General features: G+C 42.4%; 1 protein-coding gene across 1 annotated transcript; it reads left to right on the forward strand.

The window, feature by feature from the left end:
- Positions 1–27,592: 27,592 nt before the first annotated feature.
- OPRM1 (opioid receptor mu 1) lies at positions 27,593–90,913 on the forward strand. Its single transcript, XM_033937757.1, has 3 exons — positions 27,593–27,893; positions 70,476–70,828; positions 87,613–90,913. Exons 1-3 carry the CDS (start codon positions 27,877–27,879, stop codon positions 88,137–88,139), a joined length of 897 nt encoding a protein of 298 aa, XP_033793648.1. The 5' UTR covers positions 27,593–27,876; the 3' UTR covers positions 88,140–90,913.
- Positions 90,914–144,179: the final 53,266 nt, after the last annotated feature.

Raw genomic sequence — 144,179 nt, forward strand, 5'->3', positions numbered from 1 at the left:
GCCTTTTTTAATTTACAGTTTTGTTTTATTCAATTGACCATATGCTCCAAGTGATTTAGAAGGCATGACTGTGGTGGGGGAGAGTCCAAATCGTCAAAATGATGATTCTGCCTGTAGTTTGCTACCAAGTAAGTATGTTGCCAGTTTATTTTCAAGGATCCTTTTATAAAAAATTGAACGGGAATCTAACAAAATTTATTTGGCTGGGTAAAACTGCTAGAATAGCCTTAGTATCTTTGCAAAAACCGATTTCAGTGGGTGGGGCTTGATCATTTATTGAGATAAGGGAGGTAATTTGCATTTTAATTGGTTTCTGGCGGTTATAACCTGTTGTTTGCGGGGGAGTAAGGTATCTTCCAAATAGATAGGTTTTTAGGCTTTTATGAAAGTTCTTCTAGGAGGGGGGTGTTCCTTAATTGTGCTGGTAAAAGATTCTATCATGTTGCTGCCAGGCATAGCAAGGTTATAGAGTGAATGGTTTTTTATTTAATTTCTCTAGGATTTGGGAATCTTATTCTCATATGGTTGTTGATCAGGTTGTATGTGTTTTGGGGTGGTATTTCTATTAACTTTAACATGTAGTTTGGAGTTTCACCATGGAAGATTACACAGTTCAATGTACAGTGGTGCCTCGCATAACGAACGCCTCGCACAACGAACGCTGCACACAACGAACTTCATGTCTTGATTCACACAACGAACTTCGTTTCACACAACGAACTTCACACAACGAACTTCGTTTCACACAACGAACTTCGTTTCACACAACGAACTTCGTTTCACACAACGAAGTCGCCCGAGCTGCCGATGTATTGCATCCTTCCGCGCAGGCACTGCAGGCAGTCGTTAGTCACTGCGCTTAACTGCCCTCTCTCACTGTATACAGTCGTCCTTTTAAGATAAACTCAATATTTTTTATATATCATGGCTTCTAAAAAAAGCAGGAAGGTGATTTCTATTGAAATGAAACGGGAAATAATTAGAAGGAGTGAATGTGGGGTAAAACAGTGTGACCTCGTCAAAGAGTATGGCCTCAGCAAGACCACCATTTTCACCATTTTGACAAATTTATCTTTTTTTATGTCATCTTAGCATATTTTATGCTGCAGAACGAATTATTTTTTTTAACATGTATTGTTATGGGAAAACGCGTTTCACATAACGAACTTTTCGCATAACAAACTTGCTCCTGGAACGAATTAAGTTCGTTGTGTGAGGCACCACTGTACGTAGTTTAAAAATACACCTTGCTTTGAAGGGGAGCCAGTGTAGTTCGAGATACAGGGGTATCACTTTGACATATATTTTTGAGTCTGCTTATAGAAAGCATCTGGAAAGAAAGGTTAACTAATCTAATCTAAAATTTCTTGGTTGCTCTATGCCTATCTAGGTTCAAGGCGAGATAACCAGAACAGAGCTAGGGAATGAAACATATGTACTTTTACATTGCTTGTTGGATACCTTGTCCATGCACAGTACAGCACTCAGCATTTAGTCGTTTGACAGCCCTGAGGTTAGAAACATGGACACTCCATTGCAAGATTGCACCATCGAAGAACAACGGTTCATAGACAAAAGCGCGTGATGACAACCCAGCTCAGACAACTGAGCGCAAGGTGGAAGCGCGCCGAAGAAAAACAGTATTTTAAGGGGCGCCGACGTTGTGGGAGGTTTGGGGGGTTGTAATCCCCCTCATTTACTGGAAACTTAACTTTTTCCCTCTTTTTTAGGGAAAAAGTGAAGTTTTCAGTATACTGTGGGGGGTTACAACCTCCCAAACCCCCCACAATGCCGGCAACAAGCAATGTCCTTCTTCATGTACGGCGACCAGTGCTGGACGCAGTATTTAGCTTAAGTTTGTTGTGTGTAGCCCAGGAATGTATTAGGATAATGCCATTAGATATTCTCTGTGAGGCATCAATGGAGCTTGTTCGCTATCTATATCTTAGTAGGAAGTGGATGGAAAAGGTATGAACACTTCCTCACTAAGGGCGCAGTTTAACTGCCTTAACAGCAGGTGGCGTTAAACTGCTCAGCAAGTCCTGAATCGCAGGGGTGGGGGTCACAGGGAAAGAAGCTTAAATGCCCTGAGAGAGTGTAGAACCTGTGATGTTCCAAAGTAAGAGGTTTCCCAGGATGAGACCTCGAGGCAAAGTGTCTTTGTTAGTGATCCTCCCAGTATGTCTTATTGATTGCAGTATCTGGGGAAGGCCTGGAGAAGTGCAGTGACCTTCAGTGGTCATTGCTGTCCTCAGTCTGTGTGAAAAATAGGTTCCAGTAAGGTAAGATGAGGTCCTCTGAACCTAAGTTAAAAGTCTCTGAGAAGTGACTGTTTAAATTTGGGAGAGATGTGTCTTGCCAAGCTACAAGGGCTCTAAATCATGAGGGAGAACAATATATAGTAAAGTGTGAAACCTGTTGAAAGAATATAAGGACTGTGTTTGAGAGACTTTGTTGAGAAAGTAGAACCTGTGAAGAAACAAGCCTGTTTACTTTTCCCTTTTTGTGCAGCAATAAAGTTTTCTTTTTGACATTTTTACTACCTACAGTTTATATTTTATGAGGGGGTCCAGGCCTTTTGGTCGCTCAGAAGAAACATAGAAACATTATGGCAGATAAATGCCAAATAGCCCATCCAGGCTGCCCATCTACAACATCCAGACATAGAAAGGAACAACAATTAAAAGATAGGACAATATGACGGAGAGGAGGGAAAAAAAACATTAAAATGTGCTGAAACAATCCCATTCCACCATATGACTCATGACTCCTCAGAGAAGGTCTCTACAAGGTGTGCCTTTAAAAGAGCCCGGAACTTCAAATATGATGATTCGGTGCAGATTTCCACAAAGAGGAGATGACAGAAAAGGAAGCTGAGTGACAGGTGGAATTGATTGGTAAAATGAAGTACAGGAATGGTCATATGTTGCAAATTCATACATCTAAGAGATTAGGCAGGCCGATAAGAAACTATGAGACTAGCCAGATACTGTTGAAGACCAGATTGTAAAGTTTTGAATTCTAGGGTCCTTGTATGGATCTGCTATAGTGTTTAAGTGGCTTCCGTGGTTGCTCAAATTGATGAATTTAGAGATACTTCAGAGTGGAAATGTGGATGAAATGCATAATTCATGAACAGCATGACTCAGCATTATTTTAGATTTCCTAACCTGTGTTAGTGCATTAACAAGTATTTTTATCCTTTAAATCTTGTTATTGCTAGTTAACATACATTACTGCTATTTAAAGCAAATTATTAGTAAAGAGGCCCCATTGACTCTAATGGGACATTCATTAAAAAACATGCAGTAAATATAATGCATACTAAAGTGCAATAATGTGTGAGGTTAGTAAACCTCACTCTTTTCTACCAAGTGCCAATGCATAATTATGTCTCAGTTGGTGAGAGTGTTCACTTGGTCTAATGAGCTTCTTCCTCTCAACAGAATAAGTCTAATATCTGGAGGCTCAAGTGGCAGATCTAAAGTTGCTGAAGCATATGAAGAGGTTTACAGAGGAGATTTTCAGGGACATAGCTAGCAGCTTCTGTACTGCCTTTGAAGAAAAAGGTTAATGGGAAAAGAAAGCATTAGAGAGAGGTGATAAGAGTGTGGATAAGGGTTTTGGTAGTGTGCTCAGAGAGGAAGGGTCATATTCTGGAGATATTATATAGAGAAAGAAGCAACAGGTTTTGGTGGTCTGTTGGATTTGTGCAGAGAAAGAGAGAGAGGAGTCACAGATGACCCCGAGGTTGTGAGCTGATGAGACAGGGAGGATTAGAGTGTTATCCACTGAGCTGGGGGGGGGGAAAGGGGGAGAAGAAAGGTAGGTTTAGGTGGAAGGATAAGTAGCTCAGTCTTATATAAGAACATAACAATTGCCATAGTGGGACAGACCGTAAGTCCATCAAGCCCAGTATCCTGTTTCCAACAGTGGTCAATCCAAGTCCCAAATACCTGTCTAGATCCCAAGTAGTAAAACACATTTTATGCTGCTTATCCTAGAAATAAGCAGTGGATTTCCCCAAGCCATCTCATTAATGGCCTATGGACTTCTCTTTTAGGAAATTATCCAAGACTTTTTTAAACCCTACTAAGCTAACTGATTTTACCACATTCTCCAGAAATGAATTCCAGAGTTTGATTACATGTTGTGTAAAGAAATAATTTATATGATTTGTTTTAAATCTACTATTTAGTAGCTTCATTTCATGCCCCCTAGTCCTAGTATTTTTGGAAAGAGTAAACAAGCATTTCACATCTACCCTTTCCACTCCACTCAGTATTTTATAGACTTCTATCATATCACCCCTGAGCCATATCTTCTCCAAGCTGAAGAGCCTGAGCTCTAGCCGCTTTAATCTTTCCTCATAAAGAAGTCATCCCAAACCTTTTATCACCTTTTTTGTACCTTTTCTATATATCTTTTTTTGTGATACAGAGACCAGAATTGCACACAGTATTCAAGTTGAAGCCATCATGTTCAGTTTTAATGTGGACAAATGCAAAGTGATGCACATTGGGAAGAATAACTTGAATCACAGTTTCTGGATGCTAGGGGATTAGCACCCAAGAAAAGGATCTGGGTATCATCGTAGACAATACAATGAAACCTTCCGCTCAATGTGTGGCGGCAACCAAAAAGCAAACAGGATGCTAGGAATTATTTAAAAAGGGATGGTTAGCAAGATAGGAGTCAAAGTCAGTGAGGAAGGATGAAAGGGACTTATTGGGGGGGGGGGGTTGGTAAATGACTGCTACTCAGAGATGTAGTGGACTGAATGGCTGGATGTAGTGGACTTTGATAGAAGAAAAGCAGGTCTAAACTTATGAAAAACTGCTGTGCTATACTAGGATTAAATTATTTGTCAGTGCTGAGCCCACTTTACCTATACTCATAGGGCCCAGAAGGGCATGAAGGACTAAGTAATATCAATTCATGACTCAAATAATGATAACTTAAAATGATTAGAGGTCCACAAAATACAAAGAGGAACACTAAAAGCAGCGCACCTCAGTCCTATAGTGCCTTTAAGAGGGAGGAGCATCCAGCACTTATTTCACTGAGGGCAGGGATTAATACCTCGCTGCTGGTTTCCTGGGACTAGCTTATCCAGGTGGTATTCAGAAGTGAGGAAGAGAGGAGAATGAGACTCAGCAGCAGGTCATGTGTTGAGAAGAAGAAACAGTTACCTCTTTCAGTCCTGTCATGCCTTTAAGAGGGAGGAGCATCTGGTATTTGTGATGTCAATGTGAGTGGGGCTTAATGCTGCACCATCAGCTTCTTGAGACTAGCTCACCCAGTAGTGAGGAGGGTAAGACTCCGCATCAGATCAGGTGTTCAAAGGAAGAAACAGTTACCTCTCTGTCCTGTTGTGCCTTTAAGAGGGAGGAGTGTCTAGTACTTGCGATGTTACTGTGGGTGGGGCTGAATGCCGCATTGCTAGCTTCCAGAAACTAGCTCACACAGGTGATGTTTTGGTAACGATGTTGGATGATTCAGGTAGCGAGGGGGATAAAACTCTGCAGTGGGTCAGATGTTGAAAGAAAGGAACAGTTACCTCTTTCGGTCCAGTTGGCACTGAAGAATTAGAAACATGAAACATGATGACAGATAAAGGCCAAATGGCCCATCTAGTCTGCCCATCCACAGTAACCATTATCTCTTTCTCTCTCTGAGAGATCCCATGTGCCTATTCCATGCCCTCTTGAATTCAGACACAGTCTCTGTTTCCACCACCTCTTCCGGGAAACTGTTCTACGCATCTACCACCCTTTCCGTAAAAAAGTATTTCCTCAGTTTACTCCGGAACCTATCACTGCTTTAAGTCAACAAATTTGAGAAACAGACCTTTGCAGTAATAAATTCAGACCAGGCCTGGGAGATCAAAGCCTTCCAAACAATTGAGAAATAAATGACTGTACTTTGCACTTATTTGTGAATTTATTTTGAGACTTGATGCAGAAGGGGGGTTAGTTTCATAGAATAGAATCTTAAAATAGTTATGTAGTACAAATAAATCTCAACTCACAGAAAGCAGTTATGCATTTTGTAATTTCTGGTTCTGATATCCTTTGAAGGTCCAGTTGAGGCAGGTTGCTGTAGACTTTTTCTATTGTTGTCCAAGAGGAGGGTTAGATGTAAATATAGATCCAGCTCAGATCCCAGGACATGAGAACAATTGTTTGTAATATGAAGAGAAAATACGTTTGTTTGTTTTTTCCTTTTTCCAGACAAAATAAATGGAAGAACTTTGAAATAAAACTTCAGATAAAAGTTCCAAGGTACACACCTCACTATAACTCCCTTATATTATATGGTGAGCCCTCCAAAACCCACCAAATGTCATCAAACCTAAGCAAACCTACAGAAATGTCTCCTTGCTATCAGACTAAAAAAGCATACTTTAAAAAAGACTACTAGGGGCCTGATAAAAAAAAACTAAAACATCACCCCCAAAATTGCCTAAGTTGGCACTTGGACATCCTAATCGCCAGGACATCCAAGTGCCGATAATCAAGCATTTTTCTTGATGTCTAGTGAGATGTTTCACCTGCTGTACATCCAGAGTTCAGGACAGCATGTTAAGAGGTTGTTATGAGTGGGCTTTGGGCAGACTAGACTTGGATGTCTTGCAGGGATAATCAAACCTTTTGCAAAATGTCCTTGACGAAACTTAGACATTTTGGGTAGATCTCTTTTGGAAGCATCTAAGTGCCAAAAAAGTACCCAAACTGACCAGAAGACCACTGGATACATTAAGGTATGACTCCTTCACACTCTCCCACTGCTAACTCCCTCCCACCCCCAAAAAATCTGAATGAAAGAGTACATACCTGTCTCTAGAATAGCAGCACTTATTAAGGGAAAGTAGTATAGGAAAGCCTAGTAGAGCATCACACAGGTGTATTAAGTAACCTGGTGAATGGAGAAGTGAACCATAGAGAGAAGGACCCAGGGCCATAAGCCAGTCTAACCATTCCTTTTAAGTGTAAAGTATGAGCCTACCAAAACCCTGCTATACTGCTATATAGGTGACACCTGCAGCCATAAACACCAGACGGCAGTTTATATTTTCAGTAACAGCACCACAGACCTGGAATGCTCTCCCAATTTTTTTACGTAATGAGCAAGACTTGGTAAAATTTAAAAGTAATTTAAAAACATTTCTTTTTAATGATGCTTTTAATACTTAAGTTAATAATTTTTTTAAATTAGTAATTTAATAGTTTATACCTTAATAATTAAATGTTTTCCCTATTGTGCTTTTCCTTTGCTCTGCTTTTATTTAACAAATGTATTTCAAATACCCCTCTTACCTTATGTAATGTAATATGTATTACCCAATGTAAGTATTTATAGTTTGTACTGTTTGTTTTTTATTAATTATCTTTTAATATGTACATCGCTTTGAATTTGATTAAGTGATTAATCAAGAAAAATAATAAACTTGAAACTTGAAACTTGATAAGGGCTATTGGGGTGGTAGACAGATGGGTATAGTAGATTTGGGGGTTTTGGAGGGCTCAGCATAGATTATATCTGGTTCCCTTTATGTGAACTTCACAGGAGTGCCCTCTAAGAAGCCCCACTGCTCTGTTGTCATGTCTATATTAATATTTATGTTTATTAAAATATTTGATATCCCACCATTACAAAAATGTCAAAGTGGCTTACAATAAAATACAAAATACTAAAATTAATTAAATAAGGAACACCACATATTAATAGGAAAGAGAAAAAAAATCATTCATTTGCAAGGCCAGATATTTCAAACTATTTCCAAATAAAACAATTCAACCTATGCATTTAGTCTCAGATACAGCCAAACATAAGAACATAAGAATTGCCGCTGCTGGGTCAGACCAGTGGTCCATCGTGTCCAGCAGTCCGCTCAAGCGGCGGCCCTTAGGTCAAAGACCAGTGCCATTTTGAGTCTAGCCTTACATTGCGTATGTTCTGGTTCAGCAGGAACTTGTTTAATTATTTTCTTGAATCCCTGGAGGGTGTTTTCCCCTATAATAGCCTCCGGAAGTGCATTCCAGTTTTCCCCCACTTTCTGGGTGAAGAAGAATTTCCTTACGTTTGTATGGAATCTATGCCCTTTTAGCTTTAGAGAGTGCCCTCTCGTTCTCTATCTTGGAGAGGGTGAACAACCTGTCTCTATCTACTAAGTCTATTCCCTCCATTATCTTGAATGTTTCGATCATGTCCCCTCTCAGTCTCCTCTTTTCAAGGGAGAAGAGGCCCAGTTTCTCTAATCTCTCACTGTACTGCAACTCCTCCAGCCCCTTAACCATTTTATTCGCTCTTCTCTGGACCCTTGTGAGTAGTACTGTGTCCTTCTTCATGTACGGTGACCAGTGCTGGACGCAGTATTTAGCTTAAGTTTGTTGTGTGTGAAATGTGATCATGCATTTTAGCTTTTCAAAGAAACCTAGCTGCAGAATTCTGGCAAGTTTGTAACCATCGTAATGAAGACCATGAGGCCAGTCCATTAGAATGGTCACTTCTCCTACATCTAAATAATACTAATTTGGACATTTCTAACTTGGACATTTTTGTGATCAAAAATGACAAATAAAGTTAGACGTCCTGGCAGTCTAGACATTTTGGCGACCAAGACGTCCAAGTAGGTGATTTTTGGGAAAAATATTATTTGGATGACCCATTCAAACATGGACATTTCTGTGTTTCCAATTTTGGATGTTTTCCAGAAAAACTCTAAGTCAGACTTAGACATACTTTTCGAAAATGGCCCTCTATAAATATTTTTAGCCAGATTGAGGACGGGCAATTTTAAAATAATTTACCTGGGTAAACCACTATTTTCCTAAGCAAATGGCTTTGCAACTTGCTTTTCTAATTAACAAAAATTTTCTACAGCCATTTTTGATGAAGTGGTGACTAAAATATGGATTTTGAGCTCAAAACCTTAAAGCTTAATGGATTTAGACATGATCCCTCCAAAAATTCTCATTTCACTATAAAAACTGAAGCATCTTCTGGTGAATTTCTCCAGTACAATGAATCAGAGGATACATAATTAGGATGTCATTGAGGACACATATAATGGTTACCATTTGAGCTCACTTTCTGAATTATGCATCAGCTCATAAAAAAGTAAAGCTTATGGAGGTGAGAAACCAGTTGAGGTGGACAATTAACTTTAAGAACTGAAAACATATATATTACCTCAAGCTATAATAAGCTTTTCCTGAAATTGCCTTTAAAATACAAAGCTATTAGTACAATGAATGAGACAGTTAGATTAAAGTGAGATATAACATTGAGATTGGTTAAGCTGGTTAACTTGTAGAAAATTATTTCAATGATAAAATTGAAGCTTCTTAAAGCCCAGGTCAATTCTTTGTGATCAAAATGATAAAATCATAGCCTTAAGTTAAATGGGACAATATCAAATCATTATTCTTCAAAGTTAACAGCTAAAAGAGTTACAAGGAGATTTCAACCTTCCTAATGCATACTGGAATGGCCCAATTGCAGAATCAGAAAGAAGTAAGAGATTGTGGATGCCCTTCAAAGAGTTCTGCTCAGACAAATGGTCCCACAAGGGAAGGGATGATATTGGTTCGAGTCCTCACAAATGGAGAAAGTGTGCTTAATATCCTGGTGAGTACCCACCTTGGCATCCGTGATCATCATACAGTATGGTTTGATATAAGAGCTAAAACAGAACGTGGACACACAAAACTCAAAGTCCTAGATTTCAAGCATGCCAATTTCAGTAAAATGAGAGAATTCCTGAAGAAAGAACTGATGGGATGGGAGGATGTAAGATAAATGAGAACGACAGTGGTCCAAGATGAAAGTAGCTATAAACATGGCAACTGAACTCATTGTTAAGAAAGTTAATAAAAGCAAGAGGAAAAGGAAACCAATATGATCTTCAAAACAAGTAGCTGAAAAAATAAAGGCAAATGCGGCAGCATTCAAGGTATATAGAAATACAAGATAAAACTCATTGAAGTGGAGAGGGAAATTGATTGGCAAAAGCACAGATGGAATAAAAATGGCTACAGATGTAGAAAGAGAAGACTTAAGCAGCTAAGGAGCTCATAATCGAAACAGAAAAACATCTAAAAACCAGCCTAAATTGGCACTTGGATGATCTAAAAGACAAGTCGTCCAAGTGCCGATAAACGAACCAGGTTTTAGATGTATTTAAAAATGACCTAGGCCTTCACAGTGCTGCTGAATGACCAGAGCAAAAAGGGGCATTTCAGGAGGAGTGTCGAGGGCGGGATTTGGGTGGGCCATCTTAGACTTAGTCATACTGCATGTATAACTGAAAGTTTTACAACACTGCCAAGGCGGAACTTGGACGTTGTAACATAGGCCATCTAAAAGCAGGTCAAAGTCCACAAAAGGTATCCAAAGTGACCAGATAAGCACTGCAGGCAGGAGGGCTTGGGCTCCCTCCTGCCCAGATCAAGTGATCAAGTCGCTGGGAAGGGTTTATCACTGCAGGAGAGATGGCTCATCTCTCCTGCCATGATGGTGATTGCCCCCACCCCCCCGAACCGCGGCATTTCGGGATGAGGATCGCCGGCAGGGGAGATGTTCACCCCGAAGTACCGTGGTTTGGAGGGGGGTGGGCGATCACCATCATGGCAGCGATAGTTGCAGTAGGCGGTAGGCAGGTTGCTGGGGCCGCTGAGCTGCAGAGATCAGCTCAGCAGCCCCTTTTTCGGCACTTATACCTGTTTTGACTTGGTCTAAGTCAAAACGTATAAATGCCGATTAGGCAACCTGCCTAAACTTTTGGTTATACCTGCCTAAACTTTTGGTTATACATAGGCTGTATGCCTATGTCCAGGTCGACCCACCTCCCGCCCTTTCCCCTCCTCTAAAAATGCCTCTTTTTGCTCTATGCATTTAGAGGCAGGGGAAAGGCTTAAGCTTGTTTTAGATACTCTAAAACCAGCTTTGGTTATGGGTACTTGGACGATTAAGCTTTTTGATTGTCCAAGTACCTATTTAGGCCACTTTTCAGACGTTTTTTATTTTTTATTATGAGCCCCATAGTTTACAACTTTATACTGTATTTAAATCTCACAATTAATGAAATAGGAACAGCCAGTTCACCCCAGCACCCTTCCACCATGTCACTTCCCACCCTACAATATCCACCCATACTTCCACCCTCTCATTCACCTTCACCTTCACACCTTTGTCTTATTTCATCAGCAATATCAATAATATCTGATATTGAAAGTATTGAAAAGCATTAATCTGACTGACTACATATAAGTTGACTTTTTTCAGGAAACAGCTGGACATTTCAATGCATCCTGAGCAGAATAAAAAAAGGTGTTGCTTAATAAATTTCAAGTCAATTTCAAAGGAATGTACAGCAGCCACCCATGTCATATTATTAGTTTCTTCATATTATTATTATCAGACTCTTCTTCAGATACAGTAGATAATGTACACTTGGCATTAATTTTATGGACCCTCGATACAAGCACTTAGCTAAAACAGACTGCCTGCATCTATTTTAATTTGATATTTTTTGTGTGTCTTTTAATTTTGTGAATAAAATTAGGATACATGGAGCCCTATTTTAGATGGAACATAGAGATCGGAACTGAGATATCCAGGTTAGGATGTGCTTGAATCTGGAGGTATTTAGAAATACGACTGTGCATCTAATTTTCAATCTAAAAAAAAATCAGAACATGTAACACCATACTATTGAAGGTTGCATTGGCTTCCAGTGTCAAACTCAATCGCATAAGGGGTAGAAATCTAAAACGGGCCAAATTTTTTATTGATACATAGGGGTCCTTTTGTTAAGGTACGCTAACCGATTTAGAACGTGCTAAATGTTCACCTTAATAAAAGAACCTTAATCTTAGTAGAAGTATACAGTTATTTTTTTTTTTTTAAGTTCAACCATCTTTGTTGACATTTTAAAGTATACAATAAACGGGCAACAATGACCAACCTCTCCAATCCCACACCAGCTCTGTGATGTAAAAAAGACTTTTCCTCTGTCTTGTAGGTCTTAGTTCACGCTTGCTGTCTAACACCAGCTCTGGCAGGATACATATTGTAATCACAAAATAGAAAATAAAATTATTTTTTCTACCTTTTTGTTGTTCAAGTCATGTTGGTCCCAGGCTCTGGTTGTCTTCTGATAACTCGCTTGCCAGGGTCTCCTGCCCATTTGGCATTTTCTTCTTTCTCCGTGCTAACCATCCATCTTCCATCTCTGCCCGTCGTTCCTACTTACACCCCCGTACCTTCTCTATGCTCTTCAAACTCCAAGCCCCATGCAACTTTCCTATGACACAGGGGCTGATCCAAGGCTTGACTGTGTTAGCAGCAATAGATTTTGAGAGTACCTTGACCTGGGTCTGAGCCAATGAGAGCTCTGCTTCTAAGTTCTACAATTACCTTCCACCCTTAATACTGCCTGGCAATGGAGCATGAGTTTGTTCAGGCCCAATCTGTACAAGTTCACATAAGACTGCTCCACTTGTTACATTAAAAAAGTCCACAAGAAAGAAGAAATCAACAGCATTGACAACTGAAAAGAGAATAGAAAAATTATGGGATCAGAGAGGAAGAAGGACAGGACAATTTGCTGGTGGTTGATAGAATACCAATGATCCCATTATTGGTTTAAAGGCCTTATTAGCTTTTGGACCGCTGTTTCTACCCTCCCTCCATCCCAGTTTCATCTTAAAAGCAGCCTGCATAGGATCGCCAGTCGACTGTAGCGAACCTAGCAGGCTGCATTGGCCTTCGCAGCACATTCCCTCTCCCGCGGTCCTGCTCCTCCTCTGATATACGGGATGGCAGCAGAGGGAACGTACTATGGATGCCAACGCAGCCTGCTAGATTTGCTGCAGCCAACCGTCAATCCTATGCAGGCTGCTTTGAAGAGGAGGCCGGGATGGAGAGAGGACCAGGCAAAGGCAGAGGAAGGTGCTCGTGAAGAGCAGCAGCAGCGGTTCGTGCTGGTGCGCCAGCTTAAGTATAAATTGTGAAATGTCCGGTGGGCCAGCTTTTATCACACCGCGGTACAGATTTGGCCCGCAGGCCAGAGTTTGACATATCTGCATTTGTTTTAAAACATTATATAGTCTTATACCAAGTTACCTTTTAGATTATTTTGAACTAGTGGAAAACCGATGTTCTTCATAAAACACAACCTTATTTTTTCCCCCTCAATAAAAGGTTGTGTATACAAAAGATTTCTTAATAGAACCCTATTCTTTCAGGCAGGACTTTCGAAGAAAAGTTTTAGTAGTTTGATCTTAAATTCTTCTTCTTACCAGGCCTTTAGAAGATCATTAAAAACTTATCAAGTTTCAAGTTTATTAAAAATTTATCTCACCTTTTCAAAATTACAAAGCAGCATTACAATAAAAAGCAAAAACAGGGTAATATACACATATTAAAATTAAAAGCTAATTAAAATCCAATAAAGACGAGTTAAAATTTAATAAATCATACTGACTGTGTGATAAATATGTATAATCTAGATAAGTTAATAATTCCTTAATGTTATATTTAAAATATATGGGCTCCTTTTATGAAGCCACGGCTAGCGGTTTTAGCGTGCACTGGATTAGCATGCGCTAGCCAAAAATCTACCACTTGCTCAAAAGGAGGCGGTAGCGGCTAGTGCCCACAGCAATTTAGCACGCGCTATTCTGCGCATTAAAGCCCTAGCGCAGCTTTGTAAAAGGAGCCCTATGTTTTGTGGTGTAAATTCGCTGTGTTTTTACAGTTCTTACCTCTTATTGTAAACTGCACTGATCCATGAGGTATTACAGTAGATAAATAAATTAATTTTTTTTATTATTATTACCTAAATTACCCTGGATATACAGTATTTTTTATTATTATTACCTAAAATACCCTGGATATACAGCAGGCACTGGCACCTAATTTTGCTTGTTCTGACTGCCAAACTTACGCAGGTCCCAGACAATATTCAGCCAGGGCCATAGACGCATTGTATAAGAGGCTTGGGGAGGCTAAGCCTCTCCAGCCCCAACCACTACCTTCCCTTCTCTTCCCTATTGGGCCATTCTAAATCTGTGGCAGAAAAAACCTCGCTCTCTTCTCTCTCCCTGCTACCCATTTGCTGATTCACTTGCTTGCTGTATACCTGGACCGTGCCTGCTCGACTTACAGAAACCAGGTAAGAGGAAATAGCACTGCTCAACAAGCATTTTACTATTGGAGTTCTGTCACCTGTACTTTAACAAGTGCCACATGCTGACTCTAAATCTGAAAACAGTTGACATTTATCACATCCTGTTTTTAAGATATGTGTCAGTTTGTGTTTATATCATTTTTGTCATAATGCTGCCATAAAGCGTCGGTATTTTACTGTTTCTGTAACACAATATTGCATTTTAGGACAGCAATATACGGTCAAACCTCAGTTTGCGAGTGTTTTGCAAGACGAGCAAAACATTTTTGCAAATCGTGACTCGCAAACCGAGCATTGACTCGATTTGCGAGTCCTCCAGCCCACGAACTGGTATCGCCCCCCCTCGCAAACGCCCGCCTGCCCAAACTGAAGCCTTACCCCAATCTGGCACCAGTACGCAGGAGCCAGAAGGCCTTGAGCATGCGTAGATGCTCAAGGCCCAGTCTGGCAAGCAGCACGATCTTCGGGCACTGGCACTGGCACCTCCTGTGGGTTGGTGCTACGTGCCGGTGCCAGATGGGGGGGTAAGGTTTCAGTTTAGGTAAGCGGGCGTTCGTGAGGGGGGGCAATGCCAGTTCATGGGGGGGGGCGGCATTTATGAGCTTGGGGGGCGATGCAGGTTTGCGGGGGGGGGGGATGTGGAAGCACACCAGTGGCCTCAGAGGTGGGGGTCTTTTGGGGATGTGGTGGGGTGGGGTGAAGCAGCGCCAGTGGCTGTGGGAGGGTGGGGGGGTGGAGAGGAGGTGGAACCAATCAAGCGAGTTTCCCTTACTTCCTATGGGGAAACTCGCTTTGATATACGAGTAATTTGTTTTATGAGCATGCTTCTGGAACGAATTATGCTCGTAAACCAAGGTTCCACTGTACCAGTAATTAAAAAGTGATTGTGCTGCTTTTTCTACCTGTGAATTTTTATATTTTGTTTGTTTTTGCCTAAGATATTATAACTCTCTGTGCATTGCAGCCGGTTCTACTCGGCCCACTCCTTATGATGTAACTCCTTCTTTCAGAGGCAGGCCAGCAGTGGTGTGCAGTGAGGGTTTTAGGGGATATAGTGAATCCCCACTTCTACAACCCTGCTTTTTAATTTTTTTTGTTTACTTTTTGTTTGATGCAATTTGATTTTTTTGAGTAGGCAACCTGCTCAGCCAGTCAAACTGCATCAAACAAAAAGTAATCCCCACCCCCCCCAAAAAAATACCCCTTAAAGGCCCTGACAGTACTGACCTGAATTTGATTGGCTGAACAGCATCTGCCTGTTAGCTGCTTGATCAATCAAATTCAGAGCAGTGTCCTCAGGGCCTTTAGGGGGTGGGGTAAATCCTATGAAAGCCCTGACTGCATGCCACTGCAGGCCAGGTAGATAGCTATGATGTGCAGAGGGTTATGGCCCTGTACCTGGTTTCATACGTTGAGCAAGAACTATTCAATATTCAGTACTGGCATCCGCATAGCTGAACAGCTGAATTTAGGACAACTTTTGAGTTGTTTTAATTTGCTACCTAGTTATGTGAATCAAAAGGACTGAATAAGGCTGGTACACACATATCTGCTGGCTCTTCCCCTACAGTGCCCCCTGCAATGCCCCAGTTCTGCCCACTATTTTTTTGGGGGGTGGGGCATTGCAGGTCAGAGCCAATATTCAGCGGCACTGCTTAATTAAGTACCATGGAAAATCTGTGGTTGGGCGACCCCAGACAATTTAAGTGGACAGCAGCCACTCCTGTTCGGACTCATACATTGGTGCTAGCATTCTATATGTTTATGGGCAGAAAGAGTATAAAAACGTGGGCACCTAGATCATAGGACTGCCCCCAAATTACATGGGATTAACAAGAATGACTTCCTTAAACACTTGTGTAAAACCCTGGCCCCTGACTGAAAGCACTTTTGTGAAACCTATGCATACCTTGGAAGTGGTGTAAAACTTTGGTTCTTACCTGTCAGGAGATACAGAGCTTTTCCTACACAGAAGATTTTTTTTTTTTTTTAATATCAACCACTTACTGGATAATGTGAAAAAAAAAAAAGTATTCACCTTGTTGATAAAAGGGCTCAGGGACATTTTCCAAGGCTTAAAACCAAAACTAAATTGCTTTGATTCAGTAACATCCTTACTTCTATCCCTTCTGTGATTACATTAACCTCAGGAGAATTGTTACAGCTAGATCCTATTTCCAGAGTACTTGGAGTTATCCTTTATTGAACACTCTCAGTAGAACTGCAAGTGGATGGTTTAATTAAAAAAAAATATATTTTAGATTGAGACAGTTGCATTCCATTAGATCATTGTTTTTAGGATTTTAGTTTAAGCTATTTTTGCCTCAGCTTTACTACTGTAATTTGTTATACACAGAACTTTCAATACAGGGTGACTATGCTACAAAATATGGCTGCACGTTTGAATTTTAGAAACATGTTGGCAAACAAACGCCAATTGCCCATCCAGTCTGCCCATCCACAGCATCCACTGTCTCCTCCTCTCCCTATGAGATCTCATGTGCCTATCCCATGCTTCCTTGAATTCAGACTAGAGAGTTGCACGGGAACAGAAATCCCACCCATCCCCGCCCGTCCCCGCCAGGATCCTCTCCATTCCCACCCGCCCCCACCAGGATCCTCTCCATCCCCACCTGTCCCCGTCAGGATCCTCTCTGTCCCCACCCATCCTCGCAAGGAATTACCTCCATCCCTGCCCGTCCCCATAAAAAGCAGAAATTACTTCTGACAGGATCTTCAATTCCACAGTTTCTTTTGTGTTTGCACTGCTGTTTTCCTTGTGGAATCTCTTTGGTGGAGCCTTCTTTTTGTTTTCTGTTCAGGTAATTAACTTATAAACCCCCTCTTTTACTAAGGCTGACGTGTCCATTATATTATATGGACGAACTCTGCTTCCATCCCCGTGGGAGTCCCGTGGGCCAGAGGGGGGTTCCCGTGGGAGTCCCGTGGGTTAGGGGGGGATTCCCGCGGGATTCCCATGATCCCCGTTCCCGTGCAGACCTCTAATTCAGACACAGTCTCTACCACCTCTACCGGGAGACTATTTCACACATCTACCACCTTTTCTGTAAAAATGAATTTCCTTAGATTACTCCTGAGCATATCACCTCTAAACTTCACCCTATATTCTCTCATTCCAGAGTTTTCCTTCATTTGAGAAAGGCTCACCTCCTGTACATTAATGCTACAGAGATATTTAAACATTTCTATCAAATCCCCTCTCTCCCGACTTTCTTCCAGAGAATGTACAGCGCTGCGTATGACTGATAGCGCTATAGAAATAGTAGTAGTAGTAGCATACATTTTGAGTTCTGTCCCCATAAGCTTTATGACAAACACGGGAGAAGGAAGATATCATAGAGACGTTTAAATCTCAATAATTCTAAAATATGTATTACTCACCAGAGATGGGCTGTGGTCCCACGATAAACATTTAATGCAAAAAAGGCGGAGAAAAAGCCTCAAATTTTCATAAATATTCAGTAGTCACACATCAATAATGATTTAATGTTTTAAATCTGCTTAATTTCATATCATTGGCAAAAAACTCCACCACCACAAAAATGTAATTATCCGTAAGGTACTACACCCATCAATGTGCACAGGTAAAACAAAAAGTTTACTTAGCTGGGAACCATGGTCTGAAATCGCCGTTGCTGGAAACATCTGGCCAGACAGAGGAAACAACACGGTGGCTATACACTTCTCCCTCAGTATTTGAGGGGGTTGGGTGCAGAGCCGGACCGCGAAGTGTGAAAAATCGCGAATAACTTCTCGGCCGGCTCTGACCCACCCCCCACCTCCCTCCTGCGTCCCCGGAACCTTACCTGGTGGTCTAGCGGTAAAGCGGGGCAGGAGTAATCTTCCTATGCTCCTGCCACGTGCAGAGCCGTCATCAGAATGGGTGCCGGAAATTCCTATTGTAGGAAGATTGCTCCTGCCCCGCTTCACTGCTAGACCACCAGGTACGGTTCCGGGGAGGCTTGGACAGCTTAAAAATAGGCAAAAAATGAAGATAGGTTGTTTGTAAAAAAAAAAAATTAAGAATAACTGAATCCACGGATACTGAAACTGCTGCTTAAAAAGAACCACTAAACTAAACTAAACTAAACCTTGGGTTTATATGCCGCACCATCTCCACGGATGCAGAGCTCAGCACGGTTTACAGGAAGTAGGATGAGAGAGGAACTACAGTGGAGAGATTAAGAGTTAGGTGTAAAAGGGTGGGGGAAGGGGGAGAGGCCTAAGAGGGGGGAAGTGTTACAGTTTTGAGAATAGCCAGGTTTTTAGGTGTTTACGGAAAAGTTGGAGGGAGCTTGAGGTTCAGAGCGGGGAGGTGAGGTTATTCCAGATCTCAGTGATTCTAAAGGGGAGGGATGAACCAAGTTTGCCTGCATGGGAGATACCTTTTGTGGAAGGGAAGGATAGTTTAAAAATTTGGGACGATCTGGAGGAGGTAGGGGTTGGGGAGTTCCAGGATAGAGGGATTACGGCAGGAAGGATGCCATGTAGGATCTTGCAGGCTAGGCACACACATTTGAAGGGGATCCTGGGGATTACTGGGAGCAAATGGAGCTCAGACAGGAGTGGCGAGACGTGATCGAATTTGCCTTTCGCGAAAATAAGCTTAGCTGCGGCGTTCTGAATTCGCTGAAGTCTGTGGAGGCTTTTCTTGGTAAGGCTGAGGTAGATAGAATTGCAATAGTCCAATCTGGAGAGGATGATGGATTGTACTAGGACTGCGAAGTGTTTTTGGTGAAAATAGGGTCTGACTTTCATTAGCATGTGAAGGCTAAAGAAGCATTTTTTTACCAAGGATTGGAGATGGTCGTTGAAGGATAGAGAAGAGTCTAAGATGACACCCAGGACTTTGCTTGAGAACTCGAGCTGTAATGAGGAGCCGGAGGACAATGGGATGGAGGAGGGTAAATGGACTAATTTTGGGCCGAGCCAAAGGAGTTTTGTTTTGGACTCGTTCAGTTTCATTTGCACATGATCCAATTTCCGGGAGCAGCTGTTGTGACGTCATGACCCGGAAGTGCTCCCAGAAATTAGATCCTGTGGTTCTTTTTGAGCAGCGGGCTGCTCTTGTGCCAGTGGGAGAGTGGCGGAGTTTCCAGCAGAATTGCATTCCCTGAGGAAGCCTTTGAGAGGCGAAACAAGGCACTTGGATGGATTTGAGCATGGATTCTGGACGTTTCATCTTATAGCCGCCATGTTGTTTCCTCTATCTGGCCAGACGTTTCCAGTGACGGAGATTTCAGACCATGGTTCCCAGCTAAGTAAACTTTTTGTTTTCCCTGTGCACAGTGATGGGTATAGTACCCTACGGATAATTACATTTTTGTGGTGGAGTTTTTTGCCAATGATATGAAATTAAGCATTTAAAACATTCACATCATTATTGATGTGTGACTGCTGAATATTTATGAAAATTTGAGGCTTTTTCTCTGCCTTTTTTGCATTAAATGTTTATCGTGGGACCACAGCCCATCTCTGGTGAGTAATATATATTTTTGAATTATTGAACATAAGAACATAAGCATTTCCTCCGCTGGGTCAGACCTGAGGTTCATCGTGCCCAGCAGTCTGCTCATGCGGCGGCCCAACAGGTCCAGGACCTGTGCAGTAATCCTCTATCTATACCCCTCTATCTCCTTTTCCAGCAGGAAATTGTCCAATCCTTTCTTGAACCCCCAGTACCGTACTCTTCCCTATTATTCCCTCTGGAAGCACATTCCAAGTGTCCACCACACGTTGACATTTTTCTTGAGAGACATTTAAATACCTACGTGATGTAAATGAGCATGAGTCGATTTTCTTTCATTTAAAGGAAGCTCTGGAATGAGAGAGCATAGGATGAAATTAAGAGGTGATAGGCTCAGGAATAATCTAAGGAAATACTTCTTTTTATAGAAAGGGTGGTAGATGCGTGGAACAGTCTCCCGGTAGAGGTGGTGGAGGCAGAGACTATGTTTGAATTCAAGACATCCTGAGATAGGCATGAGGGATCTCTTAGAGAGAGGAAGAGATAATGGTTACTGCGAATTGGCAGACTGGATGGACCATTTGGCCTTTATCTGCTATCATGTTTCTATTTTTCAGTTTTGTTGAAGCCCTCTGGACCTACTCCATCCTATTTATATCTTTTTGAAGGTACGGTCTCCAGAATTGCACACAGTATTCCAAATGGGGCCTTATGTATGCAGTGCTGGACAGAGTCAGAAAGAAGACAGTCCCTGCTCGAAAGAGCTTACAATCTAAACAGGCAAGACAGACAAACAGGATGTCATGGATACAGTTAAGGGGAACAATTAATCAGCTAGCTGGGTTTGAGGGCAGAGGATATACTTGCTTGCAAGTGTGAAATAAAGAGTTGTACTGATATGGGATGCAATTCTGCCTGTGAGTGGGATATGCATATTTTGTGGCAGCAGTAGAGAGAAGAAGATTCTTGAGATTGAGTTAGCATTTATAAATGATCAAAGAGAGAACGTTAGGAGTGTTGTATCTCATCAGTTTAGACCAGTTGACCTCCCTGAGTAAAGAATAGAAGAACTACAGAAGGAAAGGCAGGTAGAAAGAAAGGCAGATGAAGAACAAAAAAAAAGAACAGCAGAAGAGAGATGAAAGAGAGATCTGTGCTTGAAATAGAACAGGGAGATTTGGATGACGTGGCAGAAGAACCATTGGAACTAGCTCCTGTTGTTCTAGAGCAGTGTTCTTCAACCTTTTTACACCTATGGACCGGCGGAAATAAAATAATTATTTCGTGGACCGGCAAACTACTAAGACTGAAATTTTTTTTAAAAACCATCGCCGCCCCGTCCCCGCGAGCTCGGTCCCACAAACCATCTGATCCCATCCACACAAGCCTCAAATAGTTATGATTTTATATTGAACATATTTTATTAAAGTATAAAAAGAAACAATATTCTCTACAATTGTCATTTTATAAATATAAATAATACAGGGCAAAGATCAACAAAACCTCTGTCTCCCCTCCCCTTCACATATATCCCCTCTACTATCAAGAAAACTGAAAAAGCCAAATTATTACAGAATGCTAGACAAATATCATGTAATAGAATACCACAGTCACACATTACAGGAATGGTGTTAGGGGAGTGGAACTAGGGCAACTGCCCCCTGGTCAGAGAGAGCCCTAAGCCAGCTGGAAGCTAAAGAAGCACTGCCTGGGCTTTGCACTCCCCAGTTATGTCTAGCAAGATACATATTTCAAATCTGATATATTTGAATCACAAGATAGAAATAAAATTATTTTTTTCTACCTATTGTCTCTGTTTTCTGCTTTCATTGCCTTTTCACTCTCTTCCAGCCAGTGTCTGCCCTAAGAACATAAGAACATTAAGAACATAAGAATTGCCACTGCTGGGTCAGACCAGAGGTCCATCATGACCAGCAGTCCACTCATGCGGCAGCCCTCTGGTCTAAGACCAGCACCCTAACGGAGACTAGCTCTACCAGCGCACATTCTTGTTCAGCAGGAACTTGTCTAACTTTGTCTTGAATCCTTGGAGGGTGTTTTCCCCTATAACAGCCTCTGGAAGAGCGTTCCAGCTTTCTACCACAGAACTTCCTTACGTTTGTATGGAATCTATCCCCTTTCAACTTTAGAGAGTGCCCTCTCGTTCTCCCTGCCTTGCAGAGGGTGAACAACCTGTCCTTAGCTACTAAGTCTATTCCCTTCAGTACCTTGAATGTTTCTATCATGTCCCCTCTCAATCTCCTCTGCTCAAGGGAGAAGAGGCCTAGTTTCTCTAATCTTTCACTGTACGGCAACTCCTCCAGCCCCTTAACTATTTTAGTCGCTCTTCTCTGGACCCTTTCGAGTAGTACCATGTCCTTCTTCATGTACGGTGACCAGTGCTGGACGCAGTACTCCAGGTGAGGGCATACCATGGCCCGGTACAGCGGCATGATAACCTTTTCTGTCTCTTCAGTCCAGCATCTGCCCCTTCCATTCACTGTCTGTCTTTCCCTGCCATCTCTCCTCCTGCCCCCCCCCCCAATTTGGTCTGGCATCCATCATCTTCCTTCTGTTCCCCTCATGGTCTGGCATCTCTGTCCTTCCCTCCTCCCTGTGGTTTTTTAGCATCTCTCTCTTCTCATTTCCTCCACTTAGATCTGATATCATTCTCTGCTCTCTCTTCCCTTTTCTTCTCTGGTCTTCCTTCTCTATTTTCTGCCTCCATCTAAATTAAATTCTTTCTTACTATTTAGTCCCGTTTCCCTCTTTTCACTGTGTCTACCCACAACTTGTCACCCCTTTCCCTCACCCCTTCATTATCTTACTATTTTCTTCCCCCTTTATTTATCTCCTCCTTCCATCCAGTATGTGTTCTTTCCCCACTTCCATTCAGCATCTGCTCTCCCCTCTCAACTGACATCCATCTGCCTTCTGCTCTCTCTTCCTTCTTCTCACTTCCATCATCTGTCCCCTTCTCTCTCTCATCTCCTCCATTCCATCATCTGCCCCTTCTCTCTCTCCCCCCAACTTCCATCATCTGCCCCCTTCCCCTCACCTTTGCGGGTCACTTTCTTTCCCCTGAGGGTGGCTCATGTCAGAGGGGAAGCTTTGGCCGAGCAGAACCGCTTGCAAGGAACAGTGGAACTTACTTGATTGATGTCGATGCTGGGGCCCGTTGCCATTTGAAGGAAAAAAAAAGGGACCTGCAAAGGCGAGAGGAAGGGAAATCTCCAGGACAGCTGCTCTTTGCCCTCCTTCAGCGGCCCAAGAGTCCAGACCAACAGCGGCAGCTCTGTGTACTTTTAACTTCATCACAGAGCTGCCCCTAAGCAGTAGTTTAGCGCGGTTTCATGAGGCAGGCTCGGGGCCTTTGCTAGGCCGGCCCACTTCGATGATGTGATGTGGGCTGGCCTAGCAAAGGCCCCGAGGCTGCCCCATGAAACCGCGCTAAACTACTGCTTAGGGGCAGCTCTGTGCCGAAGTTAAAAGTACACAGAGCTGCCGCTGCTGGTCTGGAGGTGCGGAGACAAGGCAGGAGGCAAACGCGGTGGAAGGCAGGAGTCCTGGCAAAGGCAGGAGTCCCGGCACAGCGACTGCAACAGGAAGTTGCAAGTCAGCTGATGCTGGCCTTTCGTTGTGGCGGGGACCGAATCCTTTGCGGACCGGCAAGATTTTTTTGTGGACCGGCACCGGTCCGCGGACCGGCGGTTGAAGAACTGTGCTCTAGAGCAGGGGTAGACAATTCCGGTCCTTGAGAGGCACAGGCAGGTCAGGTTTTCAGGATATCCACAATAAATATGCATGAGATAGATTTGCATCTCAAGGAGACAGTGCATGCAAATCCACCTCATATATATTTTCATTGTGGATATCCTGAAAACCTGACCTGCCTGTGGCTGTCGAGGACCAGAATTGCCTACTCCCGTTGTAGAGAAAGCTAGGAAGAGGCCAAAATATAATACTGAGAATATAATCAGCATAGCTCTTGCCAGTTTAAGACTGGATTGAGAAAGACAGCAGAGATTTGCTGTAGAGATTCATTTTAAGCAGTTTCTGAAGATAGATTTAAATTTAGCATGCAACACTGCATTTGGATATAGGAAGGGACAACCCTGTAATGGACTAGCTACCCAGACATGTCAAAAGAGAAGTGGGACACCTTAGAGGGCACTGTTATGAACGTCACATAAACAGTACCACATGTACATCCCACCATAACCGCCTTATAAATTTATAGTGAGCCCTCATAGCTCCCCTAATAACTACTCTACCCACCTGTTGGTTCATAGACGAAACCAAGCGAGACAATCGCGCGTGGACAAACCCAGCCATACAATCATGCACAGGATGTCAGCGCACTGGATTTCAACACTATTTTAAAGCGCTGTGAGGGTATGCAGGTGGCACCTATATGGCAGTAGAGTAGGGTTTAGGTGGGCTAATACTTAACACCATAGATGTTGTGTTTAGAATGCCTTATAGGTCTGGCTCCTCCTCTCTATGGTTCACTAGCCCACCCCCCTGGCTACTTAAGATATCTGTGTGATGCTCTACTAGGCTTTCCCATATCAGATGCTGCTGTTCTACAGACAGGTATGTACCGTACTTTTTCATTCAGAATTTTGTGGGGTGGGATGGAGTTTGTTGTGAAAGAGGTGGTGGCCCAGTGGAGTACAAATTGAAGTGGCATGAAAGAACTAGATAGAGAATAAGAAAGTGATGCCACTCAAATTTGTACTCTACTGGGCTACCACCTCTTTTCCACATTCTATATCCTAAAACCTATGAGGGCTCTGTCTCTTCGGTAGTTTCATGTGGTCCTCTGGTTCTCTTATACACAATTGTTTTATATATTTTTTCACATATGTTCTCTCACTACAAATTTGCATTCACATTACGGTCACATTAGCACCTCTTCTCATTCATCTTACTCATGCACACTTATATCATTCCATTAGAACCCCTGAGGAAGACTATTGTTAGCCGAAACACAGACCGTGTTGGATCCATAACTTACTGTCAACTCTGTAAATTGGAGATTTTTTTTTTTTTTTAATCTTTATTGACATTTCAAACTTTATAATGTATACAATTGAAGAATCAGAAAAAAACTGTACGAAAATACATTGTAATCATCACAATTATTACATTAAACAATTTTAATCCCCTTATCCTAATTATAAACAATAAATTATATATTATACTATCAATATAATAAAAAAGAATTAATTTTACTCTTCCAAATAAATATTCCACCCCTCCCCCCCTCACACCCTCCCTGGATGTGTAAAGGAATCTAACGGAAAGAAGGAAAAAAAAAAAGAGAATCACAATTTTAATTATAACATAATAAAATTAGTCAATGGACTCCATACCTCATTAAAGGACTTGCTAGTACCTAAACGTTCTGCCATTATCCTTTCATATTTATACGTTGTACACACAGTTGCCCACCAAAAATTGAAATTAATCCTATCATGATTTTTCCAATTGTATGTAATCATTTGAACCCCTATTCCTGTCAAAATCATTAAAAGGCAACTTTTATTTTTATCTAAAGTGGGTTTAACATGGAGAATCGTTCCACATATGGAGATTTTAATGGATTTGAATAAACCTTGCGTCAAGATCATTGAATTCCACAGTTTTTGCCTTTGTTTTGATAAGACCAAAATTTCTTTCTAAAATGAATATCAATAAATAGGACATAGGACTCAGTTGATACAAAAATTGCATCAGATTCCGCTTTAAACTTTGGCTGCAATTTTACTGTGACTAAAATATTTCAATAAGAATGGGTACTAGGCTTTGCATTCAAAAAAACCATGACTTGAAATTTAAGAAGACATATTTGGGTCAAAATGAACAAATTGAGCTCAGTATATAATTTTGGGTTGGAATGATAAGAACTAAACAATGATGAGAATTGAGCAATGCTCTATAAAGTAAATGTTAGTCTACAACTAGTTTAAAATGCAGCAGTAAGACTCATATATGGACTATTGAAATCAGAACACTCACAGCCCTACTTTATGAAATTACATTAGCTGCCCATAACCGCAGGGATAAAGTTTAAATTAGGCATCACTGCCTTTAAGATCCTGAGAGGGAATGCCCCCGACTACCCAACAGAGTTGGCCATCCTACTCCAGGGTGCCTCCAACAGATATTCTACCAGAAATCTTTTCCACTTAAAAATTCCCAGCATGCAGCAATATAAAGTTTAACAACAAAGAGTGGAACAGTGGTTTCCAGATATAACAGGGGGAAAAAATGCAATGTTTATTCATTGTAAATCATATTAAAAACATTTAAAATCATTTGTTAAAAAACACACATACACTTTGGGCTCCTTTTACAAAGGCGCGCTAATGGTTTTAGCGCGCGCTAAAATGCCACGCGCGCTAGCCGCTACCGCCTCCTCTTGAACAGGTGGTAGTTTTTTGGGTAGCGCACGCTATAGTGCGCGCTAATCCAATGCGTGCGCTAAAAACACTAGCGCACCTTTGTAAAAGGAGCCCTGTATATCTAACCAAGCGCAAGAATGCTGTTCTGTGCATACTTTTTTTTTAAAATTCCAGTGTTTATGTGCACAATACAATACAAATTTCTTCTGCTCAACCATATGCAGCCCTTAGGGCACAACTCTCCTAGCAGCACCCCCCCCCCCCCCTCAGTTCTGCCTTTGTATTTACCCCTGCTCTTTATGGAGGTCAGAAAATAGTTTCAGGTCCTGTTATGCTCATAGCAAAAGAAGGAAATGGGCATCGAATCCTCAAAAATGCTAACCCCAGAAGAAGCTGTGCTAAACCTTTGCAAATCCTCACATTCTTTATTGCATTTGGGTTTTTGTACTGCACTGACTAGTTTGCCTAGATCAAGGGCATGTTTTATGTATTTATTATAACTCCATTTAGGAAAAATATACATTGGGGCTTGCACAACACAAACGTGACAGAGCATCAGTTTCTGACATTGCCAGCATTCAGTACAGATAATGCATCCATCTATCTGTCCTAGTACATGCATCCTGTATTATTTCCTCTTAGATCTGGTGTATCACTGCACAGTGAAATTCAATTAGCAGGTCCTGTTGCTTTCATATGTCATGCCTATTCGTTTTCATCAACATTTCTCCTTGCTGTATGCTATAAGAAGGCGTTTTTAGAGTTACATTTCATTGCTGGTGGAGGGGGGGTGGGTTGTTTTCAGTGAGATCCTGGAGAATGCTGCCTGGCCAATCATGGCGTTCCATCCCCTCTTCCCCTCCTCTCTCCCTCCCTGACCCCTCCTCAGAAGCTCTGGGCTGAGGAGATGAGGATCGCTTCTCCCTACTGATGCCTCCTTTTACTTTTGTTTGCCAGGTAGGATATGTGATTTCTATGACCAGAAGTCTTTCTGTGTGCTGATTATTCAAAGCAAATGTCCTAGTAATAATAATAATAAAAAATACTTATTCAGAACAAGTTCTACAACTCAAAGAAAAGATGCTTATGAAATAGATTGTCAAACGGTAGGTGCACAAGTAGATTTTGTACAGATTACAAGTCTAACTGTGAAGCAAAGAGCCTCTGGTTGAAGTGTGGCTCCGGAGCTGAGCTCTTTTGTCAATCCTTTCTATTTTTTCACCTTTGCTTCACAATTTCTTGCAATAAAGGATTTTCATTAATCCCTATAACAGAGCAGCAGCAAAGGTGTACGCTGTAGATTGCACCCCTCAGGAGACATTAGATGAAAAGAGTAAAGCTGTTTGGTTGTATCAGACTGGATTTGTAATGTCTTTTTTTTCTCTCTTTCTTTCTTTCCTCTTCACTCTCTGGTTATTTGCAGCTAGCTGGAAGGTTTCATTCTCTGACAGGGAGAAGGAAAGAGGGACTGAAGAGGCTCTCTTGACCAACAAAAGATGTCTTACCTCCACAATCGTTCACTTGCCAGTTTGGTTGATCCTTTTTCCTCTTTTTTACCTGCTGTCCTAAACAGCAGTCTGGGCAGCAACAGTCCTTTACCCTTTGTAGGGTGCCCAGTCAGCAGCTTGGGGAACCTATCCAGTCTGGAGGGGAACCTTTCCTACCTGTGCAACCGGACACAGGTTTACAGCAATGACACCACCTCCATAATCATTGCCATAATCATCACTGCTCTTTACTCCATTGTCTGTGTGGTGGGGCTCTTTGGAAATGTCCTGGTCATGTATGTCATCATCAGGTAAGCAGTCCTGAGGTCAGATTAAAAGCCTCAGTCCCTAACCCCCTCATAGCAACCTCACCAGAAAAGAGGGGTTTATGATCAGACGTGAGAGGCAGTTCTACCGAGAATGTTTCATTCGTCCACCAAGCAGGCACTGATCAGATAAATCAGCAGAAGTTTGCAGTCTTTGTAAGAGATTAGAGAGGAGGTTTCTGTTTTGGAATAGTTTGTCAATGACGATCTGCATGCAAACATATTGGAAATCAACAAAAGCTCGGTTTCATTTTGTGCATATCAAATGAAGAAAATGTTCAATATATGTTTTATTTCTAAATCAGAAAGTTCTTTATAACCAGCGTGGCTGATTTGCAGTAGTGAAATATTTAGCATATGCACTTTTTTTTTCTGAATAAGAATATACTGCTAATGCTTTAATAAGTAAAGCATCACTATTCTTGATTTTAATTTTGGGAAACCATCACCTAAAAAAAATATTCAAAATGTGCTAAAAGAAAGTGTCTAACACTGACTGAGCTGGCAAAATGTAATATATATATATATTTGTACTCTTAGACTTAGAGATGATCAGGAATGATTCATTTTGATAACAGAATGTGAAATGCAGACTTTTTTCCTAGCACAATTAGAAGGCTGCTTCAGTCAGGTGAACAGATCTACATAGAGAGAGGAATATATTAGCATATCACAACCCATTCTGTAATAAAGTTTTCTAGTTCTTGTGAAGTACAATGCTGCATGCCAGAGGTGACCTTCCAAACAATAAAGCTAGAAAGAGCCATGAAGTTGTCCCATGGTATTCTGGAGTGAGCTTTCTCATAACTAATATAGGCACCACCCCTTCTAAATGCCATGGGACAGACTTTCTCCACGCATCACTGGCCCTCCAGTGGTTTCTAACAAGTCACTAATGGACTCAGGAGCTGGTGTGAAAAGAAATACAGAGTGCTAAAGAGTGAAAATGTCCCCTAAAAACTCACAGTTTGAATGAGTAGCTAAGGCAAAAGTTCTGTGGTCAAGGTCACAGGGAAGGTCAGGGACAGAAACAGGGCTTGAACTTGAGCTTCCTGGTCTCTAATCCACCCCACAAGCCTCCTGTTGCTGTTTTCTTCAGATAGTTTCATTCTATTCTTTGACTTAGAGATACAATTTCTTGCTTCTTACACTATGCATGTAATAATAATGAAAAGGGTAGCTGCAAGCGATTTAAGTTTGCATGCTTCAGTAGAGCAGCATATAAAATTTAACATGGTAACATAGTAGATGAAGGCAGATAAAGACCCGAATGGTCATCCAGTCTGCCCAACCTGATTCAATTTAAATTTTTTTAATTTTTTCTTCTTAGCTATATCAGGGCAAAGATCCAAACCTCTACCTGGTACTGTGCTTGCGTTCCAACTGCCGAAATCTCAGTTAAAACCTACTCAAGCCCATCTAAACCCTACCAACCATTGAAGCTCTCTCTCTAGCCCATCCTCCCCCAAATGGCCATATACAGACGCAGACTGTGAAAGTCTGTCCTGTACTGGCCTTAATTCAATATTTAATATTATTTTCTGATTCTAGATCCTCTGTGTTCATCCCATGCTTCTTTAAACTCAGTCATCGTTTTCCTCTCCACCACCTCTCTCGGGAGCACATTCCAGGCATTCACCACCCTCTCCGTAAAGTAGAATTTTCTAACATTGCTCTTAAATCTACCACCCCTCAACCTCAAATTATGTCCTCTGGTTTTACCATTTTCCTTTTTCTGGAAAAGATTTTGTTCTACGTTAATTCCCTTGAAGTATTTGAATGTCTGAATCATATCTCCACTGTCCCTCCTTTCCTCTAGGGTATACATATTCAGGGCTTCCAGTCTCTCCTCATACATCTTCTGGCGCAAACCTCTTATCATTTTCGTCACCCTCCTCTGGACCGCTTCTTACGTTCTTTGCCAGATACAGTCTCCAAAACTGAACACAATACTCCAAGTAGGGCCTTACCAATGACCTGTACAGGGGCATCAACACCTTCTTCCTTATACTGGCTATGCTTCTCTTTATACAGCCTAGCATCCTTATGGCAGCAGCCACCGCCTTGTCACACTGTTTTTTCACCTTTAGATCTTCAGACACAATCACCCCAATGTCCCTCTCCCCGTCCGTTCATATCAGCTTCTCACCTCCCAGCATATATGGTTCCTACCGATTATTAATCCCTAAATGCATTACTCTGCATTTTTTTGCATTGAATTTTAGTTGTCAGGCATTAGACCATTCCTCTAACTTTTGCAGATCCTTTTTCATATTTTCCACTCCCTCTTCGGTGTCTACTTTGTTACAAATCTTGGTATCATCTGCAAAAAGGCACACTTTTCCTTCTAACCCTTCAGCAATGTCACTCACAAACATATTGAACAGGATCGGCCCCAGCACCGAACCCTGAGGGTCTCCACTACTCACCTTTCCTTCCTCCGAGCGACTTCCATTAACCACCACCCTCTGGCATCTGTCGACAGCCAGTTTCTAACCCAGTTTACCACTGTGGGTCCTAATTTCAGCCCTTCAAGTTTGTTCAACAGACTTTGCTGAAATCTAAGTAAATTACATCTAGCATATGTCCTTGATCCAGCTCTCTGGTCACCCAATCAAAAAATTCAATCAGGTTCGTTTGGCACGATTTACCTTTTGTAAAGCCATGTTGCCTCGGATCCTGTAACCCATTAGATTCAAGGAAGTACACTATCCTTTTTTTCAGCAACACTTCCATTATTTTTCTAACAACCAAAGTGAGGCTCACCGGCCTGTAGTTTCCTGCTTCATCCCTGTGACCACTTTTATGAATAGGGACCACATCTGCTCTCCTCCAAACCCCAGGAACCACTCCCGTCTCCAGAGATTTGTTGAACAAGTCTTTAATAGGGCTCGCCAGAACCTCTCTGAGCTCCCTTAGTATCCTGGGATGGATCCCGTCTGGTCCCATCGCTTTGTCCACCTTCAGTTTTTCAAGTTGCTCATAAACACTCTCCTCCGTGAATGGCTCAGAATCTACTCTGTTTTCTTGTATAACTTTGCCAGACAATTTCGGTCCTTCTCCAGGATTTTCTTCTGTGAACACAGAACAGAAGTATTTGTTTAGCACAAACTATTTGCTTTTTCCTCATCACTCTCCACATATTGGTTCCCAGTTTAGCAATTCCATTTTTAATCTTCCTCCTTTCACTAATATATCTGAAAAAAATTTTGTCTCCCTTTTTTACATTTTTAGCCATTTGTTCTTCCGCCTGATTTGATTATTAAACTGCCGTGAGAGTCCTTATTTTTTTTTTTTTTTTTTTGCATCTTCCTAAGATGTCACCCCCCTCCCCCACTACCACTTTTACTTTCCTATATCTATTTGGATTTAGCTCACACATTTTTTAGGAGCACTTGTGGTGGCTTACATTCAGGTATTTCCCCTGACTTTAAAAGGGTTACAATCTACAATCGTAAATTAGGGCGGGACAACAGAGGCCAAAGAGGAGTTCCAGAGGGATCTGATCACCGTCTTCCTGGGTTCTCAGTCTGCTGCTCTGAGCATTATTCTACTTTTTGTATTGAGCTTGTAAACCTAGTGAGAAATCTTGTAATAGGTTGTGTTGTATCCAGACATATCCCACCAAATCCTCACTAAAGCGGAGTTCTAGGTGGGTTACAAATAACATTGCTGTTATCTAGGACATGATAACAGATTATAGCCTTAACAGAGAGCTCTGAGATCAGCAAGTGGCAAATAGCATTATCTTAAGCAGCAGGTTACAAATAGTTTGTATATATGACAGATGTTTTCTATCTTAATGAAGAGTTTTTGTTGTGTCTTTTTTTATATAGTAGATTCTTCTGCTCTGTAGAAGGCTAGGCTTTAATTTTTCCGAGCGGAGAGGCAAGCCTTTTTTTTCAGAGAGGGAAAATGCATCATATGTGCTTGTTGCATTTATGTGTTCTTCAAGAGAAAATAAATTGGTCTCAAGAAGTGTGTTCAAAGAGCTCCATCTATTGAAAAAAAAAAAAGACAAAAAAGCTGAAAATGTTTCTTTTCTGTGCCCAAGAGTGAAAAGTGGTGGTTACTACAAGGGGCCGCTGAAAAGTTCTCAGCCCTGAGGCATTCTCCATCGAGTGCTATACACTTAGTTCAGTGATTTTCTACTTTTTTTGTTCCTATATTTTTCCGACAGAATGAAAAAAAGTGGAAAATCACTGGACTAAGTGTATAACCCTCGATGGAGTATGTCCCAACTTTGTTGGTTGGGTTGAGAACTTTTCAGTGGTCCCTCATATACATACTCTAGAGGTCACTGTTCTTTCTGTATGAGTAGAAAGTTCTAAGTAACACAGGAATTGAGCTATTAGTTATATGATTAGGCTTTTGAGCAAAATGTTTATAAGATTCAGCATATGCTTTGACAAATGAATCTCTGCTCTTTAAGGGGTCCTTGTCCTGGCGCTAAAATGCATGTCTAACAGCAAAAAAAAAATAAAAAAAAAGTCTAATGTGGGATGTGATTATGTGCTCTGTGTTAGTTTTGAGATAAGAACATAAGAATAGCCTTACTGGGTCAGACCACTGGTCCATGTAGCCCAGTATTCCATCTTCACGGAGGCCAATCCAAGACACAAATACCTAGCAAAAACCAAATAGTAGCAACATTCCAAGCCATTGATCTAGGGCAAGCAGTGGCTTCCCCTTGTCTATCTCAACAGCAGACTACGGACTTTTCCTCCAGGAACTTGTCCAAACCTTTTTTTTAAAACCAGCTAAATTAACCACTCTTACCACATCCTCTGGCAATGCGTTCCAGAACTTATCTATTCTCTGAGTGAAAAAATATTGCCTCCTATTGGTTTTAACATTATTACTCTGTAACTTCATTGAGTGTCCCCTAGTTTTTGTAAATCAGGATGTAGTAAAAAATCAATCCACTTGTACCTGTTCTGCAACACTCAGAATTTTGTATTCTTCAATCATATCTCCCCTCAGCTATCTCTTTACCAAACTGAAGAGCCCTAACCTCTTTAGTATTTTCTCATACGAGAGGAGTTCCATCCCCTTTATCAACTTGGTCACTCTTCTTTGAACCTTCTCTAGTGCAGCTTTGTCTTTTTTGAGATAGGAAGACCAGAACTGAATGCAATACTCAAGGTAAGGTTGCACCACTGAGTGATGCAGAGGCATTATAAGATTCTTAGTCTTGTTTACCAACCCTTTTCTAATAATTCCTAGCATCTTGTTTGCTTTTTTGGCCGCCACCACACATTGAGCAGAAGGTTTCAGTGTATTATCCACGATTACACCCAGATCTTTTTTGGGGGTGCTAACCCTCAAGGTGGACCCCTAGCATCTGGTAACTGTAACTTGGGTTATTCTTCCTAAAGTGCATCACTTTAGATTTGTCCACATTAAATTTCATCTGCCACTTGGATGCCCAGTCTTCCAATTTCCTAAGGTCTGCCTACAATTTTTCACAATCTGCATGTGTTTTAACAACTTTGAACAGTTTAGTGTCATCTGCAAATTTAATCACCTCGCTTGTAGTTCCAATTTCCAGATCGTTTATAAATAAGTTAAATAGCACCGGTCCCAGTACAGACCCCTGTGGCATTCCACTGTTTACTCTCCTCCATTGAGGAAAATGGCCATTTAACCCTATCCTTTTGTTTTCTGTCCGAAAACCAATTCTTAATCCACAATTGAAAATTGCCTCCTATCCCATGACTCTTTAATTTTCTCAGAAGCCTTTCATGAGGAACTTTGTCAAAAGCTTTGTGGAAATCTAGATACACTACATCAACCAGCTCACCTTTATCCACATGTTTATCCATACCTTCAAGTACTTTTTACATTATTTTTTAAGGGCATGTCTGGAGTAGAGAACAGGCATTTCTGTGCTAACCAGTCAGTGCATTTACACTACTGTGCTAACTGGTTCATGGAACAATATGGGATCCCTTACCAAAAAACCAATTTTAGGGGATTTTGCCAGGTACTTGAGATCTGGATTGGTCACTGTAGAAACAGAATACTAAGATAGATGGACCACTGATCTAACCCAAAATGGCTATTCTTATGTTCTTATGTTAATTACAAAATTGGGAGCGGTGAGTTCTCCTGCAATAATTTTGACAAATGGCTGTGTACTAATGGCAACATTAGTGCAAGACTATTAATGAAATGAATAGAAAATTGGGGCTTTTATAGCTGAGGTAAAAATGGCCTTAGCTTGTGGGAAAGATCCATGTAAGTGTGCACTAAGGCCAATTTTTACCACAGCTTTATAAAAGGACAACTAAATAAATCAGGTCTGATATTTGGCCAAAGTCAGCCAATGTTTAAATTTAAGCAGTTGTATTAGTACTATGGCAGCATTTCTTATTGGTGGGTTCTTCCTTTTATCGTGTGCCAATGCTGTGTGGAAAGATCCTATGCTATAACCTCATTTGGGTGGGGGGGGGGGAGTTATCAATGGGCGCTAAGTGATTTAGTGCATACTAAACGCTAAGATGCCCATAGAAATATGTTGGGTGTCTTAGATATGTTTAGCACACACTATTGCGGTTAGCGTGCACTAAGGTCCAGATTCTGTATAGGACGCCCACGACAGATGTCCTATACAGAATCAGGCCTATGTCCACCTAAAATAAACTGGATTCTGTAACTGACATCCATGTTACAGATGCCGGTTACAGAACCAAGTTAGTGTAGACATGGCTGCTACACTTATCGCGGCATGGGTATAGCGGCATGGGTATAGCGGCAGTGGCTGGCTGCCTTCGCCCCAAATGAATGAGCCAGGATGGTGCTCAACCCTCTTGCTGGAAGGCCCCCTCCACCCCATGATCGCCAGCAGGAGAATGCCCAACCCCTCCTGCCGGAAGATGACCCCCCACACCCCGATCGCTGGCAGGACAGTGCTCAATTCCTCCTGTTAGAAGGCCCCCATCCCCCAAAATTTGCTGGCAAGAGTGTGCTCAACCCCTCCTGCTGGAAGATGACCCCCCATCCCTGATCACTGACAGGAGGGCGCCCAACCCCTCCTGCCAGAATATAATACCCCATCCCTACCCCGATTGCCGGCAGGAGGGTGCCCAACCCCTCCTGCCGGAAGATGACCCCCCATCCCCTGATCGCCAGCAGGAGAGTGCCCACTGACTGACCAGTTCAGGGTCTTGGGACGAAAGCTGAAGCGGAGTACCCGGAGGATAGCATTCTCAGAGATCCTGCCTGTACCGAGAGCAGATGCAAAGAGACAGGCAGACCTCCAGGCTGTGAATGCATGGTTGAGGAGATGGTGCCAGGAGGAGGGCTTCCACTTTGTGAGGAACTGGACGTCCTTCTGGGGAAAGAGTAAGCTCTACCGGCGGGACGGCCTGCACCTGAGCACAGCGGGAACTAGACTACTGGCAGCCAATGTGAGGAAGGAGATCGAGAGGGCTTTAAACTGAGGAGAGGGGGAAAGCCGACAGCCGATCTGATGTTGACGCTTCGGACAACAGTATCCAGAACAGATGCTGAACGGGCTGACTGCAAGGAGGAAGTAGAGAGACCGGTGGATCTTATGATCAGACAGCGAGGGAAACACCAGGTAAGGGGAGCTTGCTGGGAGGAGACTAAGGGGCATGGAGTCACAAGGGGACTGGGTGGCACGAGGGCAAAAGCTGAGGGCAATATAGAGGTGCCACAAGGCGAGGGGGATCAAACAGAGGCTCAAGGGATGATAGCCCAGGAGTGGGCCGGTAGGGCTAGAAAACCCAGAGGAAAAGCGGGGAAGTGGGGTGGTGGGGATGTGGAGAAGCTGAAAGCTAAGAGGGTAAAGGCTGAGGGCAAAGCAGAAGCACAGGGAACGGAAAAAATGCCCGAAATCCAAGAGCAAGTGGCCCAGGTAAATGCAAAGGTGGAAGAAAAACGACGGAACCTGAGGTGCTTATACGCAAACGCAAGAAGCCTCAAGGCCAAGATGGGTGAACTAGAAGTCGTGGCCAAGGGGGAGGACCTGGATATAATTGGAATTGTAGAAACCTGGTGGACAGAGGAAAATCAATGGGACGTAGTGCTGCCGGGGTACAAGCTTTATAGGAGGGACAGGACCCACAAGAAGGGAGGAGGCATAGCACTATATATAAAGGACTCTATCCACTCGGTCGGGATAGATATGGCAACAAAGGCAGAGGGGCTGGAATCACTATGGATCAAATTACCCGGAAACAAGGGTGCGGGCATAAAACTGGGGCTGTACTATCGACCACCTGGTGCGCCAGAGGGAGTCGGACACGACTTGGAAGCAGAATTGAGACAGGAATGCAGGACTGGAAGTGTAACAGTGATGGGGGACTTCAACTACCCGGGAATAGACTGGAGTACGGGTCACTCCAACTGCACTAGGGAGACAGGATTTGTAGAAACTGTGAAGGACTGCTTCATGGAGCAACTAGTCAAAGAACCGACGCGAGGGGGTACTACTCTTGACCTCATCCTAAACGGATTAGGGGGGCCTGCTAGAGGGATAGAAGTGGGAGGACCACTAGGCAATAGTGATCACAACATGATCAGATTCACATTAGAAAGAGAGACACCCATAGTAAGGAGGACCGCAACAACTGCACTGAATTTCAAGAAAGGGAACTATGTTGCTATGAGAGAAATGGTGGGGAGGAAGCTCAGAAACATCTTTAGGATGGAGACTGTGGGAAGCGCCTGGACCCTATTCAGGGACACCCTGCAGGAAGCACAGAGAATGTACGTCCCCAGTTTCAGGAAAGGCTGCAAGAACAAGCGATCAAAGGACCCAGTTTGGATGTCAACAGAAGTAAAGAGGGCGATAAAGGACAAAAAGGTATCCTTCCGGAGATGGAAAAAGGACCCAACGGAGGAAAATCACCAGACGCACAGGAAATGCCAAAAGGAATGCCACCGGGAGGTTAGAAAAGCAAAGGGGGAATACGAAGAGGGGCTGGCCAGAGAGGCGAAAAACTTCAAGGCATTCTTCAGTTACGTTAAGGGAAAGCGACCAGCGAGAGAGGAGGTGGGGCCGTTGGACGATGGGGATAGGAAGGGAGTGATTAAGGAGGATAAAGAGGTAGCTGAGAGGTTGAACACGTTCTTCTCGTCGGTTTTCACGAGTGAAGACACATCTAATATACCGGACTCAGAGGAGCTCATGAGTGGGGAACAGGCTGAAAAATTGGATCACATAGAGGTAAGTAAGGAGGATGTCCTCAAACAGATAGACAGGCTAAAATGCGGCAAATCACCGGGCCCGGACGGGATCCACCCAAGGGTTCTGAAGGAACTAAGACAAGAAATAGCGGGCACAATCCAGCATGTTTGCAACCTATCCTTGAAAACTGGTGAGGTACCAGAGGACTGGAAATTGGCGAATGTCACACCTATCTTCAAGAAGGAATCGAGGGGTGACCCCGGGAACTACAGGCCGGTGAGCCTGACTTCAATTATAGGGAAGATGGTGGAAGCTATGATCAAGGACGGCATTTGCGAGCACATCGAGAAAAATGACCTATTGAGAACAAGCCAGCACGGATTCTGTAAGGGAAGGTCGTGCCTAACGAACCTTCTGTACTTCTTTGAGGGAATAAGCAGTCGGGTGGACAATGGGGAACCCATAGACATCATTTACCTCGATTTTCAAAAGGCTTTCGACAAGGTGCCACATGAAAGGCTGCTTAAGAAGCTGTGGAACCACGGGGTGGGAGGGGATGTGCACAGATGGATCAAGCACTGGTTGTCGGGCAGACTGCAGAGGGTCGGAGTAAAGGGTCAATATTCTGACTGGCGGGGAGTCACGAGTGGTGTACCACAGGGGTCGGTGCTGGGGCCATTACTCTTTAATATATTTATCAATGACCTGGAAAAGGAGGCAAAGTGCGAGGTTATAAAATTTGCAGACGATACCAAACTGTGCGGCAGAGTTAGGACCAGGGAGGAGTGTGAGGACCTACAAAGAGACCTGGACAAGCTAGAAGACTGGGCAAACAAATGGCAAATGCGCTTTAACGTGGACAAATGCAAGGTCATGCATATAGGGAAAAAGAACCCGTTGTTCAACTACAAATTGGGGGGGGTATTGTTGGGAGACAGCAGACTTGAGAGAGACTTGGGTGTGCTGGTGGATGCATCACTGAAGCCATCTGCACAGTGCGCAGCAGCCTCGAAAAAAGCAAACAGGATGCTTGGCATCATAAAGAAGGGCATAACAACCAGAACACGGGAAGTCATCATGCCATTGTATCGAGCGATGGTGCGTCCACATCTGGAATACTGCGTTCAGTATTGGTCGCCGCACCTCAAGAAGGACATGGCGGTACTTGAGAGAGTCCAAAGGAGAGCAACGAAAATGTTAAAAGGGCTGGAACACTGCCCATACGCCGAGAGGTTGGATAGACTGGGGCTCTTCTCTCTGGAAAAGAGGAGGCTCAGGGGAGATATGATAGAGACCTTCAAGATCATGAGGGGCATAGAGAGGGTGGATAGGGACAGATTCTTCAGACTGAAGGGGACAACAGGTACGAGGGGGCATTCGGAGAAACTGAAGGGAGATAGGTTCAGAACAAACGCAAGGAAGTTTTTTTTCACCCAGAGGGTCGTGGACACTTGGAATGCGCTACCGGAGGAAGTGATCAGGCAGAATACGGTACAGGGATTCAAACAGGGATTGGACGGATTCCTGAAGGATAAAGGGATCGTGGGATACTGAGGGAGGAGCTGGGATGTAACACAAGTATAGAAAGCTAACCAGGTAATGAGTATAGAAACCAAATCAGGTCGTGCATGTGCAAGACCGGAGGGTTAGGACCTCGATAGGAAGACAGGACTTAAATGAGAAACCAAGGTGGCAAGGGAGCCCCTTCTGGTGATACAGACAGGTCGTGACCTGTTTGGGCCGCCGCGGGAGCGGACTGCTGGGCGGGATGGACCTGTGGTCTGACCCGGCAGAGGCACTGCTTATGTTCTTATGTTCTTATGAAGATGCCCCCCCTAAAGTAAGACCCTCTTGAAGTAAGACCCTCCCACTAACACCCCCCCTCTGGACCCTCCCCCACTAACCTTAAATTTGGTCTGCTGGACGGGTCTTACTACCAGCTAGCCGGCAGGCCCACCTCTCTTCAAATGAGGCGGGCCAGCCCCTTTCCAGCCCATCCCTGAGAAGCCTAAGGCCTGATTGGCCCAGGCGCCTAAGGCCCCTCCTATGGGGGGGGTCGTCTTTCAGCAGGAGAGGTTGGGCATCCTCCTTCTGGCGATCGTTGAGGGGTGGGGGATCATCTTCTGGCAGGAGGGGTTGGGCACCCTCCTGCCAGCAATTGGGGGCCTTCTGGCAGGAGGGGTTAAGCACCCTCCTGCTGGCGATCATTGGAGGAGTGGGGGGTCTTCTGGGCAGGAGTGAATGGGCATTCCTCATGCCTTGTTCGTTCAGGGGAGAGGCAGGCAGCCATGGCCGCTATACCTATTGCGACAGGGAGATCCCTTGCCAAGATAAGTATAGCGGCCGTGTCTACTTACAATGTGTGCATCTTCTGATGGGCTAGGGAGACACGTAGGGCCACCTAGGTTTGCCTAAGGCTATCGCCTAGCCTTAGGCGAGCTTAGGTGGGCTTTTGGGCCTCCCTAGGCTCCCAGAGGCCCCTTCAATATAGATGACCTGCCTGGGGAACATTTTTTTAAAAACATGCGTCCCAATTGGCTGATTAGACAGCTGTAGGACGCCTACAGCTGCCTACAATCAGGATGCGGTTTGCAGAATCGGGGCCTAAATCTTTTAGTGCCTACTGATGAATTCCCCCCTTGGCTACCCAGATTCCATTATTGAATACTAGCATAACCTGGGATGGGTAAAATCTAGCTTCCTGCATTTCTATCAGTCATAGACTGATGGAGTAACTGCAGATGTCTAATACATCAGGGGCATGTGTAACTTTTACAAAATTGTGTGCATCAGTGTCCTTCCCATGTTCCACCCATAAGAACGCCCCTCTGGCATTTATGTGCTGTGCCATTCATGTAGTCCCTTATATAACATAGGGGAAGGGAAATGTGAATCCTTTTCTCATTGGCAAAGGGTTATTATTCTTTTTGTATGTGTGTTCAATATTGTTATTGTTTTCAAAATAAATACAGACAAACAAGAACAAGTACAGCAGTACAAGTAATTGAACTAACAACCTAACAAATGGCAGTCCAGTATCATACAGTCTCGTATAACATAGTAGTAAAGTGATTCCATATAGATCTAACACTGTTATTCAATAAAGGCAATTCACAATAGACGCACAGTAAATTTCTAAAGGATGGCAAAGGGTCTTAAATTTACACACAGTAAGATGTCACAGGATCTTATGTGCAGTTAGTTTAGGTTTCAAAAGACTGTTGAAAATTCAATTGTTTATGAATGCTTTCTAATGATGAGATAATGTGTAAATGTTATTACTTCCTTATGCTTTAATGCATAGATTTTTTTGATTTGTATGAGATGGTTTTCGAAGAGCAAAGTGTTCTTCCCTTTATTGAACATGTATGTAATATGCAATTTTATGTATGCTTTTATGTAAACTGTATAGGCCTTATATAGTATATAATTTTTTAAAATAAATAAATACATTTGCATACTGTAAGTTTCCAAGGATGCTACGGGATCTTAAATTTACACAGAGGGCCATTTTTTCCACCACTATCGTCTCATATTTTGAAATCAGGTATACTATATTCCACCACAAATTATAATTCAAATTAGAAGGATTTTTCCAATTGGTAAATATAGTTTTAATGGCAATCATTATCAAAAACTTTAATAACCAAGCTATGGAGTCTGTGATTTTTAAAAGGCTATTATTCTAATATAACTGACATGTGGCAGATCATCTTGCTGCAGCTTTATGGAAATAATTAACACAATTACATACGGCATTTATACATAAATGTGTTATGTATGCCATTCCTATTACCTGAAACTTCAACATGTAAAAAATCTTTGGGTCGATATTTAAAACGAATTAAGTAACCAAAAAGAGCTCCTGGCTGATTAAACCATCTGTTTGGGGTAGCCAGTCATTTTCAGCAGCATTTAATTGGTTAGTGATGTTTCAAGTTTCAAGTTTCAAGTTTCAAGTTTATTCAGTTTTTGATGAATCGCCTATTATAGATTCTAGGCGATGTACATATTACAATTTAAATAGAAGAAACTTACAAAATAATTCAAATTACAAAATTAAAACAATACATACATGAGTTTGAGGAATGGGGATAAAAGTTACAAAATGTCCAATTAGCGCCTAATTGAAAACTGGCTATTTGGGGGTGGAGGGTGGAATCAGCACCTGGCCAGCACCTTGTCAGGCAGGATCACATAAAAATCAATCCTATTTTTTATGTAGTGTCTCATAGCCAGTTAAGTGCTGCATATTGCACTTAACCAGCTCCACAAACTTGGAAAATCAAGATATGGCCTGGTATTGATTTTCTGCAAATTATGCTGGCGGTGGTTAGCAAAATGATAAGCATCATTGGTTAAATAGCAACCTCTCTAATAATAGTCTTTTACATGCAACTGTCAGGTCTAGGGTCAAGGGAGAGGGTGGCGCAGTGGTTAAAGCTGCAGCCTTATCACCCTGAGGCTGTGGGTTCAAACCCACACTGCTCCCTGGGATCCTACATAAGTCACTTAATCCCCCCCCCCCCCCCATTGCCCCAGGTACATTAGATAGATTGTGAGCCCACCAGGACAGACAGGGAAAATTGCTTGCATACCTGAATAAATTCCTGTAAACAAGCTCCTTGAACAAACATTCTTCTCCTTGAAACCCTTATCACTCCATCCTGCAAGGAATGACATCTGCAGCATTACCCCATTCTACTTCACTCCATTACCTGTCCCTACTCCCGCTCTCTAATTTATCAGAATTGGTGGTTTGGTCGGGAAATCTCCACACTGCTGCTAACAAATTCTGTCAAGCCCACTAAAAGTCTCAACAAAGAATTTTTCATATGTCTTCCCTTTGATTGGTACTTGACCTACCATGAGCACCAATCGGACTCCAACACTACTCATGGCTGTGACTTTTCATCCGCTTAGATGCTGAATAATGGTACTAAAGATGTAAATGCTAGCTCTGCCTTTCCTAAACCTCAGTATCAATCCCTTATATGGATCAAAAGTGTCTGTTTAATGAGTTAAATGGCTGAATCTTATCTGAATAAGTGTTGAAAGTGGTTCATAGACAACCCCGCGAAAGACAAAGGCGCACACCGACAACTGAGCGCAAGACGGAGGTGCGCGCCGAAGAAAATTACAGTTTTTAGGGGCTCCGATGGGGGGTTTTGTTGGGGAGCCCCCCCAGTTTACTTAATAGAGATCGCACCGGCGTTGTGGGGGGTTTGGGGGGTTGTAACCCTCCACATTTTACTGTAAACTTAACTTTTTCCCTAAAAACAGGGAAAAAGTGAAGTTTTCAGTAAAATGTGGGGGGTTACAACCCCCCAAACCCCCCATGACGCCCCACAACGCGGTGCAATCTCTATTAAGTAAAGTGGGGGGTTCCCCCCATGCCCCCTCCGTCGGAGCCCTAAAAACAGTAATTTTCTGCGGCGCGCACCTCCGTGCTGCGCTCAATTGTCTGCGCGCACCTTTGTCCCGGCGTGCTTTTGACCTGACACCGTTAAAAGTTCACATACTCATATAAGTGAGTTATGTGCCTGCTACTTGCTAGCCAAGTCATAATTCACTTTGAATACCAAGCCATTTTTTTTGTAAGACTTGGAGGCTGATGTATTAATCTGCAGGTGAGTGGCCTCCTTCACATATACATTTCCTACCCATGAAATGCTCTTGCTAGAACTCTTTTGTGGAAATATTGTTCCTAGAACACATGGAAAGAGAGAACTTTTTATGGTGTGGTTATCCCATCTTTAAAAAAAAAAAAATGGCATGCAAGAAGAGTTTTGCCTGCTAGGTTAAAAAAAAAAAAAAAATCCTTAAGTCAAGTTTCAAGTTATTATTAAAATTTGATGTGCATGCATTGTCAAATATTTCAGAGTATTACAAATCTAAAAATGGGGGAAAACAATACAATACGTATGTAAAAAATCCGGACTGGTACAGAATGGATATGGAGATGAACTACAATAGTTATTGCAAAGAAAGAACATATATGGATAACACATCAGGGTGGGGCAAGAGGTAAAAAGAAAAGAAAAAAATAAGAAATGAAACTCAGCAAATAAAAAAATTAAAAAACTCAGGAATATTAAGTCTTAGTCCTTGAGCAATCCTCATGTCTACATCTCAAAGGCATCCTTATACAGAAAACTTTTTAGAGAGCCTTTGTGTGGCTTATCATTTATGAATTTGCTCCAACTTTCACACATTAAGCTCCATTTTCCATAGAACATTGAAGCAGGAACTGGGACTTCTGGGTTGGGATGTTCACAAATACTTTATTTTATAACATTTTATTGAAGAAATCCAATAAATATGCAATAATATATTACAATAAAATAGTCATTACATTTAAATTCACCATATTAACTTTCCATCAAATGTCTTTCATTTCTTCAAAATAAATTTCCAAATTATGTTATAGATCTCTCAATACACTCCCCCTATTACCTTCCACCCTTCCCCCAACCCTTCCTCCCCCCATTTTTTAAATTTTAATTATAACCTTGTAATAAATGAATTAAACAAAATACAATTCAAGTAATTCCACATATATTACTATCATCCCTACTATTCCCACTCCTACCCTAGAATGACAGGTGACATCAAATACCAAATATTAAAATGCATTGAACTATTCCAAATCTTCAGTGTAAAGTATTAAGAATCATACTTCTTGCTCTAGAGCAGTGTTTTTCAACCTTTTTTGGGCAAAAGCACACTTGTTTCATGAAAAAAATCACGAGGCACACCACCATTAGAAAATGTTAAAAAATTTAACTCTGTGCCTATATTGACTATATATAAAGTAATTCTCTTGAATAGGAATCAAATAAACACAAAGAAAGTATTTTATAATGCTGCCACCGCCAACAACACCGTTGGCGGCGGTGGCACTCAAGTGGCTAAAGAGCCGCAGTTTGCCGGCCTAGGGACAACACTGGAGGGTGGCCAGCTGTGCACCCCCTTGGGACGTAAACCCGGGGTGGGGCAGACTGCCCCCCCCCCACCCTGGTATGCCACTATCTGTACCTCACTCCCTCCCTATGACCAAAAATTCTCCTTTCTTCTATTCCCCGTGTACACAACCATCTCTTTCCCTCCCTTCCTCTCTCCAAAGTCCATGCCTTCTGTGTCCAAACACTCATTCCCTCCCCCACCTCAGCATCTCTTTCCCTCCCTTCCTCTCTCCCAAGTCCATTTCTTCTGTGTCCAAAAACGCATTCCCTCCCCCACCTCAGCATCTCTTTCCCTCCCTTCCTCTCTCCCAAGTCCATGCCTTCTGTGTCCAAAAACCCATTCCCTCCCCCACCTCAGCATCTCTTTCCCTCCCTTCCTCTCTCCCAAGTCCATGCCTTCTGTGTCCAAAAACCCATTCCCTCCCCCACCTCAGCATCTCTTTCCCTCCCTTCCTCTCTCCCTCCCTTCCTCTCTCCCAAGTCCATTTCTTCTGTGTCCAAAAACGCATTCCCTCCCCCCCCTCAGCATCTCTTTCCCTCCCTTCCTCTCTCCCAAGTCCATGCCTTCTGTGTCCAAAAACCCATTCCCTCCCCCACCTCAGCATCTCTTTCCCTCCCTTCCTCTCTCCCAAGTTCATGCCTTGTGTCCAAAAACCCATTCCCTCCCCCACCTCAGCATCTCTTTCCCTCCCTTCCTCTCTCCCAAGTCCATGCCTTCTGTGTCCAAAAACCCATTCCCTCCCCCACCTCAGCATCTCTCTCCCTCCCTTCCTCTCTCCCAAGTTCATGCCTTGTGTCCAAAACGCACTCCCTCCCCCCTTTTGTGTTCCGTGTTTGCCTACCAGCCCATCTTTGCAACTTTCTCAGCAAAACGAAGCTCAAGCTGCAGGCTTGTCTTCTGCTTCCTGCCTGCCCTGCCGCGCACAAATAGCCGAATGGAAGTATTCTCCGACGTCAGCGCTGACGTCGGAGGGCAGGCTTTGCTTAAGCCCTCCCTCCGACGTCAGCGCTGACATCGGGGAACGCTTGCGATCGGCTATATGTTAGCTGCAGGGCAGGCAGGAACAGAAGTCGAGCCTCGCGGCTCGAGTTGTATTGAACTCCGTGGGTCCCCCGTCCAGCTCTCTCCTGTCCACGTGGGGCGGACCGCCCCTCTTCCTAGACTGGTGGTACTGCCCTGATGGCGGCCCTGACCGTACGGCACACCAGGCAACATCTCGCGGCACACTAGTGTGCCGCGGAACAGCGGTTGAAAAACACTGCTCTAGAGGATAAATTTTGTATATAAGGATCCAAAATTTTTAAAAATAAACAAGTTCTAGGAAATTTATGAACCTCCCAAATCTCAAATAAAATTAAATGATGAAATTGATTCCTCCAATGCCAATAACTAGGCGAATCTTTCTGTAACCAACCTCTACCAAATATGGAGCCTTCTATAAAATATATATAAAGATGCCAATAAATACACATTTATTTGCCAGCATGTACAGGAACGGTGACTTCATAAAGCTACAAATGCAAAGAGAGGCATCACCCAGTATCTTCTACTTACAGATGATGATTATACGTGAACAGTAATATTTCTACCTCCACAACTTATTTAAATGAAGATATTATAACAAATAAAAAAACAGACCTAACGTCTGAAGCATGCTCTTAAATTACACGTATTTACTTTTCTACATAATCACCACAATTCGCCACACATTTCTGTCAATGATGGACAAGTGTTTGAAAGTCATCATAAAAGAATTGGCTTTAATATAATACCAGTATAGTTATAAGTTTATCACCAACCCTCTCTCTCAAGATAAAACAGAATCTGCACTTGTGAGTCGGATGACAACGGTGGCCTCGGGAGACCCTTGAGACAGCACTGTGTGTGCGAAACATGTCGGGTCAGACTCCCAGGTTCAGCTGTGTATAAAAGCTAAGTATATACTTTTGTAATAATTTCTTGACACTATTGTAGTTGAAAAAAAAGAAAAAAAGGCATCTTTATGAACACGTTTGAATTATCACAGCGTATTTTAAAAAAATCATTTACCTATGATGAGCTACCACGTAAATCTCCCGCGTTTTTGAAATTCAACATAGCGGTGGAGTGGTGGGGCTGAGGTATTTCTGAGAAGATATTTATATGCATAGTACGCCAACCTAGCTGCTTATTTATTTATCATAAAAGAATTGAACATCTTGTCTCTTCAACCAGTTGCTCACATTCCTCTCCATCTCTTCATTTGAGTCAAACAGATGCACCCAAAGGTATTCCTGTGTCAGCAATTTCCCTTTAAGTCATCCTCCAATTGTTAGGGTAACCAGATTTTCTGTCTGGAAAATCTGGACCCCCTAGACCCGCCCCCCAGGGCCACACAGCCCCACCCATCCCTGCCTCATCACGCCCCTGATTCTGCCCTGTCATGCCTCCGATTCCGCCCCAGCCCTGCCTCTAATCCCGTCCCAACCTTCACCCCACCCCCCCCCCCCCGCTGCCTGTACTCATTGGGCAGTACATCCACACATGCGCGAATGCCCTCCTGCACGAAGGAAAGCTTTTCAAAATCCAGACAAAGTGCCAGGTTTTGAAAAGCCGTCCAGACCTCCGGACATGTCCTCAAAAGGAGAGCATGTCCAGTGAAATCAGGATGTCTGGTAACTCTACCAATTGTTCTTTACAAGTTTGTCAACCTCTCATGTGATACTCATCTGTTTCTGTCATGGGTCGCCCACTTCATTTGTGATCACACAAATTAGTCTGTACTGTTTATGGTCCAGTGATACACAATACCCACAATAACACAATCATCATGATACACAGCCTAAAAGTGATGGTGAATTTCAATTGAAGGGACTCGTGTAACATTCAGAATTTCTATTACAGCACATTGATTAAATCACATCACCAAGTGCTCACTGCATGCTTACATTTCTCGAAAGTATTAGCAAAACAGCCTCGTCACATAGGGACTTCTCACCAAGTGAGATGAAGGAAGCGATTTCAAAGACATGAACACATGTAGCACATCAGTGCTGTCTTCTGTTGATGAACTATGAAGGTGAAGACATTACCTTTAATTCACTGATATTTCACACTTTCACATATTCAAAGAAAATTTGCTTCTACCTTTAAGATCTATGCTCCTTAAAAATGTACTCAGGTGGAGTGCATAAATTTGTATTCAAAATCTGACTAACCTGCATTTAGGGGCATAAAAAGTGGGTGTCAGCAGCAGCAGATTTAGCACAGGACAAAGAATTTAGGAGCTTATTACTGATTTTCATAAATTCTCATAAATTAAGCTAATAAATCTAGACAAGCTTCATGGGGCTGACTTCTACATGTATAAATAGCGCCATTCAAAATGGGATATGTTTTGTGTGGTACTAGGGCAGGCCCCCAATGTATGTTTAGATGGTGTATGTCTAATTATTTAAAATGTTTGTCTCCCAGCTATTTTAAATCACGATGTACAACGCTTTGTACCTTTGGATAAGCATTTACAGTGTTCCCCCGGTTGTTTGCGGTCGGCGGTTCACGGTCCCGGTCATTCGTGGTATTTTCGGACCGCAAACCGCCAACAAGGAGAGGGCAGTGGAAGAGGCAGGAGAGAGCAGCCGGAGCACCACGAGTGCAGGAAATCACTCGCGGTTCGCTTCCGACCGTCTCTTCCTGCACAAAGTCGGGCCTTATCCAATCAGGAGCTGCTTTGACACGCCCTCTCCTGTTGCCCTCTTCAGGCTCCCCCATGAAAAACCGTATTCACGGTTTTTCAAGATTCGCGGGGGTTCCTGGAATGGAACCCCCGCGAATCTCGGGAGAGCACTGTAATCAAAATTTAAATAAACTATGAAACTATGGTGTCTTTATTTAATTATTTAATTAATTAATTTCTATTCTGTTCTCCCCAATGAGCTCAGAACGGGTTACAGGTTAATATCCATAGTATACAGTCAAAACAGGTTGATCTGGCGTTAGTTTCCCCACGTAGCGTGGGGGTTAGTGTGCACTAATCTGCAGCGTGCGCTTAAAACGTTACCACAGCTTAGTAAAAGGAGCTTATAGTTTTCTTTCATCCTTGTTATTTTTATTTATTTATATATTCATTTAATTACACACAAAGCATTAAACTTTGACAGGAAAATTATAAATAATACAACCAGTTTTTACCATTGGAGTAAAACAAGGAAAAAATCAACTTTATATATATAGTCCACAATGAGGAGAACAAGGAAAGAAAAAGAAAAAAAAAACATTTCAGGAAAAAGAGCAATTGGAAATAATTGAATATTATTAAAGAATAGAGCAGTTAACATTGACTAGTTTAATTATCAAACATGAGTTACCCTGAACTTTCCTAAGTAACATCAGAAATCCCTTTTCCTTCTAGGAAAAAAGGCAGTTGCTCTGGTTCAAAAAAAGATATATTTGTTTAATTGTTAATTTTTTTTATAGTTGCTACATATAAATACAAATATTTAAATGTTTAACCTCTGTGTTAGTGTGAATTGAAGGGGAAACTTATTGAAACACATGACCATGATTATAACATCTCATATATTCAATTTTAATAACTACCGTATTTTTCGCTCCATAAGACATACTTTTTCCACCCCCCAAAAGGGGGGGGGGAAATGTAAGTTCATCTTATGAAGTGAAGATACAAATTAAGCCTGCTGCCACTGCAACTTTTAAACCCCCCTGCCGCCGCTACATCTTTTAAACCCCCCCTGCCACCGCTGTATTTTTAACTCCCGCTGCCACTGCCACATCTTTTAAATACCCCCCGGCCACCGTATTTTTTTTAAACCACACCACTTCTACATCTTTAAAACCCACCTGCCTATCTGCTCCCTGACATCGTACCTGGTGGCAGGACAGGATTAATTTGTCGAGGGTCCCTAGGCACCCAAGTACACTGGGCCCCCTGCCCCACCCCACCCCACCATGCGTCCAGGCGAAAACAGGAAGCTGCGTCAGAGGGAAGCTTTGGGCAAGCAGCACCGCTTGCACAATTACAGTTCCCGTTGCCTTTCTTACCTGCGTTGCTTGCTTGTCTTACTTTCCGTTGATTGGGGGGCCCCGCATTGCCAATCGGGGTGGGGCCCGCATTGCCGATCAGGGAGGGCCCGCATTGCCGATCGATGCTGGAGGGGCCCATCGCCATGTGGAAAAAACAGTGTTGATGCCCTCCTTCATCGGGCCCTCCCTGATCATTTTGGCCCTAGGCACGTGCCTACTTGGCCTATTGGTTAATCCTGCCCTGCCTGGTGGTCCAGTGTATTTCCCGGCCAGTGGCGCACAGGTCAGAAGCATAGGGATCAAGAGCAAGCTCTCCACACTCCTGCCTGGGCCTGCGCCGATCTCCGAATGGCTGCAGTTAGCTCTCCCGGGATTCGCAAGAACTGACTGCAGCCATTCGGAGATCGGCTTACGCCAGGCAAGAGTGCAGAGGGCTTACCCCTGATCTCTGTGCTTCTGGCCTGTGCACCTGCTGGCTGGGAAAAATGAGAGCCATCTAAGGAGGGAGGAATTAAAAAAGGTACTGAAGGGATATGATTAAAGGTATGGGGGGGGATGATTTAAGGTACTGGGGGACACACGTGGTTGTATGGGGGGATAATTTAAGGTACTGGGGGCACGTGGCTATTCGGTAATGAAACTAGCTCCCTTTAAGTTCTTAACTGTATAATATAATGTCAAAATCACAGTCCAATTTATATCAACAACCATAAACTCCAATGTGGTTTTCACAGCCCCAGGGAACTATTTGGTAACAAAACTAGCTCCCTTTAAGGGCTTGATTCACTAGCCCTCCGATCCGTGCGCGATTGGAGGCAGGCCAACCGATTCCCCAACCATTTGCATGCAAATGGGGGCAATCGGAGGCACACCCCCAACTGACTGCATGGATTGCTAGAGCCCTGACAATAGTGACAGGAGAAGCAGCCTCCTGTCATTGCTGTCAGGACTTCTGCAGGCTTTTAAATTTTTTTTTAAATCGGACAGATATTTTGCATGTTTTACACACACAAAATATTAGCCCAATTTTTTTTTTAAATTACCCCCTCCCTCTCCTGATAAGTGCCTTTTCCCCTCTCCCTCCCTGAACCAAAAAGTCAACCCGACACGAGGGTCCCACTCTCAACCCGCCCACTGCACCCCCCTGACTGGTCCCCGCACCCCCAACCGGCCCACCCATGGTCTGACTGGCCGGACCAACCCCCTTCCCCGTACCTTCAAAAATGTTGAAAGCAAGAGGGGTGCCCAGTCCCTCCTGCTCCTTAGGTCTCCAGTAATCTTCGGGAGCAGGAGGAAGCGCAAAGTCCTCCTGCTCCTGTTGCTCTGCCGGTCCGACGCAATAGCGGCCGTAGGCCACATCCTGGTGCATCATGTGATGTATGGGGAGGGGCCTAAGGACCCCAATTGCCTGAGGCACATTGGGCTCCTCCCTAGGGAGGGGCCTGGGGTGCCTCAGCCAATCAAGGATTTCCTTAGGGAGGAGTCTACGGAAGTCCCTGATTGGCCAATGCATTTTCCTTCTGCCTGAAAGTAATCTATAACATCTATATTGCAATTTCAAATGACAAAGAAGCCTGAACAATGAAATACACATTGGCATTTCTTGCAGCGCCTTTCAAAACCATTTAAAATTAATTTTAAAAGCATCCCAGGATGACTGCATAATTTTGTATATTTAAACACATTTGAAATTATGTCTGACTTTAATGGGCTGGAAAATGAATGGAAGCCTGTTTTGTAATCTGCAGTTATGCACACAGCAGTCATACAAATGCTGTTAAATCATGCTTTGCTGTAAACGCTTTCTTGCTTAAGAATAATTGTGGAATGCTCTTCCTTCTAGTATTTGGAAATTAGACAATTACAAGGTTCTTAGGAAAGCATTGAAAATAATACCTTTTAAACTTTTTTGTTATGTAATTTCACGCTGATATTTTGTATTTGTTTACATTGTAATTTCTGGAGTACTGTCTTGTAACCGCATTGAACTCTGCTGGATATATATTGTGGGATATAATCAAGCGTATTGTATATTGTATTGTAATTAGGACAAACCAATAATAAAATGAGTAAAATGTGAAATAATTACTTCAAGAGAAAATGTACATGTAGCAAACATCAGTAAGTAAAGCAGATTCAGAAAGGAGCTTGCAAGGATGGGGGAGGGACTGGGACAGAACTTGCAAGGATGGGATGGGAAGGAAAGGAGATGGATCTCACAGGGATGGGGGACAAATTTGTCCCTGTGCTATTCTCTATACTGCACCAAAGGATTTTTATTGCACTGGCTAATTTTAGCTTTTTAGTGGGGGTTTGTGTTAATGGCTACCACATGCTAATATCCAATCTAGCTACTTAACATAGATTAGCAAACATCCCCTAAAACAACAAAATATCAGGAGAGCTAAAATATTTGGCCCAGGATCTCTGTATTAGTTAAAAGTTAAAGAGATGCATGAAAACTTGTAAGGTGAACATCTGTTTTGTGTAATTATGCAATAATTTTCATTTGTTGACAACAAATTATAGCTGTTAGATAGCTCATAAAAACGATATCAATAACTAATAACCAACAAATTTGCATGGATTATGGTTAATATTCTCTCAATTAAAATTAGTTCAAGCATCTGGTCATTGCTTTTGAAGCAGAATTCCTCATCAGTCATGTTGTTTATAATATAGTAAAATGTTACTGCATGAATCTACAGCACATACCACCAGAAAAAAATAATATATTAAGTCAATAAGAACATAAGAATTGCCATACTGGGGCAGACCGAAGGTCCATCAAGTCCAGTATCCTGTTTCCAACAGTGGCCAACCCAGGTCCCAAGTACTGATTTTATGCTGTTTATCCTAGGAACAAGCAGTGGATTTCCCCAAGCCATCTCAGTAATGGGCTATAGACTTCTCTTTTAGGAAATTATCCAAACCTTTTTTTAATCCCTGCTAAACTAACTGATTTCACCACATTCTCTGACAATGAATTCCAGAGTTAAATCACACGTTGTGTGAAGAAATATTTACTTAGCGTTGTTTTAAATCCACTACTTAGTAGTTTCATCACATGCCCCCTGTTCCTAGTATTTTGGGAACGAGTGATTCACATCTATCATTTCCACTCCATTCAGTTTTTTATAGACCTCTATCATATCACTCCCAAGCCCTAGCCGCTTTACCCTTCCCTTGTAGGGAAGTCATCCCATTCTTTTTATTACATTCGTCGCCCTTCTCTGTACCTTTTCTAATTCTGCTATATCTTTTTTGAGATACGGCAACCAGAACTGCGCACAGTATTCGAGGTGAAGCCAAACCATAGAGCAATCCAAGGGCATTATAACATTTTCATCTTTGTTTTCCATTCCTTTTCTGATAATTCCTAACATTCTATTTGCTTTTTTAGCCGCCGCCGCACATTGAGTTGAGGTTTTCCATGTATCCTCACCAATGGCACCTAGATCGTTTTCCTGGGCATTGAGTCCTAACACCAGAGCCCTGCCTCACGTAGCTGTAGTTTGGGTTCTGCTTTCCTGCATGCATCACTTTGCACTTGCTCACATTAAATGTCACCTGCCGTTTTGACACCCAGTCTCCCGGTCTCACAGGGTCCTCTTGCAAATTTTCGCCATCCTCTTGCGACTGAACAACTTTGGGCTCCTTTTACGAAGGTGCGCTAGCGGTTTTAGCGCACACACCAGATTAGCGCGCGCTATAGCGCACGCTAACAGAAAATCTACCGCCTGCTCAAAAGGAGGAGGTAGCAGCTAGCGCGCATGGCAATTTAGCACGCACTATTCCGCGCGTTAAGGCCTTAGCGCACCTTTGTAAAAGGATCCCATCACTGGATCATTGATAAGTATGTTAAAAAGCAGTGGTCCCAGCACTGACCTCTGGGGAACCCCACTATTTACTCTTCTCCATTGAGAATATTGACCATTTAAACTCACTCTCTGTTTTATATCTTTCAAACAGTTCTCAGTGCATAAAAGGACATAACCTCCTATCCCATGACTTTCTAATTTCTTCAGAAGTCTTTAATGAGATTTACCTATAGCTCATACAAGAAATGCGTGGATTTTGGAGCATTAAGAAAAATCTACAAATTCTTCACTGATTCAGGATCTGAGATAGAAGTCAAGTGATCTATTAGTTTATCAAAATGAATTACTGAGGACTCTTTTTATGTTTTCTGTTTTAATGGTGATCCTTTCTCTTATTTTTATTATTTGTAAACCATGCTGTCGCTAAACCAAAGTGTGGTCACAATTTTTTAACAAACATAAACATTTCAGAGTTTTTATAGAACATAAGAATAGCCTTACTGGGTCAGACCAATGGTCCATCAAGTCCAGTAGCCCATTCTCATGGTGGCCAATCCAGGTCACTTAAGTACCTAGCCAAAACCCAGATGTATATAAAGCAAGCTTTTGATATATGTACTCATCCAAGTTTATCATTTAATTTTTTGATCATCAGTATTTGTTTTGTAGAATATGTCATGATTTCAGGGGGTAATTCTATAAAGAGCACCAAAATTTAAGCACAGAGAATGTGCAAAATGAGAAGAATACAGGTATTCAATAAACGGTGTTCAATGTGTACATCTAGTAACACTGTAATACAATAAATGATGGCAGAAAAAGACCCTCATGGTCCATCCAGTCTGCCCTAAAAGGTGGCCAGAGCCATGCCTGTTCAAGTGCTGGTTGTGAAGTCAACACCTTGCCAACCATATAGGCAGCCAAACATGATGGGGAAGGTAAATGATTATAACCAAGACTCCAAGTATTGCTGATAGTACTCAATTTACCAGATAAGATGTCTGCCCCTCCCCATTAAGCTGCACAGCACCCCTACTCATAGTATGTGAAACTAAATGATCTAATACTGAGGCTCTCAAAACTTCACCTGTCTCTTGCCATTTGCAAAACACAGATCATAGAAATTTGTCCAGCATCTATATTAAAATAAATAATTACTGGTTTGTTGGCTTGAGAATGAATGTAAGTGTTGGGCAGATTGGATAGACTACATAAGCCTTTATCTGTTGTTATTTACTATGGGATCCTTATACTAAGGCATGCTAACCGATTTAGCGCGCACTAAATGCTAAGGCGCCCGTAGAATATCATGGGTGCCTTAGCATTTAGTGCACGCTAATCTTTAGTGTGCACTAAATCGATTAGCGCATCTTAATTATGTTATATTATTGATATGCTATATTAGTATTATAGAAATGATAAGTAGTAGTAGAAGGTACCATATAAAATAGGCACTTAGAACCAGCCATAAAACACAACGGCAAATGCACCTACACCACCTTAGTATAAATATGTACATGTAGAGGGGACATTCTATAAATGGCACTGACATAGAGAATGATACTGGGACAGAATTTGTTCCCTGTCCATGTCCCTGTGGACAACCACGGGAAACCATCCTGTTTTATTCTTAAATATCTATCTCAACCTCAGCATTTTCAGTGCAAGGCTTGAAGGTCAGTGGCTGTGCCCATTCATACTCTGATTCTTATGTGAGCCAAGTGTAGGACAATGAAGCCATTGTGACATCACTGATGAGGTTGGCTTTTAGGCATTGGTGGAATGAGGCATTATGACATCACATATCTGGAAACCAAAGACTGTCATTCTTTAGTGTCTATCTCAACCTCAGTCTTTCTACACCAGCATTCTTCAATGCAAGACTTGAGGATCAGTGGTTGTGCCCATTCATATTCTGATTCTTCCCTCTCTTCTTAAACAATGACAAGGGGATGGTTTCCCGCAGTTGACCACAGGGACAGGGAGGTCAGACACAAACAGGGATGTCTTGATAGTATTTTGAGGATGGGGTATAATAAAATGGGGAGGGAGGTAAGGTTAGATAGGATAGAATAAAATGGGTGAATTTGGGGGGTTATTGATGGATCAGAACAGGTTTGAACAAAGTTAGGTAGAAGAAAGGGATGAGGGAAGTGGTATACAGATAGGGTTCATGGGAGCTCAGGGGGTGGTGTTTTAGGTGGAGACTTGGAGCTGATAAAGGGGATTGCTACTACCTCTTACAATTACCAGTTTGCTTTCTGCTGTGGTTTGGGTGGGGGGAGAGTGTGGCTCAGTGGTTAAAGCTACAGCCTCAGCATGCTACTCCTTGTGACCCTGGGCAAGTCCCCCCCCATTGCCCCAGGTACATTAGATAGATTACCCGGAAAATAAATTTTACAGTAGTTGCCCCAACGTTGTGGAATGTCCTGCCACAACAACTTAGAGAAGAACAACATTTAGATAAATTTAAGATTAACTTGAAGACTTTCTTATTTCGTGATGCTTTTGCCTGTGCTTAGAGCTACTTTCTTTTTCTTTTTTTTCTTCTCTTAACTTTTTCCTCTCCATTTCCCTCTCTTTCTTTTTTTTTCTCTCTTTAACTCTGCTGGTTCCAATTTATCTAACCAACCGCTTTAATAAAGCGACCCCACCCAATATGTTTTTCCCCATTCCCACTTTCTCCCTTTCGTCTCCAAAACATGTAACTTTTCCCCTCCTTTCCCTCTTATCCTCACTCTCATGTCAGTCAAGTTATGTTTTTGATGTTCACCCATCTTCCTTTTATATTTACGACTCTTTTCTCTTTTTATAATTTTATTGTGAACCGGCCAGATACCTGTTGATGGTCGGTATATTAAAAAGATAATAAACTTGAAACTTGATTATGAGCCTGCCAGGACAGATGGAAAATGCTCGAGTACCTGAATAAACTCATGGGAGAATGGTATAGAAAACTGAATAAATAAATAAAACAAAATAAACTGAATAAACTGCATGCTGGTTTTATCTGCTGATTTTTCTCTCTGTTACTATGATTCTGTTCCATTTGGATTGTAAACATGTGCTCAGATATGTTTCATTCTCATCTGAGGAGAAATTAATTGAGCACTGAACAGTGTCGCTCTGCATTACAACTTATCCAAGTGTGGTGGATTAATTATAATAATAAATTGTTTCTTACCTCATTCGCTCTTTTGGACTTTTGAAGGTTATATTGGAAATATACTACTAGCCCCGAAGTGGCTGCAACTGTGTTACCGAAGCATTAAATTCGACGGTGCATTGGGATCCTCTTCGGATAAATGGTGCTATATAAATTGAAATCATTATTATAATTGCCTTGCATGTGAAACAAAGTTATCAGTACTGCAAAAGTGATTCAGCCTCATGGTGTTAGATGCCTTATGCTGTGTTTTAATTTGGGGAGCCTGTGTAATCCCAAGAGAAATTTTAAATTGACAGTACAATATTCATGGTGATATGCATGAAGGGATAGGAGAACACAAAGCTGTCATTTCTCAGGGTCATGCAGCATATCACAAAATGTTCAAACTGCATTACAGAAGCCCAGATTTAATTATATATTTAACTATATTTAGTGATTATTATCCAGCATATGTAATACTGTGGTCCCCAGCCCTGTCCTGGAGGACAACCAGCCAGTCAGGTTTTCAGGATACACCTAATGAATATGCATGGAGCATATTTACATGCCTGTCACCTCCATTATATGCAAATCTCTCTCATGCATATTCATTAGGGCTATCCTCTAAACCTGACTGGCTGGTGGTCCTCCAGGACAGGGTTGGGGATCACTGATGTAATATGTAACTGATTCAAGGACATAAAGGGTTTTTTGAATATTCTTTAAGTTTTTTTTCCCTTGTGTAAAGCGAGTTTAGCAAGTGGAAAAATCTTTTATAAAGTAGTACACTGTGCCTCTGATTCTATAAATGTCATCTAACGTCCAGGTACCATTAAGCGCGGTTGCCAATCAACTACTAGGCACTGTTTATAGAATCGTGCCTAGTGGCGCTTAAGGGTTCTTAAGCACTGGTAAGTGTTAAATCCTTAGGAACATTGCCATTTAGGCTAGGATTTTCGTAGCCTAAATGAGTGCACCTAAGGTAGGTGCTAGTGCTGCCCGATTCACGATTTAAATTGATTCACCGATTCATTTCAGGTGAATCGATTTGAATCGATTCAAAACAAAAAAAAAAAATCGGCCTCCCGATTCACTGTCTGACCCTTCCCCCTCACCCCCTAAAGCAGGGTCGGTGTTATGCCATGGTTGGCCAGGGCAGCCTTTGGCAGTTATATGTGGCCACTTTGGCTAATAGGTGTGAATCTTCATGCCTGCTTGCTTTTTAGCTGCAGTCCTTGCCTTACATCTGTGCCAGACAATTAGGCAGCCTTACAACTTACTTTTGTGAGAGCAAGTTGTTTATCAACTTGTATCATATCTCTTATACTGTTTCATGTCTTACCAAGAAGGGCTGAGGAAGGTTTCTCATGGTACTGTAATTAGGAAGGGCCTGAGCTCATTCCATCTGTGAGAGTTAGGAGATAAGGGAGACACCTGTTGTTACTGCAGAAACAGCAGTGTCTGTGTGTGTGAGAAATTCAGCACTTTCTGTGCTATATAAGACTGAGAGTCACAGACTGGATTTTGAATCTTGCTGCAGCCTTGGGAGTGCTGTGGATTGGGTCCTTTCCCTTGATCGATCAGATTCCCGATCAATATTGGAAGGAGGCGTGCAAGACATGGTGAAGTATTCTATTTGGTGTATATAGATATTCTCTGCTGATATCTTGTATAATATCTGATGTCTATCTGCATTATTTGTATATTATCTGATGTTTATGCAATAAAGAATCATATTACTCTGAAGCTTTGGTGGAGGTGACTTCTACATACCCTTGCTAGATAAATATGTGGCAGAACATTCGGCAGTGCTGCCTCTTGCTGGCTGGCGCTGCCACTCCTGCTTTAAAGGGCAAGAGGGGGAGGGTCAGTCTGGAAGTGCTGCAGTGTCCGGCTTCCCCAATGGCCTCCAACGCCTCCCTTTACCTGATTGCAGCAGAGAGCAGCCTGCAGAAAGGATCGCGGGTACTTTAGCGATCCTTGCAGGTTGCCATAGGCCTCCAGAGCTGTCGTCCCTCTGCCACGATCCTGCCTCTGACATCTGAAAAGAAGCGGGACTGTGGCGGAAGGACGACAGCTCCTGAAGCCTATGGCAACCTGCAAGGATTGCTAAAGTACCTGCGATTCTTTTTGCAGACTGCTCTCTGCTGCAATCAGGTAAAGGGAGGCCAGAGGGGAACACACAGGACTTCCGGGAGGGGGAGGACAGTCCTTTGGGGGGAGATACAGTCCTTCGGGGGGGCACAGGCCTTCAGGGTAGGGTGTAGGTCTTCAGTGGGGTGCAGGCCTTCAGGGGGACAGACCTTTGGGGGAGGTGCAGTCCTTCTGGGGGGACAGGCCTTCAGGGGTGGGGTGCAGGCCTTCATGGGGGGACAGACCTTCAGGGGAGGGGGCCCTGGTGTAGAATTACACAGAGGGAGGGAGTGAAGGGGGGGTTAAAAGAGTCGTGCATACGCTGGACTTTGGGGGGAAGAAATAATGGGTCTAAAAACAGAAGAGTGGGAGAGAGATGGTGGATAATGGGATTTAGGGAGGGAAGGAACAGAAAGGGAGAGAACTTGGACACAAGGAATGGTGTGGAGGGGGATAGAGATACTGGATAGGAGGGTAGTTTGGAATAGAAAGGGAGAGATGGTGGACCCTGGGGTGGTGGGGAAGGAGGGAGAGATGCTGGATGAAAGGGTAGTTGAGAAAAGGTAGATCTGTGGATGGAGACGAAAAAAAGGAAAGATGCCAGACCTCCAGGAGAGGGAAGGGAAACAGAAGGGGAGGACAGAGCTAGAAGATTGATAGTTAGCATGGAGAAAGAAGAAAAGAAGGAGACCCTGGCAAGCAAGTTATCAGAAGACAACCAGAGCCTGGGACCAACAAGATTTGAATATTGACCAGACAACAAAAGGTAGAAAAAATAATTTTATTTTCTGTTTTGTGATTACAATATGTCAGATTTGAAAAGTGTATCCTGCCAAAGCTTTTGTTAGACTGCAAATAGAACTAGGATTTAACAGAGAGAGGAAAAGTCTTTTTTGTTTGTTTATTTTGTTTACACCACAGCGCTAGTGTGGTTAGGAGAGGGCAAAGGGAGTGAAGAGTCTATAAAATAAGCCCACCAGGATGTTTGAAAAAAACACTCAATTGGGCAGGAAAATCGAATCGAATTGAAAAATCGATTCAAAAGGCTGAATCGAATCGAATCAAAATTTTTTTTCTGAATCGGTCAGCACTAGTAGGCGCCCACCAGTGCCTAACTCAAACCAAGCCCTAACGTTGCCCTGAATCCACTCCAAATCTGCCTCTAAGCAAGCCTGCTTGTCAGTAAGTGCCTCGGTGTAGATGCTTACATCGAAGTGGCAGGTGGCTACTGAATTAGATGCCTTTTGGCACATTAATTTTGAATTCAATTTCTAATTGGTTTTTATTGGCACTTTCAATTATTAGAGCCAATTTATAAAAATAAGTTAGGTGTCTAGATTGGCTAGGTATGTCAATCTAGGTGCCTAACTTTAGGCATCTTTTATAGAATCAGGGCCTGTGTATGCACATGAGAATGTGTGCATATAAGTTCTACATATTATAGGAGAGACTGCTGAACGGTTTTCAACCCAACCAATAAAGTTGGGGCAGTCTCCATCGAGGGCTACATACTTAGGGCAAATTCTATAAATGGCCTCCCGATTGTAGGTGGCGGTAGGTGTCCTACCACTGTCTAACCAGTCAATTAGGATGCACATTTTCTATTTAAAAACCTAACCTAACAACAACGAGGCAGGCGCCTACACTGTGTCTGTTGCAGTTAAGGGAGATACATCAGGATACTTAAACTCACCCAAGACTGGACATGGGCATGCTTTTGTCAAGAAGTGGCCTTGGGCAAGCTTAAGCTGCCCTAGGCGTCTCCCTAGGGTGGCAATCGACACCTGACATGTACGCCAGCAAAATGCTGGCTACATTTCAAATAGACACGATCGCTGAGCTAACTGCGGCATGGAAATCTCCCTGCTCCAATCAGCTGAGTGGCCGAGGCAGGGAACCCCCCGTGAAGTCCCCTGCTAGGAGGGGTGCCCACTCCCTCCTGTTGCTGAACTCCCACTGCCCCTGCAGTATGCCAGGCAGGAAGGATGCCCACTCCCTCATACCCCCATACCCCGCAGTACACTGAGCAGGAGGGATGCCCTATCTCTCCTGCCCCTGAACCCCTGCCTGCCCACTCCCTTCTGCCACCACACCCTGAAACACCCAATATCCCATGAAGCTGAATCCCTCTACACCCCCAAGGATGCAGGCTCCCCACCCTGCACCCCTAACTCTACCTCCACCCCCAACCACCCCTACATTTTAGTTGAAAGTCAGGCCGGAAGGATGCTCACACCTACCTTAGTCTTAGGCCTCATTTCCAGTGCATCTTGGAATGCAGTGGGAGTGGCCTACAACTCTGGTTGGCACAGGTGCCTAAGGCCCTCCTATGGGAAAAGCCTTAGGCATCTGAGTCAATCAGAGCCTTAGGCCCCTCTCCAGTGCATCCCAGAATGGACCGGGAAGGGAAAGCCCACCATTTTGGAGTTGCGGGCCTGCCGGCCTCCCCAGTGTCTGTTCCTTTTCAAATACACTTCCCCCTCCCCATTCGCGGATCCTGCACTCGCGGTTTCATATAATCACGATTTTTTTCTGGGGATAGAGAAAATAAAAAAAACAGTTTTCATGTGAAAAAATCCATCTTTTTTTCCTCCCTGCTGCCTTCCCGGCCTTACCTGGTGGTCTAGAGGGCTTTCGGGGCAGGAGCGATCTTCCTACGCTCCTGCCCCGTGCAGATCGCCATGAGGAAATGGCTGCTGGGAGTTCACGTAGTCTCTCGAGACTACGTCGGGAACTCCCTACAGCCATTTCCTGATGGCGATCTGCATGGGGCAGGAGTGTAGGAAGATCGCTCCTGCCCCGAAAGCCCTCTAGACTACCAGGTAAGGCCGGGTAAGTTTTGAGAATCCAGCCCTCAGAGCCCTCTTTTGTGCACTATTATTGGCAGATGATAAAAACATTAATTTTCATGGGGGGGGTGTTTCTGCTTGTTTTCATTTGATAATGACGTAGAAGGGCAAGGGATATGTCAACATTTACACTATAACACCACTATCTAATCATGACAGAACACATCACCTATTAATGCATTCAATCAAGAAGTGGAGAAAATGCCTCAGCTCTAAAGAGCCAAATTCTGTTGAACCCCAACGAGGAACGTAAAACAGGCAGGTTTACCTTCAATCATAGGCTGAAAAAACTTCACAAAAAACATGTAGCATCCTAACTGACTTCACTGATTTCTAAATAGCATACCCTGGACATTCTTAAACCTCGTATACCCGCATACCCGCAACAATGCATATATAATCAGTACAGTGCCAAATCTATACATACATGGAATGATTATCAAAACAATTAGTCCCATATAGTTGCAAATGAATGCCTATCCCTAATAAGAAGTTAGATTTAGCTGTGGATAGATGATGAATAAGGTATGCAGTCCAAAAAGTGGAGGAACAGAGGAGCCTTGATCCTTTGAATGGGAAAGAAACCATAACAGTGTCCCTGGGTTCAAGGAACCCACAGCTTTTAGTGAGTAGAGTGTTTCTCAGGTTCTTAAGAAACTGAAGAGGTGAGCCAAACCCAGAGGACTGTCAAGGAGCAACTGAAATAAATCTTAATGGGAGGAGCTTACAATTAAAGAAGACCTAGGAGTTAAAATCCCAACCTGCATCTGTTATTTCAAGTTTCAAGTTTATTAATTTTTAATATACCAACCATCAACTGGTATCTAGCCGGTTTACAATAAAATGATAAAATAAGAATAGGAGAAATGCTTATACAAAGTAATGCTTATGAGAAAGAGGGGATGTGTACATAAAGGACTTTTGACAATAACAAACATGATGGTGAGGTTAGAAGAAGAGGAGGGGAGTTAGAGTACATTATTTCAAGTTTATTTATTATTTTAGATTTATTAACTGCCTTTTCATGAAGAGATTTACCCAGAACAGTTTACAATTCATTGAATAGTAATGAAGTACTCTTAAGTATTTTTCCTATCTGTCCTGGCCTGCTCACAATCTAAGCCCCTCCCCCTTTTACTAAGCCTTGGTAGAGGTTTCTACTGCGGCCCAGAGCGCTAAATGCTCCGACACAGCTCTGATACTCGTAGAATTCCTATGAGTGTCGGAGCAGCATCAAAGCATGCACTTCGGGCCGCAGTAGAAACCTCTACCGCGGCTTAGTAAAAAAGGGCCTAATTGTGGTACTTGGGACAATGGAATTTTAAGTGGCTTGCCCAAAGTCACAAGGAACAGGCTGGGATCAAACGCTCAACTTCAGGGTGCTAAGACAGCAGCTCTAACCACTAGGCTACCTCCTCCAGTTTGTCCTAAATGTGCTGTCTGAGAAGTAACAGACGAACTGTTAACTTTTTTGACACTATGTAAATTATGTTTAATGATTCTGGTTTTCAGTTTTAACTCATAAGTAAAAGTACCTCCAAAGTAAAAAACTAGAACAGGTATTTATTTAAACATTAGAAAAAAATTTTCTTCAATTCTCTTTCACCCCTCCCTGATTTTTACACCCTTAAATAACTCTTACATTCCTAATAAACACTTACATTGCTAATTTATAAACATCTAAGAAAAGAATCCCTAATTATATTTTTACCCAGCTTTTTTTAGGGGGGGGGGAAATAAATAGTGAAGTGAGTTTGAAGACATAAGCAGGGGTAAGAAGTTATCTTCACATGAAGTGCCTTGAGAGTAACCTTGACTCTACCATCTATGACCTACAAATCTTTAACAGTTGTAGCCCTCAGGAGCTGGGACAAACATAAGTAATAATAATAATAATAACAGTTTATATACCGCAATACCGTTAAGTTCTATGCGGTTTACAGAAGATTAGTGGAGTACAAGTTGAGTTGACGTACAAGTTGAGTTAACTTAAGGGATGTGGGAACAATGGGGAGAAAGGGCAAGAGAGGTGAAGGAGGGAAGTGGGTCAGCTGTCTAGGTATTTCAGGAACAGGTGAGTTTTGAGGCGTTTCCTGAATACCTCATAAGTGGTGGGCAATAGGAGTATGCACTAGAACAAGGACCCCATCAGCTGGTAAGAGGCTGTAAGGCACAGTGAGAAGGATACAGTTCTGTAAGGAATAATGAACAGGGTCTAGCTATGGAAAGAGACCAGGACTGTTCCAAGCCAGAAATGTGTCCCCCTCTAGAGATCCTATCCCACCCACTGCATCGCAGCCAAGCAGAAAAGGCCATGGACCAGGTGCAATTTTGGAGCTCTTGCCTCCCTTGAGCCCTGTGCAGCAGCACTGCTCGCACATAGCTCGCTGCAGCCCTGAAAGAGACCCCCAGAGTCCTGAGCCATTAGTGTGTAAACCCTAAATGCATATCACAAGAAGTTGTTATTTCAAATGTTGTCATGTGGCAGGTTAATCACAAGAAGCTGCAGTCCTGGTATATCTTGCAAGAGAACAAAAAAAAAGTATAGAGATAGTGTTTGCAGTCATTTTGTTCAATTTACTTCTTTGTTATGGTTAGGGATCAGTAATATTACTAGGCAGCAGCAAAATCCATTTCCTTTGCCTTGCGTACAGCAAAGGTCAAGATGACAGAGATAATACATTTGTGCTAGGATTAGCACGTGGTTCATATGGTCTCTTCCTTTTATAGAAATAGCAGAATTCTTCCCTTGATCTGTGGGTCAGAAATAGCTACTAAAACTTTTCTCTTAGAATTATCATAACTAGGTTATGAACAAGATTTACTTCTTGTCATTTGAAAAAAAAAAAGTTTTCACTATTTCCATCTACATGTCAATCAACCAGTGGCTCTGCGCCCATTAATCTAATTCATCGGAAAATCAGAATAGCAGTCCAGTGGAAGTACGCAGAGAGAAAAAAAACCACGAAGAACTGTGCTTATAGTGCCATTTTAATTCTCGTTCCCCTGCAGAGCAACTGAAAACTAATCAGAATTCTGCGCAAATAACATTTTCCAGCCACAGCCACTCGTTGAATGTTTCCCCTAGGAGAGTATATCAAATAAAAATCTAGATTGACTGAGCTGTTCAGCTGGTGCTTTCCAGCCTAATGGATCTTTTACAAGGTTGAGTCTCAGTAAGGGCATTTGTGACAAATTAGAAATGGAAGTAGTGGAGAAAACGAACAGTGGGAAAGGAAGTAGGGGTTCTTGAAATGCAAAACTCAAAGTGACAGATATTTTGGTGCAGAGAATGAATGGCATTGTGTTTTAACAGACCCGGACTGCGGTAATTATGGAGGTCATTATCTTCTCCTTATTGCTCTCTCTTTTTTTCCAATACACAGCATGGAGACATTTTTCCTATACTTACTCCTATGGAAGGAAGCGAGATACTCTAATTTTGTCTCTGTTTGCTAAGAAGGTTTTTTATTATTAAATTTCTGTACTGAATCTGTATGAAAATATACAGGGGTCAACATTCAGTATGATTTATCCAAGGAGGAGAAGCTCCTAACTGAATAGAACATAAGAATATCCTTATTGGGTCAGACCAATGGTCCATCAAGCCCAGTAGCCCGTTCTCATGGTGGCCAATCCAGGACACTAGTACACAATCCAGGACACAAGGAATAGCAAATATTCAATGCTACCGATCAAGGGCAAGCAGTGACTTCCCCCATGTCTTTCTCAATAACAGACTATGGACTTTTCCTCCAGCAACTTGTCCAAACCTTTCTTAAAACCAGCTCCGCTCTCCGCTCTTACCACAACCTCTGTCAATGCGTTCCAGAGCTTATTCTCTGAGTGAAAAAATATTTCCTCCTATTGGTTTTAAAAGTATTTCCCTGTAACTTCATTGAGTGTCTCCTAGTCTTTGTATTTTTTGACGGAGTGAAAAATCGATCCACTTGTACTCGTTCTACTCCACTCCCCACTGTTAAGTCCATAGCTGGATTTTCAGCAGCATTATTTATTCATTTGGTTAGTTTTACATCCCGTCCTCTCCAACGAGCTCAGAACGGATAACAAGGTTGACATACATAGAGCATACTTCAAAAAAATCAAATCACCCAGTACTAGTTGCAACGCCACTTTCTTATAAGCGTAAAAAGTGCTCAGGACCAATTTATGGTAAAAAGATCTCAAACTAAACTAAACTAAACCTTAGGTTTGTATATCGCGCCATCTCCACAAGTGTAGAGCTCGGCACGGTTTACAGGGTTAGGTTGAAAAGGAGCTACAATGAAGGGTTATAGGAAAGGAGCTAGGAAGATAAAGAGGGACAGGGAACCAAAAAGCGGGAAGTGTTAGATTTTTGAAAAGAGCCAAGTTTTCAGGGGTTTGCGGAAGGATTGGAGGGAACTTGAAACTCTGAGCGGGGATATGAGGTTATTCCAGAGTTATACCCCATAAGCTGTGCCTTTTGTATTCAATCACTGCACTTTAATCACTTGAGTGGTCAATAAACAATCCAAACTTCACAAATATTGTACTGTAAATGAACAATGTGTACTCATCTCCAAAAAGGTGTCCAATTCCTCAAGGTTCTTATGTGTTTTGCCAGACCGGATTCCTCAGAGAACCCATAGACCAGCAGATTATGAATTTACATTTGTACAGTCATGTTAGATATACAGAGTCAAATTTAGCATACAGTTTGGTCTTTAAGTTAACATACGGTTATTTCCATCTTCAGTTAACAACCAGACTGAATCTAGTTCTCTCTTTGACATGTATTTAACTTGTGCTTGGATTCATTATTCAGATTTATTACATTATGAAATCAGGTTGCAAACACATTTCCTGAAATTTTGAGGTTCCCTTCAGCTTGGAGTCCAGACTCAGATATCCTCTCTCTGGTAAAGCCTGTGTGCTGTGACCTGTGATCAAAACGTGTCAGTTTTGAGAATTTATATCTGCTGTCTATATTTTGCACTATATTTGTCTATTTTTCTATAGTTACTGAGGTGACATTGCCAATTTTAAAGTCATTTGCCTTGACATCTTTGAAACCCCCCCCCCCAAATATAAATAATAATTAACATTTTCTTTGCGTATAGTGTGCTTTGTAGTTTTTTTTTTTAATTATTTTAAGGTTACCATTATGAATTAATATGAAGATATGTGTACATGAAAAATGAATGGAAGAAATTGGGGGTGGGATTGGGGGCGGGGCTAGGGCAGGGTTGGGGCAGGGCTAGGGTGGGATTGGGGTGGGGCTGACAATTAATAGATGTCCCCTTTTGATGAAAAAAATAAATGGTCACGTTATGCATGAGTAACCTTGAGAAATGTCACAACATGCACAGACTTGTTTCAACACATACTCAGGTAGATAAATTATTGAACACCTCTCATAGGTTCCATTATAGAATACTAATGTAAACTTGTCTTGATGTACCTAGTGCTTGTGTCTGCAGTTACACCAGCCATAGAGCTGACATACATAAGGACACAAAAGCAACAGGGGCATGCTTATAGTATTCTGTAAGTTATGCATATAAATGGAAGTCACATCCATGTCCAATTGATGCTGCTATGTAAGTTAAGTGGTATTTTCAGAATAGTGCTTAGGCACTCTACTAGAACTTATGGATATGTGCATACATAGAAGGGCGTTTTCAATAAGACGTCAAAGTCTGACCTTGGATGATTTGTGAAGTGTGTCCAAAAATCGGGCAGAGAAAATAGTAATTTTTGGAACAGCAAAACATCTCTTTATTTTTTTTCAAAAAATCACCTTTAGTGCATCTATCTTTTTTACTTATTTATTTACAAAGGCGCTCAGAACTGGTTACAAATCAGGTACTTCAAGCATTTTCTATATCTGTCCCAGTGGGCTTACAATCTATGCAATGTACCTGGGGCCATGAAAGATTAAGTGGCTTGTACAGGGTCACAAGGAGCAGCACGGGGTTTGAACCCACAACCTCAGAGTATTGAGACTGTAGCTCTAACCACTACACCACACCCCACCATTTTTGTTGGAAAAATATGGAATGAAAAAAGTGGAAAGTCATTGGACTAAGGGAAAATGCTTGAGTACCTGATTGTAAAACCGCTTAGAAAACCTTGATAGGCGGTATATAAAATCCTAATAAACTTAAACTTAAACTTAAAACTAAGCTGCACTAGCAGTTTTTAGCACCACGAGCTGTGCTGTATGCTGCATGCTGCTCCCGACGCTCATAGAGTTCCTATGAGCATCAGGAGCAGCGCGGGGCATTCAGTGCAGCTCCCAGCACTAAAAACCGCTAGCGTGGTTTAGTAAAAGGGGACCTAAGTGTATAGCCCTCGATGAAGGCTGCCCCAACTTTATTGGTTGGGCTGAGAACTTTTCAGTGGCCCCTCATAAGTGCTACTATTCTAGACATTTACACTCCCAGTGGGTCCATACATGCGGGCACCTAGATTATAGAATTGCCTCTGGTTTGAGGAAGTAGCCTGAAAATACTCATTAGTTATAAATCCAGAAAATAATCACATCTTTTGTCTCCCTCTGTATCCATAAATGAACAGGTTCAGATGCTGACTATAGAGGTGTGGCTGAGATTTTGGTGATTAATAACAGATATTATCCTATATTGACTGTAAATCCCACTATGAATACTAGATCTTTTAATGGGAAAGGATGAATACTTTTAATGCAGCACCATAATACACTGAAGCCATTCATATTTCTTGTTCTCATTTATGTATTTCATGCATTTTTAATAACAACATGATATATATTTTTTTTTTAGTTCAAAGAGTTTTTTTTAGTTCAATAAGTTTTATTAGGTTTCATTGAAAACAAAACAAATGAGAACATAACACTGCAACAGCAGTACACGTTTCCATACAGCAGGTGTACATTAGATAACAAGAAGTATGCAAACAGAAGGTATATTAATATAGTCATGAGATATAAGCACTAGGTAAATACAGTGATAAATGATACACACTGAAATATAATCAAGAGTTATGAGAATAAGATATAACTTTAGACCACATTGAAATAAAGGAGTGATGTGACTGTGCAAGAGACTTCTCATATTTGGCATATAAACAAAATGTGTTACACCATTCATGTACAGTTAACTCTGAAAAATCTTTCCAGTGTGACAATATAGTTTTTATAGCCACAAGTAACATACATTGTAAAAGTTTGCTTTCATGTCTGTTAAGCTTACTTGACAGAGCGGCACTGCCTGTGATAATGACAGCATAAGAAATGTTTTCAGTAATAGGTAGTATTTCACAAATTACAGACCATATATTAACCCAATATGAGCGTAACATGCTACATGTGAAGAGCATATGGTCTAATGTACCTATTTGAGATGCACATGACCAACACAGATTAGACGGAGCTGTAGATAATTTAGATAGCTTGTAAGGTGTCCAATACGCTTTATGAATCAAAAACAGGACCAATTGTTTAATTGATGCAGAAGTTCAAAGAGTTTTATTGATTTTGTAGAATAATACAATACAATACAATACCAACAATGTAATGTGGATATCCTGAAAACCTGACTGGCAAGGGGGTGCTCCAGGACCCACTTGAGAAACATTGCAGTAAAGTATCAGAGTGTATTGTGGATAGATGTTAGAAGATAAGAAATCATGGCATGGCACTAAACTGGAAACATTCACTAACAAGAAAGGATGTCCAAATACCAAATATCCAGAAACAACATCCAATGTTATTCAGCACTACCTATAGTACACAGAAAAAAAGGAGAAAAGACCTCAGTGTCTAATAGGGGTTCCAAAAATATACCCACATAGACAAGCTAATCTCAAAATCACCACTTTGAGACACATCCTCGGTCAAAAACTCCAAGATAAGTGGAATTATATTATAAAGTAACACAGTCTTTCAATATCATCACTTATCTGAAAATGTGGTATTCCAAATGTTCTTTGACATAGTGCTGAGACATGAAAGCAGGAAAACCCCGCACAGTGGAGCACAGGCATACAGCACAGCAGCTAAACAGGCATCACCGCTGGCATAATACTTCCACAATATCCAACAGGGCTCCCTGTTTCGCAATCAAGCTTCTTCAGGGATTTGCTGAGCCTTTGCTGGGGTGACCACTTGCTGCTTTCCAGCCCTGTGCTGGCATAGCTTCCTTCAGGATCCCTCAGTCTGGAGCTGGGATAAGCTTCCCTTGGAGCGGGGATAAGCTCACCAAGGGTAGCTGATGATGTGCAATTAATACATCCCATCGATCTTAATAGCATAGAGGCTGTTGCATCCATCAACCACAAACTAGAAAAAATTAAATCGTGGTTAGATTCAAATTGGTTGTCCCTTAACATCAATAAATCAAAACTAATGATTTTTCCCTTTAAAGATGCAACAACTCTTCAGGCCCCCTTGAAATTTGAATCTCTCCCAATCAAAATTGTACCCACTTTAAAGCTGTTGGGAGTCACTTTTGACAGTAAATTTTCCTATCACAATCATATTAGTATGGTTGTCCAGAAATGTTGTCATCGCCTTAGAATGATACGTTCCCTCTCTAAAATACTAGACCCAGCTTCCTTGAATACACTGATCCATTCTATGATAATTTCTTGTATAGATTATTGTAACGCCCTTTATAAGGGCATTATAAAAAAGAAAATAAGATGCCTTTAGATAGTGCAGAATACAGCTATCAAGATTATTTATGGCGCTAAGAAACATGATCATGTTTCACATATCCTGTTCAACACACGCAGGCTACCCGTTGAACATAGAAATTAGTTACAAAATATTACTCTTAACTTTGACAACACGTTCAAACAATCGACCAGAGTTCATTGATAGACTCTTAATTCCTTACAGTCCTTCTAAATTGCTTCATTCAATGTCACAGAGTCTTCTTGTCGTACCATCACTAAAATCAATCAACACGTTGAGATCCAACAATTTCGCTGTCACTGCACCTTCTCTTTGGAATTCGCTGCCTAATCTTTTACGCATTGAATCCGTATTAAATCAATTTAAAGCTAAATTAAAAACATTCTTGTTCCAAGATGCTTTTGGACAATATCTGTTCTTGTAAGGACTAAAACATAGCTTTTTAGCCCTACCTATTGTTTTTTTCCCCTTTAACTGTGCTCTTTTCCTCAAAGATTGTAATTCTCGCCCTTCTTTCCTAACTGTATGAAGTTAGTACATATGTTTTGTTATGTGTTTATTAACATATCCTGGTTTTGTTTAGTACTTTTAACTTTAATTTGTTTTTATGAAACTTTTTTTTTTTAATCTGTACACCGCTTAGAAATTTGATTAAGCGGTATCAAATTTTTTTTAATAAACTTGAAACTTGAAACTTGAATTTACCAATAATAGTCTCAGTTTTAGTGAGAAAAAAAAGTGGTATTACAAGAATATGAATGTTTCATCATTTGTATTTTTTCTCCACTGATTTCTTAATTCAATTTTTTTAGATATACGAAAATGAAGACTGCTACCAACATCTACATTTTCAATCTCGCTTTGGCAGATGCTCTCGCAACGAGCACTCTGCCATTCCAGAGTGTGAATTACTTGATGGGGACCTGGCCGTTCGGTAACATCCTTTGCAAAATCGTTCTATCCATAGACTACTACAACATGTTTACAAGTATTTTCACGTTGACTACTATGAGTGTGGACCGATACATAGCTGTTTGCCATCCTGTCAAGGCTCTTGATTTCCGCACACCCCAAAATGCCAAAATTGTCAACGTCTGCAACTGGATTCTTTCTTCTGCCATAGGTTTGCCAGTGATGTTCATGGCGACAACCAAATCTGAAAGAGGTGAGATGGCTAAGTGACTTCTTTTGTTTTTAATTTTGCTATGGCATGCATTACATAGAGTAGATGCAAAGTCAGATTGCAATTTTTTTTTTAAAGAATTATATATAAATTAATAGGGGAAGAGAAATGCTTGGACAATTTTCCTTGTTCCAGTTTACTGGAAAAATCCTTTAGGCTCCATAAGAATGTGAAACTCAATGTTAATCCCTGGATTAATGTAAATGATCTATAATTTAAATAATCAAATAGAATAAATTCTGACTGCGGGACGAACCCTAACAGGGTAGAAGGTTTAATAAAAATGGTTGAGCAGATAGTGAGGGAAAGTATAGGTGTATCTTTGTGGCAACTGATATTAATGTAGTCAAGACCATTGAATAACTATATAAATTGGGGGGGGGGGGGAGGGTGCTGAGCCCAGAGTGATGGGCCCAAACTGATATCAGAGACCATATTCTGAGGGTCTACTTTATCCTTTTTCAGACCATTTTCCTTCTATGCTTTCAGTTGTCTTTGTAAAATGTAGAAGATCCAAATTCCTGCTTTAGCCCACACATTTCAGAATCTACTTCCTTATATCTTAAACCAAAGGACACTCTGGAAGTAAATGCTACACTCCTTACCATCCTTTTTTGTCTTATATTATAACCAAATACTATGTGCTTCATTGAGTAAGCATACTGCAAAGCCCAATGTTTTGTGGAGTTTCATCTTCCCCCCTTTTATGTAATCTTAAAATCGAATCTTCCTTTCTGACTGAATACCATAGTGAACTTCTCTTCTTCAATATCCTTATCACCTTAACAGCTTTTCAACTGTTTCTTGGAAGGTTTTACACTTCCCCCTCCCTATTCGCGTTTTCGATGTTCGCGGTTTCAATTATCCATGGTTTATTCCTCAGGCCCTCCCCTCAGAATCGCTCGTTGGCATCGAAAAGAAACGGCCCCGGGACTTGGAGGGAGGTGATCAGAGGCAGTGGGGGGGCAATTGGAGATGGAGGGAGGCGACTGGAGGCGGGGGTCGATCGGAGGTTGCGTGGAGGCGATTGGAGCATGGACTTTACCTGGTGGTCTAGCAGTGACGCGGGCAGGAGTGATCTTCCTACGCTCCTGCCCTGTGCAGAGCCATGCTGCTGAGTTCCTGTGGTCTCATGAGACTACAACAGGGAGTTGCATTATGCTTTTCTCGTTTCTTATCTTTGTAGAGTCCATAGTCACCCTATTTATTTTATTTCTGTCTTGATAATGTTTTGTCTCCCTCCTCTCAGTAGACTTCTCTACTGACACAGAGGATTGTTTTTTACTGGAATCTTTTGGTCAAGGTAAGTGTCCTGTGTCCTAAACTGAGGCCAAACCCTCAACTTTATTCCCAAACTTTTTTGTATATGCCTAGCCCAGTTCCTGCATGTCTTCATTATCCTTTTTGTTTTTACTTGGCTTAATTGCTCTACTACAGTATTTCTTCTCCTACTCAGTATCCATTTATCACTGATGAATGAAGTATCCCCTGAGATCATCTTGCAGCAGTTCAAGGCAGGTCTTGGACTATAGCAGTGGTTCTCAACTCTGTCCTGGGGAACTCCCAGCCAGTTGGGTTTTTTAAGATATTCCTAATGAATAAGACATATTTGCAAGCCTGTCTCTTCCATTATATGCAAATCTCTCTCATGCATATTCATTATTAAACAACTATTGAATAGGATTTATAATTCCTATTCAATAGTTCTCATATATTAAAACATCATTTCATATACCAAAAAGAGCTATATATCTATTACAAATCAATCAAAATTTATTCCTTACATAAAATTTCCTATAAACTACCAAAATTTCATATAAATCACAATTATATAACTAATTTATATCACATATCACAATTTCTTTTGATCTCACATAGAAACATGATGGCAGATAAAGGTCAAATGGCCCATCCAGTCTGCCCATCCACAGTAACCATTATCTCTTCCTCTCTCTAAGAGATCCCACGTGCCTATCCCAAGCTTTCTTGAATTCAGATACAGTCTCTGTCTCCACCACCTCTACTGGGAGACTGTTCCAAGCATCTATCAACCTTTCTGTAAAAAAATATTTCTTATATTACTCCTGAGCCTATCACCTCTTAACTTCATCCTGTGCCCTGTCATTCCAGAGCTTTATTTCAAATGAAAGAGATGCGACTCATGCGCATTTACATCACGTAGGTATTTAAATGTCTCTCCCCCCCATATACCATAAGACGAACACCACATACCATTTTAGTAGCCTTCCTCTGGACAAACTCCATCCTTTTTACATCTTTTTGAAGGTGCAGCCTCCACAATTGTACACAATATTCTAAATGAGGTCTCACCAAAGTCTTATACAGGGGCATCAATACCTCCTTTTCCTAAGGGCGATACCTCTTCCTATGCAACCTAGCATCCTTTTTGCTTTCGCCGTCACCTTTTCAACCTATTCAACACATAAAATAACACCCAAGTCCCACTCTTCTGTCGTGCATATAAACTCTTCGTTCCCTCAGGTTTTGCAGTTCAAATGCATGACCTTGCATTTCTTAGCATTAAATTTTAGCTGCAAAATTTCAGACCATTCTTCAAGCTTCACTAGGTCTTTCTTCATGTTGTTCATCACATCCGTGGTTTCTACTCTATTGCACATTTTGGAATCATCTGCAAAGAGGCAAATCTTACCCGACAACCCTACAGCAATATCATTTATAAAAATGTCATCTTTTCCCCCATACTGTTCCTGCTGCAGCTGTTCAAAAAGCTAGTTAAATTTTCTTCAGTTCCTAAAATTCCATGTTTCGGTTGTTTTGGGAGTTCTTGAAATCCTAATCCTTAACTTGTGAGTTTAAACAGATCATTGCAAACTGCTTTGCTTCTCGATCTGGGTTAGGTGACAATAGTACGGATATACCTTTTCTTTCTGAAGTCTCCTCACTTACTATATACTGTTTTCATTTTTTTATGGGTGCAACTCTGTGAAGGCCAAGTAGAAAATGATATGGGGGGGGGGGGCATTTTCAAATGACATCCAAAACCAAGTTTGGATATTTTGCAGAAGACAGAATCCAGTATCAAACATACCAATTTTCAAAACCGCAAAACGTCTAATTTGTTTTTTTCAAAAATGGCCATTTTTCAGATATGCATCTATCTTTTTGATCCATTAAAAAAAATGTAAAAACAAAAAATGCACAAGACAAGACATTGGTATATAGGATGTGCAAGCATTTTTTGTAGACTGGTCATACAGACATCCCAACATCCCAGCAGAGCAATGGGACATCCTAGGGGGATGTGAACTTCACATACAAAGGTCCAGGTACACGCCTCACCATAACCCAGTTATTGTGTAAGGTGAGCCTGCCAAAACCCAGCCCAAATCTACTGAACCTAACTGTACAGTATACCACAACAATAGACCTTATGTTTTCTCTTTAAAGATGCTTTTAATCTTTAAATTATGCTTAAATTTTACATTAGTTTCTTTTAGGTTTCTATTTTACCCTCCCTAATGTTCTCTCCTTCTATGGTTCTTTGCTACACTTTAAAATATTGAAATGTAGTTCTGCCCCTCTTTGCCTTATGTATTGTTTAGTCCCAAAGTCTGTCTGGGGACGGGAAGGCAAGAGAAAAGAAGGAAGTGGAAGAGAGGGAAGAGATGGTACACATGGATGGAGGGAAGTAGGAGAAAAGAGAAGAGAGGGAAAAGATGGTGCACATGGATGGAGGAGAGGGGAAGAGTTGGAAAGATAGATTTGAGATGGAGGCAGAAAAATGGAAGAAAACTAAAAATGAAAAGCAGTGTCAAGAAGGATATAGTGCAAAAAAGTAAAGGAGAGGAAATAAACAACAAATGCATAAGGAGGCCTTGGAAACAGTTAAGAGCACAGATGGAACAAGATGGGCAGAAAAATAAAATCGCCAGATAACAAAGGTAGGAAAAATGTTTTTATTTTCAATTTAGTGATTGAAAAATGTCAATTTTGAAAATTTACATCTGTTTTTCTATTTCTCTTATGGTCTACAGAGTCTGACACAGTAAGGTTTTGTTTGTGTACAATAGTACGTTTAGTTTGTATTTGAAAAGGGTTTTTTTCTTTTTTCTGCATGTGTGACTGAGGCCAGGTGTTCTGGTAGGGATAGAAGCCCAGAAACCTTTTTTGGTGTCATGGCCCCAAGTAGGAAGATATTTGTTGGCTCTCCTTCAGCTTTATTGGACTCAAAACAGCCTCAAATGAAAAAATAGTGATTATTTATGGCATCCCTGACAAACACTCACATACCCAAATTTCTTATCTCAGTTTATATTCGAGTCAACCTTTTTTCCACCTATTTTTTGGGGGGAAAAAAGTTACCTTGGTTTATATTTGGACCAGTTTATCTTTGAGTCTATATGGTCGATTAGCACTGGGGTGTGTATATATGGTCACTTATATACAGTTGATTAGCACTGGGCAGTGCAATCTTGGTGAGCATGGACCAAATATGGAAGTGCAAGGACATTTCATTCACCACCAGACAAAGACTGATCACTGCCATTGTGTTCCCAATCACAACATATAGCTGCAAGACATGGACACTCACAAAAGTAGATAAAAGATAACTTGATGCCTTTATGCTGTGCTGCTGGAGAAGAATTCTACGAATCCCACGGGCAGATAAGATCACTAGCAAAGATTTTCTTGATCATATAAACCCATAGTTGTTCCTGGAAGGCAAGATTACCAGACAGAAACTGACCTATTTTGGACATGTGATGAGGGTAAATTCACTAGAAAGGAGGTGCTACTCAGAATGGGCAGTGGTAAAAAGAAACTTTACATTTAGACCCGTAATAGGCTGTCATTATTTATAATGGCATTGCCAAGGGATGTCAGACTGCTCCGGGAACACTCTAGTTCCTCAGGGGTTCAATTCCTCGTGCTTCCCGATATGGCATACCTATTTTACTTTTTATATCTTTAATATTTCATTTGATGTCATCCCTTGGTAATACCATTATAAATACTGACAGCCTACTGTGGGTCTGAATGTAAAGTTTTGTTAGCACTGGATACAATAGAAATATAAGTTAAGCAACAGTGGTAAAAGGAAGCAGGGGAGACCAATGGTCCATTGGCTGGATACTATCAAGAATAACACGGGAATGAACATCAAACAATTGAAAGAAGCCATGGAAAACAGGGAAACATGGCGAGGACTGGCCTACTGAGTATCCAAGTGTCAGATACGACTGAATGGATAATAGTAGTAGTATACAGTGTGTGGTATATGTTATTAAAACAGGTCTGGCTCCAAATGTCCAAATTGTGCCCTGGACATATTCTTAAATGTTTGATTATGGCTGAAAATCATCCAAAGAAAGAGGAGGGAAGGGACACAATTAACCAACTATGAGAATCAACAATTTATTGAAAATATAACACAATAATAATAATAATAACAGCTTATATATCGCAATACCGTGAAGTTCTTATGCGGTTTACAAAGATTAAGCAAAGGTACAAATTGATTGACTTTAAGAGGGGAGGAAGAAAGAGGGTTAATAGGACAGGAAATCCATTTTTGAGGACAGAGTGATCAATAGAACAAGTTAATCGCTATAGAGGGGAGAGAGAAGAGAGGATCAGTTGTCTAGATACTTTAGGAACAGGTGTGTTTTCAGACGTTTCCTAAATTCTTCATAAGTAGTGGGCAAAAGCAATTGTTCTAGGTCTTTACCCCATGATGCTGCTTGGTGCGAGAGAAGATGTTCATGGTGTTATTTCAGTTTACACATGGAGCATATACTATATATATATATATATATATATATATATAGCAAGTCCTAAAAAGTCTTTAAATCCTCTTGTTTCCAGGACCCCAACACGGTCCGTGTTTCGGCTAAAACAACCTTCTTCAGAGGTATTTTAAAAGAGCCTCTGAAATAGTTTGTCAAGGCCTGCTTCTTTTCTTAAAACCAAACAAAAATTCGCTACAGAAATCACATTTCTTTAATGACTGCAGATAATTGGGTTTTCTAAAACTATCTAATGAGATAAATGGGAGAAATCAATTATTTTATTTGAATTTTTCAAGGATATATAAGTAAACACTGAGCCTGAAAAAAAATTGGTGTAAACAAGTAATATAATAATTTACCCTCCCCCCCTTTTACAAAACCGTAGCACGGATTTTAGTGCTGGCTGCGGCGGTAACAGCTCCAATGCTCATTGGCATTCTGTGAGCATCGGAGCCGATACTGCCACTGCTTGGCACTAAAAACCACACTACAGTTTTGTAAAAGGAGGGGGGAGAGTAAATCAATAAATTGAGTAATAGTATACAAATTTGTCTTCTTTACAATATGAAAAGTTTACTTCTAACATACTGCCTTGGGTGAATCTCTTCATAAAGGGGGGTTAATAAATCTCAATAAATAAATAACTCCCCCCTTTTACTAAACCACAATAGTGTTTTTTAGCGCAGGGAGCCGTACTGAATGCTGTACGCTGCTCCTGACGCTCATAGATACTCTATGAGCATTGGGAGATGCACGGAGGATTCAACGCAGCTCCCTGCACTAAAACCCGGTATCGCGGGTAGTAAAAGGGGCGGGGGTTATGAAACAAATATTGGTATACAATATGTCTGTCATGTTAATAGTTAGCATCTGCATTAGAAATTTCACATTCTGATGTTCCTGATGCAAGCTTTATTGATGGTTCAACCCTTTTAGTGTTTCTCTCTCCCTTTGTCCAACCCTCATCCCCCATGAGTGCTTTCTCTCTTTCTCTCCTTCCAACCTCCTTCTCCTATGAGTGCTTCCTTCTTTCTTTCTCACCCTCAAACCCTCCTGCGGGTGCCATTCTCTCTCCTTCCAACCTCCTCTCTTGCTGTACAGCAGGCAAGGGTGTCAGAACATTATGGAAGAGGAAGACAAAACAGTTACAACAAGGACTAAAATGGACAGATATAACAGTAAGCCTTGGCTGTACAAATAAAGTACTGAGCAAATAGTCAAATGTACTAAAAAAATTAATAATAATAATAATTTCACATTGTAGGTTGTCAAATTCTTTTACCAGCACCTGCTGTTCAGATATGGCAAACTAACTTTTCCTGCTTCTGTTAGTGCTGTTTTTTCTGCCAACTGATGTCATTCCACTGTCCCTGGCATCTACCAGAGGGTCAGTAAGAAGGCATTTCATAGATCCCTCCATGCAATAAAACATATGCTAGCTATGGATGCCACCTGGAGGATAAGATGCCAAGTATGAATGCCAGCATTTCCACAGGGGTCTGAAATAGAATGAATATGGAGAACGAGAATGACAGTGTTTTAATGGCTAGCTAGAGATAGATAGTGAAGCTCATAGAGGGAATAGTATTAGTATACAGTGGAGGATGTAGCTCAATAGTTGAATGCTAAAGAAGTGCTGCAAAATTGGGCAGGCAGGCTTAGAATACCATAGAAGCCAACAAATTGTCCAATTAAAAGCAGAGCCACTAGCTAAACTGCAGTCTGTAGAAAAGACTGAGTAAAAGAAGGAGAACAAATGTAAATGGAGGCAGTGGCGTAGCGAGGATGAGAGGTGCCTGGGGTGGTGGTGCCCCTCCCTGCCCTCATTTCTGCCCCCCCCACCTTCATCTGCTCCTTCCCTGCCCCCTCTCCACATGCACACCGCTTCCCTCTCCCCATACCTCTGTAACGTTCCTGGCATAAGCAGCAGCCCCCAACCTGCTGCCATTCCAGTGTCAGTTCTTCCTCTGATGTCACTTCCTAGGTGTGGGTCCAGGAAGTGACATCAGAGGAAGAGCCAATGCTGTTGTGACAGCAGGTTGGGGGTTGCTGCATGCGCCAGGAACATTACAGAGATACATGGGAAGGGAAGCAGCACATTCTTGCAGCATTGGGGGGGGAAGGAGCGGGGGGGGGAGGGAGGTGCCTGCGCCCTCACCAAGACAGCACCCGGGGTGGACTGCCCCCTGCTCCCCCTTACTATGCCACCGAATGGAAGGACAATATGGATTAGAACATGGATCTCAAAGTCCCTCATTGAGGGGCGCAATCCAGTCGGGTTTTCAGGATTTCCCCAATGAATATGCATTGTAAGCAGTGCATGCACATAGATCTCATGCATATTCATTGGGGAAATCCTGAAAACCCGGCTGGATCGCGGCCCTCAAGGAGGGACTTTGAGACCCCTGGATTAGAAGATAAAGCGACGAACTATTTGAAAAGGGACATCTAATATTAGATCTAAGAATAATTTTCCCTACTTAGGAGTCCAACAGAATCATTTTGACCCTAATTTAAAATTGCTTCTTATGTAAAATTAGGAGATGTAATAACAGCTACAGAACAGAATTATAAGCAGACATGGTATTTTGTAATAAAACAAATCAATATTTACTCATTGTTACTCATTCATAATTCATTTTTCAAACAATTGTAGAAACTGGGAATAATAAAATGCAAATTAATCAAATGAAAGTAATAATCAATGCTGCTTCTAAAATGAGAGCTATTCTATAAATATCAGTAATTCCAGAATGCATGCCACACAGACGTTGTGCTTCTCAACTTTTCTGGTGCGCTTCCCACATGGGCTTCCTGCATGCTCTACAAACTTGTATGGTTTAGTCAAACTGATCTTGCTGACCTTAGGCCAAACTGCACATATCATAACACTTCCTGGAATCTGTTGCGAGACACAGAGTCAGTGAAAAATCTGAGTTCCCATACAGTAGACTTCCTTTTTACAGGAAGGCCATTTGCATTGTAGACGCCACAAGCATATAAAATCACAATGAAAGCATTGAGTTCCTCAAAGGGCCAAATTCTGAAAGAAGTCGCCAAAAGTTAGGCGCCGGCAGGCACCTAGATTGTACCTACTGGCGCCTAACAGGTTTTAATTGGTTTAAAGTGGCGCGACAATTGGTTGCTCCATTAAAAACCAATTAAATACGTGTTTTAAAAAAATTAGCGATGAACAGGAGTACAAGATATACAGTACCAGTGTGTGAATTCAACTATTTCAAATTTTGTCACGGTTTATATAATGTTTCTTATTAATAATTGTTAAAAATCTTTATGCATTTCATCATGTGCATTGATAATAATTTGATAAAAATAATCATGCTAAAACCTATGTGCTATTAAATTAATTTCATAAGTGTTCAGTACCCAATCTCCTGCATTGGACCCACAGCGAGATCATCTCGGGACCATCATGACACTTATGGGTCCCTTAAACTTAAATTTCCAATCTCTTATTCTATCACCCTTGCTGGAGTTCTTATAGGCCCATATTCACTAAGCAAACCGATTGTGTACCGATCGGTTTGCGAGCCCTTTGCAACCAAATTTCCCTCCTACCCCATTCACTAAAGCCTGTAGCGATCCTCCCATTCAAATTAGCAAAACCCCATGCAAAATAGCCAAGCGATTGATTCACTAACAATTGCTTGGCTATTTTGAATTGGGTATTACTATTAGCAAACCCGACTGCTGCAGACCTGTCAGTAACTGAGTTACCTTCAGGTCTGCAGGTTTTTTGATAGGCCTGCCTGTCTTTTTTATTCATTTTTTTTCCATGGCACAGATATTTTGCGTGTGTTACATACGCAAAATATCTGCTCCATAAAAAAAAATTAATTAAAGACAGGCAGGCATGTCAAAAAAATGTACCCCCCCCCCACAAATGTGCCCCTTCCCAAAGAAAATGCATCCACAAGCAGGAGGGATACCAACTCCCTCCTGCCATAAGCACTAAAAAAAAAAAAAAAACCACATTGCCGATGCTGCTGCAGCACGGACGCTCCCCACCTCTGACCAGCATGGCCCTCGCCCTCCCTCCCCGCGACTGGCACGGCACAGCCCTCGCCCCCCTCCTGGCATGGCCCACCCACCCCGCATACCTTTATAATAGTTGGGAGCAGAACGGGTGCCCGGTCCCTCCTGCTCCTTGGGAACAGGCTCCCTCCATCTTTGGGAGCAGGAGGGGTGCCCGGACCCTCCTGCTCCTAGGCCAATCTTCGGGATCAGGAGGAAAGTCCTCCCACTCCTGCTCCTACGACAAGCTGCTGCCCAATAGCGGCCTTAGGCCCTGCCCCGGCGCATCATCTGATGCATGGGGAGGGGCCTAAGCACTGATTGGCTGAGGCACCTCTGGTTCCTCCCTGGGCACCCCTTCTGCTCCCAACTTCTTGGTGCCGGGGGTGGGTGGCCCGTGCTAGGAGGGGGGCGAGGGCCATGGGTTAGTGAATCTAGCCCATAGTGCCTTAATGTTCAATGTGTTACTAGTTACACTTATCTTATCCAGCCTGAATGTTGTTGTTCGTGGCTCTGCAGGTCTTTTCCACCAATTGTGCTGTGTGCTAAATGTGCTAAGTGTGGAAAAGACCTGCTCTTCAACATCTTTATAAATGATCTGGACATTGGTACGACGAGTGATTTGATTAAATTTGCAGATAATACGAAGTTATTCAGAGTAGTGAAGACATAGGGGGATTGCGAAGATCTGCAACGTGACATAATCAAGCTCGAGAAATGGGCATCGACATGGCAAATGAGGTTCAACATGGATAAGTATAAAGTGATGCATGTCGGTAACAAAAATCTCATGCACGAATACAAGATATCCGGGGCGGTACTTGGAGAGACCTCCTAGGAAAGAGACTTGGGAGTTCTGATCGACAAGTCGATGAAGCCGTCCGCGCAATGCATGGAGGCGGCGAAAAGGGCAAATAGAATGCTAGGAATGATAAAGAAGGGGATCATGAACCGATCGGAGAAGGCTATCATGCTGCTGTACTGGGCCATGGTGCACTCTCACCTGGAGTACTACATCCAGCACTGGCCACCATACATGAAGAAGGACACGGTACTACTCAAAAGGATCCAGAGAAGAGTGACTAAAATGGTTAAGGGGCTGGAGGGGTTGCCGTACAGTGAGAGATTAGAGAAGCTGGGCCTCTTCTCCCTTGAAAAGAGGAGACTGAGAGGGGACATGATCAAAACATTCAAAATACTGAAGGGAATAGACTTAATAGATAAAGATAGGTTGTTTACCCTCTCCAAGGTAGGGAGAACGAGAGGGCACTCTCTAAAATTAAAAGGTGATAGATTCCGTAAAAACGTAAGGAAGTTCTTCTTCACCCAGAGAGTGGTAGAAAACTGGAATGCTCTTATAGGGGAAAACACCTGTCTGTTATAGGGGAAAACACCTTCCAGGGATTCAAGACAAAGTTGGACAAGTTCCTGCTAAACTGGAACGTACGCAGGTAAGGCTGGACTCATTTAGAGCACTGGTCTTTGACCTGGGGGCCGCCGTGTGAGCAGACTGCTGGGTACGATGGTCTGACCCAGCAGCGGCAATTCTTATGTTCAGAGAAATAGAAACAAATGCATTTCTTCCTGAACAATGCAAAATATAGACAGCCGATGTAATTTCTCAAAACTGACACAATTCAATCACTAAATTGAAAATAAAATCATTTACATAAGAACATAAGAACTGCCATCTCCAGATCAGACCCAAGGTCCATCGAGTCCGGCGATCCGCACACGCGGAGGCCCAGTCAGGTATACACCTGATGTAGTTTTAGTCACCCATATCCCTCTATGCCTCTCGTAAGGAGATGTGCATCTAATTTGCCTTTGAATCCTAGCACAGTGGATTCCTTAATAACCTCCTTTGGGAGAGCATTCCAGGCGTCTACCACTCGCTGTGTAAAGCAGAACTTCCTGACATTTGTCCTGGACTTGTCCCCCCTTAGCTTCAAACCATGTCCTCTTGTCCGTGTCACGTTGGACAATGTAAATAATTTATTTTCCTGCTCTATTTTATCGATGCCTTTCAGCATTTTGAACATCTCGATCATGTCCCCTCGCAGCCTCCTCTTCTCAAGGGAGAACAGTCCCAGTTTCTTGAGTCGTTCCTCATATTCCAAGTTCTCCATACCTCTTATTAGCTTCGTTGCTCGTCTCTGCACCCTCTCCAGCAGTTTTATATCCTTCTTTAGGTTGGGAGACCAATGTTGGACACAGTATTCCAAGTGTGGTCTGACCATTGCTCTATAAAGCGGCAATATAACTTTCTCCGATCTACTCGTGATTCCTTTCTTTATCATGCCTAACATTCTGTTTGCTTTCTTTGCCGCTGCCGCGCATTGTGCCGACGGCTTCAGGGTCCTATCTATCAGTACACCCAGGTCCTTTTCTTGTTCGCTCTTACCCAGAGTTGCGCCTGACATTCTATACTCGTGTTCCTTATTCTTACTACTTAAATGCATTACTTTGCATTTCTCCACGTTGAACTTCATCTGCCATTGCTCTGCCCATTTCTCTAACTGATACAAGTCGCTCTGGAGTTCCTCGCTATCCTCCTGCGATCTGATTGCCCGGCATAGCTTTGTGTCGTCTGCAAACTTAATGATCTCACTGGATACTCCTTCTTCCAGGTCATTGATGTAAATATTAAATAGGATCGGCCCAAGAACCGAGCCCTGGGGCACACCACTAGTCACTTTCTCCCAGTCTGAGAACTTCCCATTTATGCCCACTCTCTGCTTTCTGTTTTCCAGCCATTTGCCTATCCACCTGTGTATATCTCCCTCTATTCCATGGCTTTGTAGTTTCCTGAGAAGTCTTTCATGTGGAACTTTGTCGAACGCTTTCTGGAAGTCCAAATATATTATGTCCACCGGCATTCCACTATCAATTTGCTTGTTCACGGTCTCAAAAAATTGAAGTAAATTCGTTAAACATGATTTCCCTTTCCTGAACCCATGTTGACTGGGTGTATCTAGGTGTGTATCTAGGTGCCGGACTATGCTATCCTTGATCAGTGCTTCAACCATCTTTCCAGGGACAGACGTAAGGCTCACAGGTCTGTAGTTGCCCAGTTCCCCTCTCGATCCTTTTTGAAAATTGGCGTGACGTTCGCTATCTTCCAGTCATCTGGTATCTGTCCAGTTCTGATTGTCAGATTGGCAAGTTTTTGCAATAGCTCTCCGATTTCAACCTTCAATTCCTTTAAAACTCTCGGGTGAATTCCATCCGGTCCAGGGGATTTGTCACTTTTAAGTTTGTCGATCTGGTAGTATATCTGGTCCAACTCCACTTCAACTGTGGTGAGGCTGTCTTCTATTACTCCACTAAACACTTTCACTGCTTCTGGTATTTTTACGGTATCCTCCTCCGTAAAGACGGACGCAAAGAAGGAATTTAGTTTGTCTGCAATTTGTTTATCTTCCTTGATGTTTATCTTCCCCTACCTTTGTTGCCTGGTGATTTGGTTTTCAAACCATCTTTCCCAGTCTCTGGCTGCTCTTCCTTCTGTCTATGCTCTTAACTGTGTATCCAGGGTCACCTTATCCATTTGCTGGTTTTCTCTCCTTCACTTTCTTCCATACATCCGTCTTCAGCATTAAGTTTTGACATTCAGCTTTCTTCCATTTTCCTTTCTTCTCAAAATCTACTTTTCCATGCCTTCCCTTCCCATCTATCCATGTGTACCATCTCCTTCCTCTTTCTTCTCCCCTACTTCCATCTATCCATAAGAAGTATCTCTTCTCTGTCACACCCATCACTGTGCACCATCTCCTCCCTTTGTCTCCCATTCCCCGCCATCTCTATGAACCATCTCATCCCTCTCTCATAGTCAGATATCTCTGTCTTCCCCCATCATATGATCTGGCATCTTTCTCTTCTCCTTCCCATAGCCAGGAATCTCTCTCCTCTGGCATGGTCTGGCATCTCTCTCTCTCCTTCCCTCCCTCTTCCCAAGGTCTAACATCTCTCGCCTCTCCTTTCTGTGGTCTGGCATCTTTCTTTCCCCTCCTTCCCTTCCATTCTGTGGTCTGGCTTCTCTCTCTCTGTCTCCTTCCCATTCCAGTGGTCTGACATCTCTCCCTTCTTTGGGTCATCTCTCCTCCCTCCCAGTGTAACATTTCTCCCTCCCTCCTCTCCACCACTATTATATCTAACAATTCTCCCTCTTTCTTCCTTTCCCCATATACATCATCTCTCTTTTCCTCTCACGCCAACAATTCTCCATTCCTTTTCCCTCTCCCATGGGCAGCATTTATTTATCTCCCTTCTCACTACTCTATCTGTGCTACATCTCTCTTTTCTCTCCTTTCATAACCCCCCCCCCCAGCCTGTGCATTTGTCCTTCCTAACCCTATCCCAGTATGTATAGTATCTGTCTTTCCCAACCCCCTGAGCATTTCTCCTCCCTGCCTTCCCAACGCCTTACGCCCTGCACCCAGCCCCCTCCCTCCCTTGTCAGGCCATGCACCCAGCTCCCTCCCTCCCCATCAGGCACTGCACCCAGTCCTCTTCCCTCCCCTGTCAGGCTCTTTATCCAGCCCCCTTCCTTCCCTCCCACTCCTTTCAGACTCTGCACCCATCCCCCTGTCAGGCTCTTCACCCAGCCCCCTTCCTTCATTCTCTCCCAACCTTTGTCAGGCTCTTCACCTAGCCCCCTTCCTTCGTTCTCTCCCAACTCTTGTCAGGCTCTTCACGTAGCCCCTTTCCTTCCTTCCCTCCCAACCCCTGTCAGACTCTGCACCCAGCTCCCCTCCTTCCCAGGCTCTGAAGTGCATCTTGTCCCATTTTCCTACCTCCTCCTGTTTGATGGCAGCTGATTTCTTCTGCTGCTTGGTGCTCAGCGGCTTCTTTGATTCACTCCCATGAATCCTTGCGATTCACGATAATTTGCAGGAGCCAATCAAAGAAGCAGCTGAGTGCTGAGCAGGCAGTGCCAAAGCACACTCCTGCTGGTTGCTGCACAGCGGCAGAAGAAATCAGCTGCCACTGACCGAGTTAGCAGCGGGCAGGAGCATGGAAAGCTCACTCCTGCCCGCTGCTCCCCTGGCCATCAGGGATCAAATTTTGGGGGATGCCACGGCCCCTGTGCCCCCCTCCCTCCCTATGTCGCAAACACACCGAACAACTCACCAAATAGCAAGAGAAGCAGGAATAAGCCAGACAACTGTGGTTAGGATAATTCATGATGATCTGAAATTAAAGTGTCCTAAAAAGCATCTTGCCCAAGAGTTAACTTTACACAACAAAGACACATGCCTGAAATGATGCAAGCAGCTTTTGACCAAGTACCCTGAGTCAGCTTCACCTGGTTTACAGCTGAAAAGATATTTACAGATACATATTTACACTGAAGTGCAAGATTAATGCCAAACGCCTACAACTGACCCGTCTGACCTTCAGCCAATCAGTCATGGTCTTGGTCTCAATTTTGAAACTCGGATTCACAGATCTGTTTTTCATTGAACCTGGGGTTAAGATCAATGGTACATTGTACTACTGGGACATCCTCTTGACGTCACATGTCAGGAGACTACTTTATCTTCCCACAGGACAATGCCCCAGCACATCGGGCTAAGTACACCACACAACTGCTACATCGGGAGACCCCAGACTTCATTGGTCCAGACCTCTGGCCTGTGAATCCACCAGACCTAAACCCAGTTGACTACCAGAGCTGGGGGATGATATAGGAAAACATCTACCAGACAGCGATATCTGTTGTTGAAGACCTTTAAACAGTGCCTCATCTCTATTTGGGTTGAGCTGAGACAGAGTATCATTGACAAGTGGTGGCCAAGGCTGAAAGCATGCCTTCGTGCAAAGGGAGCACACTTTGAACATCTGCTTAATTGAAACATTACTTTTTGACTTTACATTTTTCTGCAAGATACGCCATAAAACTTTATGATGCGCTTTTATTCAGTTCACAATTCATCTTCACAAGATAGTGTTATGATGCGGTGGGAAATATTTACAACATTTTACATCAACTTCATTCGGGACACGACACACTAAATTTCATAAGAATCGGCCGCGTTCTGTGGATAATATGACAAAAAAACATTTTGGTGTGGTTTTTTTTTCAGTTCACAGTGTAAATCCCAAGTAAATATATAAATATGGGCTAGGTCTACTATAGGGTGCTGTTAAATGGGCTTATCACTTGCTACAAGGTATTTCTCCATGCGCTGAGCCTATTTCTAGTGTGTCCAGGAAAAAGGGCATTTTCAGTACAGTATTTCTTTTCCAGGTCACACGTTAATGTTCATGTTTGGGAGATTGGTAAGGGCTCCCATTTTAAGGACCTGCTAACCAGTTAACATGCACAAATGTCAATACACTATCTGACTAGCACTGCCATGTCCATTCTCTGTCCCTGACATGCCCCTCCCCCCAAAGATAAATATATAAAAAAGGCATACTTAGTATGCACAAAAGGTTACTTACAAAAAAATCATTTTAATGCATTTTGCAATAAATGTTTTCATATGTGCTAAGCACTCATTAGGGCTTAGGGCTTAATGCCCTTTAGTAGACATGCCCCACAGTGTATTGTATATGACATCACTAAGAGAAGTTGCAATAGTTTCAAGTTTCAAGTTTATTAGGTTTTAATATACCGACCATCAAATAAATATCTGGCCGGTGTACATTACAGTAAAATTTTAAAAAAGAAGAGAAGTTAATATATTCTATATTTAGAGGACAGACAGTGTATATTAAAACATAGACTAGACAAACTTGATTGTGAGGGAAGGGGTTGATGGTAGGGTAAAGTTACAATGTTGAGAGAAAAGGGAGAGAGAGGGGATAGGAAAAAAACATTAGGGTGGGGAAAAGTCTTTGAAGTAAATTTTTTTTTTTTTTAAGTTAAATAATTAAAAAATAACTGAGAAAGAGATACTAAACTGAAATAAATGCATCAGTTCCTGATTCTGCTCTGTACATTTGTTCTAGGTTCCACAGATTGCACTCTCGAATTCCCTCACCCTTCTTGGTACTGGGATAACCTTTTGAAAATTTGTGTTTTCATCTTTGCCTTCATAATGCCAGTCCTAATCATCACAGTGTGTTACGGCATGATGATCTTACGTCTCAAAAGTGTCCGAATGCTATCAGGTTCCAAGGAAAAGGACAGAAACCTGAGAAGAATAACAAGAATGGTCCTGGTTGTGGTTGCTGTATTCATAGTGTGCTGGACTCCCATTCATATTTATGTCATTATTAAAGCCTTGATCAATGTACCCTCTTCTCTTTTCCAAACCGTCACCTGGCACTTTTGCATTGCTTTAGGGTACACAAATAGTTGCCTCAATCCAGTTCTGTATGCTTTTCTTGATGAAAACTTCAAAAGATGTTTTAGAGAATTCTGCATCCCCACGACGTCAACTATTGAGCACCAAAACTCCACCCGGATCCGTCACATTACGCGTGATCACCCCTCCACTGCAAACACTGTGGATAGGACTAACCATCAGGTATGACTAGCCGTTGAAATGTCTTCACTTGATTCAAGCGCTTTTACAGGGGATAATGTGAATTCTGAAGTTACTGAGATTTCTACAGGGCTTTGATTCAGTAGTGAAACACGCTTTGCACAAGTCGTTTGCTTTTGTGGATTTTGTAGACATCACACAAATGCATATATGTGAATAACTATATGCTTATATTTATGCATATAGATCTCTATATATACAGTACATATGTACAGATTTTCTCTCCCTTTAGCTATACCTATACACAAACACTAATGCACAACATATGGTTATTTGAATGTATGTATATATACTGTATATAAGGATTTTAGGGAGATCCTATCAATGCCACATCCAAGTGGCAACGTTATTAATGATTCAGTCATGTATATCAACAAATAAGTTTGCAGCTCCTTAAAGCAAAGTTTTTCTCTTATTTGGTAACCATGACATTTGGAGTAATCACACAAGCAAAAGAAGAAGTAGCCTAATGGTTGGCGCAGTGGGTTGAAAAGCTGCGGACCTGGGTTCGATTCCCACTGTTGCTCCTTGCCCTCTGATTCTATAAATGGCACACAAATGGATTGCTTAATTAGCTCAATGACATTAATAATTGGGTTCTAATAGCCCGTTGTTGCTGTTAATTAGTATTCATTAATATGATCTATTCAGTAAGGCAGTTTGCCTAGCTCCCATATCCCTAGTTCTGCCCGGTGAGGGGGGCTGTCTGCCTTGGGCGCCATCTTCCTTGGGACACTGACACCCCTCCTCTTCTCTGCCCCCCTCTTCCCGCTCCTGCTGCACACTTCCCTTCCCTCCCCCACCTTTTAACTTTGGCTTGAGCAGCCACCAACTTGCTGCCACCAACTTCGGCTCTCTCTGACGTCACTTCCGGAACCCGCGCCTAGGAAGTGACATCAGAGAAAGCGCTGAAGCCGACATGGGCAGTAATTTGGTGGCCACTTGAGCCAATATTAAAAAGGTACGGCGAAGGAGCATGCTTGCGCGGCAGAAGGGGGTGGGCGGGGGAAAGGACGAGGGAGGGGTGCCACTGCCCCGGGCGCTGCTCACCTTTGCTGTGCCTTTGGTTCTGTATATGGTATCTTAATTAGCCCACCAACTTAACTGTTTAATGAGACAATTGACACACCAAAACTTACGCTAATTGACACTAATTAGGTGCATTCTATAAAGTGCCACGTCAGTTCTAGTGCGTGAATCTGAAAAGGGGGCACTGTTATACAATATGCCGATGCACACACAAGTTAGGCGCAGGTATTTAGGCCTGGTTTTCCTTGGCCTACATAGGCGCACCTAAAAGTTATGACATGCGCTGGTGCTTAGCGCAATTCTGTAACGTGCACATGCCTTTTATAGGATCACACTAAGCACGGTTCTAGTCGGCGCTGATATTTTAGATGCCATATATAGAATATGGCCCCATAGTGAGTATTTTAAAAGGGTGTGGCCATGGGAGAAGCATGGGTGTATCAGCAGCGTTCTGAAAATTTGCCTGCACAGTTATTTTTGGATAGGGAGGACGATTGCTGTTAACATGGGTTATGGTCGCGGCTAAATGCTCTGTGCTTTCTGTTTGCTTTGGATGTATGATTTCTGTTTGCTTTGGATGTATGATTTTATGATTCTCTTTGTATAAGGCGAATAATAAATAAACACAATACAAATACGAGTGGGCCCAATTCTATAAAGTGCACCTAAAATTTAGATGCCGACTAATGCGGTGCTAAGCGTGATCCTAAAAAGTTAGGCACACTTTAAAGAATTGCGCTTAGGCGTGGCTAGGGGTCCTGAATTTAGGTGCACCCTAATTATGGCAGGGTTTTCTTTGCCTAAATACCTGCACCTAAGTTAGACACCTAACGGCACCTAATTCACAAAGAGGCACCTAACTTGAAAACACGTCCATGATCTGCCATTTTTAGATAGGTGCTTTGGACTAGGCACATAGGCCCAGATTCTCCAACTGGTGCTATTGTCAGTGGCACAATGGCGCTGTTTTGAGAACTGCGCCTCTGGCAAAGGGAGGCGCCAGACATGTAGGCCAGGGTCTTCAAGGCCTACATGTCTGGCGCCCGCCTTTCCCGTGAATCGCAGCTCAGAGGGGACTACCGGCGCTTAACACCACTTCCAGGTTTAGCCATGCCTACAGGGGCATTAGGCGCCAGTAGGTATCTCCGGAGGTGCGATTCCGATGCCGTTTTTATAGGCGCTTGGAGATGACTTGAAATTTTTTTTTTTTAAAGTAGCATTTGAACAGTGTTTCTCTCATGGCCTAGACACCATTAGGGTACCAACCAGCGCCTAAGTTAAGGCACCGTTTATAGAATATGGGTCATACTTTTTAGAGAATCGTGTTTTTCGAATTAGGCACCTAACTTTCAATTAAGTCCAGTTAAAGCCAGTTATGAGGTGTTAAGTGCCAATAAAGCCTATTAATCAATTCAGTTAAGTGCTTACATCAACTGGGCACGCTAATGCAGGCACCTAACTTTAGGCAGACTATATAGAATTTGCCAGACTGTGTCTAATTTTATGCCAGCATTTACACCAGGTTTTAGTAGTCGCTCAAAGTTTTCCACCCAAAGTTTGGCACTGGATCTGCACTTAAGCACTACCCTATAAAGAGCACACACCCTTTACAGAATAGCACTTAGTGCAGATTACTTTCTGACACATAACTTTGAGTAGAACATATAAATAAGAAAATCCAAAAACAGTTTTGTAATAGCTATAGACCCCTATGAAAATATACCTGCATCACCACAAACAGTAGTGTAGTAAGGGAGGGGCCGGGGGGGGGGGGGCGATCCACCCCTGGTGCCGTCTTGGTGGGGGTGCCAGCACCCCTCTTCATCTCTGCCCCCTGTTCCTTCCCGCCCCCCGCGCGTGCATACACCCCCTTCCCTTCTACCTCTTTAATGCTCCAGGCACGAGAAGTATCACAAACTTGCTGCCCGCGTCGGTGTCGGCTCTCTTTGTCATCAATTCCAGTTCCCACGTCTAGGGAGTGACATCAGAGGGAGAGCCGACACAACACAGGCAGGAGGTTTGTGATGCTACTCGAGCTGGGACAATTAAAGAGGTACGGGGGAGGGAAGAGGGGTTTATGCGTGGCGGGGGGGATTTTGAAAACGAGCGGGGGAGGGGCACTACTGCCATGGGTGCCACTCACCCTAGCTGCGCCACCGACTACAAAAAAAGTGGAGAAAAAGAGACCTCAGAATAACTACAGGTATACTTATTCTGAGGTCTCTGATTTTAAGAAAGATTTGGGCAATTTCCTGGAGGAAAAGTCCGTAGTCTGTTATTGAGAAAGACATGGGGGAAACCACTGCTTGCCCTGGATCGGCAGCATGGAATGATGCTACTCTTTGGGTTGTGGCCAGGTACTAGGGGGCCTGGGTTGGCTACTGTGAGAATGGGCTACTGGGCTTGATGGATCATTGGTCTGACCCAGGAAGACTATTCTTATGTTCTTATGTTGGTAGTGCAAGCATCTTATCATTGAGATCTATACTGTTTTTTTAAAAAAAATTGTTTGCTTGATTTTCTTACCTAATTTTGAGTGCCATTTATAGAATCTGGTCCCTAGTGGCTGTTTTACTAGAGCACACTAAAATATGGGCTTAGTGATTTTTAACCCCAGATTTTCCTGCATGCTAAGTCCATATCTAAAGCTCCAGCATTTCAAGGATTTTTTTTATTATTGTTTTTGTTGCAGGACCTGCACTAGTTTTTTCCATTAAAGCACAAGACTTGCAAAAAACTAACACAGGAGCACTTATACTACCTCGTATTTAGGAGGGACTATGACGCTGATTCTATAAACGGCCCTTAGCAGTGGCTAAGTTGTAGGTGCCACACTGTGTGGTCGTCAATCAACTGCTAGGCATCCTTTATAGAATCATTCCTAGCAGCGTCTAAGCAGACTTAGACATCACTAAGCATCATAGAGGTAGAAGCCGGTAATATTAGGCTAGGCTTTACATACCTAATTTCCCAGTACCTACCTCAGATGCCTAGTGATACCTAAGTCAACCACACTTACTCTCCGGCCTGAACCACGCACGCCTACTTATCCTCAGAGGGTGCCTCGACGGTGTCGCTAGGCGCTATGCGGATATCCACGTGTAACCTAAATTGATATTAAAATAATGTTCTGTTACCATGCCCTTTAATCCGATTAAAAACAATTTAGTTCTGCACAGAACTAACCCCTCATTTTACAAAAGCCCGGAAGAGGTTTTTAGTGCCAGCTGGCGTGCTGAAGGTTCATTGGAGCGGCGCAGAGCATTCAGTGCACCAGCTGGCGCTAAAAACCTCTTCCGCGCTTTTGTAAAATGAGGGGTTAGTTCTGTGCAGAACTAAATTGTTTTTAATCGGATTAAAGGGCATGGTAACAGAACATTATTTTAATATCAATTTAGGTTACGCGTGGATATCCACATAGCGCCTAGGGAGGGTAAGTTAGGCTTGCTAGTGGCCTGTGATTAGGGCGCCTAGCTGTGCCTAACCTTGGCACTTATATAGAATCAGGCCTTATTTACCCTGCATTATTCTGTTAATTTGTGCTAATCTGAATGAGCTAGCTTGATAACACTCCCATCCCCATTTCTCATCCATGACCGCTCCTGAAAAAATGTCCCAGTAAATAAATAACACGCACTTAGTTGACATTCACAGGCAAGTTACCACAAGTGCTTTAATGCGTGGTAAGTCTTTTTTTTTTTTGCTATGTTAAGCATACATTAGTGCTTAACACAATTCAGTAAAAAGGCCCCTTAACCATCCATTGACCAGGTACAAAAACTTAGATTGTGAGCCTATTAGGGACTGAGAAAGTGCCTGTATATAATAAATGTAAACTACTTTGGTTGTTCCACAGAAGGGCAATATATCAAATCCATGACCTTTCCCCTTTATGATAGTAAACACTAAACTCTGATGATTATACTGTGGAAAAGATAACATATGTATGTACATAAAATATAGGTGTATTTGTTCTTTTCCTTCCTGGTATAAATTAAAATAAAATGAATTCATAGGACAAACATGTACTCTAAATGTATGGGCTTAATATATATGCACACACAAAAGTATATATTTTTATTCCACAGACTAAAGAGATTGAAGTTGTTTATAGGTTGATTCACATCTGTGCTTGATTAATGATGAAAGCTGGGGGGGTTGGGCTTTTTTAAAATATCTATATTTATTAAAGTCTTCAACCATAGAATAGAGTTTGTAACAGGACCTGCTTGGACAAGAATTCCTTCTGAAATAAGGATGCCAAACATATAACACTGTGCAGTTTGTATGAAAAGCTGTTTTATCCTTTAAATTTTTATAAACATTTACCAAGCCATAATACCTGTCAAAAATCAGTTATTCAACTTGTTCTGAAAGTTATGTTTTAAACAAACAAGGCCGTTTTCAGAGTCAATGCTACAATTATCAGTGTACCCTGTATATACCAGCATCGATGTATTTTTACTCATAACAAATAATATGCAATACTGAACTGTATGAGATGTCACATGAATTATTTTAATTGCTTGCTTCACTTAGCCTTAACTTCAGAATTTCCTTCTCTCTGTGCTTTAGTGTTATCGTATCAGACAATTCAAAACTGAATTTGCTAGTCAAGTCACTTTTAGAATGAGACCTGGGAAACTGTACATATTACGAGAAATCACAATGAATGCCAAAACTCATGTGGGGTTCTGAGTAACTGGAAGGAATCATGGAAAGCCATAATAGTAGGACTGCTAAAATAACCATCACATACTGAAATCTTGAAAGTATTCTGTGAAATTCAATGCACAAAGAAAGAAGCAAACCAAGAAGATCCTACATAATGCAAACACAGAAGAAACACAGTGGGTATGCTGCAACGGGTGTACCAGGCTTTCAAAAAGGAAGTCCTTTATTCAGCAGTTGAATGAAGGACATTCTGATGAAATCCTGGTTCACCCACTGGGTGGATCCCACTGTGTTTCTTCTATGAAATTCAGGGCTACAACCCATCATTGGAAAAAAAATTGAATCTGCCAAAAACTACAGCAGTTGTCTATTTAACATAATATTGGAAATCATACCAACTCCGTGTAGTTTCAGCATTTAATTTGTGGGGAGTGTGTGGCACAGTGGTTAAAGCTACAGCCTCAGCACCCTGAGGTTGTGGGCTCAAACCCACACTGCTCCTTGTGACCCAGGCAAGTCACTTAATTCCCCCCCCCCCCCCCCCCCGTTGCCCCAGATACATTAGATAGATTGTGAGCCCACCAGGGCAGAAAGAGTATTCAGCACTCCGGCCAATGCTAAAAACCTCTTCTGAGTTTTTGTAAAAGGAGGTGTTATTTATGTTTATGCTTATAATAAACTTAATATACCGCCTAGCCCAAAATAAAAACAAAGAGGTTTAAAATCAAAATCACTATACATAAAAACACAAAAAACATAAAACTCTAATATCTTTATAGAAAACACCTATCCATCAGTCAAATATACACAAATTAGAAGACAACATAGATCAATCATCACATTTTCTTGCTGACAAAGTACTGTAAAACTATTAATATACCTCCCTCCTTTTACAAAGAAGCATTAGTGGCTAACTTGATACCCTTTAAATCCCTATGGGCTTTGGGGCAGCTACTACAGTGGCAGCCACTAGAGTGGCTTTGTAAAAGCAGGGGATATTTTGTTATCCACTTCCAAATCCCCATTAAAAACCTATTTAAAAAATGTCTTCAACAAAACTTTAATTTTTGAAAAACTTTTTCCCCCCCTAATCGCCTGAGAGAGGTTGTTCCACAATGCGGGAGCCAACCAGAAAAAAAAAAAAAAGCTTTCTTTCTAGTAATAGCTCAGTTAGCCCTTCTTACTTAATCAGCTCTACTCAGGCTTCACCTTTGGGTTGTCCTCTCACTAATAGGACAATGCAATATTGATCAAAGTTGATATTCAGTGGAATGGCCTATTAAGTTTCCTTAAATATTGGTGGCCAGCCTGCTCTCCATCGTTTAAGCAAGGCAGTACCACACAATTCATACCGTATGGAAAGAAATCAAATTCCAACCAGAATTTCAAAATGATTCACAAACTAAAAAGTTTTGTTTGTTTTTTTAAAGTCAAAGTGAGAACCAAAAGAGAACATGAGCTATACACAAGAAATACAGTTCTAAGGTATGAAACATGAGTAAACTAACAAATATATCAATACTGTAAATAAGCTCACCAAGAAATCGAGGAATCTCACAGATGTAACAATTACCAACCAGTAATAAACTAAACATATCATGGATCTAAATACCAACCGATAAAAAGCAGAACATAATAGAAATCTAAATAAGAAGAAAAGAAGAAGAAGGATCAAACAAAAATACAATTTCAAGAGTTGGAGCCTTGTAAATACAGCTTAAGGGAGTTCCATTTACGTTGAAAATGGTAGAATCTCTCAAGTTTTTTTAACTAAATAAGCTTCAAATCTGTATGTTAAACATACCAAATTCCACCATTGAATGTGAAAAGCCTGAGAGAGGTTTTTCCAGGAGCCAAGGAGAATTTTTATGGCTAAGGAAATAAGGACATCAAATAAGTAAGCATCATCTAAAGCACTGTTCTTCAACTGCCGGTCCGCGGACCGGTGTCGGTCCGCAGGAAATTTCTGCCGGTCCGCATAGGGCAGCAAGATTAAAGGCTGCTATCTTACCGCCCTGCTGCTGCTAAAGCCGACAGGAAGTCTTCTTTCCGATGTCAATTCTGACGTCGGAGAGGACATTCTGGGCCAGCCAATTGCTGCCTGGCTGGCCCAGAACGTCCTCTCCGACGTCAGAATTGACATCAGAAAGAAGGCTTCCTGTTGGCTTTAGCAGTAGCAGCAGCAGGGCGATAAGATAGCAGCCGACCTGGGGAAAGGAAGGAGGGAGTCTTTTTTTTTTTTTTTGCGTGGCAGGGAGGGAAGGAGGTAGGCAGGCAAGCAGGCAGGCTTTGGCCAGGGAGGGAGGGAGAGAGGTAGACAGGCAGGTAGGCTGGCTTCGGGGGTGGGGGGTGGGACAAAATGTGGAAGGCAGTGAGAGGGACATAGGAAGGAGGAACTGGGGGCACTAAAGAAATAGGAAGGAGGCACTGGGGGTACTAAAGACATGGGAAGGAAGCACTGGGGGCACTAAGGACATGGGAAGAAGGCACTGGGGGCACTAAGGACATGGGAAGGAGGCACGGGGGCACTAAGGACATGGGAAGTAAGCACTGGGGGGCACTAAAGACATAGGAAGGGGCACTAAGGTCATGAGAAGGAGGCACTGAGGGGAATAAAGACATGGGAAGGAGGCACTGGGGGCACTAAGGACATGGGAAGGAGGCACTGGGGGCACTAAAGACATGGGAAGGAAGCACTGGGGCACTAAGGACATGGGAAGGAGGCACTGGGGGCACTAAAGACATGGGAAGGAAGCATTGGGGCACTAAAGACAGGAAGGGGCACTAAGGACATGGGAAGGAGGCAATGGGGGCACTAAAAACATGGGAAGGAGGCACCGGGGGCACTAAGAACATAGGAAGGAAAGAGGGAGGGATTAGAAAGGGACAATTCTTGGGCCTGAGTGCAGAAAGAAAGAAATGAAAGAAAGGATACACAGACAGAAGGAAACACAACCAGAGACTCATGAAATCACCAGACAGCAAAGCTAGGAAAAATGATTTTATTTTCAATTTAGTGATCAAAACGTGTCAGTTTTGAGAATTTATATCTGCTGTCTATATTTTGTGCTATATTTATCTATAGTTACTGAGGTGACCGAATTCGCGGAGATAGGGTGGAAACAGGGTTTCTAAATTTTAGTCCTAGTAGTTTGCCGGTCCACAAAATAATTCTTTTATTTCTACCGGTCCATGGGTGTAAAAAGGTTGAAAAACACTGATCTAAAGATAGATTACAGGAGAGTATAGATGATTTCAACAACAGCATCTGATAAGATAGGGCAACATTTATATGAAACAAAGAACATATGTTATCCCAGACAGATTTCCAGTAATATTGTATGGAAGGACAGCAAAACAGTAAGGGGCTCATAATCGAAATGGAAATACGTCTAAAAACTGGCCTAAATCGGCACTTGGACGATCAGTAAGACAAGTCATCCAAGTGACAATAATCAAACTGCATTTTAGAGGTATTTAAAAACGACTTAGGCCTTTTCAGTGCTGCTCTATGCCCAGAACTACAAGTGGCGTTTTAGGAGGAGTGGTGAGGGCGGGATTTGAGCTGGATGTGGGCAGACCTAGACTTAGTTGTACTATAAGTATAACCAAAAGTTTAACAAGGCTGCCCAAACGGAACTTATACGTATCAACTTAGGGCTCCTTTTACTAAGCTGCGATAGCGTTTTTAGCGCATGTAGAATTTTAGCGTGTGCTAAACCCATGCTACATGGCTAGAACTAACTCCAGCTCAATGCTGGCATTAGCATCTAGCACATGGGAATTCTGCGTGCGCTAAAACCGCTAGCACAGCTTAGTAAAAGGAGCCCTTAGACGATTGAAAACCAGGTCTAAGTGGCAAAAAGGTATCCAAACTGACCAGATAACCACTGCAAACCCAAAGTACAGTCCCACACACACTCCCCAAGTGATCACTGACCCCCCCCACCGCCATAACAATTATAATAAAAACTTTACATATCTGCCTCCAGAACATCAGTACCTGGCATAGAAAAGCCTAGTAGAGCAACACAGAGGTGGCTTAAATAGTCTAGGGCTATTGGGGTTGTAGACAGGTTGGTCTAGTAGGTTTTAGGGGGTATTTGGGGGGGCTCACCATGACCTATAAGAGAATTGTGGTGAGATGCGTATATGGCACCCTTTTTGTGAAGTTTGCTGTGCCCTGTAAGGTGCCCCACTACTGTGTTACCACATCTGGGTATCAGTCCATCACTTTGCTGGCCCCTCCCACATCCAAAAGGTCTTGTTCTAGGCATTTTTGACTTGGACAAATTTTTGGACGAGAATGGGGTATAAAGATAGACGACTTAGCGGTGTGGCCGACCAAATGATTGGACATATACCAAGACGATTTTCAAAAAGAAAAATATTTTGGATGTATTTTTCGGGAATGGACTTTAGACATTGCCAACTTTGGGCGACTAGCGACTTAGGCCCAAAAAGTACTTAAACGTTTCTTTTGATTATGCCCCTCCACATGTTTTACATTACATTACATTACATTAGTGACTTCTATTCTGCCTGTACCTTGCAGTTCTAAGCTGATTACATTAGAAGATGGCTGGACATTTACAGGAAATTACAAAATGGGTTGGATGCATACTAGAGGCTTTGAGGAGTAATTGAGGAAAGATAGCAAGAGGGGAGGGAGACACCGGGGAGATTGCGGGGAAGGACAGGAGAGCTCTAAAGATAAAGAGAGTTAAGAGGATTCTAAAGATTTTTTGAATAGCAGAGTTTTAAGATCTTTTCAAAATGATTTAAAGTCTCTTGTTGCTGTCAGCAGGTTGGAGATAGAGGGGTCCAGTTTCGCTGCCTGCGTCGCTAGGAGGGCGTCATACATCTTCTTGCGCTGAGTTCCCTTGAGTGGTGGGTAGGAGAATGGGGTCTGGGTTCTCCATAGTCTGGATGTGAGGTTTTGGTTTAGGCGGTTGTGTAGGTAGATAGGTGCAGTTCCGTTTATTGCTTTGAATAGTAGACAGTAGAATTTAAATTGAACTCAGGCTCTTATTGGTAGCCAGTGGGAGTCTAGGTAGGCATTGGTGATTTGGTCAAATTTTCCGAGTGAGTCATTGTTACAAGTCCAACACTCTAGAAAAGGTAGGATTCATTTAATGAGACTTGACCAGAGTCCATTGTGCCCTATGTAGAAGGAAAAACATGCTTTATTCCCACTAAACACTTTGATATTGGACGAAGAGGCTAATGGATGAGGAGGAGTCGGTCTTCCTCCCTCCTCTTTAGATCTTGCAAACTTGCTTCCTGCTCAGCCCTTACAAGAGAAATCTATTTCATTACAATCTGAATCACTCTCTGAGCACAGTGTAGAGAATTTTTCTCCAGAGTTGGTGCTGCTTCTTCATAACACTTTCCTAATAAAGCAGTCTCAGGTACTAGTGGGAAACTTTAGGCAAGCAAAGCTTCCCTTTCTAAGAGGCCAAGACTTGGAGAATTAAATGGTTCAGACCCTCAGGTCTGTCCTGTCTGAAGATTTGGTGTTGGAGAAATGGAGCATAGCCAGTGTTGTGCCAAAAGGTTATTTGAATGAGTCTTTGGAAGAAGATGGGGGTCTCTGTTACCGAAGGAGCTAACCCTTTGGTGGTTCATCTCTCCTGGAGAAAAGGTTCCTGGTAAGATTACACAGGCACAGGGTGCTATGCATAGCTAGTGGAACCTGGCCTTCCTGTTACATCAAGCTATTCAAACCATTAGTTCACTGGAATGTGGTACCTTGAAATCAACTCAGAGTAGGAACGGCAATAGGCAAGATCTGCCAGTTGCTTTGGGAAGTATTTTTTTGCCCATTTAATGGATTTTCATGATTTAGAGTGGTATTTAAATATAGTCCCAAATTCCTTCCAGGACAAATTTTACTTTTTATAAGTATCTTTGACCTAAGGGCTGCCGCAGAAGAGGACTGCTGGGCACGATGGACCACTGGTCTGACCCAGCAGATGCAATTCTTATGTTCTTATGTTTACATAACCGAAGCTGATCTGGAAATGTGAAATATGGATTGCCACAAGGAGTTCCAGTCAGTGTCAGAAATGGGACAGCCTACGAGGCCTGTTCAAAAGGACATTTATTCATAAAAAAATTCTCATATTCAGATACAACAATCTTATACTAATCCCCTTCAAAGTAGTCCCCTTGGGCTGCCACACACTTCTTCCAATGGCTCTGCCACTGTCGGAAGCAGCGCTGGAATGCCTCTTTTGAGATTGCTCACAACTGGTCCGTCGCATTCTGCATGATGTCTTCTCTTGACTGAAATCTGGTCCCTTTCAGGGGCATTTTCAGCTTGGGGAAAAGCCAAAAGTCAAACGGAGCCATGTCAGGAGAGTAGGGAGCCTGAGGAATCACAGGTGTGTTGTGTTTGGCCAAGAGACTCCATATCAAATGTGAAGAATGGGCAGGTACGTTATTGTGATGGAGCTGTCAATTGCCAGCTGCTCACAGGTCCAACCATTTGCATCTCACAGCATTATGAAGGCAACACAGAACTTCTTGGTAGTACCCCTTGGTGATTCGATGATCCTATATCACCAGTGTCCTCATTTGGTCAATGATGATCTCATTGCTGGATATTGAGGGTCTACCAGAACGTGCTTCACTCTCCATTGATGTGCGGCCATCTCTGAAGCGATTGTACCACTCCTTTATCTGTGTGGTGCCCATTGCTTCATCTCCAAAGGCCTGTTGAATCTTGCGGATTCTTGGGAATCACTAAGCTTTACACAAAATGTAATGTATTAGCGTTGTTCAACTTTTTCTGTCATTTTGTCACTTTTTCTGTCATTTGCTCACTTACACTTCCTCACTCATCGGTGGTCTGCCAACGACTGACAGCTTCTGTAGGCAGGAAAAGATTCAAGCATGCACATTAGGGTTGCCTACATACGTGAACCAAACCACACCTTCCTAGCTTTATTTGTTTACACAAGAAAAATTAAGGTCTGATACTTTTTGAATAGCCCTCGTAAATCTTCTTCCCAAGATCTTTTCAGGGAGATTGGTAAGCTAGACTGAATATCTTTAATCAATTTATAGTATTTGGATGCTGCGTGACCCAGCATGAGAAATTGATTGGAGAGAATAAACAATATGGGGAGATGGTTAGCAGTAACTGGATTAAGTCCAGATTTCTTGATAACCGATCTTAATTGTAGCCATTGGTAGAACTATGAATCTGGCAAGGAGTATTTATCTTTCAATTTACTAAAAGTAAGCCAAGTTCCATTTGGGTGACACAAAGATGCAATATTTGATGTTTGTACCAAGAGGGCCAGGAAAACTGTTTTTTCTCTATCAAGAATTTAGAGTTTCGCCATATAGGACAAAATGAGGATTGAAGCCATGGATGATCCAATTTTTTATCTAGTTCCTGAAGAACCTTATGGGTAACAGAAAACAAAGGGTTATAAGATATATGCTGCAAATGAGAGGAGCCCAGGAGTCTAATGAGAGGGATAGGATCAGTGGCGTACCAAGGGGGGGACGGGGGTGGTGGTCCGCCCCGGGTGCATGCCCCAAGGGGGTTCACAGCTGGCCACCCTCCCTATTCTGCTGCTGCTGCTTTCTTTAACCAGCAGCAGTGGCAGTAAACAAAAATGTCGGAGGGTGCCCACTCCGGCTGTTCTACAGCTTCTGGCCGGCTCCCCTGCTCAAAGCCGCGGGCATCGGCTCCTCGCACGACCCGCGGCTACGTCGGAAGCGTTCCCTCTGATGTCACGACATCAGAGAAAAGGCTTCCGACGCAGCCGCGGGTCGCGTGAGGTGTAGACGTCCGCAGCTTTGAGCAGAGGAACCAGCCAGAAATGCTGAGACAATTCCCTTCTATTCCTAGATCACACCGATTCCTCTCCCTCCCCTCCCCCGACCTCCACACACCTCCAGTTCTGTACTTTGCACGTCCTCTTGTGCCTTTCGCAATCTGGAACGTCACTTTGGCTAGGACAGTCTTGAGTGATTGAGCCACTCTGGGCAAACATTTGCTGTAAATCACAAATGTCCCTATCTTGGAGGATCGTGTGCTGGCAGATTTATTAACTAGATAGGATCAGAGTCAGCAGTGGCAGGGCAATAGTTTCTTCTTACACTAGTTCTGGCACACACCACTCTCTATGGCAGTTGTAAATGGATTCAGATCAGACTGTAGAGGTATCAGCCGTGGTGTTCTGGCCTCTTGTTATATTTAGCTGGAGTCCATGATGATTTGGACCCGCTCATACAATCTAAACATTTCCTGAGCTTTCTTACCTTTCCTCACTGTACCTGGAGTGGAAGGTACCACTGGTCTGGAGAAATTTTAAACAGTCACAGTGGTCAAGATTATAAACCTTATTTCCCCAGTTTTCTGCTAAGGTACAAATCCCTTATTCAAAATTAGCAAGGAGTTTGCCTTGATGTTTAATTGGTCCTACAAACTGAATCTGAATACATTTCACAGGTCCAGGAAGAGAAAGTGCAACCTCCTTAAGGGAAAAAAAAATTACCCTGACTATACCAGATTGTCTGAAATGAGGAAGAAAAAAGTGAGTGGAAGAGAAAAGAGAAAGTAATAGCAGGGAAGACAGAAAGCTAGATTGGAACAGAACCAGTACTTTTGTTATTCCTCGTATGTAGTGGTGTACCAAAGGGAGGCGGTCTGCCCTGGGTGTACGCCTTATGGGGGGTGCACAGCCGGCCAGTTCCGAGTCGTCCTACTGTGCAACAGTAACTGCACCTCCACGCGGCTTCCGGTGGATCCCTTCTGACTTACTTGCTCTGAAGCAGAGTCGGCAGCCGTGCGGAGGTGAAGGAAGGTCCCGCGATGACTCATCTGCTGGCTCTGCTCCAGAAGAAGTAAGTTACGTCGGAGGGGGTGGACCCGGCAGACGCAGTCATCGCGGGACTTTGACGTAACTCCCTGCGTCTGCCGGATCCACCACCTCCGACGTAACTTACTTCTTCCGGAGCAAAGCCGGCGATGAGTCATCGCAGGACCTTCCAGCACGCAGCTGCCGACTCCGCTCCAGAGCAAGTACATCAAAATGGGGTGGACCGGCAGCTGGCAGCTATAGTCATCACGGGAAAGGAGCAGGACTGCTGGAATGGAAGAGTGGTGGAGGGAAAGAAAGGGGGCAGATGCTGATTGAAGAGGGATGGATGGAGAGAGAAAGGGCAGACATTGGATGGTAGTGGGGAGAATAGAGGGTGAGCCTATGCTGGATGGAAGTTCAGATGGGAGAGATAAGGGAGCAAATGCAGGAAGGAAATGGGAGGAGAGAAAGAGGGGAGCACACGCTGGAAGGAAGTGGACAGAGAGAGGAGAAGGTACTAGATGGAAGGGGTAGAGAAAGAGGGCACATGATGGAAGGAGGGGATAAATAAAAGGAGGGCACATGATGGGGGAAAAGGATTGAGTTAGGAAAATACTGGAGGGGGTGAGGGAAAGAGGTGATGAGCTGTAGGTAGACAGTAAAAAAGGAAATTGATGAGAGGGTAGTAAGAATGTAATCTAGACGGATGCAGAAAATAAATTGAAAAGGAAAATGAGGGAAAGGGATTGCAGAGAAGAGGTGTGCGAGAGGGAAGGAGAGGAGAGAGATGCCAGACCAATGGGGGTTAAAGGAGAGATGGAAGGGGGAGGCATACAGTTTCTGGAAGGGGCATAGAAGGAGAGAAGATGCCATATAGGGGCAGAGAGACGGCAGACAGTGGATGGAAGGAAGAGAGTAACAAGAAGATGAGAAAAGCAGAAACTAGAGAAGACAAAGGTAGAATAAAAATTTTATATTTATTTATTGCTTTAGGAGACATGTGTCACTGTTTCTGTGGTGTTGCATTGTATGCAGAGTCCAGCTTCTTGCTGGTTCAATTTAACCTTTGTCTATGTATTTCTATTTTATCCTCCCTTTTACAAAACTGTGGAGCGTTTTTTAGCGCCAGCCATGGTGGTAGCAGCTCTGATGCTCAGAATTCTATGAGTGCCAGAGCTGTTACCACTGTGGCTAAAATCCACACTACAGTTTTGTAAAAGGGGGAGGGGTTAGTTTGTGATGACATATTCCATACTAGGCGAAGGTGTTTTCTGTGTTCTGTGTGTTCGAAAGACATGGTTTTCTGTTAGGATTGACGGTGTAGGATTGATCTGTGCTGGTCTGGCTTGTTTAGTTTTACAATGGGTATATTGATGTACTGCTCACTGCAATATGTAAGATGCTGCCTTTTCCTAGGTACTCATGTGTGACTTGTTAGGATTGACTGCAGGCAGTGGCGTACCTAGCATATGTGACACCTGGGGCCCATCATTTTTTGACACCCCCCCCCCATCTATATGAAAAATATATATTTTTAGTAACAATGCACATATTGCACAACAAGAGTGTACCTAGGAAAAGGCAGCATCTTAAACACTGCATTGAGCACTAGAACACCAACACATACATTATAAAACTAAACAAGCCAGATCCCGCACAGTCAATTGATCCTGCAGTCAATGCCAACTGAAAACTATGTCCTTTTCATACACACAGAACAGAGATACACCCTCGCCCAATATGGAATAATCACAAACTAAAAATAGAAATATGTAGACAAAAGTTAAACTGAACTGCCAAGAAACCAGACTCCGCATACAATGCAACACCACAACACCACAAAAACAGTGACACATGTCCCCTAATACTGTGCAAAATATAAAGACAGTAGATGTAAATTTGAAAAAACTGATACATAACAATCACCACTTTACAAATTAACAAATAAAAATAAAACAAATAATGAGAAATAAGAAAATACCATTTTATTGGACTAATCCATTTTTCAATTAGCTTTCAGAGGCCAAATCTTTCTTCAGAACAGTATAGTATACTGCTGTTATTCTATTCTGTCCTGAGGAAAGGGGTGTAGTCCAATAAATTGCCTTATTTCCATTTCCTATTTATAAACTTTTACCAATACAGTTACAATATTATTTGATTCTAAGTAAAGCAACAAAAAAATATTTCTACCTTTTGTCGTTTCTGCTTTAATCATCTTCTCTCTCTTCTTTCTATACAGCGCTTGTCCTCTCTCCCTTCCATGCAACATCTGCCCTCTCTTTGCCCCTTCCACCCAGCTTCTGCCCTCTCTCTCTACCCCTTCCATCTACTGCCCACACTCCCTCTGCCCCTTCCATCTACCGTCCACCCTCTCTCTCTTCCATATGGCATCTTCCCTCTTTCTATGTCCCTTCAATAAACTGTATATCTGGGGTCCCTTCTCTCCTTTGCACATGATTCATTTCAGCTTCACCCCCTCTCCATTTTTCTGTCTCCACCCCCTCCCCTATTCTTTGGCATCTCTCTCTTTCTCTTCTCCTTTCCTTCCTTCCTTCCCACTCCACACCATGGTGTGGTGTCTCTATCTCCTTCCCTTCCCTCCCTCCATGCCATGGCATCTCTTCCTCTCCCTCCATGGTCTGGTATCTCCTTTCCTTTCCATCCCTCCCTCCCATGGACTTGGCATCTCTGGTTCCTCTCCCTTGTCTTCCGTCTCCCTTCTTCCCTCTCTCTCCCCAATTGGGTGCAGCAGCAGCAGCATTTTTCTCATCCCCTTCCCTGTGCAGCAGTAGCATTACTCCCCCCTTCCCTGTGCAGCATTTCTTTCTCCCCCCCCCCACTTCCTTGTGCAGCAGGAACATCTCTTCCCTGCCCAGCATGTCTGGCCAGTTCCCCTGCTCAAAGCAGCAGGCGTCTACACCTCACACGATCCACGGCTGCGTTGGAAGCCTTCTCTCTGACATCGTGACGTCAGAGGGAACACTTCTGAAGCAGCCGCGGATTGCGTGAGGAGCCGATACCCGCGGCTTTGAGCAGGGGAGCCAGCCAGAAGTGAAACAACCACCGGAGGGAGCACAAGCTGGGACGGACACCACTGTTTACAGAAGGGATGTCCACACTTTTTGGGCTTGCGAGTTACTTTTAAAATGACCAAGTCAAAATGATCTACCAATAATAAAATTTTAAAAAAACACAAAGCACATTGTACGCAGAGAAAATTTTAATTATCATTTATATTCGGGGGGGTTTTCAAAGAGGTCAAGGCAGATGACTCTATGCAATGTCACTTCAGTAACAACTATACAAAAATATACAAATACCCCCACCCTTTTTACTAAACCACAATAGTGGTTTTTAGTGCAGGGAGCTGTGCTGAATGGCCCGCACTGCTCTCGACGCTCATAGGCTCCCTGCGCTAAAAACCACTATTGTGGTTTAATAAAAGGGGGCCAAACTGCAAAATATAGACAGCAGATATAAATTCTCAAAAAGGACACATTTTGATCACTAAATTGAAAATAAAATCATTTTTCCTACCTTTTTGTCTGGTGATTTCATAAGTCTCTGGTCCTTCTTCTGATCCTCCTTCTTTCTCCTCCTAGGCCCCCCTCTTTCTTTCTCTCTCCCCTGGCCCCCTCTTTATTTCTGCCTTTCTTTCTCTCTCCCCCGGGTCCCCCTCTTTATTTTTGCCTTTCTTTCTCTCTCCCCCTGGCCCCCCTCTTTATTTCTGCCTTTCTTTCTCTCTCCCCCTGCTCCCCCTCTTTATTTCTGCCTTTCTTTCTATCTCCCCCCTGGCCCCCCTCTTTATTTCTGCCTTTCTTTCTCTCTCCCCCAGTCCCCCTCTTTATTTTTGCCTTTCTTTCTCTCTCCCCCTGGCCTCCCTCTTTATTTCTGCCTTTCTTTCTCTCTCCCCCTGGCCCCCCTCTTTATTTCTGCCTTTCTTTCTCTCTCCCCCTAGCCCACACAAAGCCATCGTGCCGATTTATTCACTTCCACGATTCTTTCCTTACCTCCAAGCCGACAGCCGATTTTTCCCTGCTCCTTCCCCGAGCTAGGCCCGACACGTACAAGCATCGGTCCCACAAGATTTCACTTCCAGCTTCAGTTCTAACAGGGAGGAAGTTGCTGGCCAGCCAGACAGCAATTGGCTGGCCCAGAACTTACCCTCCGTTAGAATTGACGCCGGGGGTGAAGCCTTGTGGGCCCGACACTTTTTCCCTGCCCACCAGTCTGCCTTATCTTTTGTCTGCACCTACCAGTTGCCGGCCGGCCAGCAGGGTTAAGGAATGACGCTGCGGGGGAGCCGGTGCCGGGATACGGTGGTGAGCATCAAAATAGGGAAGGTGGCCAGCTGTGCACCCCCTTGGGGCGGACCTCCCCCCCCGCCCCCCCTTAGTACGCTACTGACTGCAGGATTGATCTGTACTAGTCTGGCTTGTTTAGTTTTACAATGGGTATATTGATGTTGTACTTCTCACTGCAGTATGTAAGATGCTGCCTTTTCCTAGGTACTCATGTGTGACGTATGGATTGTTACTATAAATCATATTTTTCATACAGATGGGGGGGGGGTCAAAAAATGATGGGCCCCGGGTGTCACATATGCTAGGTACGCCACTGGATAGGATGTAAAAGTTTTAAAGTTTATGATGAAAATTTCAAAAATAATGTTCCTGACAAATGTGTTCTAGATATTTCATAGTGGGGCAATAAGAAATATATTTAAAGCAATTTAAACTGCCAGGAGAGATTCTTGGATGCTTAAATCACCCATCTGGGGCTAATCAGTGCCTCTGAATACCCTCTCTGACTGCCCATGCTGAAACTGGCTAGTTTGTGGGCAGTGCGGAAGTGAAGTTGGGGCGGAGACAAGGCATTACAGTAAGTTAGCCAGTTAGCAGAGATTTTCAATCTGCTGAGCAACTTCATAAAACCCCTCTTTCACGAACCCATAAAATGGGTTTTAGCACCAGCAGCGGCGGTAACTCCTCCAATGCTCATAGGAATTCTATGAGCGTCGGAGCAGTTACCGCCACTGCCGGCACTAAAACCCACACTATGCGTTCGTAAAAGAGGGGGGAAAGTTAGAAAAGAAAAAAGGTTGTAATTTCACATGGTGGAAGCATAGATGAACGTGAATAATGATTTATATTTCATTTTTTTGGAGTTAATATACTTCCATAAAAAATAATGTATATTTGAAGGAGAGGTTTTCATGAGAATGATTGGAGCAGGAGCTGTTGTGGTTTTCACCTGGAAAGGTGATGAGCTCAATTTCTGAGGCTTTTTGATAGAATTTATTTGTGAAATGTATATATGTTTTGTAGACCACTATATATTTTTTTTGAACATTAATGCTTGGACATTAATTTAAAAAAAAAAATGGAAAAGCAGCTATTTAATGACAACACTAATGGCCTTAGGATGTGGGAGAAAAAGCAGTGTAAGGGCCACCTTTTACCACAGCATCTTGAAAGGACTAATTTAAAATATTATTTCCAATTCTAGAGGCTGCATTTTCAAAAAGATATAAACAGTCAGTCCAGAGGAAAGCTACTAAAATGGTTGGTGGGCCTTGTCATAAGACATACGGGGCAAACTTAAAAATCTGAATATGTATTCTTTGGAGGAAAGGTGGGAGAGGGGAGATAAGGAGACCTAAATATGCATGAGGCAAGTCTCATTTGAAAGGAAGCTCTGGAATGAGAAGGCATAGGATGAAGTTAAGAGGTGATAGCCTCAGGAGTAATTTAATGAAATACATTTGGACAGAAAGGGTGGTAGATGTGTGGAATAGACTCCCGGAAGATGTGGTGGAGACAAAGACTGGGTCTGAGTTTAAAGAAAGCACGGGACAGGGATGTGCGATCTTTTAGGAAGAGGAGGAGATAGTGGATGCTGTGGATGGGCAGATTGGATGGACCATTTAGCCTTTATCTGACATTATGAGCTCCTTTTACTAAGTTGCGGTAGCGGTTTTAGCGCACGCTAAAATGTCATGTGTGGTAGACGCTAACGCCTCCATTGAGCTGGCGTTAGTTTCTCCGCATAGCGCGGGGGTTAGCGCGCGCTATTCTGGAACACACACTAAAACCGCTAGTGCAGCTTAGTAAAAGGAGCCTTATGTTTCTATGTTTTATTCATAAACATGCAAAACTTAATCACACTACTTTCTTAAGGAGAAAGAATGGCAGGGAAATAGCCCCTGAGGTTTTCACATTGGTTGTTCATGCATTAACTAATACTTTTTCAATGACAGTTCCTTTCCCCATTAGATAATATTTAATGTGGAATGATGAAAATATAAGAACCTTGAGAAAATGTTTAAGAAATTAACAAGGATAGTAGAAGACCTGGAAAAATTCAAAAGCCTGAAGCTAAGATGTTGTACCTGATTCTCAAATGCCTCCAATTTATCCATGGTCTTAACTATACTAGTGGCTAACATCTAATCTAATCCTTAGGTTTGTATACCGCATCATCTCCACGTTCGTAGAGCTCGGCGCGGTTTACAGTGGAAGAAATAGGAAGGAACTAAAACAGAGGGTTAGAGGTAGAAGTGTGAAGAAAATTTAGAGGACTTGGGATGCCAAGTTATAAGAGTTTCCTTGATTTCTAAATTGGAGGGAGATTTACATTTTTGTGAAAAGCCAGATTTTCAAATGTTTGCGGAAAACTTGGAGGGAGCTCAAGTTCCGAAGAGGGGAGGTAAGATTGTTCCAGAGCTCAGTGATTTTGAAGTGGAGGGAGGTCCCTAGCTTTTCTGTGTGGGATATGCCTTTTAGCGAGGGGAAGGATAGTTTTAATTTGTGGGAGGATCTGGTGGTATTAGGGTTTGAGGAATTCCAAGAAAGAGGGATAAGGGGAGGGAGGATACCATGAAGGATTTTGAAAGCTAAACAGGCGCATTTATAGTGGACCCTGGCGATAATTGGAAGCCAGTGGAGCTTGGCCAGGAGTGGGGAGACATGGTCAAATTTACTTTTAGCGAAGATGAGCTTGGCCGCGGCATTCTGAATCTGTTGGAGTCTGTGGAGGTTTTTCTTAGTTAGGCTTAAGTAGATAGAGTTGCAAAAGTCCAATCTGGAAAGGATGATAGATTGGACAAGGAGGGTAAAATGTTTTTGATGGAAGCAGGATCTAACTTTCCTCAGCATGTGAAGGCTGAAAAAGCATTTTTTTTTTTACCAAGGATTGGAGGTGTGGAATCGATGATGACGTCCAAGACCTTGCTCGAGAACTCAAACTGCAGAGAGGAGCCAGAGGGTAGTGGGATGGAGGTGGGTAGGTGGTCTAGTTTTGGGCTGAGCCAGAGAAGTCTTGTTTTGGACTCATTCAATTTCATTTGCACAGTGTGGGCCCAGGATTGTAGGTTCATTATACAAGAGGATATGTTCTTAGACAGGTCGGTGAGGTTCGAATCGGTCTCAAGGAGGACGAGGATGTCATCTGCATAAGTGTAAATTGTTTCAAGGGGGGATAGGTGGAGGAGTTTTAGGGAGGATATATAGATGTTGAAAAGGATAGGAGATAGTGGAGAGCCTTGCAGGGCTCCACAATTCGGTATCCAGGGGGAGGATGAGGTGCCATTGATGTTAACAATGTAAGAACGAGAGCGGAGGAATTTAGAGAACCAATCTAGGACTGTGGAGTTGATGCCTATCTCAGAGAGTTGGTAAACAAGAATATCATGGTGGACAACGTCGAAAGCAGCGGAAAGGTCGAATTGTAGGAGGACGGCGAACTTGTTTCGAGAGTGAAGTTGTTGAACCCTTGAAATCAGGGAACACAGTAGGGATTTGGTGCTGAAGTTAGGACGAAAGCCATATTGATAGGATAGAAGAATAGAGAATCTCTCTAAGTATGATGAGAGTTGGGTAGAAATGATGGACTCTAGCATCTTGGTTAGGAGAGGGATATTTGCAATTGGGCGATAGCTGGATGGTACGGAAGGGTCAAGGTCAGATTTTTTCAGTAGTGGGGTCAAGGCGTTATGACCCATTTCTGGGGAGAAATGGCGACTGAAGGGCGGAGTTTATGAGATTGGTGATAGAAGAGATAGCCTGAGCAGGATTGTTCTCGTATAGGTAGGAGGGGAATGGGCCCAAGGAGCAGTTACAGGATTTCAGTTTGAGGCAGAGATTGAGGACCAGGGTTTCAGATACGCGCTCAAAGGTGGTCCAGGATCTGTCAGCTGGGATAGGGTTGGAGACCATTAGGGTGGGAGTGGAATCGGTGGGCACTAGGGAGTTGTAGGAGACTGAAGGAGGGAAGGAGCATCTCAAGGAAGAAACCTTATTGTTGAAGAATTTTGCTAGAACATCGGTTGAGGGAGAGGAGGGGAGCGCGGCGGGGTCTCTTTTGGAGGTTAGGGAGCACCAGATGTTGAATAGTGTACTGCTCTGATTGTTATTTTGAAATTCATAATATTAACCTTTGAAAGGGGGTAAGTTTGTGACCACTCACGAAATGCTGGAAGAAATATGTTTTTGAATTCACTTTTTAGAGGATTTAAAGGACCTTCAAGAGATACTTCTCCAATCATCAGGACCTTAGTCCAACAGTCCATTTTTTAAAATGAATATTCAAAGTGTTTTTAGAAGTTTAGCATTGTAGTAAGGAGAGAAGGAGAGGAGAAAAAAGGCAAATATTTCTCTCACACACAAACTGAATAAAGAGCGTTATTTTGCCACTGCAGCATTAAAGAATATTATTTTATTTTGTTAAGTGCCAATCTGCAGAAACAAATTCTATGTTTTTGACATTGTTACAGATCATTGATTGAACCATATCCACATCATTCTCTTCTTGGTTTGGCTGGGAACTTTTCAGCACCCCCTAGTAAAGATGGGGGTCACTATGGAGTACTGTAAATACTTTCTTCTTGGTCACTCTCCCTTCCTCTCTCCAGGCTGAGACAATACTTGCCTACTCTGTTGCTGACCTCAAGCTCAAAAAGTCAGAAGAGAGTGTATTAATCTTCATGTTACACACAAGACTAACAAATCTCAATCTGTATACTTTGGAGGAAAGGTGGGAGAGGGGAGATATGATAGAGATGTTTAAATACCTACGTGATGTAAATGTGCATGAATCGAGTCCCTTTCAATTGAAAGGAAGTTCTGGAATGAGAGGGCATAGGATGAAGTTAAGAGGTGATAGGCTCCGGAGTAATCGGAGGAAATACTTTTTTACAGAAAGGGTGGTAGACGTGTAGAACAGTCTCCCGGTAGACGTGGTGGATACACGGACTGTGTCTGATTTAAAGAAAGCCTGGGATAGGCACATGGGATCTCTTAGAGAGGAAGAGATAATGGTTACTGCAGATGTGCAGACTGGATGTGCCAATTGGCCTTTATTTGCTATCATGTTTCTATAACCATTAAGCTCTATGACATCACAATGCAAGTATTAAGAGCTTTAGCCAACAGGGAGAGGAGAAGATAGTGGATGCTGCAGATGGGCAGACTGGATGGGCCATTTGGCCTTTATTTGCTATCATGTTTCTATAACCATTAAGCTCTATGACATCGCAATGCAAGTATTAAGAGCTTTAGCCAACAGGGAGAGGAGAAGATAGTGGATGCTGCAGATGGGCAGACTGGATGGGCCATTTGGCCTTTATTTGCTATCATGTTTCTATAACCATTAAGCTCTATGACATCACAATACAAGTATTAAGAGCTTTAGCCAACAGGGAGAGGAGAAGATAGTGGATGCTGCAGATGGGCAGACTGGATGGGCCATTTGGCCTTTATTTGCTATCATGTTTCTATAACCATTAAGCTCTATGACATCACAATGCAAGTATTAAGAGCTTTAGCCAACAGGGAGAGGAGAAGATAGTGGATGCTGCAGATGGGCAGACTGGATGGGCCATTTGGCCTTTATTTGCTATCATGTTTCTATAACCATTAAGCTCTATGACATCACAATGCAAGTATTAAGAGCTTTAGCCAACAGGGAGAGGAGAAGATAGTGGATACTGCAGATGGGCAGACTGGATGGGCCATTTGGCCTTTATATGCTATCATGTTTCTATAACCATTAAGCTCTATGACATCACAATGCAAGTATTAAGAGCTTTAGCCAACAGGGAGAGGAGAAGATAGTGGATGCTGCAGATGGGCAGACTGGATGGGCCATTTGGCCTTTTTTGCTATCATGGTTCTATGTTTCTATCTGAGTTTTAGTTGTTTTCAAATTGATTCATTTGAATATTAATGAGCTTTTTCATATACATTTGCTTGTGACATTGCTCAATAATATTTTTAGTCAATTAGCCTATATTAGCTTCATATTAGTGCAGACTTTAATGCATATTAGGCATTCATTAATCTGCATTAAAGCATATTTAAGGTGCATTAACACTGCATTAGCCTTTATCACAGTTTAGAACATTGTCCTCTAAGGGTGAAGGACTGAAAATCACATGTATATAAGTAAATCATAATGTTTCTGAAAAAGTTCATCAATTCTCAGACCAGAAGGACTGTATTGCCAGTTTAAAAAGTTATTAGATAAAAACAGAAGAAAATGGAATTCATTACACAATGCAATTACAATACAGTCTTGAAAATAGATACAGGTTAGGTGTATGGAGTGCTTCTGGATCCTTATGTACTCATTGAGTGGGGGGATGAACACCTTTCCCTGAAGCTATGGCAACGCTCTGAAAGCCTTTTGAAGGACAGTACAGTATATCAAATGCTATTAAATTTGAACAAATTAAACTTGCATCATTGCTTGCTGAGCAGCTGTCCATGGCTTGGTAGGATAAGATTTTGTTTTGCCTTTTAAACCACTGCTACTAGAAAATGGGAGACAAGTCAACAGGTTTGCTTTCCATTTCAGTGGAACTCCTACATTAGGGCTGATCAAGGGCAATCATCTTGCTCCCTACCCCCTTCAATTTTACCCACGAGCTTTCCAAGCAAAATTCTATCCACTGAAAAAGCAGGTGGACGTGAACCAGCAGTTTTCACTTGTGGCATTTTTCAAAGAGAAGGCACATGTGCAGTTTCACTATGAAAATTGATAAATTCCAAGTACAACGTGGGTGCAATCTTTGCTACATGCAGACAGTTTGAAAATTGCTTCTAATTGCATCATTCAGCCATAAGCTCACAGGACCCATTTCTGTGATGACTTTTTACTTATTTTCATTACTTCATGAAGCAAAATTATAATTTATTTAATAAAAATGTTATGTAACGTGGTACCAGCTTTGGAACAGTCATAACAACAGATGCCATATTAAAAACAATCAAACATCATTAACAGAATCATTAAGAGAAAACCAGTGCATGCATTGTTTTCTCCTTGATGTCATAATTTCTTTGCTTTTGGTTGGAACTTGTGAAAGTTTCTACTTCACTTTTGTTTAATTTGCCGTGAACTACTGAGAAAAGGTTTGAGCTAAATCCAGTCCATTCATCCTTTACCAATATATGAATGCTTGTTATTTTTACACACCTTACAGGCAGTGTATATGTGCATTAATTTTGAAATGAAACGAAGCTCAGCAAAGCAACCATGCTTTTCTTTTCTGATGATTGAGGCTTTTTTATTTTGAAATTTATGACAAAAATTCCAGAATTTTTTTCATTTTCGTAATAGAGTGTGCTATATGGAAATATTGTATGTTATGTATAATCATGTTCAGTCACCAAAATCCTGATAACATAACTGAACACATGATTAAGGCCCCCTTTTATGAAGCTGCGTTAGACTTTTTTAAATCTCCGGTCGCAGCGGTATTAGCTCTGACACATAGGAATTCCATGAGCGTCAAAGCTTTTACTGCTGCTGCTGGAGCTGTGATTTTAAAAGTCTATTGCAGATTCATAAAAGGGGGGAGAGGAGTAAATATGAAACAAAATACATCTGGGAAAGAAAAACAAAGAACATGATTACAAGATGTCGGGGGTGACTTTAGCCAAATGAGAACAAGAAAGGGATTTGGGGGTGCTGATAAACAGAACCCTAAAGCCATCGGCTCAATGCGCGGCGGCAGCGAAGAAAGCAAATAGGATGTTAGGCATAATCAAGAAGGGGATCACGAGTCGGTCGGAAGATGTTATAATGCCACTGTATAGAACAATGGTCAGACCACATTTGGAATACTGTGTCCAACACTGGTCTCCATACCTTAAGAAGGATAAAATTCTCTTGGAGAGGGTGCAGAGGCGAGCCACGAAACTGGTCAAAGGCATGGAGAAGTTAAGCTACAAGGAACGCCTCGGGAAACTGGGACTGTTCACCCTCGAAAAGAGAAGATTGCGTGGGGATCTGATAGAGACTTTTAAAATATTAAAAGGATTTGACCAAATTGACCGGGAAGCAGCATTACTGACATTTTCAGATGTGACAAGGACAAGAGGTCATAGCCTGAAACTGAGTGGCAGCAGGTTCAGGACAAATGTCAGGAAGTTCTGTTTCACACAACGAGTGGTGGGCGCTTGGAATGCTCTCCCGGAGGAGGTGGTGGCAGAGGCTACTGTTCTGGGTTTCAAACGCAAGTTGGATGCACACCTTCTTGCAAAACATATTGAGGGATACGGGAAATCCGGGTCTCCAACAAGGAGCACCTAAATGGGCCTCCGCGTGTGCGGATCGCCGGACTAGATGGACCTCGGTCTGTTCCGGTGAAGGCGTTTCTTATGTTCTTATTAGTGAGGCAGGACCTTCATATAAAGAAAGGAGAACCAATCTGGCAATAAGTTCATCCTGCAAATATTCCACTGTGTATAATCATTTGCCCATTGTTTTACCATATAGCACCATTAATTTTTAATATACAATTCAGAATAATTTTTGAATATATAAAATTTAAGATGTCTCTTTAAGGTGCTGCAGGCTTCTCCCCAGTAGTCCTGAAATCATGCAGTGAGTTGTGCAATTACCGGTAATCCTTTACACATGATTTATTTTTCTTGTCTTATCTTGCCAAAAGTAATGCAAATTCACTCTGCCTCAGGGAATACTCATAGATCTTGATCCTTAACAATGGCCATACTTTTCATGCTGAAACCTTTATGGTGTGTCCAGTCAAAAGAACAAAATGGTGTCAGATTCATATCAGTTTAATGGAAAACAATCAGATGGCAACAATTTTAATCAATCAATAAGAGATTCACAGTAGTGATAACCTCTTATACAAAGGTGCGCTAAGCTTTTTAGCGCACGCTAAACGCTAATGCATGCATGTTATCCCATGGACACATTAGCAGTTAGGGCACACATTGATTTAGCGTGCGCTAAATCCACGCTAAAATGCTTAGTGCGCCTTTGTAAAAGAGGGCCTAAGTTTCAATATTTACACCTTGTGGTTCGACAGTATACAACATACATATCCACCATTGTTCTCTATAAGCAAATGGGCAGGAACTATCACCACCCAGTGCACTTATTAAAACATGACTTATAATTTACCACTTGTAATCCTCATATCTGTGCTGAAGTTTAAGGAAATACGCTACCATCAGAGCTGATAGCATTCAGTATGCACTCAGCTATGATTTTTATTAAGGTACAATTTAACTGACTGCTTCCCACTTATACTATCTCACAGTGGGCACAATATTAATCATACCACATAGATGAAATTGCATGAGGTACAGTCAGAAATAAATCATTGCCCAGTTCTTGGAAAAATCCAGTCATGTCCTGCTGCTATATATCTTAGTAAAGTACCAGGAGCCCCAAGGGTATGATACATGGACTGCATTATTGTCAAGAATAAATGACATACGAATGCCTCTGCAAAACAACTACTAGGGGTTATTTTGGAATATGGTACTGATCTGAACAGCAACAATGGAGAATATCTGCTGCCTGGGACCACTGAGTAACCGATGCAGACCCTCGGATAAGTTCTGGGAGGGAGTTGAGTGGTGGGAAGAAGATAGGGTTCTGGGGGTGAGATTTTTTTGTCAGCGTGGGTAATTTTCATGGTTCTTGGATCAAGGGGTCTAGATAAGTATCAAGGAATCATGATGGTCATCAGGAGGGTCAGGTTTATACATGGGTGGTTAGCTTTGTGTTGGAGGGTCTACTATGGATGGCCATCGGATGGGTCAGTCTTGTGGGGAAGGGGTCAGGCCAATGGGAGTAGGTTAGTCTTCTGTTAGGGGGATTGGGATGGTATTTGAGAAGGTCAGACTTGTATATGGGGTACTGAATAGTCATTTGGAAGAGTGAACTTATAAAACTGAATTAGCCTTGTGTTGGAGGATTGGGATAGTAATTGTGAGGGTTAGGTTTGTGTAATGGTGGTCGGCCTTGTGTCTAGATGGTCATTGGAAGGGTTAGGGGGATCAGTCTTGGGTTGTGGGAGTTAGGATGTTTCGGGATTGAGCTGCCATGTGAACAGTGATACCGAACTGCTGGAAGCACAGCTGTACTTACCGCCTCCTAAACTAAACTAAACCTTCACGCTTATATACCGCATTTTCTCTATAAGGATAGAGCTCGACACAGTTTACAAGAGTTTAAGAAAGGAAAATATAATAAGAATTAGTGGTTATTTAGAGAGCAGCGGAATTTCCATTTTTGAAATAGCCACATTTTCAGATATTTTCGAAATAATTGGAAAGAGCCCAAATTACGCAGCTGGACAGGAAAGTTATTCCAAAGTTCTGTAATTTTAAAGTAGAGAGATTTCCTTAATTTTCCAATATAGATAATGCCTTTTAACGAGGGGAAATATAATTTAAGCTTTTGGCTAGATCTGGTAATATCAGGTCTCATAGAGTTCTAGGAAGTGTTAAATTCAGCAGTGCTATTGGTAGTCATGGCAGCTTAAGTATGGTAACCAGCCACACCTCTGCCCACTCATGGTAGTCTCAAATCCCTCCACTCCCATGTTAAGCAAAATGCAGCAGTTAAACTCATTTACCATGCAAAAATATTTGACCACTTCACTCCCTCCTGCGTGATGCACATTGACTTCCCATTTCGCACTGCATCGCCTTCAAAATTCTCCTTCTCACTTACAAAACTAAACACTCTAAACTAAACATTCCATCCTTTGCTGACAAACATCTGGTCCCCTACTCTTCAACCAGAACACTACGCTCCAACAATCAAAATCTGTTAGTAATCCCTTCCACTCATGAAATATTCTATGATTCCATCCGAAATGCCATCTTCTCTGTGACTGCACCTTCACTTTGGAATGCTCTTCCCCTTCACATTAAGCTAGAACCCTCCCAAGAAAAATTCCGATCCAAAATCAAAACTTTTAATATCTGAGCCCCTCTCTGTTCAATGACTTCTTTATAGCACAACACAACAAAACACTTCTTTAGAAGTGCCCCCTTCCTTCTTGTATTATCCCCCTCTCCTGTTGAATTTTTTTTTTTATCTCGATGTATTTTTACTCCCTAATGTTCCTTCCCTCCTGTCTAGTTAGTTCTATCTGTCCTGTAACCCCCCTTATTATAGCAAATTTTAATTGTTTGTATTTGATTATTTTATTTTATACTACATGTTTTTATATATTACTTACTGTAAACTGTCTAGATAATCTTTGATAGATGATATATCAAATGAAAAATAAACTTGAAACTAAGCATCTAATGTGGGATGTTTACTGTCTGCTGTTTTTAGCATAGGAGACAATAGTATGGGTTTGTGCTTAGCAAATGGCCGCTTAGTGTACTTACTTAAAGGATATCTTCAAGTGTGTATACCATGTTTAAACTGCTGCAGTTTGTCTGCATTTTATTGTGATCGGATGTATACTGTACATTACACCAAAGGAGGCACTCATTGGTAGGTTGCACAAACTATCGTAATCCTAAAGTTGCAGTGAATCAATAAGGGTCATTAAGGACATGTAAAAAGTAAGGAAAACATGGAAAGGAGCCCTGGGAGGTGCTTGGATAGGGAAGGATTGAGCTCTACCAAACAATGTTAAGAAATAGTAGGGAAGAGGCCCAGAAAGCAAACTTAGGAAAGAGAAGATTCCTGGAAAAGAAACATAGAGGGAGAGAGCTTTCTGGAACACTGACTGTCTGGAAGATTAAGGTAACAAAGAGAAACACTAAAATGATGGCTTTGGAAGATTAAGGTGAGGGATACTGGAATACTGGTGATATGGAAGATTAAGGTGAGAGAGGGAGGGAGATACTAGAATACTGATGACAATAGAAGATTAAGGTGGGGGAGGACTGGAAATGTCAGTAGACTTAGCCTGACACACAACCGAGAGACCTGAAAGTGCTATGACAGAGTCGTGCTTTTTTTTTAGTGCATTGTCTCAGCTGTTTGATGATGTGGCCAGGAAGGCTAATTGCTTCTTGGAAAAATAGACCTCTTAGACAAAACTAAATGATACTCGTGGTTGTGGTTATTTGCTCTGAATTAACTACAGAGACACAGACAAGAGCCATCTCATATCTGCTCTCTGAACAAGCATTATTCCAGTGCAATAGGTGAGACATTCTAGCCATGTGGGTTATCTCCCAATGGACGCATGCCATATGCAGAAGGTAACCCACATGTCTAGAATGTCTCATATCTATTGGAAAATATATTATTAAGGTAAGGATATAATTTCTTTTACCCGTACCATTAAGAGCAATAAACATTTGCACTAATAAAAACTGAAGAAAGGTAAAGGGCTCCTTTCATCAAGTAGCGGTAGAGCGTTTTACTATGGGCTGGTGAGGTAAATGCTCCAAAGCTCATAGGAATTGAAAGAGCGTGTACCTCACTGGCCCACTGTAAAAAGCTCTACCACTGCTTGGTAAAAGGAGCTCTAAGATTGTTATCCAAACATTTACTCATAAAATTATGAGAAAATCATTTTTAAAATTTTGATCAAATGAATATATGAACATAAGAATTTCCGCTGCTGGGTCAGACCAGTGGTCCATCGTGCCCAGCAGGCTGCTCCCGTGGCGGCCAGTAGGTCAAAGACCAGTGCCCTAACTGAGACTAGCCTTACCTGCGTACATTCTGGTTCAGCAGGAACTTGTCTAACTTGGAGGGTGTTTTCCCCTATAACAGCCTCCGGTAGAGCGTTCCAGTTTTCTACCACTCTTTGGGTGAAGAAGAACTTTCTTACATTTGTACGGAATCTATCCCCTTTTAAGTTTAGAGAGTGCCCTCTCATTCTCTCTACCTAGGAGAGGGTGAATGACCTGTCTTTATTTAATAAGTTTATTCCTTTCATTATCTTGAAAAGGGACCATGCTTGCTCTAACATTTTTACAGTCAACATAGAATATTATCAGGGGCATTTTCAAAAGACAAAAATAACTAAAAAGACACACAAGACAAGATTGTATGCTTAAATGACCTGAAACCCCATAATGAAAAGGTGCACACAAAATGTAAAAGGACATTAAACAGCTAGCAAAATATGTCTAAATAATGGGCAGTACATGGGCGTATTACGGGTGTGTTATGGGAGTGTCTACAACTTGAACATAGAAATGCGATAACGGAAACCAAGCTGAAATGCTCTGGGCATGCCCGGAGATGCCAACACTTAGATCTGTTTAAAAGGAAATAAGCTGAGTCTCACACTGTCTTTTGACTCACTAGTGATCTACCTATGTTAAAGAATTAGAGCCAGTGGTGTACCGAGGGTGAGAGGCTCCTGGGGCGATGATGCCTCTCCCCCACCCTCTTTTCTGCCCTCCACCGCCACATGCTCCTTCTCTTCCCCCTCCTGAAGCATGCACACCATTTCTCTTGGCCAGTTTGCTAAGAATGCTGGCTGCTTAAACTTCCAAAAAGCTTGCTTTTGTGCGGTTTTCATGTGGACGTCTTTATATTCAAGAATGTCAAAGCAAAATAAACATACTAATGATCAAAACATCTACATAGGTCATTAAAAAATAAACATTTCATTGTTTTTTTTAAATTTAAATTTTATTTCAAGAAAGTAGCACAGAACAAAACCCAAATACAATAAGCCAATGGGAGAGCTGGAAATCCTAGCCAGCAAAAAGGGCCTAGACATAATTGGAGTCACAGAAACGTGGTGAACTGATGACAATGAATGGGATGTGGCTTTACCAGGATTCAAACTCTACAGGAGAGATAGGTCACACAAAAAGGGTGGAGGAATAGCTCTATATATAAAAGATTCCATACCTTCAACCAGAATGGAAACAACAGTAAGGGCGGACGACTTGGAATCACTATGGGTTAAGCTACCAGGAGGAACTGGAGCAGACATAAAATTGGGTTTGTACTATCGCCCACCTGGACAAATGGAAGAAATCGACCAGGATCTGGAGGCTGAACTGAGGCAGGTATGCAAAAGCGGAAGTGTGGTGGTGATGGGAGACTTCAACTACCCGGGAATAAACTGGAGTATTGGGCACTCAAACTGCATGAGGGAGACCAAATTCCTGGAGGTCACGAGGGATTGTTTCATGGAACAGCTGGTCACGGAACCAACACGGAGTGATGCCACTCTTGACCTAATCCTCAACGGACTAGGGGGACCCGCTAAGGAGGTGGCGGTACTAGCCCCACTAGGAAACAGTGATCACAACACGATCCAGTACAGGCTAGAAATTGGATCATCAAAGGTGAAAAGAACTACAACGACTGCACTTAACTTCAAAAAAGGGAATTATGATGCCATGAGGAAAATGGTGGGAAAGAAACTCAACGACAGCGCAAGGAAGATGGAGTCCGTAGAAAATGCCTGGACCATACTCAAGGGCACAGTGCATGAAGCACAGAACCTGTGCATCCCCAAGTATAGGAAAGGGTGCAAAAAAAATAGAACAAAAAAACCAGTGTGGATAACAAATGCAATGAAAAAGGCGATAAGTGACAAGAAAGCATCATTCAAAAAATGGAAAAAGGACAAAACAGAGGAGAACCAAAAGGAACACAAAAAAACACCAAAAGGAGTGTCATCGAGTGGTTAGGAAAGCAAAAAGAGAATATGAAGAGAGACTGGCAGGGGAAGCAACAAACTTCAAATCATTCTTCAGTTACATTAAGGGGACGCAACCAGCAAGGGAGGAAGTGGGACCCTTGGATGATGGGGACAGAAATGGAGTGGTAAAAGAGGAAAAGGAGATAGCTGACAGGCTAAATAAGTTCTTCACGTCAGTTTTCACGAGGGAGGACACAACCAACATTCCGAAGCCCGAGGAGATCGTAAAAGGAGAGCAGGATGAAGATCTGGTCCAGCTAGAGGTGAGCAAGGTGGATGTCATCAGGCAGATAGACAGGCTAAAGAGCGACAAATCGCCAGGTCCGGATGGCATTCACCCAAGGGTACTCAAGGAACTAAGGAATGAAATAGCTGAGCCACTTCGACAAATATGCAACCTATCCCTAAAAACTGGAGAGATTCCGGAAGACTGGAAAATAGCAAATGTCACGCCCATCTTCAAGAAAGGCTCAAGGGGAGACCCAGGAAACTACAGGCCGGTGAGCTTGACCTCGGTCCCGGGAAAGATGATGGAAGCACTGATTAAAGACAGCATCTGGGAACACATCGACAACTATGGGCAGCTAAAGTCGAGCCAGCATGGCTTCTGCAAGGGCAGGTCATGTCTCACAAACTTATTATACTTCTTTGAGGGGGTAACCAGCCAGGTGGATAAAGGGGAATCCATAGATATCATTTACCTTGACTTCCAAAAAGCCTTCGACAAGGTGCCACACGAAAGACTACTAAGGAAGCTATGGAACCATGGGGTGCAAGGGGAGGTCCACCGATGGATCAAAAACTGGCTGGTGGACAGGAAACAGAGGGTTGGAGTAAAGGGACATTACTCAGACTGGCAATGGGTCACGAGCGGAGTTCCACAGGGGTCGATGCTGGGATCGCTCCTATTCAATATATTCATTAACGACCTAGAAGCAGGAACAAAATGTGAGGTTATTAAATTTGCGGATGACACCAAACTATATCGCAAGGTCAATAACATGGAGGACTGCGAAGATCTCCAAAAAGATCTGACAACACTGGAAAAATGGGCCAAAAAGTGGCAAATGAGTTTCAACATAGGGAAATGCAAGGTCATGCATATAGGGAAAAAAAAACCCGATGTTCACTTACAAAATGGGGGGATCAGCACTAGGGGTGAGCGACCTTGAAAGAGACCTGGGAGTGATGGTAGACATAACATTGAAGGCGTCGGCGCAGTGTGCCACGGCCTCAAGGAAAGCAAACAGAATGTTGGGTATCATTAAGAAGGGTATCACGACCAGGACAAAGGAAGTCATCCTGCCACTGTATCGTGCTATGGTGCGCTTGCACCTGGAGTACTGTGTTCAGTTCTGGTCGCCATACCTCAAGAAGGACATGGAGGTACTTGAGAGGGTCCAGAGAAGAGCAACTAAGCTAATAAAGGGCATGGAGGACCTCTCATATACTGACAGACTGAAGAAGTTGGGGCTTTTCTCCCTGGAAAAGTGGAGACTTAGAGGAGACATGATAGAAACCTTCAAGATCATGAAGGGCATAGAAAAAATAGACAGGGACAGATTTTACAAATTAAGGAGATCAATAAGTACAAGGGGGCACTCAGAGAAATTGAAAGGGGAGAGGTTTAGAACAAACGCCAGGAAGTTCTTTTTCACACAGAGGGTGGTGGATACATGGAACGCGCTACCAGAGGATGTGATAAACAGGAGCACGCTGCAGGGGTTCAAAGAAGCTTTGGATAGGTACTTGGAAGACAAAGGGATTGAGGGGTATAGATAAGAGTTAAGGTAGATTATAGGGATGGGATTAGAGGTAAGTTACAAAATTAATCAGGGACCACTGTTCAGGCACTAGGCCTGATGGGCCGCCGTGGGAGTGGACTGCTGAGCAAGATGGACCTCTGGTCTGACTCAGCGGGGGCAACTTCTTATGTTCTTATGTTCTTAATATATGAACAAAGCATCATAACAAAATGCAGGAAAACTCAAAAGCAAATATACCATTCTTAAAAAAGTTTTCCATTTATCACCCCTCCCCCCCAAAAAAGCCCAAAACCCCCATCCCAACTACCCCCTCCCTATCCCCAAATCACAACAAGATTAGTAAAGAAAAAGTCCATCAATCTGTACATCAGTGACATGGATTAACTCCAATAAAGCACAAGACTGCTAACTATGCTGCCCGCCACTGCACATAACTATCCCATACCTTGTGATAACTACCCAAAGCATTATGGCAAATAGCTGTCAACTTAGACATCAGTTGGAGGTAATCCAGCCGACAATATATCTCACAGTAACCAGGAATGCCTGGTGACCGCCAACGATGAGCCAAGGCCATGAATACACAAGCTGCAAACTTCTGTTCAGTTTTGGTAAAGTCAGGCACACCCATATTCAACAAACAACACTCCAAACACACCGGACAATGTTTCTGTAATACATGCACCAACACACATCCCACCAATTGCCAGTATTCCTTAACCAATGGGCACCCCCATCAAATATGCAGGAAATCCCCCCGCTCCCAACAATTTCACCAACAACGATCCGTTCCGCCCCAAAATACATTGCACCCGATCAGGAATAAAATATCACCTATAATATATCTTATAGCCATTCTCTACATAATTAATAGATAGAGTAGATGTAAATAAACCCTTATAAATAACCTCCCAATTCAGGAACCTATTCCCCCCGGATAACACCCGCTCCCATGCTACTCTATAAAGGTCCCAGGGATCCTCCCTATATAATAATTCCTGATATATTCTTGAAACTCTCCCATGTCCAGACTCCATCTTCAATGCAAGCTCAAGCCATATGTCCCTCAAAGATATCTCCCCAAAATACCTCTTTAAGTATAAAAGAACGCAGCCAAGTACACAAAAAAGAATCCCTGGCCTCCAAGCCATACTCGTTTTGCAATTCTTCAAAATATAACAATTGCATGTCCCCCATAGCTGTCCCAAAAACCGTAAGCCCAAGCGAACCCATCTATAATGAATCACCTCCTCCCGTGAAGCAGAAAAACCTGGTAATGCCACAAGGACCATTTGGCCAAATTATCAGCATTACAGAAACATCCACCTCCGGAGCCGATACCATACCGTCAAGATTGTACGAAGAAAGGGATTGGGGTTCCGAAGAGTTGTACACAGACGCTCCATGGGCACCCACGGTAGTTTCCATAACGAAATTCGGGATAAAAAATACTGTTCGACATGTATCCATGGTCGGTCTTCAAAAGACACCCACATAACAATCTCCTGCAATAACGCAGCTTTATAATACAAACTAAAATCAGGAAACCCCATACCCCCCTGTAATTTAGCCCGATATAATACACTACGTCACACCTGAGGTGGCTTTTTCCGCCATATGATGAAACCCAGTCAACATGGGTTCAGGAAAGGGAAATCATGTTTAACGAATTTACTTCAATTTTTCGAGACCGTGAACAAGCAAATTGATAGTGGAATGCCGGTGGACATAATATATTTGGACTTCCAGAAAGCATTCGACAAAGTTCCACATGAAAGGCTTCTCAGGAAACTACAAAGCCATGGAATAGAGGGAGATATACAAAGGTGGATAGGCAAATGGTTGGAAAACAGAAAGCAGAGAGTGGGCATAAATGGGAAGTTCTCAGACTGGGAGAAAGTGACTAGTGGTGTGCCCCAGGGCTCAGTGCTTGGGCCAATCCTATTTAATATTTATATCAATGACCTGGAAGACGGAATATCCAGTGAGATCATTAAGTTTGCAGACGACACAAAGCTATGCCGGGAAATCAGATCGCAGGAGGATAGCGAGGAACTCCAAAGCGACTTGTATCAGTTAGAGAAATGGGCAGAGCAATGGCAGATGAAGTTCAACGTGGAGAAATGCAAAGTAATGCATTTAGGTAGTAAGAATAAGGAATACGAGTATAGAATGTCAGGCGCAACTCTGGGTAAGAGCGAACAAGAAAAGGACCTGGGTGTACTGATAGATAGGACCCTGAAGCCATCGGCACAATGCGCGGCAGCGGCAAAGAAAGCAAACAGAATGTTAGGCATGATAAAGAAAGGAATCACGAGTAGATCGGAGAAAGTCATAATGCCGCTTTATAGAGCAATGGTCAGACCACACTTGGAATACTGTGTCCAACATTGGTCTCCCAACCTAAAGAAGGATATAAAACTGTTGGAGAGGGTGCAGAGACGAGCAACGAAGTTAATAAGAGGTATGGAGAACTTGGAATATGAGGAACGACTCAAGAAACTGGGACTGTTCTCCCTTGAGAAGAGGAGGCTGCGAGGGGACATGATCGAGACGTTCAAAATGCTGAAAGGCATCGATAAAATAGAGCAGGAAAATAAATTATTTACATTGTCCAACGCGACACGGACAAGAGGACATGGTTTGAAGCTAAGGGGGGACAAGTCCAGGACAAATGTCAGGAAGTACTGTTTTACGCAGCGAGTGGTAGACGCCTGGAATGCTCTCCCAAAGGAGGTTATTAAGGAATCCACTGTGCTGGGATTCAAAGGCAAATTAGATACACATCTCCTTATGAGAGGCATAGAGGGATATGGGTGACTAAAACTACATCAGGTGTATACCTGACTGGGCCTCCGCGTGTGCGGATCGCCGGACTCGATGGACCATGGGTCTGATCCGGAGATGGCAGTTCTTATGTTCTTATGTTATGTTCTTATGTAAGCAAAAACTTTACGAGACAGTCTCTGAAAAATATCCTCTGGAAGTGAGATAACAGAGCCATAAATACATACAATAATTTCGGCAAGACCATCATTTTGATGACAGAAATACACCCCATCCAACTGAGTGACAAGCCCTCCCACCGTTCCAATTCTTCAAAAATCTTATGCAGCCTTTCGAGGTAATTCATCGCATACAACTGGCGAGAGTCTGCCATTAAATGAATACCCAAATATTTAATAAAGTGAGGTGCCCAAGAAAATACAAATTGAGATTGTAAAGTGCACACCTGGGAATCAGCTAAGGTCACATTTAGAATTTCTGATTTTTCCATATTTACTTTAAACCCACACAGGCTACCAAATTCCTCCAAAACTCCCATCACAGCGGGCAAAAATTGCTCTGGATGCCTCAACAATAATAAAATATCATCCACATATAACAAAATTTTATATTGACGGGGTCCCACTTCAATACCTTGAATGTCAGTATGCTGACGAATCCGACACGCCAGCGGTTCCATTGACAAAGCAAACAATAGAGGCCAGAGTGCACAACCCTGTCTTGTCCCTTTCTCCAATTCCATTGCAGGCTGCAAGCTTCCATTAACTTTAAAACTTGATAGCGGATGATCATATAGAAGGTGAAGCCACTGGCAATATTGCTGTCCTATGCCCATAGTCTCTACCACCTTGAAAAGGTAGGGCCAGCCCACCCGATCAAAAGCCTTTTCCGCATCAAGGGAAAGCATTACCGCTGGGACCCCCTCCCTATACACATGCCACATCAGACACAAGGCTAATTTGATATTATCAAAAGTTTGTCGTTGGACAATAAAACCCGCTTGATCACAATCCACAAGTTTAGGCATATAGTTTTGTAATCTTACCGCTAAAATTTTTGTGAAAATTTTATAATCAGTATTAAGGAAAGAGATCAGGTGATATGCCGCACAACTCTCCAGATATTTCCCCGATTTATGTATCAAAGTCATTGCTGCTAACCTCCACGACTGCGGTAACAGATGATGCTCATCAAAGCTATTGTACACTCATATAAGGGAATCAGGATCTGCTGAAACACTTTATTAAATTTATTAGTAAACCCGTCCAGTCCAGGGGAGATATGTAAAGGTAAAGAACTAATCACCTCCTCTACTTCCAAAGCTGAGATCGGACGGGAGAGACGAGACGACTCTTCCAAGGAAAGAGCTGCCAAAGGCAGGCCCGAGCGATAATCTTCAATCGCCTCCTCACCCACTGACCAATCAACCCGATAAAGCTCTTCATAAAAAATATTAAATGCCTCCCCAATGGCTTGCGGGGTGGAACAACGGACCCCATTCCCATCCACTACACTAGCAATATCATTCTGAGTAGCCTGTAATTTCAATTTATGGGCCAAAAGCCTACTATTTCTGTTATTAAATTCAAAATATTCCTGACACGTTTTATTCAAGGCCTCGGCCACATCAACCAATTCCAATTCTTTCAATTCTAATCTCAAGGTGGCCAAGTGCTCCTTCTCCATGTCAGAACGGACTCGCCCTTAAACTTCCCTTCAAAATCCAATAATTCCGTCCATTTGATATCGATCACCTGGCCTCTATCCCGATGAAGAAATGCTTCCAAAGCAATCACATGACCTCGGACAACCACTTTCAACGCCTCCCACAAAGTAAAAGGATCAATAGCATCAATATCATTGAAATCAAGATATTCACGTAACTCTTTCGCCAAATAATCTACCTGCCTAGAGTCAGATAATAAAGTAAACCAACCAGGAAGCCAATTGCCGCAAAAAAGGCTCTTCCTTCAAAACCAACAAAACTGCCGCATGATCCGTAAATACCTCAGTATGTATCGTACATGACAATACCCTATGATATAAAAAACTATCCCCCAACCAATAATCAGTCCAGGATTCCGAATCATGAATAGCGGAATAAAAAGTATTCCCACGTCCTCGGGTGTAAAGCACGCCATATATCACAGAGCCCCTAGTGAGAAATCAAAGTGTGCAATACCTCTCTATCTTGCTCCCAACTGAGCTGTTCACAGATGGATTTAAAAGCAAATTAAAATTGCCCCCCACTAACAACAACCCTTCCTGTAACACCCCCTCCAATGTAGTGAAAAAAAATACTCTGACTACATTGGAGGCATAAACATTACATAAAGTATATTGCTGGTCATGCAAAGAGATACAAATCAACAAATAACGTCTCTCCGGGTCCCTAATAACTTCAGTAACCTGTTTCTGCATCCCCTTAGCAAACAAAATAGCTACCCCCTTGAATTTTTTTTGTGTTAGTGGTGATTCGTAGCATAATATATGTTCTCAAAAGATATTCCGCTTTAGGCAAAAGATTAGTCTCCCTAAAGAATACTATATGAGCCCGATGACGTATCAACTCTCTATATATCTTTCTATATGATGTTTAGCCAGAATATTGAGACCCCGCACATTCATGGATACCAAATGTAAATCCCTCATCAGAACCCCATAACACACAATGCAACATAGCAGCTGCACATACAAGCAACCCCCCATGTCCCAGTGCCAAATGGCCAAACATACACACAGCAAACCAACCTCCCTTCCCTTCCCCTCCCCACCCCCTATCTCCCCCCATACACCCCAACTGTTGCAGCAAGCATTGCCCTTTCATGCTTACTACCATGGACGAGGAAGAGTCCTTCTCCACATGCCTTCCCACAAAAAACAAACCCACCAGCACAAAAAGCCTCCCCTTCCCTCTGACACACCATACACCCAACTAAACTGAAATCCATCACCACCATAAGAACCCCACTCAATACAAACAAAACCCATAAGACCTTGGCACCCCTCCCCCTGACACACCATACACCCAACTAAACTGAAATCCATCACCACTATAAGAGTCCCACTCAATACAAACAAAACAGGCACAAACCCATAAGACCTCGGCACCCCCTTCAACAGTATAGATGTGCCTTCCCAAACATCACAGACCCCACCAAAACCAGCATAATGTCTACAAAATATTCAGGTGCCAGATCTGCTCTCTGACCGCTGCTGCTGCGGCTCCACAGAATGTCTCTTTAAGTGCCCACCATCGCGGCGGACCCACTGCCAATGAGGGTGTGGTGGCAGACCCAGATGGGAAGGTCCTTCTTGCGACTGAACTGCAGACATAACCTTAGAGGGCAATAGTTGAATCCCTGGAAAAAGCTCCATGGCCTCCTCCAAGGTTTTCACAATTCTCAAAGTACCGTCCAGATAAAAAAGTAAAGCAAAAGGATAACGCCAACAGTAACAAATGTTTTTCTCATTAAGGTATCACAATAAGAGTTTCAGTTCTACCCTTCAGCGCAAAGTAACTGCCGAAAAGTCTTGATAAAGTTCCAGGTCAAAAGTGTCCCACTTAAACTCCTCCAGGCCTCTGGTCTTATCTCTTTCTTCACCTTGAACTCTTTAAAGCACACAATAATATTTCTCGGCTTATTGCCTCGTGGAACCACCAAAGCTCTGTGCACTCGCTCAATCGCAACTGGTAGCATAGGCCCCTCAACTGGAGTCCCAGCAAACAGCACACCAACAATCTTCTGCACCACCGTCTCACAATCCTTATAGTCCGCTACTTCTGGGAGCCCTCTGATCCTCAGATTAGCATGATGACTCCTATTTTCAAGATCTTCCAGCTTGTCGAAAACAAAAGCCTGCTGAGAATGTAACTCCATGTAACACGTGTCCAGCTGCCCCAGCGCTGCATGTTTCTCATCAACCTGGGTCTCCATCTCGCTCACCCGCAACCCCAGTTCCGCCATTTCTCCACGTAGATCTGTAGTGAGGGTGGTAAAATCCCCGTGTAGCTCTTTCATTTCCTGGTGAAGTTCAACAAACATTGTGCGCAGATAATGCGCTCTCCTCCCCAATCGCTGGTTGAGAAAGCGGTGGCATGGGCTCTTTTTCAGGTTGTGACATCACTTTCATCGGAGCAGGCCCCATGGGACCAAAAGTGAAATCTTGTAAAGTTTTACGTGTGGATTGATCCATCTGCCACCCAAATACAAGAGGGCACTGTTTCCCCCAGCAAAAACTACCCCAAAGAGTAGCAAAAAAACAATCAGGGTCAGGAGGACTTAGCTCAGAAACTCGGAAGGCATGCGGAGCTGAAAAATCAAACGTCCATCTTGGACGATGATGTCACTTCCTCCCAACATTTTATTGTTTTGATAATTTTATCTACTGGATTTCTTGATGTCTGTCCAAAAATATTCAAGCTTAGACTTGGACGTCCTATTGAAAATGCCCCTCTATTTATCTGGCTTTAAAGCAGATAATTTACATTCTGACATACAGGAAACACTAATGCATTTGAATTAGATTGCCTACTTAAAGTACCACTTTATTATCATCATAAATATCCATAGGGCATAACATTGCTACAGATTATTATAAACGGACTTGGGTCCTGTGGGGTTGGGGGGAGCTTCAATGCGAAGTCCAAGAAGAGCAGATTAAATCTTTCTTGTCAGGAGTGCATACATTTACTGAGAATATAACTGTTGGAATTGCAATATAAATTTATTATGAGACTACAGTATATTTCTCTCAGACAGGCTTATAGAATGACTCTATAGTCTACAGTACAGACAAATGCCCAAAATGTCAACAGAGTAACATTATATTGAGCAATATGTTAAATCAGCCTTGTGAAAACAATTTGTCTTCATCTCTCAAATGTGATTGATTAGACAGACTTAAGGTCCTACTGGGCTTTCTCTGACAACTTTCATATTTTCTTTTCTGCTCCAAAAAAGAAATTTCAAAACATGCAACCCTAATGGCTAAGAAGACCTTCTTACTGAGTTGGTTAAACAGCCACGCTCCAGCATACCACTGTTGCAAATGATAGCCTTATTAACTATGAAGAGGTGTGTATTATAGGACTTGACCACTACTAAGGGACTCAATATTCAGAGGACTTGGGAACCATTTGGGCCACTTTGACATTGATGACCTGAAGAAGAATCTTAAATTTTCAGTAATAAAGATATGTGTCATTTTTGTCTGCTTAATTGTAGAACTGAAATATTTTGCTCAAACCCCTCCCCGGTGGAATCCGGCCCCCCAAGAGGATCCTGGAATTCTCCCCAAGAGTCCAGGTCCTCATCAATCACCTTTGGGGAAAAAACCTCATCCCAAGAGACCCTTGGATGAGAGAGGAGTAGAGGGGGGTAAAAACGCTGCTGTGTGGGGCTGCACCGGGGAAGACATCAAGGGTAACTACCCCTCGAGACCCCTGGAGTGGACACAGAACCTCCTGCCACCAGCACATAAGCTTTACAAAGTGCTAACATAAATTCAGGGGAAAAGACCCCTGGCAGCCCCAAGGGACTCCCTGCCCCAGCAGGGGACCCTGACATACCTTGCCCCTGTATTTCTAGAACTAATGGGTGGGGAACGAGGAACCTTGAGAAGTATTATAATACATGGAGGGACAGTTTAGACGTTTTGGGAAAGACATGTAAAAATCCAGTAGAGAAAATGTCCATTTTCAAAACCACATGACGCCTATCTTTTTTTTATGACTTATCTAGACATTTTGGCTTTTAGTGTGTCTATTATTTTTTGGCCATTTTCAAATACAAAAACACCCAAATGAAAATCGTACACAAACAAGCCATTGGAACATACAAGCAGTGACATCAGTGGGAGAGACGATGCAATTGTGAGGAGCATGTTAAAGCTGTCACTCGTGGTGGTGAACAACTAGAGGTACAGGGGAAGAGATGGGAGCACACACATGTTTGGGGGAGCAGTAGGAGGAAGTTGAGCAAATAGTTGGAGGGGTGCCAGTACCCCATCAACATGATGTCCGGGTAGAAGCGCCCCATCCAACCTATCCTTACTACGCCACTGCCTGCTTTAAAAAAGGTACTGTGGGGTGTGGGTGGACTTGGGGGGAGGTTGGGGCATGCCCTTTGTGGAGTTGGGTTCCAGCAGTATGAACTGGGCATCCCTCTTGCCAATGATCTTTGGGAGGGAGATGAGGAGGGGGATTTCCAGCAGGAGGGACTGGGCATCCCTCCTGCCAATGATCTTAGGGGGGTGGGGGTTCCAGCAGTTGGGAGTGGGCATCCCTTCTGCTTGGGGATGTCTCAGGGGGTTCTGGCAGGACGCAGTGGGCATCCCTCGTGCCAGGGGATGTCTTGGGGGTGGCGGCAGGAAGAATTGGGCACTCCTCCTGCCGCAGACATTCACGGGTGGGGGGGGGGAGTCCAGACATTTGGGGGTTTCAGCAGGGGATCCCTCCTGTCGGTGGTCTTCACAGGGGGAATGGGTTCCCTGCACAGACGCTAAATTGATTGCGGCAGGGAGATTCCCTTATCGCGATTAGTTCAGCGGTCGTGCTGATTTGAAATGTAGGCCAGGATTTTGCTGGCCTATATTACAGGCACCTGTAGTGGCCCTAGGGAGATGCCAAGGGCCGCCTAAGGCTGCTTCCAGGCAAAACTCTGCTCAAGCGTAGCCTTGGGCAAGCTTAGACAGCCCTAAGCGTCTCCCTAGGCTCGTGAAGATGCCTACAATGTAAGCAGCCTGCCTCAGGGTGATTTTTTTAACGTGCATCCTGATTGGCTGGTTAGATAATGGTAGGATGCATACCGCCGCCTAAAATCGGGACACCGTTTATAGAATTTGCCCCTGTATGTCTACTTATTTTATAATTGTAATTAGACATTGTATGTTCCTACTTCTGCTGTATTATTGTTTGGTCAGCTGTGATGTTTCTCTGGTATTTTTAATAAAATCATTTTCAACACATAATTCACACATAAACATATAAACAATGCAAGCCCATGGTTGTACAGTAGGCATTCTTAGGGGAGGAGTTTAGGAGAGAAGATCTGAATGTAGGTCAACAGTTTGCAGAGTCAGCACAAGGTCTGACAGAATGAACACAAGGAAAAAGGGTAGAAAGTTCTGATCAGAATAAATAACCAAGGTAGGTCTGTTTCAATATCTCACAGAAGGAAACGACACTGTGCATGTGTCTACATTTTTCTTTTTGAATGGTGGGTAGGCTGTTTGATGGGAATTTTATAAAATATGGGCCTGCTATTCGAAAGGATTTATTAGGACAATGGCAGCAGCTATCTGGATCATTTCCTGGCTTAGTCTGTACTCATTGGGGATATTTAGCAGCACTGCATATAGATAGTGCTGTCTGGACAATCATTCAGATAAAGCTGGGGCATTAAAAAGATATAAAGCTGTCCTACCTTTATTTGGATAGCTATTTGTACAATGGGCTCACTATTGTGTGCAGCCTGCTTTACTCAGTTATTCTGTACCACTTGCAATCTAGATAATCTAATTCAGGGGTAGGGAACTCCGGTCCTTGAGAGCCGTATTCCAGTTGGGTTTTCAGGATTTCCCCATGCATGAGATCTAATTGCATGCACTGCTTTCAATGCATATTCATTGGGGAAATCCTGAAAACCCGACTGGAATACGGCTCTCGAGGACCGGAGTTCCTACCCCTGATCTAATTTAATCATTACATTTATTACCTGCTTAGAGGGGCATAATCAAAACATACGTCTAAGTCCGATTTGGGCGTATGATGCTAGATGCCCAAAGTCAGCAGTGGGAAAATGCCCATTTTCAAAAAATACATCTAGATATAGATATAGATATATTTTTAATCATCTATTTGGACGTCCATGCTAATGTTCATCCAGACCGCTAGGACGTCTGTCTTTTGTCCAAGTCTCAAATGGCCAGAACAAAACCATTTGGTCATGGGAGGGGCTAGTCCTGTGATGGACTGGCCACCCAGACATGGCAACAGAGCAGTGGGACACAGTGGGGCAGAATTCCCTTATAGGTTATGGTGAGCACCTCCTCCCCCTCAAACCCACTATACCCTCCAGTCAACAACCCCAATAGCCCTTATGGTTGCAGGTGGTACCTATATGGCAGTAGAGTAGAGTTTAGGGGGTTTTGGTGGGTGCACATGTTCCATCATAAATGTAGTAGTTAGAGTGGCTTATGGACCTGGGTCCTCCTCTCTATGGTTCACCAGCCCCCTCCCCCCCTGGCTATTTAAGACACCTATGTGCGGCTCTACTAGGCTTTCCTATAACAGGTGCTGATGTTCTGGATACAGGTATGTCCTTTTTTATTCTGATCTTTGTGGGGATGTGAGGTGATCAGTAAACACTGGGGGGAGTTTGTAGGGGTCTTTACTTTGTCTCTGCAGAGGTTATCTGATCACCTTGGATACCTTATTGGTACTCATATTTGTTTTTACATTGTCTAACTCACAACATTTAAGTTTTGTCCTGGATGTTTAGTAAAACATTCAATTATTCCTGCAGGATGACTTAGTCTAGGTCGCCCCCTCCCACCCCCTGCCCACATAATGCCCTAACCACTCCTCCAGATATGCCCCTTTCAGCTCTGGGTGCACAGCAGCATCCAGAGGCATAAAAAGTCCCTCGATACGTCCAGAAAGTTGTTTCTATTATCGGCACTTGGATGACTTGTCTTTTAGGTCATCCAAATGCTGACTTGGGTGAGTTTTTATACGTGTTTAAGTTTTGATTAAGAGCCCCTTAAGCATTAGTTCTGGGAAGGATGCATATAAAGAAAGTTACAATAACATATTAAGTACAATATCATAAAAATAAACAAGAACCATTAAATTAAGTCTATTCAACTAGATAAAAATTAAAATATTTATAATTTTAATTAATCTTCAGAAGCTCATATAATGTGAAGCATTTCTAATATTAATAGGTAACGAGTTTCATATCTTTGCCCATGATTGTCCTATTAAACAACATGTTTCAACTACAGCATTTATTAGAAGGAATTTCTGTATTAACCTTATAGTTGGATGATCACAGAATCCTATTTGGTGTATATAATTACATGCAAGGAGACAAATACAGTAACGCACATTATCTGTGTTTTATTTAACTACCATAGCAGGAGACCATGGTGGCTAAATATTGATGTGATTCAAGGGAGGTTATGCCTTCTAATTGACCACATTTCATATTGATCAGATTTGTATATTTTCTGGGTTCCAATGACTGCAGGTTCAAGACTATGGGCCTCTTCTATTAAACTACGCTAGCAGTTTTTAGCGTGGAGAGCCGCGCTGAATGGCCCGTGCTGCTCCTGACGCTCATAAAGTTCCCTGCGCTAAAAACTGCTAGCGCAGTTTAATAGAAGAATGGGTATGAATTGAGGAGGTTTTTATTTTCTATCCTGTGTTAAGAATGCTAATCAAGTACTTTCCAGTACTGGGAATGCTATTTTAAATTATATCCTCTCAGGATTTATAATGTATTTTATGATTATTCTAATATGTCCATTAGTTGCTTGCTAAATGTAGCTCTTTCTACTTTGTCTGAGAATGCTTTTAGAAACTCAAATGTTGGTATTATTCATTAATTCCATTACTAAGATGTTTCAGCTCCAGTTCAAAGCAGACTCTTCTAGAAGCTTTATTGTTAACATCTGCTCTGTGTGGCTAATTGTGTCTTCTTCTTTTTTTTTTTTTTTTTTAGTTCAAAGATTTTATTGATTTAAAATATATAAGTACAAAAAGGTGAAATGTGTCTTCTAATAATTTCTGTCCATAAGTATTTGATACAACCTACTGAATATATTGTGAACAATCTCTGAATACTTGGGAACATGTCCCTGATTTTTCAAGGCAAGACTATCCAGATGTATAGAATAAGATATTGCAAGTCAAGAATTGTACCAACATAAAAATCTAACAGGGTTAAATAAAAAAAATAAAGCAACTGCAATAAAGAATACGTAGGTATTATAAAATAAAACAATAGAATAAATTAATGCATAACATGGAAAAGGGGTCAGGACGGTAGATCTATCAATTTGTGGTGGAAAAACTGTTATGGTTGTGCACAAAAACCAGTCTAGTTTTGACATTAGCTATTATTCACATAGATTTCACAAACCCACATCTCCTGGAGTTATAACATCTATTAAACTGCTACTGCTATTTATTTTGTTCAAAAAGGAAAGGACAAGAGCTGCTTGCTATTCTGCTCATGGTTTTCTCTTTACTTCAAAACAGAAACTGATAAATAACGTGAAATACTGGTACATAAGGTCAAAGGTGAAAAAAACACCATAATATGCTTAGCTAAAAAGCCTATTAGATATTACTGTTCTTTAAATGCGGCCCTGGATTTACTAAAAATTCTTTTCCCATTCTATGGGCTCCTTTTACTAAGCTGTGCTAGCGTTTTTAGCACGTGCTTAGCATGCGCTACAATGCCATGCACGCTAGATGCTAACGCCTCCATAGAGCTGGCGTTAATTTTTCCAGGTAGCGCGGGGGTCAGCACGCGCTAATCTTCACCGCGCACTAAAAATGCTACCGCAGCTTAGTAAAAGGAGTCCTATGTCTATAAGAAAACAAATCTAACCTCAGAAAATTATAGTAGATAAAGACTGCGTGGTCTATCCAGTCTGCTCAACCTTTCCAGCTACTAATTTCTATGGTCCTTTCTTCTCCTTTAGAGATAATCTGTGCTTATACTATGCTTTCGTGAATTCAGATATACGGTAGCCTTCGTTTCTACCACCTCCGCCACTAAGAAGCTGTTCCATGCATCCATCACCTTTTCTGTAAAGAAACATTGCCTTATTTTACTCCACAATCTATCCCCTATCCCCTTCACCCTATGCCCCCTCATTCCAGAGCCTTCATCTAACTGAGAGATACTTCCTTTCCCATGTTTCTTCCACAGTATACATATTGAGATTTCTAACCCCCCTCTTTTACTAAGGTGCGCTAACAAATTAGCGCACGCTAAACGATAACGCGTCCATAGACTAGCATGCATGCGTTAGTATTTAGCACGCGCTAAATCAGTTAACGCGCACTAATCGGTTAGTGCACCTTAGTATAAGAGGGCCTAAGTCTGTTCCCATACACTTTATAATGAAGATCACTGAGGGATTGTAACATAGTAACATAGTAGATGACGGCAGATAAAGACCCAAATGGTCCATCCAGTCTGCCCAACCTGATTCAATTTTAATTTTTTTAATTTTTTCTTCTTAGCTATTTCTGGGCAAGAATCCAAAGCTCTACCCTCTGGCTTTACCATTTTCCTTTCTTTGGAAAAGATTTTGTTCTACATTAATACCCTTCAAGTATTTGAACATCTGAATCATATCTTTCCTGTCCCTCCTTTCATTTAGAGTATACATATTCAGGGCTTCCAGTCTCTCCTCATACATCTTCTGGTGTAAGCCTCCCATCATTTTTATCACCATCCTCTTCAAGTCTTCTTACATCCTTCGCCAGATATTGTCTCCAAAACTGAATACAATACTCCAAGTGGGGCCTCACCAATGACCTGTACAGCGGCATCAACACCTTCTTCCTTATACACCACCCTCTGGCATCTGTCCGACAATCAGTTTCTAACCCAGTTCACCACTTTGGGTCCTAACTTCAGCCCTTCAAGTTTGTTCAACAGCCTCCTATGAGGAACCGTATCAAAGGCTTTGCTGAAATGTAAGTAAATTACATCTAGCATATGTCCTCGATCCAGCTCTCTGGTCACCCAATCAAAAAATTCAATCAGGTTCATTTGGTACGATTTACCTTTTGTAAAGCCATGTTGCCTCGGATCCTGTAACCCATTAGTTTCAAGGAAATACACTATCCTTTCTTTCAGCAACACTTCCATTATTTTTCCAACAACCGAAGTGAGGCTCACTGGCCTGTAGTTTCCCGCTTCATCCCTGTGACCACTTTTGTGAATAGGGACCACATCCGCTCTCCTCCAATCCCCAGAAACCACTCCCGTCTCCAGAGATTTGTTGAACAAGTCTTTAATAGGACCCACTAGAACCTCTTTGAGCTCCCTCAGTATCCTGGGATGGATCCAGTCTGGTCCCATCGCTTTGACCACCTTCAATTTTTCAAGTTGCTCATAAACACTCTCCTCTGTGAACAGCACAGAATCTACTTTATTTTCTCGTGTTACTTTGCCAGACAATCTCCGTCCTTCTCCAGGATTTTCTTCTGTGAACACAGAACAGAAGTATTTGTTTAGCACATTTGCTTTTTCCTCATCACTCTCCACATATCGGTTCCCAGCATCTTTTAGTTTAGCAATTCCATTTTTCCTTCCTCCTTTCACTAATATATCTGAAAATTATTTTGTCTCCCTTTTTTACATTTTTAGCCATTTGTTCTTCCGCCTGCGCTTTCGCAAATGTATCTCTCTCTTGGCTTCTTTCAGTTTCACCTTTAGTCTTTCTGCACTCCTCTTCTTGTTTTTTTTTATATTTCACGAACGCCAACTCTTTTGCCTTTATTTTCTCTGCCACTAGTTTGGAGAACCATATCAGTTTCCTTTTTCTCTTGTTTTTATTTATTTTCTTCACATAAAGATCTGTAGCCATTTTTAGTACTCCTTTCAGCTTAGACCACTGTCTTTCCACTTCTCTTATGTCCTCCCATAGTGAGCGGCTCTGATTTACACGATAGTATGACGCATGACCTTTTTTTGTTGGAACGTTGGTCATCTACCTGGCAGCTGGGCTTCAACGCCAAGAAATGCAAGGTCATGCACCTCGGCAGTAGGAATCTATGCAGAACTTACACCTTAAATGGTGAAACCTTAGCTAGGACTGTAACAGAACGAGATTTGGGAGTTATCATCAGTGCAGAAATGAAAGCTGCCAATCAAGTGGAGAAGGCTTCATCTAAGGCAAGACAAATGTTAGGTTGTCTCCGCAGAAGTTTCGTCATCATGTCGTTATACAGATCCATGGTAAGACCACATCTGGAATACTGTGTGCAATTCTGGAGGCCACATTACCGTAAAGATGTGCTAAGAGCAGAGTCAGTTCAGCGGATGGCCACCAGGATGGTCTTGGGGCTCAAGGATCTTTCATATGAAGAGAGGCTGAACAAGCTGCGGCTCTACTCTCTCGAGGAATGTAGGGAGAGGGGAGACATGATTGAGACATTTAAATACATCTCCGGACGTATCGAGGTGGAAGAAGATATTTTCCTTCTCCAGGGACCCTCAGCCACAAGAGGGCATCCGTTTAAACTCAGGGGCGGGAAATTTCATGGGGACACCAGAAAGTATTTCTTCAACGAAAAAGTGGTTGATCATTGGAACAAGCTTCCAATACAGGTAATCGAGGCCAACAGCGTGCCAGATTTTAAGGGTAAATGGGATGCCCATGTGGGATCCTTAAGAGGGTGGAGTTAAGGATGGGTCATTAGGAGAGGGATCTCCAGGAAAGCAGACTCAGGGGGGTGGGTCTGTGAAGTGGGCAGACTTGATGGGCTATGGCCCTTATCTGCCGTCATTTTTTTATGTTTCTATGTTTCTAAGAGCTCTTTCTTCAGGTACTCTCCCATTTCATTAAAGTCTGTATGTTTGAAATCTAGGACTTTAAGTATCATGTGGCTGCTCTCTACTTTAGCTGTTATATCAAACCAAACCATTTGATGATCGCTACTTCCCAGGTGAGCACCCACTCGAACGTTAGAGATACTCTCTCCATTTGTGAGGACCAGATCCAATATCGCTTTTTCCTCTTGAAAGGCATCCACAATCTCCCTTCTTCTTTCCGATTCCACAGACGGAACATTCCAGTCTGCATCCAACAGGTTGAAATCTCCCAACAGCAGTACCTCCTCTTTTCTTCAAATTCCGACACTGTCAACAGTGTTGGAGAAACACCAGTCTTGTTTTTAGTGACCAATGTTCAGTACTAACAGCATGCAAATTAAGAATAGCCATACTAGGTCAGACCAATCGTCCATCTAGCCCAGATATGTTAACCATTGTTATTATGTCCTCTGGCAACAAGTTCCAGAGCTTAACTATTTAGGTGAAAAAATATTTCCTCCTATTGGTTTTAAAAGTGTTTCTATGTCCCCTAGTCTTTGTAATTTTGTAGAGTAAAATTTTGATTCATTTGTACCTGTTCTACATCACTTAGGATTTTGTAGACCTAAATCAAATGTATACTGATTGGTTGCTAAATGGGTCGGAACTTCCTGTGGCATGCCCACCATCTCCATGTTGGGGAATATCCTGGAGCATGCCCACCACCACCATGTTGGGGGATCTCCTGGACATGCACATGAGCTGGTAGACACAGCTCATGTGCATGTCCAGGAGATCCCCCAACACCACCCATAAAAGATCCCTGGTGGTCAAGTGGACCCCTTCTGACCCCCAGCTTAGATCCCTCCCAATACATCTCAGAATGCACTGGGCAGGGGGGAGCATGCCACCATTTTGAAGATACAGGAGGAAGTAGGTATCCTTCCCACCATTAGAAAAGGTAATTTGGGGAGGGGGAGTCTGGGGGGACTTGTTGCTTAGCTGGGTTCTCAGCCAACATGCCCCCTCTTTTACAAAGGTGTGTTAAGCTTTTTAGTGCACGCTAAATATTAGCGCATGCTAAACATGCGCTAAATGCTAATGCGTGCATGTTATCCTATGGACACATTAGCAGTTAGCCCATGCGTTAATTTAGCGTGCGCTAAATCTGCACTAAAATACTTAGCGCACCTTTGTAAAAGAGGGCCATGATCAGGAGGGGTAGAATTGTTGAGCTGGGGACCAGGCCTAGCCCTGGCTAGACTGGCCTGGCCACTGGACCACTAGGGATATTTTTTGGGCTCAGGGGATGGTTGGTCAGGTTGGGAGGGGATCCACCAAACCACCAAGGATTTTTATTTTTTTTGGCTCAAGGATTTTATTTTTGTTTGGGAGGTTAGGAGTGTGCTTCCTGATAGAAAAGGAAAGGCAGGAGTTGTGTGTGGTCTGCTATTCTGAACATTGCACAGATCTGCTAATGAGCTCATTTTAATACTAATGAGCCCATTAGCATGGGATTTTTGGTCACTACTTCTGCGCACAGTAAATCAGTGGCCGAAAGCCTTGTGCATTGGCCGCAGAATAATGTTTGATTTGGGGGTCCTTTTACTAAGGCGTGCTAATCGATTTAGCTCGCACTAGCTATTAGCGCATGCTAAATGCTAATGTGTCCATAGAATATAATGGGTGCGTTAGCATTTAGCGTGCGCTAAATTGGCTAGCGTGCCTTAGTAAAATAGGGGGTTAGACTGGGTAAAACCATACTAAATGAAACATCGCCAGCATGTTGGGCTTTCTGCATCTGCCCCTGACTATTTTTGCAGCCATCCTAGAAATAAGCAGTGGATTTTCCCAAGTCCATCTTAATAATAGGTTATGGACTATTAGTAGCAGTAGTCTTGCAGTAGTAGCAGTATCGCCACTACTGCGAGACTCCCTGCATTGGCTGCATTCCATTTTTATTACACAGTATTTTGGATGCATTTTAGTATTTCTATCTCTTGTGGCTTAACCAGAACAGACTCCTGAAAAAGGTTGTTGTATACCAAAACACGGATTGTGTTGGGTTCATGCCACAGACCTTTTACTGTATATTATTTGGCTTGATCAAGTTTTCGTTTCACTTTTACTTGTGAAGACTTTTAACTGTTACAATAAACTGGTGTTTGAGATCATCATTTCCACAGCTCTGTTTTGCTTTTGGTTGTCTCCCTCTACTGTGGAACCTTTCAGTAAACTCTCCTTGTTTTATTATGGGCTTTTAGAAAATTAGCCAAACCTTTTTACACCCTGCTGAGCTAACTTGCTTTCACCACATTCTCCTACAACAAATTAATTACACGTTGAGTAAATAAATATTTTATCTGGTTTGTTTTTTAAATTTACTACTTAGTAGCTTTATTGCATGCCCCCTAGTCCTAGTATTGTTGGAAAGAATAAACAAACAATTCACACCTACCCATTCAGTTCTACTCCACTCAATATTTTATAGAATCTATTCTGTTTATATCTCTAGAATTGTGCATAGTATTCTAAACATGATCTCATCAACTTCTTGCATAGAGCTCTTGACGTCTCCAGAAATTCTTGTTTTAGTGTAGTTGTACAATACTTGCAGTCAGAGGATTCTTTTAATAATTTTAAATCCAAGTCGAAAACCTATTTTTCTTTAGCTTTTTCATCTAACTTTAGATTGAGTTCTTTTTAATTGGCTTCAGTTTGCCTCAAGCCTCCTAATTATATTTACCTTTTCCTTTTGATCCTTTGTTTTAACTTTTGTAACCCTTCCCTCCCTATTTTTGCTTTTTTGCGATCTGTTTTGTCTTTGTCTGTTATGTTGAATTCTTTTTAATATTTTAAACTGCTTGGATTTCTCTGGAAAATTGTGCAGTACATCAAATAAATTGAATTTGAACTCAAACTTATTATTTCCTTTTTCCTGTTAGCTATTCATCTCCATAAACATCCAAATATCCTTGGGTGGGGTCTGGGCAGAGCTCTTGGGCCTCCCCAAACAAAAAAGTGTTCCGCTGCCTATACATGAAGTTATACATACTACATAAAGTTGTCAACTTGTACAAGCAATATAGGTAATACATCCAAATAGCAGCTGACTATTAACATTGTCTTTATTTAAAGTAACTTGTATTATTAGTCTGTGTTTCTTTGAGCCCCTGGTAGGGATATCTTGAAAAAACATGTTTTTAGATTTTTGTGAAACAGTATATTTACAGTGGTACAAATTTTGATGGGAAGTGAGTTCCATACATTTGCTATTTGGTAGTGAATGATTTGTTGTGAGATGTCTTGTATTTTATATCTTTCAGAATTGGGAATGATAGGATTAAGTAGTCATAATTACGTTGATCAACAGATCTATCTAATAGTTCTATAGATCTGGGAAAGCTATTAGGGGAAAATTTCACCAGACAAATAGTGGGGCAAGGATAATAGTCTTGGAACAAAAGCACAAAAACAGCCAACCAGACACAGATGTTGGTCCTTTAACTACAATAGGTCTTGTGGGGGTGCTTTTTCCTTTTTTATTTTTCCCCATAGAAAAGGAAACAGTGGGTTCCACTCTCTAAATCACTCCTCAGTTGCCCTGCCTTTTTGATCACACTCCTTTGGACACGCACTCATGGTAATGCACCCACAGCCGCGTGCCATGGTTGGACACACTATTTAACTGCTTCAAGCAGGACCTCACAGAGAAGTATAAGGGGCCGGGTATCCACAGCAATGCGTGCACAAAGCAGGTATGAATCTCCAGTGTTCTTCCCTCCCCCCCCCCCATGCTTGTTTTTTTTTTCTCATGCAGCACCTGGTGGATGTGATGATGCTGCCCTTCGGAGTCCCAAGATCACAGCCAAATAAAATTGTGTGAAACAACCTGAGGTGCAGAATAATGATGCACCTACTGAAAGCCTGCTGAGGTCATGACCTAAAATGTAAGTTTTGTGACTCCATTTGTGACCCTCACCCACAGTTTGGAAAGCTCTGCTATAAGCCCTGTAATTCTGTCAATGTGTGTGTGTGTGAGAGAGAGAGAGAGTGAATGAGAATGTATATCCTATTAGTCTGGGTAAGTCTGTGTTTATATACTTGAATTCTCTTCTTCCCAGCACCTTCTGTATCACAATTTTGGTTTGATGTTTCTTGATGTCTCCTAATTACCAAGGAACTGTAACTTCCTTAGAAAGTCTGGCCCATGGAGCCACTAGCCTCACCAGGGATCAGTCTTGTAATATCTCCCAGAGGCCTTCAAACACTCTGAAGCCTCAGTTAGGCTAATGATGACAATGAAGTGTCCCCTAGCCTTTGTACCTTTTGATAAATAATTGATTTGTGTTTACCCATTTCACTCCGTTCAGGATTTGATAAACTTCTATCATATCTCCCCTCAGTTTCTTCCCTTGCCCTCTTTCCTCACTATGTGAAAAATATAGAAATAAGTGAAAACCTCTGAT

This window comes from Geotrypetes seraphini, chromosome 3, assembly GCF_902459505.1.
Source record: "Geotrypetes seraphini chromosome 3, aGeoSer1.1, whole genome shotgun sequence".
Classification (NCBI taxonomy): Eukaryota; Metazoa; Chordata; class Amphibia; order Gymnophiona; family Dermophiidae; genus Geotrypetes; species Geotrypetes seraphini.

Excerpts from the sequence above, each read along its gene's own strand:
- OPRM1 (XM_033937757.1), top strand. Across the intron at positions 70,829-87,612 it reads GACAACCAAATCTGAAAGAG|GTTCCACAGATTGCACTCTC; the intron begins GTGAGATGGCTA and ends CATTTGTTCTAG.